Genomic DNA, 144,179 nt, shown 5'->3' on the forward strand with positions numbered 1-144,179 from the left:
ATAAGAACACTAGACCCTAACTGTCATCCCAGGGACCTCAGGACAATGGAAAGTGAAATCCACAGAAAGATTTGAAGTCGAGGGTGCTATTTACCTCCTGAACCTACCACTCGTGGAAGATCTGGGACCTGCTAAGCCTCAGACAAGAACATTTACCACCGCAGCTGGCAATCCCCATGCTACTGCTGTTAATGGAGACGCAGTGAGGGTTATTTTAACAAGGTCGGTGGCATTTCAAAAGGTTACTCGGGCCCCTGGTATAAAGGCTGGAAAGAGAGGCAGGAATTGGAATTCTTGCATTGGTTCAGGCCAGAAGCTGTGAGTCCTGAACCAGGATACTTTTGCAGCGAAAAGGAAAGTAAGAGGAAGGATTGAATTTGTTCAGATGGGATTACCAGTCTCAAAGGACATGGACCATGAAGGGGTGGTGGGCGGGGCAGAGGATAATACCCAGCTTCCTAGCTCAGTTTTCACTTTGTAGACAGGTTGTGCTCCCTCCTTGAGAGTTTATGGGAATGGAGTAAAAGCATTTGGAAATAGCAAAATTTGACGCCATCATCATCTACATCATCGTCAAAGCCCTCTGAACACCCTGTAGGTGAATGTGGACAGATCATATAGTTACCCAGATATACAGGGTCTGGGGGGTTCCCAAGAAGTCCTGGATTTCCTACACCTGCCAGGAACGGAGGGGCAGGACGGATCGTACGTGGGTTCCGCCTAGAGGCGGGGCCTGGACCCAGCGGGAACCCAACCCATCTTCTGCCAGAGCCTCAACCCTCCGTAGCCGAGGTGGGAACCAGACCCGCCCCGCCTGCCTCTCGTCCACTACTGCCAGGTGCAACAGTCCGGCTGCAGTGTGCCGCGAGCCAGCTCTTATCCGAGGTAAGGGGCGCGGCCCCGACCCGGCTCCACACTGCCTGGGAGCAGGGGACCGAGTGCTAGGCAGCCTAGGGGACTCAGAGAGGGGCTGCAGGAGGCTGCCAGGGACCCGCATCGCAGCAGAGCAGGAGTGCTGGCTCGCACTCCGCACCCTGGGATTCCCAGGTCCGCTGGGAAGCAGGAACCATTGGGGCTGGGGGCAGATGAACAGCTACTGCAGGCAGTGAGGGGTGGCTGGGTACATCTTAGGGCAGCAGAGGGATGCTAAAAGGAAGGAGGGGAGGCAGGCGAAAGGGGGCGTGAAGGCGGAGAGCTGGGGTGGGCTCGAGGGTCTTTGAGACAAGCAGAAGAGCAAGGGCTGAAAGGAAGGGGCTCAGGGCAAGAACGGTGTCTGGTGGGGTTGAGGATCAGGACTTCCGGGATGAGTGTGGTTAGCTGGGAGTCAAAGGGTGCAGAGCCTAGCCCCCCGCTAGTACCAGTGAGAGGGTCTCGGTGGATAGAGACATAGGGGTGGGGCTTGAAGGGGATGGGCTTGGAAGAAGGGAAATGTGGGGAGCCAGCTGGGTCTACTCCGCCCGCAGAGGGAGGGGTGGGAACTAGGTAGGGGAGAGGGTCTTGACCGTCTTTATAGGCTAAGGACACCTAAGTTCTGGTCAGGAAGGAGGAGATGGCGCTGGAATGGAGCAGGGTCCTTGCAGCTGGAAGCAGAGAAACCTTGAGGGAACTTGGAGAGTGAGATTGCAGGGATGAGGGGTGTGAGGTGAGAAATGTTATAAGGGTTGAGTACAGCCTTGGCACTAGCCGCATCTTGGCTCCTCACAGCATGAGGACAGCAGACACTGGACCAGACTACAGTGCCAACTGGAGTTATGGGCAAGAAGAGAATAGCAAACAGAAAAAAAATCATCCACATGCAATTCTATCTTGGAGTCAAGCATGGAAAAGACTGAGAAGGCAGGATAACAGCCTCTAGAAGCCAAAAGAGGTGTGGAGTGGAAGTGGGGTTCTCCATCCCACCTTCCCAGAATCCACATGATAAACTGTAGGCTGTAAACGAAATGAGTGTGTGTGTGTGTGTGTGTGTGTGTACCCCCGTGCAAGCAGATGGAGCACACCCCTTCTACATCCCGAAACAGAAGAAGAGGAGTGCACTTGCTTCTCAGGTCTGAGAACCTAAATTCAAATCTTCAGCCTGTAAGAGCCTGGCATCATCTCTGTGCCTGTAACTCTAGTTGTAGGGACATAGTCAGGGTGAACCCCCGGAGCTTGAAATGTGACAGTCTCGAAAGGCAGGGCTGGAGAGATGGTTCCTCAGTCAGGAGCACTTGTTGCTCTTGTAGAAGACAGGGTTCAGTTCTTGGGAACAGCACGTGGCTCGTAACCATCCCAATGCAGTTCCAGGGGAATCTGACACCCTCTTCTGATCTTTACAGGCACCAGGCACTAGTGTGGTGTCTGTACATACAGAAATGTAGGTAAGACGTTCATACACATTAAAAATTAACTAAATCTAGGAGTAAAAAGTAAGATGGAGAGCAAAAGAGGATGATGCCCAGTGCCCTCCTTTAGCCTCTGCATGTGCAATGGCACACAAGCACACAAGGTAAGTGTGTCTCTGTGCATACACCACAGATTCATCACACACACCACACACCACACCACACACACACACACCATTCCACACACACCACACACACCACACACACCACACATGCACACACACCACACACACACACACACACCACACACACACACACACACGGGGTAAACATGCCTCTGTGCATACACAACAGACACATGCATACACACCACACACCACACACACACACACACACACACACACACACCACACACCACACACCACACACACACACACACACACACACGGGGTAAACATGCCTCTGTGCATACACAACAGACACATGCATACACACCACATACCACACACACTCACACATACACACACACACACACACACACACACACACACACACACACGGGGTAAACATGCCTCTGTGCATATACAACAGACACACAGACACATGCATACACATGCATACACACCACACAAACACACCACACACCGCACACATAACACCATATACTACACACATGCACACAGGGTAAACGTGCATCTGTGGGTACACCACAGACACAAGCATATACGTTACACACTACACCACACACACACACCATCCACACAAATACACACATACACATAAACACCACACACACATGCATGCAGGGTAACTCTGTGTGTACACAGACACATACATACACACCACACACACACCACACATGCCACACACACATATATACCACATACACACATATACACAAACACCACACACATATGCACACGGGGTAAAAGTGCCTCTGTGTGTACACCACAGACACGTGCACACACTATACCACACCACACACATGTATGCACATTTAACACCACACACATACAACACCACACACACACACACACACACACACACACACTACACCACATAGGCCACATACACCACACCAATACCACACACACATGTATACACAGCACACAAAATAAAAATTAAAAAAAAAAACAGAGGAAGACCATGGAAGTCAGTAAAGGCCACTTGTGGGAGTCAGAAGCCATAGTGTGTTGGGAGAAGAGTGATTTGAAGAAGGCAGATGGGTCAGCGAAGTCTCTTAAACATGAAAGATTTAGCTAGCAGTGGGGTAAAATATGCTCCTGTCAGAAGACATAGCACGGGAAAAGGCGAAGGAACACGATAGGAAAGGAAGCATCAGTGACTGAGAATGAGCTCCCGAGGTCCCTGAGGAGCTCACAGAGCATCTGGCGTGCTGTAGGTGCACGGTGACTGTGGATTGAGTGGGAAATTGCCCCATGGTTGTAAGAATCAAGGAGAATGACGTGGGTTGACAAGAGTTTTGTAAACAGTAGAGCACTGTTCCAGAGAAGCCAGAGTGGCTGTGCAGGTGTGCCTGGCGTGGCGTCCTTGACTACCTGCTTCCAATCAGAAGGAAGAAAACCAGCACGGATCGAGTCTTGATTGCGTGGAAGGTAGAATGTCTCCGAAGCAACTAGTAGAATGCTAGCCGACATTTAGCAAGTGCTCAATAAATGGTAGCCGTTGTGAGAGTGTTTGTGACTATGAGAGTCCTGGGAAGGCAGGGAGGCTGGGCGGGGTTGGTGGTGTTAGGTTGGCAACCAGGAATGGTCTAAAGGAGGAGTAAATTGTAAAAGTGTGATTTGGGGGAAGAATGCATACAACTGAACAAGCTCCACACATTTATCCAACTTCCTTTAAAAGTGTCTTAAATTGTAAAAATTGTGTGTGTGTGTGTGTGTGTGTGTGTGTGTGTGTGTGTACACATACAAGGTGTATTTTGGCAGTGAGTGTGCCTTGTGCAGGCATGGAGGTCAGAAGACCAGTTGGAGGAGTTAGTCCCCTCCTTCCCCTTTCACTTCCAGGGATTCCTTTCTGAGCGTCTTCATGGCCTCTGCCTCCCTTCTTGCTCCACTAATAAATGTTTCCCTGAGGAGGGCAGAGAGTTACATTCATTGACTGTCTTCTAAGTTCCATGTGTTATGTTAGGTACATTGTCCACATTGTCTACAATCTTCCCAACAAAGTTTACTTTATAAAGGAGGGAAACTGTGTTTCCTTATCTATGTAATAAACGTGTGGTAGAACAGGACACTAAATCTAATTGGTTTGATTTTAAACCCCAAACTACTTCCAGCATTTAAGATGCACGTGCATGTGTATATGTATATGTATATGTGTATGTGTATGTGTATGTGTATGTGTATGTATATGTATATGTATATGTATATGTATATGTATATGTATATGTATATGTATATGTATATGTATATCAAGATGGCTCAGAAGGTAAAGGTGACTGCTACTAAGCCTGATGACCAGGTCAATCCCTGGGACCTACATGGTGGAAGGAGAGAACCAACTCCATTAAGCTGTGTTCTGACCTCTTCCACACGAGAACATTAACCCATGTACACGCACGCGCACGCACACACACACACACACACACACACACACACAGAGCAAATGTTTTTTTAATTAAGAGGCTTTTAAAGCTATACTGGCAGGCCAGTAGGCCCTGCAGAATCTCCCAGTCTCTGCCTACCCTGTGCTGAGATTGTAGGCACATGTCACCACGTCCAGCATTTTTACCTGGATTCAGGTATTGAACTCAGGTCTGTGTGCTTACGAGGCAAATGTTTTACTGACTGAGTGCATCCCCAGACCCTATAAAGTGTCAGTACTTCCATACTGACTTTAATGCCATAACAGCTGTCCCAGGGACCCATTTGCCAATCATTTTATAGAGAGGAAACTGAGGCTGAGGGTATAATTTGCCTATAGTTCCATAATTAATTATTGAGATTGCCGGGCTCCACCCGAGCCTCTGAGACTTAAAGCCATGGTCAGTCTTCTGACTCCATCAAAAAAGCACATCCATTCCCTCTGCACTGTGTTCACCCAGTTGGTCTCTTCCTGCTGAACTCCAGGGCTCTTTCCACATTCACCCCTTTAACCGACATCAGCTTCTTCCTTAAGTGCTCTTTCTTGCTGCCTACGGGACTGAAAGGGTTACTTATTTTTCACAACAGCTTTTTGGGGAGGACCTTTACCCCCACCCCCACCCCCACCCCCACCCAGCTCAAGTCTGGGACCAAGAATGGCTTCCCAAGATGATTCCTGGGCCTTCATCTGTATTGCTTGTCACGGACACAGTGAGCTACCCAGCGTTATCATTTTATGTGCCTGTCACAAAAGAGAGGGATGGTTTGATCGATGCTTATCGCACAAACGCGGTTCTGTGAGCACTGCTGCGCAGTGACCTGTCTGCTCAGATCTGCCTCGGGCGGCTGCCTGCTGAGCCGCTTTCTGCTTCTCCACCAGATGTCTGTGTCACTCCTGCCCCCACCTGAGAAGATGCCCTCAGGGGGTTCCATCTGAACATTTCCACTCTGCTCTCTGTCTCTGTTCTCACACAACCCGCTGGGGTAGCTGTACTGTGTCCACATAAGCAGACTTGACAGCACAGTGTGGCAAACACTATGTGGCGGGCGTCCTGACACTCCACCCTGGGAACACTGGCTTACCTGAAACTTGTTACTGTTTTATTTTCCCTAGGCCCAGCCAAATCTGGGAGACATGAGGTAACAGACGTCCTGGCCACCGACTGGCTTGTCATGTGACTTTGGACAAATCGCTGTTCTTTGTGCAGCCTCCGTGTTTCTTACCTGGCAAGTGAGGGGGCAGGGAGATCAGATATTTAAATGAGGTCAGCATTTAAAATGTATGCTCTTTGCTGGTTAAGCACTTGCTGCTCTTGCAGGGGACCTGGGTATGGTGGCTCACAACCATCTGTAACTGCATTTCCAGAGGATCCAACACCCTCTTCTGGCCTCTCTGTGGACACTGTACACAGATAGTACACATGTACACATGCAAGCAAAACACCTACACACACAAAATACAAAACTAAATCTTTAAAAAATAAAATGAAACTTTCACTTTTCCCATTCCTCCCCACTCCCTAGCCTTAGCATAACCAAAGGCCGGCACACTTCCTGAGGGTTCTACGTGAACACACACACACACACACACACACACACACACACACACACACACACTACTTGTCAACATGGTGAATGAAGTGCATTTATATTCATCCTATTATATAAACTTGACAGCAGCTTCATGGGATGATATTATCCTCGGGTCAGCACGCTGAGGCTTAGAGCTTGAGTAACTCCCAGGTTCCTGCACTGAGATTCTGGGGAAACTGGGACCAGTATTCGGCTTCCTGTTAAGATAAAAAGAAGCCCCAAGCTCCACCTTTTGAAACTATCTATCTATTATCTATCTATCTATCTATCTATCTATCTATCTATCTATCCATCCATCCATCTGTTATCTATCCATCCATCCATCTGTTATCTATCTATCTATCCATCCATATATCCATTCATCCATCCATTCATCTATCGACAAGATCCTCTGTAACCTAGGTTGGCTTTAAACTTGAAATAAAGCTGAAGATGATGTTGAATTCCTGATCCTCCTGCCTCTACCTCCTAAATGCTAACATTACAGCCCTGTACCAACATACCCAGTTTCAAGAGCCCTTTAATCCTAGCAACTTGAGAATGTAAAATTGCTGGACATGTGGGACATATCTGTACTTTGAGTCTTTGGGAGGCCAAGGCAGAAGTGTCATGAGTTCAAGGTCAGCTGTTTAGTGAGTTCCAAAGCAATATTCTACCCCTTCCCCCACCAAAAAAAAGTGGCTCAGAGGTTAAAAGCACCTACTACCCTTGCAGATGACCTAGGTTTGGTTTGGTACCCACACTGGGTGGTGACTCATAACTACCTGTAATTTCAGTTCTAGGGAACCCAACACCTTCTTCCAGCCTTTGAGGGCTCCTGAACCCACTTAGTGCACTTACATTTAAGCAGATTCACACACCTACACAGAAGTAATAGTTTAAAAATATTTCGAAAGCATTACTCTGGCTATACAATGGAAAAAAAGTAATAGGAATTTACATTGTTAGTCTGATAAATGTTTATTGAAAGAAGTAACACTCCCTAAGGGATTGCTATAGAAGTTGCCAGGTGAGAGATGGCCAGAGCCACCCAGAATTCAGGGGCGGGGACAGTTCTTCATACAATAGGCAAAATACTAGAGCCCAAGGGACCAGGAAGACAGTTGAAAAAGTTGACTGCAGAAGTGAATTAAAAGCCAGGCATGATGGCACACACCTTTAATGTCAGCACTTGGGAGGCCAGAGGCAGGCAGATCTCTGTGAGTTTGAGGTCAGTCTACTCTACATAGTGAGTTCCAGGACAGCCAGGGCCACACAGAGAAGTGCTGTCTCGAAAAACTGAAAGAGAGTGAGAGAGACAGACAGAGAGACAGAGAGAGATAGAGACAGAGGAGAGGTGAAATAAAGGGGTCAATAAAATAATAAAGACTGTAACCACAAATCAGCACTATGTTGTTTAGATGTAGTTTGTTGACTGTGTTTATACCATGACTCTATGAAGTAGGTGATATTTCCTGATTTTAGGGCGAATACTCTGGCTTACAGAAGGTATGTGACTCGTTCAGGAATGCTGCGGATGGCTAGAGCAGCCAGTTTCAACCTCCCCTAATGCTGCAAGATACTACATCCTGTCTTTGCTGCTAGCTTTGAGGCCTTCCAAATCCCTTAATTCAAACGGGATAATGATTTGCATCCACCTAACTTTCTTTTCCAGATTTACCTAGAGCATAAAATATGGTAAAGGGCCTGAAATTGAGTTAAGAATCAAAGCTATGCTTTAGTAAAGTTGCTCTCTCATCAGAAAGTTTATTTCTCAGACTCCATCCCCAGGAACTAATTAGGAAAATGAATAAAACCAATAAGGACTTATGTGGAAAATGTCCACTGCACTGTTGTGTGATAGACAAGAGAGAAGACTCAGCAGGTGAGGGTGAAGCCTAACGCTCTGGAGTCCATGTTGCGGAAGGAGAGAACTGACACCTAAAAGTTACCCTCGGAGCGCCTCATAAGTAAATAAATGTAACTTAGTTTTTGAAAGACTAGAATAACAACCTTTAAGACAAAATTAGTCAATGTGGTAGCAATATGTCTGTCATCCCAACACTTGGATCTCTGGGCCAGCTGGAGTTGTGTCTTATAACACAAGGACAGGGATCCTGTCTCAAAAAAGAAAAAAAAAAGAAAAAAAAATGCACAAAACCATGACAACAGCAGCAGCAGCAACAACAATAAAAAACCAAACCAAACAACAAAACAAAAACACTTAAAATTCAAAACACCCATCTTTCAAGCAGGAAGACAACATTAAAGGATTGGTCAGACAACACATGTTGGGTATAGCTATAAATGTCACTGAAATATTATTTATGAAGAATTATAAAGTATCAGTACTTTTGAATGTACTTTAAAAGCTGAGGACTTTGAAAACAGCTTTTATTTGTGTGTGTGTGTGTGTGTGTGTGTGTGTGTGTGTATAAGGGGTGTGTGTGTGTGAATATAAGGTAGGGGTGTGTGTGTGTGTGTGTGTGATGAGCACAGGTAAGTGTGCACTAAGGCCAGAGAAGAGCATCAGGCGTCCTTCTCTACCACTGCCCACCTTATCCACCTTATCCACCTTATCCACCGAGCTTGGAACTTGCTTTCTTTTTTTTTTTTAATTTGTCTAGACTGGCAAGCAGCTAGGCCTAGTGATCCTCCCGTCTCCACTATTGTAGTGTCATTATAGGCATGCATGAGACCATGCCCAGCTTGTCGTGCGGGTGCTGGGATCCAAATCCATGTCTTCATGTTTACACAAGCACTCTTAACCCCTGAGTCATTTCTCCGGTTTGAATCACCAGTTCTTGAAGTAGGATGTGAAAACTAAAAGTGAAAGTTTACGAGACAATTTAGGTATCCAGTGGTGCCCATCTGTCTCTTCCAACCTCACTGACTCCTTCCTTGTAAATGCTATCCAGGGCATGGTCCATACTCACCTAGGGAGCCATTTCCTGGTGGCAGATTGATTCAAAGATCAATCTTGGATAAAGACTTGAGAGCTGGGAGCTAAGCACAGTGGGCACAGAGCCCACGGGAGGCCAGCAGTAATGTTGTGGAGGAAGTTTTATTAAAGGGTTGTTTCTAGCCTTACATATTTATCTGATCTTTTAAAATATTATATATTTAATGTATATGAGTACACTGTAGCTGTCCTCAGACACATCAGAAGAGGGCATCAGATCCCATTACAGATGGTTGTGAGCCACCATGTGGTTGCTGGGAATTAAACTCAGGAGCTCTGGAAGAGCAGACAGTGCTCTTAACTGTAGGGCTCTGGCTCTGGGGTAGGTGGGGTGGGGGCATGGGGACTCTTCACAGCGATCTCTGGCCCGGCTAGGTGTGTGGGAAAGAACTCAGGCAGGGAGGGGAAACTGCTTCTGGTGTCGTGTGTGTGTGTGTGTGTGTGTGTGTGTGTGTGTGTGTGTCCCGCCACTTGGGTTGTTGGGCTAGGCTGTGCCAGCAGGAGACTGACTAGCTATCGAGGGGTGCAGAGAGCTTCTAGCAGCGATTTCGGGAGAGCAGATCTCTTCCCCAAGTGACAGTGTTACAGCTCTTATGACAGAAGCTCTCAGATGATGGAATAATTCCTGCACACCTTTAATTCTGAACATGATTCTTAAATACAGTTTTGGACCGGTCAGCGTCTCACAGCAGGTACTTCCTATTGGTTTGACCTGAGAGCTTGGGAAGACCTCATCTACATATTCAGGGGCGTGGCCCTGTCTCTAAGACTGATCTGTCTTGAGCCTACATGACCTGTGGTCACGTCCTCACCTGTGGAGGAGGGGCTTGAGGCATTGCCCTACATAACTGGTCTGTCTCAAAACCTCTTTGGGGGGGGGTGTCTTTAGGGGGCACAGCTATTGAGGCCCTGATATTCTGGGAGACTGGGAATGCACCTGCCATCCCTTTTAGGGTCTCCCAGGGATTCAACCTACCTAGACCAGGATACTTTTCTTTTTCTTTTTTTTCTCCCCCCACCCCACTCGGGAGTTGAGGACCCAGAGCCTTGAGCTTGCTAGGCAAGCGCTCTACCACTGAGCTATTGCTTGCCGCCCCACACTTAACCACTGATCTCTCCAGTCCCACCCCCCCATTTTTAAAGATTTATTATATTTATATGAGCACACTTATCTGATTTTTAAGAGAGCTTTATCTTTTCACATTCACTGGCTTCTTGTCCTTATAGTTGATCCGGGAGGTTCATGGAGCCAAATCTACTAGGCTCCCCCTTCTTTCTTTTTCTTTCTTTCTTTTTTTTTTTTTTTTCTTTCTTTTTTTTTCGGAGCTGGGGACCGAACCCAGGGCCTTGCACTTGCTCGGCAAGCACTCTACCACTGAGCTAAATCCCCAACCCACCTTCTTTCTTTTAACATTCATTTATTTAAAATTTTGTGTGTGTTTGTGCTCTTAACATGTGTGGAGGTCAGAGGTCATCTTTCAGGGGAGTCAGTTCTCTCCTCCATCACGTAGGTTTCCAGGGATGAAACCCAAGTCATCAGGTGCAATCCAGTGCTGTTTCCCACTGAGCCACTGATCCTCCTTTTTTCACTGAGAAACAAAACAAAACCCTCAGGAATTCCCCAAAAAAGAATGAGAACCTGAACATTGGTTCACATAGAGTGACTCCATCCTCCTCTGACCACTTAACTCACCCGTGTCTTGTGTCCAGGAAGAAGAGAGGCTAAAGGATTCTAAGCAGGGTACTATGTGAGCCTCTAAGAGAGGCTTCCAAGATATAGAAGAAACAACTACAAAGATCTGGATTTCACTCACACTTTTAATCCCAGTGCTTGGAAAGCTTAGGCAAGTTCTGGGCTGCAGAGCCTATCTCAAAAGACAAAAAGACTAGAGCTGGTGAGATGGCTCAGAGGGTCAAGGAGCTCACCACAAATTCTGACATGAGTTCAATCCCTGTGAGGGTTTGAATAAGAATGGCCCTTATAGGCTCATATAATTGAATGCTTAGTCACTAGGGAATGGCACTATTTGAAAGGATTAGAAGGATTAGGAAGTATGGCCCTTTTGGAGGAAGTGTGTCACTGAAGGTAGACTTTGAGGTTTCAAAAGACTATGCTAGGTCCAGAATCTTTCTCTGGACCTGGTCTATAAGCCTCTGAAACTGTAAGCAAGCCCCCAGGTAAATGCTTTCTCTTATAATAGTTGTATTGGTCACGGTGTTTCTTTGTAGCAATAGAACAGTGACTAAAATAATCCCTGAAATCCACATGGTGGAAGGAGAGAACCAACTACTGCAAGCTGTCCTCAGACCTTCACATGTGTGCAGTGAAGCACACACACACACACACACACCACAGAGTAAACGTTAACTTTTTTTTTTTAAAAGAAGATGAGTGAAGTCATAAGACCAAGTGTTAAATTGTTGGGTTAGATCTGGATTATGGGGTTTAGATTCAGGCGTTCTATGGAAGGAGACGATGGTGTTAGACTTGATATGTAGTACATATTTTCTGAATAGATGAATGAGGGAACGAACAGATAAAGAATCAAGGTTCCAAAGGACAGAATTACCAGAAATGTTTACACCACTGTGATGTTTACCAGTTTTTAAGATGTCTTTCCTGGTTGGTTTTTGTCGCATTGACATATTTGGGGGAAGAGGAACTCTCAATTGAGGAGTTGCCTCCATTAGTACTTTTTAAATTAATGATTGATGTAGGACTGCCTAGCTCACTGTGGGCAGTGTTATTTCTGGACAGGAGATCTTGGGTGTGTAAGAAAACAGGCTGAGCAAGCCAGTAAGCAGTATTCCTCCATGGCTTCTGCTTCCTTCCTTGAGCTTCTGCCTCAGTTTCCCTCAATGAACTGTGGATTGGGATGTGTAAACCGAATAAACCATTTCCTCCTCAAGTTGTTTTTGGTCAGCATTGTATCACAGTATCAGAAAGCAGACAAATAGCACGCCAGTCTTTTGTTTGTTTGTTTTAATCTCTCTCAAGTCTTCTGAGAAAATACAAGAGACTGTTCTTCCCATTTCCCAGACAAAGAGATTGAGTGCCCAGAGGGACAAAATGACTTTTTAAGTCCTTCACGTATGTTCAGAGTTCTGTGATAGGCTGGGATTTCAGCTTAAAGCCAGGGTCAGGGACACAGGAACAGAATACACTAGGTTCCAGATGCTCACTCTGATGGAGGGGCAGTAGAGAAGTCTGCAATGATGCAGGGCAGCAGAGCACTGTGGGAGCAGAGAGCATGGCTCTGCCACATTCAGGGGCAGTGACACCATGGGTGTGAGTGGGCAATCAGAAGGAAAGAGGGCTCCAGGCAGAAGGAACCAAAGGAAAACATCCTGTGACAGAAGTCTTTGGATTACAGAGAAATCACCGGCATATTTGGATATAAAGATAGCACAGGTAGATGGGCAAATGACTGAGGAGAAAACCTTGAAGAGTTGAGCATTGGTGACTCCATCCCTTCACTGGAAGCCATGTCTATCTATTGGAGGTGGTATCCTCAGGTTCTATCTCTCCACTGTTGGGCATTGTGGCAAAGGTCATTCCCATTAAGTCCTGGAAACCTCTCACATCCCAGGTCTCTGGGACTTTCAAGAGGTTCCCCCCATCCCTTGCCCCCACCACCCTCAGCTGCATATTTCCATTCATTGTCCTGACCCTCTGGGCTTCTCTCCTGTATCCCCCCACCCATACATGATCTTGTTCCCCTTTTGCCCTCCCCCTCCCCTTTCCCACCTTGATTCCTCCCTCCCTCTGCCTCCCAAGATTATTTTGTTCCCTCTTCTAAGTGGGATTGAAACATCCTTACTTGAGCCTTCCTACTTGTTAAACTTCTTTCAGTCTGTGAGTTGTATCATGGGTATTCTGTACTTTTGGGCTAATACCCACTTATCAGTGAATACATACCATGTATGTCCTTTTGGGTCGGGATTATCTCACTCAGGATATTTTCTAGTTCCAACCATTTGCTGTAAATTCATAATGTCCTCATTTGTTTTTAGCTGAATAGTATTCCATTGTGTAAATGAATCACATTTTCTGTATCTATTCTTCAGTTGAAGGACATCTGGGTTGTTTCCAGCTTCTGGCAATCATGAATAAGGCTGCTATGAACATAGTGGAGCATGTGTCCTTGTAGTATGGTGGAGCACCTTTTGGGTATATACCCAGGAGCAGTTAGCTAGGTCTTCAGGTAGGACTATTTCAAATTTCTGAGGAACCACCAGACTGATTTCCAGAGTGGTTATACCAATTAGCAATCACTCCAGCAATGGAGGAGTGTTCCTCTTTCTCCACATCCTCGCCAGCATGTGCTGTCACTTGAGTTTTTGATCTTAGCCATTCTGATTGATGTAAGGTGGAATCTCAGGGTCGTTTTGACTTGCAGTTCTGTTGAACATTTCTTTAAATGCTTCTTGGCCATTCAAGATTCCTCTGTTGAGAATTCTGTTTAGCTCTGTACCCCATTTTTTAAATTGGGTTATTTGATTTTTTGGAGGTTAACTTCTTGAGTTCTTTAAATATTTTGGATATTAACCCTCTATCAGATGTAAGGTTAGTGAAGATTTTTCTCCCCAATCTGTAGGTTGCTCTTTTGTCCTAATGACAGTGTCTTTTGCCTTACAGGAGCTTTTCAGTTTCATGAAGCACAGTGAGATGGGAGTAGGTCGGCAGGGTATGGGGTGGGGATCACCCTCTCAGAGGCCAAGGGAAGGGAATATGGGGTGAAGAACTCTTGGAGGAGGATTGGGAAGGGGGCAATATTTGGAATGTAAATTAATAAAACAATTCTTTTAAAAAAGAGTGGTGTGTTTAGTCAGTTGGTTCTTTGTGAAATTGGAACTGTTAAAAACTGTTCAGATTTTAGCTGTAGAGCTGTGAGTCACATAAAATGGTTTACGAACAGAGAACAATAGTTCAATCTAGAGCCTGACCTCCAATAGAAGACTCTGTGATCACCAGGTCTCCAGAGTACACTAGGGCTTACCCGACTTGTTATCTGTCTGCTGTTCTGCTAGTCATGTTTTCCATTCTTCCGTTGTTTTCTGTGGCAACCTTGAGATCAGTCACCATGTGTGATTCATATTTGAACACCCCCCACCCGGTGCTCAGCACAGGGCTCACCCCAGAGCAAAGGGCTCAGTAAATATTTGTTGAAAGAATGAATGGGAAGAGTTGGGTTCCACCCCAATCCTGAGACAACATCTGAGGCAGGAACAGTGGTGGGGAAGCTCTGTGTAGTATTTCTTCTGCAATGACCGGTGACCATTAGAAGGTCACTAAGTCACAGCAGAGTGACCACAGGTCTCTCTTACAGATGGCCTCAGTAACTGATGGTAACACTGGAATCAGAGATGCCTCTGACCAGAACTTTGACTACATGTTCAAACTGCTCATCATTGGCAACAGCAGCGTCGGGAAGACCTCCTTCCTTTTCCGCTATGCTGATGACACCTTCACCCCTGCCTTTGTCAGCACTGTGGGTATCGACTTCAAAGTGAAGACAGTTTACCGTCATGAGAAGCGTGTGAAGCTGCAGATATGGGTGAGTGCTGGGCACCGTGGGCAGAATGAGGTAGAACTCACTATCAATAAAAGGTCTAGGAGGTGGGGCTGGTTTGTGACCTCTGGGTCTTACAGCATCAGAGATCAACGCCATTTCAGTTCTGGGCCTCCACTGTCCCACGTTTATGTTACATGTTTATTCTCCTCAGGGGCTGGGGTTCACTTGCTACTGCTTAGCTGTCCAAAAAACTTTATTGTGGCTTTTATAGAAGAGTGACCAAGAAACCAGACATGAGGGTGACAGACCCTAATTCTACTTCTCCCACTTAAAAGCCATGGAAACATGCCTAAGTTACTTAACCCTCTGGACCACCCTTTCCTTCAGAGGGGATTTTGATCTCATCAAATTACTTAGTGTTGTTTCTGGGACATAGTACACGTGCCATAGATATTAGTTATGGATTAATTATCTATTGTTGCATAACAAATTACTCCATGGTATAAACCAAGAGCAATAATTGATCAGCTCACAGTTGCAGTGGGTCCAACAGTAGGGGTTGCTTGGGCTTTTCATGAAGTGTAGCCAAATATTGGCTTGAATTGCGGGCAGCTGAAGGGTCTGGTGCTGGAGGACCCACTTCCAAGGTGTCTTACTCACATGTCTGGTGCTGGCTGTTGGCCTGTCGGGCTCTCTTAGCGTCTTCATGGAGCTGCTTCAGCATCTTCATTGTATGGTCGCTGGTTTTCCCCTAGGGGGAGGTCCAAGAAACCAAAGGAGAAATGGCAACGTCTGTCATATGGCCTGAGAGTGTTCTCTTGGTCACTGAGTGTAGAAAGAGGCTATCCAGAGGTCCAAACCCTGGGAGGACAGGAACATGGAGGACTGGCAGTCTTGGAAGTGGGAGACTCTGCTATTGCTATCTACCAATGGCACTAAGAAAATACCTACTTATTTCAGAAGCTGGCCAGAGTACTTAGCAGTATTTAGCGCTGCACTTAGGAATCTTGAAAATTTGTGAAAGTATTCAAAACGTAATGTGCCGTTGCATATTATATGTGCTAAGTGTATAATAATATATTGGAAGAATCTACATCTATTTTTAAAAATTATTTCTCATATATTAGTATACATAAATGTTATGAGGGACATAGCATTTTTTTTTGAAACAGTGTCTCATTTTGTAGCCTTGGCTGGCCTTGAACTCCCTGTGGAAATCCACCTCTTTCTGCTTCTTGATTGCTGGGATTAAAGGGTTATGCCACCTATAGTATTTTAACATAGCAGCTCTGTTTTACAAAGAAATAAAAAAACACTCAGAAATTAACTTGTCTTAGGTCAACCACACAGCTACAAAGTGACATTTGAACTCGGATCTTCACATTCTGAATTATGCATTTTTTCTACACTGTGTACCTGAAATCTTAGGCATTTCAATTTAGAGTGTTAAATGTTAATTCCTAGAGAGATGAGTGTCCTTTGACTCTCCATTAAAGACACAGAAACATCATAAATGATTAGAAACAGGAGAAGCTATGAAGGTCCTCTAATTTATTGGTCCTCCAGTTGTGGTGCAACCACACCAACAACACTTGGGGATTTGTTAGAAATCCACTCTTTGGCCTCACCACAAGCATAAGGGTCCCAAAATGTTGGAGGCAAGACCCAAAAGCCTGTGGTAGCTGGTGGTTTTAAGGCAGGCTAGAATTGAAGAATGGCTGGGGTAGTCTAACACCTTGGGGTGAGAGTTGGGATATATGAGAACACCTACTGTGTGCTTTCACCTATATTATTTGATGTCAACTCCAGCTCAGGAATGCATGAGAGCACATGTAAGTAGGGTGTGATGATCCACCCTTTGAAACTAGATGAAGACTGTGGGAGAAACACAGACAGCTCTTGCCATTGGCCACATGGCATGCGTCTGATGACTCCTCGGGGAACTGAAGAAAATACTAGAGCTTGTTTTTAAAATCTATTAATATAAAATAAATTTGTTTTACTATGTAGATTGGCATGGGTTGATCTCCTTCTGTGATTTCTATACAGATTATCATGCAGCTTCCAGCTGAAAAGTCTTGTGCCCTTCTAAGGACTTGGCAAGAGTGGCTCCCTCACACATTCCTGGATTGAGAGCTTTTGCAGTATTGCTGTCCCTGGCTTAAGTAGATTTACCAATTATGCTATGTAGATTTAACTGAACGAACCCCCCACAGTGGTGTGTGCCTTTTAAAGAGCCCTGTAGAGAAACCTCCTCTTGGTCTTTGCTAAGTATAGTGACCCCCAATTGACTTTAAGAAAGTGGCTGACTGATTTGTCTTCAACTTCCTGGCACAAGTTGTCAGTCATGTTTCCGGGTAAAATCAGTGAGGACAGAGAAGATCCAACTTAGTCAATCTCATTGCTTTGCTTAATTTTTTTAAAACTTTTGTACTGTTTATATTAAACTTTAAATGTTCCATTCTTACTGTGTCTATATATGTGTGGATGGGGTGAGTGCCTACCAATGTGTGTGTGTGTGTTTGTGTGTGTGTGTGTGTGTGTGTGTGTGTGTTCATGTAGAGAACAGATCAATTTTAGAAAAAAAGTATCTATCTATCTATCTATCTATCTATCTATCTATCTATCTATCTATCTATCTATCTGTGTGGGTTTGTTCCTGTGAATGCAGTTTCTAAGGAGGCCAAAAGAGGGAGTCAGATCCCCTGGAACTGGGGTTAGAGACAGTTTCAGAGATCCTAGATGGGTGCTGGGAACCAAACTGGGGTCTTATTGAAAGGGTGGTATCTGAGCCCCCTCTCCAGCCCTAAGTTTCTCCATCTGCATGTGGGGATCACACTGAGGTCATCAGGCTTGAAACATTAGGGGGTAAGCAGCTTTACCCACTGATCTGTAACCCCAGCCTGGGCTTCTTCCTCCATTACGCCCCCCCACCTCAATGTTTGGAACAGGATCTCACATTAAACCCGGAGCTCACCAAGTCGACAAGGTTAGCTGTCCGGGTAGCACCAGGGATGCTGTGTCTGCTTTCACAAAGCTAAGATCGTGGGGTGTATAATCACACACGGCTTGTACTCAGTGCTGGGAATCTGACCAGGTCCTCAGGCTTGCATAGCACTTTACGGACTGAGTCACCTCCCTAGCTCCGATTTCATTTTTATGTCTCTTAACATTTTGTGCATGGGAGTATGTATATATAATCTATGTGTATGCAGTGCCTAATCTTTTCTTCCTTAGATGGATATGTTTGGAGAGCAGGGTGATAAGCATGAGGGAGGGGCACAGAAGAGTTTTCACAAAGATGGATTTGCATCTTAGAGAAACTTCTGGCTTCAGATAAAGGATGGATGAAAGTGAGATAAAGAAACTGGTTTAGATACAAACTGTATCATCAAACCATGTGCATTAAATGCACTTTAATGCATTGGTTATACATTGTGAAACCATTTTAAAAATAATAGATATTGACCAAGCTATAAAAGAAAGGGAAAGTTAAAGTCAACCAGTAGATTGGATATTTCTTAAGGATCCAAACCTAAAGAATATAGGAGTCAGGAAAATAGACATAAAACTGTTTTTCTAGTTTTCACTCTGTCTTGGATTTTTCAGGGTGTGTGTGTATGTGTGGGGGGTATTTGATAGGGGTATAAAAATATAAATGATAGTAAAAATATAACATCCAACAGCTTTAGAACTGCTATCCTAATTGTATCAAAGTCATTGGGGTGTGTAGATTTTGGGTCTGGACAATCTTACTGTGGGTGGTGGTTTTGCAAGTTATTTACAATAAAGCTTTAATGCTGGTGACAATAATAAGACTTCAAGGCAAGTCGTGGTGGTTTGAATGGGACTGTGCCCCATAGGCTCATCTGTTTCAATACTTGGTCCGCAGTTGGTAGAGCTGATTGTGAAGGCTTAGGAAGTGTGGCCTTGTTGGAGAAGCTGTGCCAACGAGGGTGGGCTTTGAGGTTTCAGAAGCGTCACATTTCCCATTATCTTTCTCTACCTTGTGCTTGTGGACGAAGATGCAAACCTGAGGCTACTGTTCCACACCACGTCTGCCTGCCTGTTGCCATGTCCCCCACTATGATGGCAAAGGACTCTACCTCTCTGGAACTGCAATCCCCAAGTTGAACACTTTTTAAATAAGTTGTGGCCATCATGGTGTTTTGTCACAGCAACTAAAAAGTCACTAGACCAGCAAGTGTGGTGGTCTGTTTGGGCAGCAGTAACAAGTACCACAGACTAGGTGGCTTTAGCAGCAGAAATTGTTTTCTCTGGGTTCTACAGGAAGTCCAAGATCAGGAACAGGCAGACCTTTTCCCTACATTCCCATAAGCCCTTCCATCTGCACGACTGCAGGAGAAACAGCGTTAAAGGTTCTTTTTTTTCTTCTTTTTTTTAGTTGGATATTTTTATTTATTTACATTTTGAATGTTCTCTCCTTTCCTGTTTTCCCCTCTGCAAACCCCCAATCCCTTGCCCCCCCTTACCCTGCTTCTATGAGGGTGCTCCTCCACCCATCCACCCACTCCTGCCTCACCACCCTAGCATCCCTCTACACTGGGGCATCAAGCTTTCACAGGACCAAGGGCCTCCCCTCCCATCGATACCAGATAAAGCCCCTTCAGCTCCTTCAGTCCTTCCCCCAAGTCCTCCATTGGGGTCCCTGTGATCAGTCCAATGGTTGGCTTCGAGCATCCCCATCTATATTAGTCAGGATCTGGCAGAGCCTCTCAGGAGACAGCTGTATCAGGTTCCTGTCAGTAAGCACTTCTTGGCATCAGCAATAGTGTCTGGGTTTGATGGCTGCATGTGGCATGGATCCCTAGGCAGGGCAGTCTCTGGATGGCCTTTCCTTTCCTTCAGTCTCTACTCTATTCTTTGTCCCTGTATTTCCTTTAGACAGGAGCAATTCTGGGTTAAAATTTTGGAGATGGGTGGGTGGCCCCATCCCTAAACTGGAGGGCCATGCCTAACCTCTGAATATGGTCCCAACAGGTTCTTTCGCCCCTTTGTAGGGTATTTCAGCTAATGTCATCCCTGTGGGGTCCTGGGAGGTTCTTGCTTTCCTGGCGTCTGGGACTTTCTGGTTGCTACCCCAGTTCCCCATCCCCCATTGTTGACATCTCTCGAGACACTAATTCTTAGAAGTCCCATTTCCAAATATAGCCATAGTGCAAGCTAATATTTCAACATATGCATTTCAGGACACGTACATTTGGTCTATAGCACTTTGATCAAAGCGACATAGAAGCTAGAAATGAGAGAGACTCAGAAATTCACTAGATTCGATGACCAATTTACTGTAAAGATAGAAGGAGGAACACACACACACACACACACACACACACACACACACACAGAGTCTAAACTTTTTACACAAACATTTTTGATTTTCTTTTTAAAGCTGTGTGGCCTTCAGGAGGTCACTTTGTGTCTATGAACACCTAGTATTTCCTATTACACTACTTCACAGGTTTTTTTGAGGTGTGTTAATACAACTGCAGAACACAGTGTTTGGCACCTATAAAAGATGTTAGGTTCTGGTTTCTGGTCCATATATAAGTGGTTCTTGGGTCCCCTTGCAAGTTTGTCCATCTTCGGTTGCAGAAATGCTCAAGTGGCAGCCAGTGACTCACCAGTGTGGTATGCGGCATTTATTTGGTTTCTCCAGCCCCAGAAGTTGTTCTCTATGGAACATGGAGAGAGTAGAGAGGAAAGGGTAGGGTAGGAGTGTCACTCAGCAGGATCTGTTATCTCTGGGGATAAAGGATGAGGATGGCATTGGGCGCCTTGTTCTTTTGGATTTCTTGTCACGTAGGTCTTTGCATGTCTCCTCTGTTTCTTGAGAGGCCAGTAACAAGATCAGAGGAGAAAATCTTACTGAGGAGGTATGCTTAAGGGTAAAGCCTCATTAACAGGGAGCAAAGTGTACACAGATGTGACTGGTACCTTCATGGCAACAGACCCAAGTGGAGAGAGCCCATTTAGTGCTGGTTCTGGTTGCCAAGCAACCCCAGGAGACCTGTGGGAAGAGGAGAGCAGAAAGGACTCCCACCACTTCTCTGCATGGCCTGTTTGTTTGGTCTGCGGCTGGTCAGGGAAAGAACCCACAGGTCTGGGAGAACAAAATCAATCTAGGACACTAGAGGCCTGTGTTCTAGTCCCATCTCATCCCCTGCTTGTTGTGTGATGTGAGTGGCCTGTCCCCTCCCTTCACCTGCTTCCCCAATTCTGGAGAAACAATTCTTGCTGTCCTTGATTCATGGGTTGTTGTGAAAAGCAAGTGGGGAAAAAGGAAGGGAAGAGCCTTCAGGAAGAACTGTGGACATTGTCAGCCAGGAAAGGTCATTTTATATGTGCTTAAAGTTTTTAAAATTTGTCACTATTTGTGGATGTGTCTGTATGATACAGATGTGAACACCTGTGTTATAGTGTGTGTGTGTGTGTGTGTGTGTGTGTGTGTTGTGTGTACGTCAGAGGACAACTTTATGGAGTCTCCTCCCACCTTTATGTGGGTTCCAGGGGTGGAACTCAGGTCCTCAGGCTTGCATGGCAAGTGCCCTTACCTGCTCAGCCATCTCTCTGCTTGTTATGTTTGCTTTAAAGCATTCTTTGTGTCTTTCACACCTTCCCTCCAACCCATGTAATCATTCCTAAGAGGAGGCTTGTTGGAGCTGGCAAGTTGGCTCAGTGGGTAAAAGTACTTGCCATCAATTTTGATGATGTGAGTGTCACCTCTGGAACCCATGTAAAGGTGGAGGAGAGAGGGGTTGGGGATTTAGCTCAGTGGTAGAGCGCTTGCTTAGCAAGCGCAAGGCCCTGGGTTCAGTCCCCAGCTCCGAAAAAAAGAAAGAAAGAAAAAAAAAGGTGGAGGAGAGAAAGAATTCCACAGAATTATCCTCTGACTTCCATGTGCATTCAGCGGTGCATGTAAACCCGCCCCTTCTAGAATACAAGTAACAATAATAAATAATTTATAAAAAAAAAAAAGAGGGCTGGATGTGGTGGCGCATGCCTTTAATCCCAGCACTGGGGGAGCAGAGGCGGGCAAGTTTGAGGCCAGCTTGGTCTACAAAGCGAGTTCCAGGACAGCCAGGGCTACCGAGAAACCCTGTCTCCAAAACCTCCAAACAGAGATGGCAGGTTCCCTGTGCGGAGCTCAGTGGCAAGCTTGCTTGTTTAATTCATTTAATGGACTCTATGCAGGACTTTGTGCTAGTCTGAGGAGGTGTCCTTCCTGCTCACTAGAATTCTTACGGTAGTGGGGGAGATAGAACCAAACCGCAGGACAGGCGTCTCATCTGTCCGATGGGTCCTGAAGAGTAGAATGAGCCTGCTTCAACCTCAGGCCTGGGACTGACTCTCGGAGCTGAGAAATGTCAAGCAGTGCTGTAAGTCTCATCCCCAGGCTTGGAACTAGGAGTGAGCCTCCGCTCTACCCACCGTTTTCAAAGCTAGCTCGCCCAGTGATCTTCCTCACACCCTGTCCATCATTCCAGGCTTGGTCCATGCCTTATGATGCAGCAAGAGGAGCTACCATTGTGGAAAGAGAGAGATGGCTCCCCTGCTGTCCCTACCAGTAAAGCTCTCATGCCAAGACTTAATAAACAGAATTGTCTCATCTGTCTGGGGTTACTCATATCACAGCCCTTCCAGCATGCCTGAAGGATACACAAACACTTGCTGTCCCTGCTCCCAGGCCTGCTGTTCTCCTGTCTTTCTTTTCAGCCCATTCCTCAGTGCTCAGTGACCGTGGCATGTGTGTGTCCCCATTACTTCTCTGTTGATGACGTTTTAAAGGAGGTAATACTGGGCTCAGAGTAAACACACAGCAAATAGTTCTTACTAAGGTCCAAAAGAGATCAATAAATGGTACTCCCTTTCTTCTTCATCTAAATTTGGAAACAATTTAGAGATAGATGTAGGAGTCAGAGGGATGGGGAGTCATGTGAAATTTTTATTATTATAAAAGCTAAGATGAAGCATGTGATTAGAGGCTTTAGCAAAGTCAAGCTTGCTAAAACCTGTCAATCAGACAGACAGGCGACAGACAGACACACACACACACAGGCACACACACACACACACACACACATACACACACACACACACACACACACATACACACAATATGCCACATGATGACATGGCTCTGTCTGCCACCCCCAGGAGACTTCTGATCCTACTCTGGAGACCTCTAGGAAGACCCGTGGGCGCAAAGAAGGAAGAGTCAGGAAGCTGAGGGGAGGCTTGGCTCTCACAAGCCCCGTGGCTCTAGGAAATGTGAGGCAGTTGCTGGGTGCACCGTCCTGTACTCAGTTCTGTGATAATCAAAATGGATTTTTCTAGGCAGCAAGCTTCTCTGTGTGTCTACAGAGACATGCTGACACTTTCATCTCCCCCAAGCCTGTAGGAGCCAGCTGCTGGAGAAGGTTTAATCTGATCTCGCAATCACAACAAAGGCTGTGGGAAGTCAGGGCAGAACTGCAGGCATAGTTTACCTTCGGAATCTGTAAACAGATTAACCAGCAATCCCACCTGGCTGTTTGAGACGTCCCCAAGACAGGCTCTGGAGGGTATGCGGCTTTGAGCCTTTCATCCACCCCGACCAGTGTGGGGAAAGTGATCTAAACTTCCTTTGAACATTTATTCATTCAATAAATATGTGTTGTATGCATGTCTATGTACTAAGCATGGGCACAGAGGCAAACAAGCACTACAAATAATACACATAGAAATAAAAAAGGGACGAGGGCATGATGAAGGCTGGCACCAGGGAGACAGCCCCATGGGTAAAATGGCTGCTGAGCAATCGTGAGAACCTGAGTTTATGTAAAGGCTGGGCCTAGCAACTTGTCTCCCAGGGCCCCCCAGAGAAATTGAGATCTGTAGCTGGCTGGCCAGTTAGCCTAGCCAAACTCATGAGCTCAAGGTTCAGTGGGGGACTCAATCTTAAAGAAAAATGGTGAAAAGGGACAGAGGAAGTCACAACATTGACATTGACTTCAACATACAAGTCCACATGTGTGCACACACAAGAAAAGGTACACACACACACACACACACACACACACACACAAAGACCTATTTCTTCCAGGGAAAGTCACTGAAAGCCACACAGTTGGGGTTCATTTGTACCACATTTTGACAAATGAATACAAGAATCTCAGGACTGTGCCAGGAAAAGGATTTACAGGCAGAAAAACATTTGTGAAAGCTTTTTATTTTTTTAAAAAAAACTTTTTATTTTTAGATTTATTTATTTTATTTTTATTTACAAGTGCCTTGGCTTTATATATATGTGTGTACCATGTGCATGCCTGGTGCCCATGGAGGTCAGAAGAGGGCCTCGGAGCCTCTGGGTCTGAAATTAGGGCAGTTGTGAGCCACCATGTGGGTGCTGAGAATTGAAAACCAGGTTGTCTGCAAGAAAAATAAGTGTTCTTAACCATCTCTCCAACCTTGCAAAAGCTTTTGAGGTTCCATTGAGTGATTTTTGACATAGTCATAAAGCTACGTGATTATCATCACTAACTCCAGCACACTTCCCTGATTTATATCTTCATATTTATCGGATTCCTCTGAGAGAGTATTATGTATGTTTTAAGAGTGAGTTGGGATGAGCTAACAACAGAAGCCAGGAGTACTGGGTAGGATTTTCAGTAATAGAAACCAATGTAATGGTGGCTTGAGCTAGGTCGTCTCAGAAAGCTCTAACTGAGCTGGGAAGGCTATAGGAAGACCAGGGAGAGACAAGATGGGGCTGAGCCTGACCATAATAAGTTGGAGGGCAGTGGTGGTCCACACCTTTAATCTCAGTGCTCAGGAGGCAGAGGCAGGTGAGGATCTGATTTCAAGGCCAGCCTGGTCTATAGCTCCAGTTGTAGGATAGCCAGGGCTACACAGAAAAACCGTGTCTCCAAAACATAGAAATGAACATTCATATTAAGTCAGGTTCAGCTGTTGATAACCAAGTAGTTATACAAAATGAGCTCCTGAATTAATCAGTCAGTGGTTTAAGACAGAGGTCCTGGCTGCAGATACAAAGTAACAAGTCATTTGTACATAGATAGTATTTGAAACTATGAAACTCAAGGGGCCCTGGATCCTGTCCCAGGAAGGAAGAAAGAAAGAAAGAAAGAAAAGAAAGAAAGAAGGCAAAACCCCCACACAGATAGATAGATGATAGATAGGTAGATAGATAGATAGATAGATGATAGATAGATGATAGATAGATAGATGATAGATAGATTATAGATAGATAGATGATAGATAGATTAGATGATAGATAGATGATAGATAGATAGATAGATAGATAGATAGATAGATAGACAGATAGACAGACAGATAGAGATACATGTTTAAAACTGTGAGACTGATGAAGATCAACAGAGGAGTGACGTAGAAGATCAGAAGTTGGACATGATGATGCTCACCTGTAATCCCAGCACTCAAGTGAAGGCAGGAAGATCCATTCAAGGTTGTCCTCAGCTACACGGTATATTTTGTGACAGCCTGAGCTACATGAGATTGTGTCACAAAAACCCATAATAATAACAATAATGCTGGGAAGATGAAAAATTCAAAAAAAAGTAGTGCCCTGGCAGCCAAGTAAAGATAGTTTTACAGGGGGAAGGAAATACAAACTGTGTAGAATATGGGTGAAGGGTTAGACATATGAGGGCAGAGGACTGGATTTAGGAACATGGAGGATATTGGTACCCTCCGTACAACCAGTTTTGGTAGTTGGGATTAAAACCTGGTAAGACTGGGAGAAGAAAAATGGAAAGAGAAGAAACAAAACCTAGATGGAAAGAAAATGTCTGTAACAGTATCCCTGAACTGCTGAGAAGGGATGGATTTAGGAGCAGAGGACACATTCTTGCTGGGATACACCGTGTCCATGACAACCAGGGAGACAGCAAAGGGCTTGGGCACAGGTGCAGTTAAGGGTTACATGTGCCGGTAAAGGTTCTTCTGATTAAAGAGGAAGCAGGTCATCAGATCTGAGAGTCGGGGTAGGAGAGAGAGATCAGAGATTTGAAGAGAGAGAACACTGTCTAAGAAAGCGGGAGAGTGAATGGGCTGGACGAGCAAGGGAAGTGTAATTGGATTGCCATTAGCATTAAGGCTTCACTTGAAATTAATGATAGCATTGTCATTCACGTATTCACAGATCTGAAGCACACTTATGTTTTTCCCCAGACGTGCCTTGTTCCATGGATACAGGCACAGAATAGGCAATGAGTTGGTTTTGAGGGAAAAAAATGTGGTTTTGTTGAATATGGCAAGCCATTAAAAGGCCCATGGGGCTGGGGGCAGGGATATGGGCAGAGAAGTCACTGTCAAAACTGACCTCAGGTTCAAGCCCAACAGAGAGGGAGAAAAGACAGAGGGGTGAGAGACTGTGAAGAGAGATGGTAGGGGATAAAGATGGTTGAAATGGAATTGAGGAGTGGACAGGAAAGGTCCTAGTGGTTTTAGGGTAGGAGGCTTAAAATGCCTGCTATTAATGAGACCAAGAGTGGCTAAGGTAGGCTTAGAGAGCAGCAGCACTGAAGTTCTAGATAATGAGAGTTCAAGATGTTGGATCGCACATCCTGTTGTATTCCAACCACTGAGAATTATGTGAACCTGTTCCTGTTTGTTGACCGGCAGAGGGATCTGTGGGTGGTATAACTCATGCATAGTACGAGATTCAAAGCTGGGTGTCTTAGTTAGGGCTTTCCTGCTGTGAACAGACGCCATGACCAAGGCAATTCTTATAAGGATAACATTTAATTAAGGCTGGTTTACAGGTTCAGAGCTCATTATCATCAAGGTGGGAGCAGGGCAGCATCCAGGCAGGCATGACGCAGGAGGAGCTGAGAGTTCAATATCTTGTTCTGAAGGCTGCTAGCAGAATACTGCTTCCAGGCAGCTAGGATGGGGGTCTTAAAGCCCACACCCACAATGGCACACCTACTCCAACAAGGCCATACCTCCAAATAGTGCCACTCCCTGGGCCAAACATATTTAAACCAGCACACTGGCAGGCATGTTGTTTGCGAAGGAGGGAAGCAGAATAATCTACAAGCAGGAGAGAGAAGCAACATCTTATTCTACCTCCCGACTTATTGAGGAAAGAGGGCATAAGAAAGGAAGCAATCAGCAATATGGAGGCTTTGAGGGAAGGCCTTAGAGAGCCTGGTTTCAATGGCAGCAAGGAAGAGAAGGGAACATTTAGATGACGTTGTTGACAAAAAGAGACAGGGAGATGTGTCTAGAATAGAGGATTTTAAGAGAATATTATGAGCTCTGTGGGAGAGTCAGGGATAAGGGGTGGCCTGGGACACTAGGGCTTTTTGCCATGGCTGACATGGACAGACAGATAAAAGGCCAAGCAAAACCAATTATAATGCAGACAGACACCCCAGGACTGGTTGTGTATGAGCTCTGGGAGGGTTTATTCTCTCGAGCTCTGGGCTCTAGAAGCAGTAAAAGTGCTCTTCTTGTTCTAAAGGCCTGCCAGTCCCTCTCCATGTAACGCATCCATAATTGTTGTGGCCATACACAGCAGATGCTGTTTATGTAAAATACCCTCACCTGACGATGGGGTCAGTAAAGCTTCCCACAAGACTGCTGTGGGCTGACTATTGGCGCTCTGCCAGCCCTGTGCTTGGGCTTCCAGCAGCTCATTTCATCCTCAGTCTCTGGAGGCAGGTGCTGTGATTGCCTGAGTAAATGGAGGTCTACAGGAGTTAGGCTGCTTACTTGAGTTCACAAAAGTAATAGCAAGTTTCAGAGTCCAAATTTGAACCAATGTATGTCTGACTTCAAAAGCTGGGCAGCGATGGCAGAGGTGGCACATGCGCCTTTAATCCCAACAGTCAGGAGTTCAAGGCCAGCCTGGTCTACAGAGTGAGTTCCTGGACAGTCAGGGATACACAGAGAAACCCTGTCATGAAAAACACCACCACCACTACCACCACCACCACCACCAACAACAACAACAAAGATTGTACACCATGTTAAATTCTGTCTTTTGTTTTATAGCTTTACATATTATAGGGAAGGGGTTTGGGAGCTGAAGGGGCAGCTCAGGGAGTTAAATGCCTGCCGTACAAGCATGAGGACCTGAAATGGAATCCAGAGAATGCCCAAAAGCCAGCTGCAGTACTGTGTGTCTGTAACCAGCATTCCTGCCGAGAGATGGGAGTGGGAAACAGGAGAATCCATAGATGCTCATGGCCAGCTAGCTGGGAGTGCAGAACAGAAATCAGGCAAAAAACAAGACCAACACCAAAGCTGTCTTTGTCCCTGTTCTATTGCTGACCAAAGCATGCTCTTATAAAAGAAAACATTTAATTGGGGCTTGTTTATAGTTTTAGAGTTACTCCATTATCATCACAGCGGGAAGCAGACAGGCATGCACTGGAGCAAGAGAGCAGCTCACATCTGATCCACAATGCAAGCTGCAGGCAGAGAAAGAGAAAGAGATGCACACAGAGATAGAAACAGACAGAGACGCACACTCTGGGCCTGGCTTGGGCTTTTGAAACCTCAGAGCCCATTCCCAGTGACACCCCTTCTCCAACAAGGCTACAGATGTCAATCATTCCCAAACAGTTTAATCAGCTGATGACCAAGCATCCAAACAAGCAAGCCCGTGGAGTCCATTCTTATTCAAATCACCACAGAAGCTGTTCTCCGATTCCACACACATGCTTGCATTCACACACACATGCACATGTACATATTTATGTATACATTTATGCACATGTACACAGGCGCCCAGTCACATGTACACACACACACTCTCTCTCTCTCACTCGTGCACGCTGCATGCGCGCGCGCGCGCACGCACACACACACACACACACACACACACACACACACACACTTCTTTTTTAGAGCTAAGGGCTTTAGTAAAGCACTCCATGAGTGATGAAAAATATTAAGAATTGTATTTATTGAGGGCGGAGAGCTTACTCAGCATCTAGTAGTGTTTCCTGTTCCTGAAGAGGACCTGAGTTCAGTTCCCAGCACCCACATCAGGCAGTTCACACTAGCATTTAACTCTAGCTGTTAGGGGATCCCTGGATCTGTGGACACCTGCACTCACGTGTGTACACAGATAAAAATAAAATCAATTTTTTAAAAAAATTATATTTATTGTGTAGCCACGATTTCTCAGGTGCTTTTCCCGACTTTATTGCCTATGCAATCTTCTCATGCATGATGCTCAGGAAAGATAAAGAAACAGAGAAGGGGGTTCACCGAACTATACAGAAATTAATAGATGACACAGTTGGGGTTCAAAGTTAGAGCTGTCTATTGCCAAAGCCTGTGTTCTTTTCACACCCAACTCTTTTCAGTGTGTGGTGATACCTCAGGGACCTCACAGGCGACTGAGAGACACTGCCATGGCTAAAATATGGGACCTCTAAGAAAATGCTCCCAGGAAAGGGCACATTGCCCATCTCACCTTACCATCTGTTGGCTTTTCGGCTCCCCTGTCTGTTGGCCTCCCATGCTCCTACAACGTCACAGGCGATTCTAGTGAGCACCACAGCCTGAGCAACCCTGGTGTGTAAGTGTATAGTTTATCAAGTTAGCACTTGATGCAGTAGCCTTTAAGACAGCAGTTCTCAACCTTCCTAATGCTGCGACCCTTTAATACAGTTCCTCATGTTGTGGTGATTCCCCAACCATAAAATTATTTTCATTGCTACTTCCTAGCTGTAGTTTTGCTACTGCTATGAATTGCAATGTACATATCTGATATGTAGGATCCATGGTATGATACACCTGTGAAAGGGTTATTCAACCCCCAAAGGGTTTGAGATCCACTTGTTGAGAAGTTGCTCAATGTTTAGCACAAGACCAGCAAGAGATGGGGCTCCTTAGTTGAGCTGTCCAATATAAGACAGCTGTCCAATGATAAGAGCCATCTAAACAGAATGGACAGCTAGCACCTGCAGTGTCTGAATTTTAGTTACTTCAGCCATAAGGCAGGGCAAATACTAATGGAAACTTCTTAGCTTTAGTAAAGGCCAAATGAGATGCTTCAGGGTAAGGACATCTGTAACAGGTGCTTAGTAATCTATACAAAGGCAAGAAGCATAGTTAGGGTTGACCGCTCTATCGTGCTGTGTTGTGTGGCTGGTCTTAGGTGGCCACAGTCACTTTTAGGATCTCAAGCCCTGGGTTTGACTAGGCAGAGTCATCAGCAGAGAAATTAGAAATTAGACAGGGTTCCAACTGCTTTTCCCCCATGCTGATGGAAAACGGAGACCGAAGTGGGGCTCTGTCCAGTTGCTATGGGAGGCTGTCAAGCTCTCCCAGATCGTGCCTGATGTGTTGCTAAGGCAGGGGTAGGAGTATTGGAGGCAGTTTGGCTGAGGAGTTGAAGTGCCTTCCTTCTGCAGCTGCCTCTTCCCCCACACCATTGCCCCGCATCTGGGTTGCCAGGTGACCACTGGAAATGGCTGGAAACACTCAGCTGTACTCCTGCGCTTCTTGCCTTCCTCCGTGAATGATGCAGAGGCTCTGAGCTCAGGCCCGGCTGGGTAGGAGGCCCAGGGAATGCCTCTCCTTCCCCTAAGGCATGTATTCTCCTCATTCACTTGTCAATTTTGTCATTCAACCACACCCTCCTTCAGTTTCATTCCAGAATCCTTCCTTTCCTCTTTGAGGTAGGGTTTTGTACATCCTGGGCTGGCCTTGAACTCTCCATATTACTGAGGATGGTTTTGATTTCTGACCTTCCTGCCTCAGCCTCCCAAGTGTTGGAAATGACCGTCGTGTGCTACTCCACCCCCATCCATAGCTCTCTTCTGAGGGCCAACTCTAAGCCTGTCTGTCCTGCCTTTCCTTTTCCTTGCCAGCTTCTGAGTATTTCGCCCTTAGACCAGCAGCAGCCTTTGGGGAGCTTCTTGCTCTGAATCTTGTTCTTTCCAAATGACCTCTGATCATTATCATGCCAGTGCTTAAAAATAAAAAAAAAAAAACCAAAACAGCAAAAAACATGGCTTCTCGTCAATATACTGGGCCCAGTCGTCTTCACTTACTTATCCTTCTGGCAGCCTACCAGCCACACCTCCAGTCCCAGCACATGAAATACTTACAAGTATATAAATAAAACAGTCTTAAACTGGTCAGTCTTAAAACCTGTAATCCAGCACTTGGGAGGAAAAAGGATCAAGAGTTCAAGATCATCCTGAGCTACACAAAGAGGCTACCCTAGGATACACGAGAGTTCCAGGACAGCTAGGGCTACACAGAGAAGCCCTGTCTTGAACACCCCCTGCCACACACACACACACACACACACACACACACACACACACAGCAAAGCTAATGCGGCCGTCCCAGTCGCTTCCCTATGAGTGCTGTCTTACATTGGCGTGGCGTATTGCTATAATGTCAATACATTTGACTAGGTTCACGATTCGTATCATTTTCTTCTATCCTCTCTGAATCTCTCCTTCTCCCTCCCTCCTTCCGTCCCTCCCTTCTTCGTGTCCGTGGATGGGTGCACACGTGACCAGAGACAGTTTTCAGGAGTCACTTCTCTCCTCCCACTGTGCTGAGGCAGTTGACATTAATTCTGGCCCTGGGCTGATTGCCGTGTAACTCTCCTTTCTCTGCCCCCAGTTTCACCACGGGAGTCTCAGGTCTACAGACTCAGCCTCCGCACCTGTTCTGGTGCCCCCTCCTCCACTGTTGAGGATTCTGGGAACCAAACTCAGGTCATCAGTGTTGCACAGCTAGCAATTTTGCCCACTGAGTCATCTCACTGACCCTGTAGACGTTTCTTAACATTTTTACTCAGTGGTTTGTTTTTTTTTTCTTTTTTCTTCTCCAGGATCTCCTCCAGAACTCCACTTAAATTTAATTTAATTGTTCCATCCCCTTTGGCTCGTCTTGGCTGTGACAATGTACTTTTTACCTTCATGTTCTGCCCACGCTGTTCTCTCCTCTCCCATGATCACCCCTCTTCTCTCATTCTCTATCCAAAAACCCTCATTTGACTTTAAAATCTCAGTCCAAGTATCATCTCTTCTGGGTCCTTTGGTGGCCCTGTCCCCAAACCTGGGTTAAAGCCCTCTTAACTTCCACATCTTCAGTCTGCTCTGCACGAGTCTAGAGCAAACCTGTCTTCTCCCCAGGCTGAAGTTCCCCAGGGCGAAGGGTGGGTCCAACTCACATCTGCACCTCTGGCAGGGAGCACCCAGCCTTGTGAAGAGTAAGGGATCTGGGAACTGGGGAGATGGCTCAGCGGGTGAAGCACTTGCTGTGTAAACACGAGAATCTAAGTTCAGATCCCTACATCTGTGTGAAAAGCTAGGCCCAACAGCATGCTGAAAGTGGAAATTTCTGGTTTCTTTAACAACCCGGTTGTGTCACATGATGTTTCTCTGGAAGCAGTCTTGTGAGAGGACACGTGATGTTTTGTTGAAAACAGACCCGAGAGTGTGAGTGATGGTTAGAAAGAATATAAATAGAACCCCACAAGCAGTGAGAGGACGCTCTTGCATTATTATGCCTTGTAAAACCTCACTTCTTCGCTGGTCTCTGATAGTCTTCTCTGGTCTGCATTGGGTTTCACTTCATAGAGAGAAATGTGCCAAAGAACTTCTCATGGTATTCTGGCTGATTCTGGTCAGTTCAGCAAAGTCTTGCTGTTTCTGCTGGATCTTTCTGCCGCTACTGATTCATGTTTGGTGTCTGCTATTGAACTGGACTGCTGCTATCCTGATATGGAGATTGTAATCATCCCAAGGAACTACTTCTAAACAGGCCCACAAAACCCTTTTGCTATTAAACTTCTTTTTCCCCTGCCTCTGGTTGGTAGATTAGAAGGGAGGTTAAAGTGTTTATAAACCCGAATAAAGTAGGTTGTGAAAAATCTAAGCGTACAAGTCCCTGAGCTGGCCGGCCAGTCCGTCTGGATCAGTTGAGACAGGCTAGGCTGACTCCATGACAGGCTTCAAATTGGCAGGTCAGGAGACTAGGCCTAAATCTCTGTTTCCAAGAACTGGACAAGTCCAGGCCTCAGAAGCTGCCCTGCCACCTGGCCTGAGGCAAGGACAATGGGTCAGCAGTCGTTTCCAGACGTCCCCAGCAATGGTTCTGGAACGTCCCTAGAGATAGAGCCAACGATAAGGGGAGGAGTAGAGGTCACCTACCCCTCCTGGGAATTCCCCTAAGTCGGACCTGCAAGCTCACTTGGCTTGGGAGCCTCCATCTTGGAATGGGAGACCACAGCATGCTGGACTTCTGCAGAAAAAAACACTCTTTGCTTTTACATGCTATTTGAGTCTTCAGTGAATCATGAATCTTTATACGACGAGGGCAAATTCAGTGAGAACTCTGTCTCAACGGAAAATCCAGGAGGAGGACATCCGACACCCACCTCTGTCTTCTACCTCCTCTATTCCATCTTCCCCTGCAGAAATTGCTGGTTTATTTATTTTTAAGATGAAGTCTTGTTATATTGACCAGGTTGGCCTTAAACCTGGGTTCAAGTAATCTTGTCACCTTAACCTCCAAACCATGTAAATAACTGGTGCTCACAGAGGCCAGAAGAGGGCATCAGGTCCCCTGAAACTGTAGTTTCATGGGGGGGGCTTGGAATCGAACCCAGATCCCCTGGAAAAGCAGCAGGTGCTCTTAACCGCTGATCCATCTCCCCAGCCCCCAAAGTGACAGTTCTTAATAGGGTTCTAAGCTTCCAGTTTCTTTTGCTGGCCTTGGGAAGGAAGAGGTAAAAATGAAAGGGAGAACTCATGAACAGAGAAAGAAAACCTGAGATGATTCTGAAGATGCCTTCTGCTCAGGCCACCCTGGGGTGCCATTTTTTTTTTTTTTCATAAGAAGAGAAAGGAGACTAGTTAGAAATCTGGATAGATTTCTCCCTCACTGGATAGAAATCTCCCTCACCAATGTGTTTGTTGCTGTGTCAAGTGATTAAGCCCAAAGCCTGGCCTGGAAATTAACCACCAGCAGAGGTGTAATCAGCGTTTGAATTTTCTTCTGGCTGAAGTTTGTTCTGCAGTTTCTAGCCTGGTGCTTCCCCGCTCATTCTGCACACTTCCCAGCACTTCCCGATCCTGAGGAATCTGAAACTTGCTGGCTCCAAAGGAAAGAGCAGCAGATTGAGGGCAAACTGTAAGTTGAATGAACATGACTCATGTTTATACAGAGCTCTCCAGCTGCCAAAGCACTGTCACAACACCCATTTTATCCTCCCAGCAGTGCCCAGAAAAGAATATTATTGACAGCACTATTTTGCAGTTAAGTCTAGCTCTCAGGGAGCCAAATAACTGGTCCAAGGTCACATGCTAGGAAGTGACAGAGACGGGGTTTGAACTTAAATGCACTCGGTCCTCAAACCCCTAGCCTTTCTGCTGCCCTTCATGGCACCTTCATGGTGCTTACAGTGTTGAGTTAAAATAGGGACTGGGGAGATGGCCCAGTGTGTGAACTACTTGCTGTGCACCTTAGTAATTCACAGAGCAGAGAGTTAGGAAGGCTGTCGGGTCAGACCCTCTGGGTAGGGGCTTTATCTGCTGTGTGACCTTAGGCAAGGTATTTAACCTCAGCGTCATCTGTACAAAGAGTGTGAAAAAAAAAAAAACAACTCCAGGAAATTATAGGAGTTAGTACCTGCCTGCCCCACCCTATTGTAACCCGTTGCACTCAGCCATCACCTCTGCCTGTGGGTATTGGGGAGAAATGGAATCCTAGAGCAGGAAGTGGGTAGACTGAATTCTGAATGACAAGCAGGGATTGGTTTAGGAAGGCTGGGACTACAGCTGCTCCAGGCAAAGGAAACAGACACTTTTCAGAATAGGCTGCTGAGGGTGGGCGAGGTTGCCCATGCCTTTAATGCCAGTACTCAGAAGACAGAGGCAGGCAGATCTGTGAGTTTGAGGACAGCCTGGTCTACCAAGTGAGTTCCAGTTCAGCCAGGGCTGTTACACAGAGAAATTGTCTCAAAAAAACAGTAGCAATGACAACAAAACAGACTGTTGGGAACTTAGGGTGACAAAAAACTAGGAAGAAGAGATGGGAGAGGGGTCCCATCATCCTTGGGCCCTGAAGTTAGAAAAGCCAGGCATAAGTTAGGTAGCTTAAGATCTGGAAGATAGGGTTAACACAGGTCAAACCCTGAGACCCCACCTTTGTCAACTTGGAACATTGGCAAGTACTCTTGGACCCACCCCCGTCCCCCCTTTTTAACTGCTCAACTCAAAGTCTCTTTGTGAGGATTGTGGCAGCAATAATTCGTGGAAATTACCTGTCATAGTTTCTGACAGTATGGGCTCAGTACATGTTGGCAATGTCTATTTGATTGTAATTATCACTGTGATAGGGATACATTATAATACCATGTAATTCCAGGGAGCCAGGAGCAGCTCTAACATTTACCATTCAGTCTAATACCCCTATTTTGAAGATAGAGACTCCAAAGTCCAGGGAAGAGGGTGTTGATCTTAAGTGCACCAAGCAGATGAACAATGGGATTAAGTCATACCCAGTCTCCTGGATCCCGCCTGCACTGCGATTCCCAGCCCTTCTCAGGCTGCCTCCGACAGGTTGGTTGCTCCCACCCTCCTTAGATGGTTGTCTCCCTTCCCCTGTAAATACATTTCAAGGCTTGTGCTTCCTGGAGCTGAATGCTGGTCCTATTTTTAGACTTCTCTGGCACCTGTATGCAAATGACCCACAGGGGATTTGTCTACTATGGTGACTCTGGCCAACTCCCCAAAGAAAGCAACGATGAGACCGGAGGGAAGGCACAGCTCAGAGTAGGCTAGAGATTTTGGACCCTGGAGTTTTCTTTCTAGTTAAGTCCCAAAGGTCCTGGGGAGCTCAATTGAGTCTCTCCTCTGCTGTGTATACATAACTCCTTATATCTTTCTCTGGAAATGAGTTCTGTAGGGTTCCTGGGCCAGACCTCAAGCTGTGGGGTTGGCTTTGGAAATCATAGCAGAGGCTGTCAGTCATGGCAATGGCTCTGGCTTAGGTTCCAGGGTGCAGGGAATCATTGTTTTTAGGAAGATGACAAGGGATGGGGGAAGGACTCAAATGCTTCCCCGACAAAATGGTGCCCCCTGGTCCTTGATCTAAGCAGCAGCATTCTAGTTATAACCTTATGAGCTAGCTCACAGTTACCAAAATGTCCTCTGGCGACGGCCCTGTGTTGGGTGTCACCAAACTCCTCATGTGTCCTGATCTTTTCAGGACAGTGTCCTAGTGCCTTGGCCTGGTGTTCAAGAGCCCAGAGCCCTGGCTTCAGCATTGCCTGCCACTTCTTCCCCACCTTTAAGTCGTTTGCTTCAGAGAACATGAGATGCTAGCAATTGTAAGACACGCCCCTCTTTCACAGAGCGTAAACGTGGGGAAGTGAGCATCCAAAATCCATGAAATTGTGTCCTATAACCCCATAAACATAAACTAACCACCTGCACTCCCCCAGATGTGCTATTTCAGGGCTACCTCTTCTTGTTGTTTCTTTTTTTAGATGTTTATTGTGGAAAAACTCGAACATAATACTCAGATAGAGAGAATTAATAGTACGCGACCATGATAATAAGAGTTCAGTATGTACCCAACATGCAGCCATAACATGGCTGTCCCTCTATGTTTTTCTCCATGTTCTTCCTCTCTGGATGCCTACTAATAACAGTAGCAACTGCTAGTTCTTGTTAGGGAATTTTTTTCTTACTTGTGAAAAAGTAATATATGCTCATTAAAAATATTTTGAGGGCTGGAGAGAGGGGTGAAGGCACTTGTCACGCAAATGTGAAGACCCAAGTTCAAATCCTCAGAGCTCACGTGGAAAACAGATGTATAGTATGACTGTAATTCCCATGCTCTTCCTGGAAGACAGGAGCTAGAGACAGAAGAATCCCTGGAAACTCAAGGGCCAGCTAGCCTGGAGTATACTGTGGAAAAACAACAAAGGAACCCTCTGCCAAACAAGGTGGAAGCTGAGGACTCACTTGCAAGATTGTCTCCTGACCTCCATGTACATGCTGTGGCCCACACACACACACATGCATGTACACATTACATACATACAAAATATTTTAAAATTATGGCTAACCATAAAAAGTTATTGATACTTTGTTGCATCTCTTAAATTTATTTTATGAGGAAGAGACGCATGCCGTGGCACGCCCATGGAGGCCAGAAGACAACCTGTCGATTCGCTCTCCCTCCCACGTGTGTCCCTGAGGTCGAAACCAGGTTGTTAGGCTTGGTGGCTTCCTGCTAAGCCATCTCACTGGCCTGCTACTAGTATTTTGATTGGCTTCTGTATCCTTCCTATGAATTTTGAGCATAGTTGAGGTCACATGGATGTTCAATCTTATACCCTGCCTTTTCTTTGATTTGGTATGACGTAAGCATAGCTAATATATTCATGTAATCATCTCATTGTTTTATGGGAAGGACGTAACTTCATTAGCTCATCATTCCCTCATGCCCACCACTCTGAACAAGTCAAGGAGTGGAGCTCACCCTCTGGCCCTGCAATCTTAGTGTTTGCTCATCTTTGACCATTTTAACCGCTTTCCAACTAGGAGCTGTTGTGAATCCTGTTCCACCCGGTTCCATCCTGATCGTGCGTGTTGCATGATCATCTCTGTCATGTTTACTTTTGTATGTTTACTTCCTCAAGTCAGATTCTCAGTAAGGAAATTCCTACTTTACTTTACCTTGTGGACAGCTAATATTCTCTTATTTTTAGTTTGGTGTGTTCGATAGAGGAAAGCAACCAAGCGTCCTCGTTTCTAAGTGCATTTGCCCGATGATTGCTTATTGAACACTTGCCATCTCTTGATTAACCGTTTCCTTTCTGTAATCGTCTGTGTGACGGGGACTGCTATTTTTATCACCTGCAATTTCTCAGCACCAGACCCGACTTTCCTCATTTCCTTGTACTTGCTATGACCTCAGGAGATATTAAGTATAATCTTGTTCCAAGTTTAACTTTTCCCTCCTGGGCCCCCTTTCCTCCCTGTGTCTTCCTGCCTTGAAAGGGAGTTGGGTGAGTCATGTAGAGGATGCAGCAGGTGGCAAATCAAGTGGATTCCTCAGAGAGACTGCTCAGAATGCTTCGAGTGATGCTGGTGTCAATTTGGAGGCAAAGGAGCTGAGAGGCAATGCAGGCCTTGAAGTTAAATTTGTCCATGCGAAACGCTGGGAGTTACATGTGGGTGATGGTTTATTCAACGCACATCTCTGGCAGCCGTGCTTTGTGCCCAGATATATGTGAGTGCTCATCAGGACTTCTTTGATGAAGAAGCTACAGATGAAGCGGATGATTATGAGTAGCCAATTAACCATGTACCTGTCAGAAGGGTTCAGACCCAGTGGAGATACGCAGCTGACAGTTGGAAATTTCCATCTGTAACTGGAAAGTGAGGAACTGGGAAAGGACAAGGGGTCAGTCTAGGACACAGAGCCAGCACAGGGGAGATAGAAGGGAAGGACCAGAAACTTATCTATCTATCATGGAAACGAAGCAGAGGGGTTTTGATAAAGGGTTTAGGGTTTTGGGATGCCACTCAGGGTAACTGAGGCATTGTACTGCCTTCCCTTCCCTTGTTCATTCCTTTGTAGATTCATCTTTTGCTGCCAGGTGCCAAGCTTTGCTCCTGACGTTGGTGGTACAGAGATGCCAAGGCACAGCTCCACTCCTAGGCTATGCGAGGTGGGAGTGGAGGCAAATCCCCGACCTGGGCACCCTGACTGGTTCACTCCACATGTATTTACTGAACATCTCAGACATACCAGATGCCTTGATACATGAAAGGGAGCCTGTGGCATTTGGTTCAGTTCACCTGCTTCAGGTGAAAATTGGTGCCTACATCTTAATAGAAATCAGCAGTCACATCTGTCAGTGTTTTCGAGTTGTAAGGACTTTTATCAGAGACTAAGGCTAAAATGAACTTTCATTTTTTTAATCAAAAAATGATGGAGTTGGCCACAGGCATACCTATGACAGGATTTCCATGTTCACGGCAAGTTCCCCTCTCTCCTGTGAGGGTTCTGAGAGTAGGGACACACAGGTTTTCTCCACTAGTGTGAACTCAGTAAATGTATGGGAAGTTGATGTTCTCAACAGGGATCGTATATCTCTGAAAGTCTGCTGTGCTGTTGCTAAAATAAAGACCCACATGCATTCTCTGAACAGGGATGATGAGATCTGGTGGGATGGGTCAGTGGGTAATGGCATTTTGCTGCCAAGCCTGAAGACCTAAGTTTGGTTCTTGGACCCTATGTAGAAGAAGGAAAAACTGATTTCTACAGCTTGTTCTCTGACTTCCACCTAGACCAATGAATGTACACACACACACACACACACACACACACACACACACACACACACACACACACGTGCGCGCTCATGTAAATTAGAAAAAGACTGAGGATGGATTTTGAAACCAGATCCTGAAGGGATAGATTCCCTCTAACCTGAACTTTAAAGCCTAGATAGGATTTTACTTGTTCACAGAGACCAGGGAACTTTTTACTGCTCAGTCCTGGATTCCAGTGATGCTTTTCCTTCCCTCTGCCCTCAAGGACGTAACCATTGCTCCTTAGAATCCAACATCCTTGTCTGTAATCAGTAGTGACAAGGGGATGTGGTGCTAGAAAGAACACCGGCAATGGTAAGATTCTGTGATAAACACCATGACCAAATGCAACATGACCAGAAAAGACTTATTGGTCTACAGGTTCAATCAATCATTGAGGGAAGCCAAAGTAGGACCTGAAGCAGGGCAGGAACCTGGAGGCAGGACCTGAGGTAGACATCCTGGAAGAGTGCTGCTTACTGGCTTGTTCCCCATGGCCTGCTTAGCTTGCTTTCCTCTACAACCCAGAACCACCTGTGCAGGGGTGGAGCTGACCACAATGGGCTGGATGCTCACACATCAATCATCAGTTAAGAAAAGTCCCCCATAGGCTTGCCCACAGGCCATTCTGATGGAGGCAGTTCTTCAACTGGGCTTTCCTCTTCCAGGGTAACTCCAGTTTGTGTCACATCAGCAGAGAACAACAAGCACAGAGTCAGAACCTTTGAATATGAGGACGTACTTCCCTGGGGCTGAAGCGCCGGGTCAATGAATAAGAACACAGGCTGCTCTCCCAGAGGACCTGGCTTCAATTTCCTACCCACATGGTAGCTAACAACCATCTGTAACTTCAAACCCCAAGGAATCTGATGCCATCTTCTGTCCTCTAAGGGCATAGAAGGCACATGGTGTACAGGTAGACATTCAGGCAAACACTCATACACATAAAAGAAAAATGAAGTCTCAAAAAACAATTTAGTAGCTATGGGGTCCTGAGAAGGTTGCCAAATGTCTGGGTCTCAGTTCATCTGTATAATAAAGAACCCCTGTGTGCTTGAGATGGTTGGATAGGTGTGGCCTCCTTAGCCTCCTGTGTGTGAATGCTTGGCCCATAGGGAGTGGCACTATTAGGATGTGTGGCCTTGTCGGAGGAAGTGTGTCACTATGGAGGTGGCCTTTGAGGTCTTATATATATGCTCAAACTATGCCCAGTGTGGAAGATAGCTTCCCCCTGGCTGTCATTGGATCAAGATGTAGTCAGATCAAGATGTAGAATTGAGAGAGAGAAGCAGAAGGAGGGACACAGGGAGGGAGCGAGGGAGGGAGGGAAAGAGGGAGGGAGGGAAGGGGGAAAGAGACAGAGAGAGAGAGAGAGAGAGAGAGAGAGAGAGAGAGAGAGAGAAGAAACGGAGAGGGAGAGAGGGAGAGAGAAGAGAGAGGGGGAAGGAGAGAGGGACAGAGAGGGAGAGAGAAGCTTCTGGTAGGGGACACAGGTACACAGCAGGGCAGGATTCAGGGGTGGGAGCCTCAGAGGTATGCTCTCACTAGCTCTGTAAGGACACAGTTCTTTCACTGCTTGGCCTGCCTCTTTCCTGCCTTTGTGTCAGCAACACTAAAGAGACCAGAAGGAGGAGGTAGCATGTATGATGTCATACACTCTTTCACATGAGTTTCTACATTAGTTTCTTAATTCAGTACCTAGCCAGCCCCTGAGGTTCGCTCACTAGCATTCTTATTAATTGCCCACTGTATGCCACATGCTATAGTTCAGGGCCTAGGGTTTAGCTATGTTTGATTTGACCTCAAGGTACCTATAGCCTGAAACAGATGAACAAATCAGCAGCTCCAGTAAATATAATGTATGCATGATATTGTACCAAACTATAGGTGGGCAGGGAACAAAGTCTCTGTCTCTGACTCTCTCTCTGTCTCTCTCTCTCTCTGTCTCTCTCTCTGTCTCTCTCTCTCTCTGTCTCTCTCTGTGTTTGTGTGTGTGTGTGTGTGTGTGTGTGTGTGTGTGTGTGTGTGTGTGTAAAACTTTTAAAACTTGGTGAAAGATTCAGAGAAAACTCTTTTTTTTTTCCAAAACAGTTTCCTTAAGTAGCCCTGGCTGTCCCAAAACTTGCTTTGTAAACCAGGCTGGCCTCAAACTCACAGAGATCCACCTGCCTCTGCCTCCTGAGTGCTGGGGTTAAAGGTGTATGCCACCAGCACCTGGCATCAGAGAAAACTTTTACAGAAGGAAAGAAGCTTAGAGATGGAGATATAGTTCAGTAGAGAGAGAGCACTTGGTTAGTATACATGAGGCCTTGGGTTCAAACCTCAGTACCCCATCACAAAAAAAAAAAAAAAAAAAAAAAAAAGAAAGAAAGAAAGAAAAAGAAAAGAGCGAAAGGGGAAAGGAATGGGTTAAGCAAAGATCAGCAAAGTCCAGGGGTACGAAGTGTACACAATAATCATGCAAAACTGGAGCTCACTGTTCTGTCAAGGAAAGGGATGGGGGAACTAGAAGGAGAAGTCTGAGCTGGACTGTAAAGGATCTGTATCCTCTGAGAAGCTGTGGGCTTTCAGAATCCAGGGAAGGTCTTAGACACAGGGAAAGGCGATGAGAATTGAATTTTAGAATTCCATCTGGTGCTCATGAGTTCTATTCGGAATGTTGAGGGCATCTAATAAACCCCTCCCTCCAACAGCATTTGTCAGGACACTCCAGCCCCTAGTGCAGGGGCTGGGCCAGACACTGGAGATACAACAGTAACCAAAACCAGACATCCTGTTCTTATGGCACTCGCAGCTTGGCAGGGGAGACAGACACTAATCACATAATTATACAAATAAATATGAAATTACAGCAGGGATGAGTGCTACAAATGGGATACACATGGTCCCAAGAAAGCGTGTTTCTGGAGCATTTTATTGGCCAGGATGGTCAGGACAGCTCCTCTACTGAGCTGAGCAAGCTCTGAAGGAAAGGTGTGAACCTCACGGTACTGGGAGGGCTCCGATTGCATGGCCTTCCCTGGCCTCACTTGCTTCAGAGCCCAAGTCCAATTGTGGCAAAACAATACCGTAGACTTAGTAAGCACCGCTTAGCAGTCTTGTCACCAAATAACCTCCAGCAAAGATTTGAAAAGAGAACGGAAGCTCCCTTGACACTTTAGATACTTAAAAATAGATGTACTATTCCTTGAGGGTCAAACTGCACATCTTTCTCAGTGGGTTTCAAGTTCCCATCAGGGTTCTGGTCAGTCTGTTCACTGTCAAGGTCCTACTTCAGGTGATTGGAAGGTCATTGATGTTGCCTTGTGAAGAGAGCACTGTTGTCTTAGAGGCACAAGACCTGTTTTTACTTAAACCCCTGTGATACTGTCAATTGTCAACAGGACAGAATCTAAAAATCACCTAGAAGGCCGACCCCTGGCTGTGCCAGTAGGGCTTAGCTTGGCTGTGACGTTGAAAGGGAAGGCCTGCTCACTCCGGGCGGTAGTTTTCCCTGGCGGTGATCCTGGACTGTATGCATGGAGTAAGGGAGCTGAACAGAGTGTGACGTGACCAGCTACTTCAACCTCTGTTACCTTGACTGCTTTGCCACAGTGGAGCATCCCTTGAGCTGTGCTCTAGAATGGCAGCCTGAACCCCCGAGCAACGATCTAGAATGGGAGCCTGAACCTCTGAGCAGTGATCTAGAATAAACTCTTTCACAAAATTGCTTTTGTAACAACAACAACAAGAAAATTACCTGAAGCAATCTGTTTTCACAATTGCCCGTCTTCTGCTGCTTTAGGTTTCAGCTGTCCTGGTAGAGCAGTGGTTCTCATCCTAAGGGTCGAACAAACCTTCCACAGGGCTTGCCCAAGACCATCAGAAAACACCAGTACCTACATTACAGTTCATAAAAGTACCAACATTGCAGTTATGAAGTAGCAATGAAGTTGATTTTATGGCTGGGGGTCACAGTGACACGAGGAACTAGGTCACTGGGTCGCAGCATTAGGCAGTTGAGAACCACTGCTCCAGAGGATGGAGATATTGATCATTTTCTCACAGGTATTTAGCTGAGGTCATAGAGGACACCCTATTAACATATACCAGGATCTAGACATTTGGAGAAATGCCACATTTCTCTTTACTCGCTGTCTCCAGAGAACAGTTACACACTCTGTTTCAGCTCAGCAAACGGAGGAGGTGATGCAAATGATCAGAAATGTCTGTCAGTGTGATGTCCTGAGAGGTGTACTCAATGTAAGCATGCCAGTACAGTTGATATTTTTGAGTGACGGTGTAGATTAAATAACTTTGGAGTTTCCTTTCAAACTTGAGAATCTAACAAACTGAGCGTCGCACTGAGTGGAAACGCTGAGAGGGCACATGTGGCACAAGGAGGCATGAACAGAAACATGGAGCACTGATGAGGGTGGCTTGTGATGGTGACGTAAGCAATCAGCAGGATATGAAGACCGTGTGGGAGCAAATATTAGTCGAGGGCCTGGGTGCTGGGCACCTGAGTTCACTTAAGCTCTGAGGGTGATTTCTAACCTTGAGCCCAGGAAGACAGATGTGTTGGCCACTGGAAAGCCTCAATACCTAGAATGGGGCTTCATGAAATCACCTGACACGTGTAGGTGTTCCCTTGACAGACAGTGTATCTGTCTTCCACACTGACGGGGTGCTGGAGGCCAGAGCAGCAGCTTGCCTGGTTTCTGCTCTTAGGCATAACATTTTGCTCACAGAATGCTCTCTCACGGAAAGCTCACGGAATGTCGGTTGCCTGAAAGTGGCTTGATTGTTCTTGATGTCACAGTTGCCTTCTTCGAGTAGCCAGTGAGTCATTCGTCTTTCTTTCTGCTCCTTCCTGTCTCATTTTTGGTTCTATTTCTGACTCTCATCACTGAAAATGAAATCAGTGTTTGTCAGTGTGATTTTTAAAAATAAAAAACAGGAGGATTGGAGAGTGTTTCTCTGGGCGACTTTCCGTTTAGCATGGAGCGCTGAGAGCTGGCTGCAGGCCACTTGTTTCTAACTTTGTGTCTTTACATGGAGTCACAACGACACAGCCAGTATGAGTAGCGGTTGCCATGAGCTTTTCTGAGCACCCTGCATATGTTCTGTGTCCTGCCAGGCTCTGTGTACATCATCTCTAATCCTCCCCAGTCACCTTAAGTTTGTCCTGTTACCATCACTTTCCAGATGAGGAAACTGACTTTTAGATTTATTCATTATTTATTGTTTTATTTTGAATGTATGAATGTACCACCCATGTATTTATGCACCGTGTGTGTGTGTGTGTGTGTGTGTGTGTGTGTGTGTCTGGTGCCTGAGGAGATCAGAGGAAGGTGCTGGACTTCCTAGAATTGGAGTTATAGAAGGCTGCACCACCCTGTGGGTGCTGGGAATTGAACCTGGGTCCTCTGGAAGAGAGGCAAGTGTTCTTAAACAGCTCCATTTCTCTCTCCAGGTTAAACAGATGAAGAATTAAATTAGTTATTTATAGAAATGATTTAAAAGTTAAATAATAATGACAGATACTCATCTACTCAGTTGCCTATTATGGGCCAGACATTTTATTTAATTACCAAAGCCCTACTAAGTCTCCAAGAAATGAAATAATCAATCTATCCACAATCACGTGGCTGATGGATGGCAGAGCTGGGAGTCAGACCAAGGTCTGTCATCTACTCTTTCACATTGAGACTCTGGCTGGAGTCAGCCTTGATAATTTGGAATAGAGAGGGAAGTGACATGGGCCACAAGACATGTCCACGGGGGCTGGACGTATCTGGGGAACTGGGTTGGGGAAGTGATAAATGAATGAACGAACAAACAAACAAGCAAACAGTACTTAGTATGTTATGGGTTATGTAGGAACTGCACAAAACAGAGCATAGGGGCTCATGTCTGAACCCCAGATCTCAGACGGTAGAGGCAGCAGGATCAAAAGTTCAAAGTCACCTTCAGGCACACTGCAAATTTGAAATCATTTTGGGCTACATGAGACACCACTGTCCCAAAAGAAACAAACACCAGAACGCCATGCTTTTTAAAAAAATTATTTATTTTTATTTTATGTATATGAGTGTTTGCTTGTATGTAGGTGAACCACCTGTGTGCCTCAGAGGCAGGGGTGGGGGCAGGGGTTGGATGCCCTGGGACTAGAGTTATGGACAACCTTACACTGGGAACTGAACTCTGCAATAGCAGCAAGTACTCCTCACTGCTGAGCCAGGTCTCCAGCCCGGCCCCACGCTTTTTGTTTAAACAGCAGAAGTTGGGAACTCTGCTGTCTGTAGCCCCATGTTAGGCTGGGAAAACAGAGATGGGGCTGACTCCACGTCCAAGCTCCTCTGAGACTGCGTAATAGGTTTTCCAATTAGTCGGACATCAACTGGATCATAAGAGTTAGGACATCGGGCTTGGCAAAGACATGAAACTAAACACTTTTACAGACATAATTTAGGGGTGGTGCAGGAGCCCAGAGCTTGTGGGATCCCTGGATCAGGAAGAATGGCTTTATTCTAGTCCTGTAACACTGAACTCAGGGGCTGAACTTGAGATCAGTGGTAGCCTGCAGCACTGACTTGAAACAGGAAGCAGAGGCAAAAGCATGGGAGAAGCTGATTAAATATTGAAAGAGTGTTTATTAGGTGTGCACACACAGAGGTGGGTAGGGAAGGAGGGAAGGAGGGAGGGAAGGGGAGGAGAAGGGAGACAGGGAGAGACAGACAGACAGACAGACAGACAGACAGACAGACAGAGACACACAGAGAGAAACAGGCTTTATGTAGACGTGGCACATAGCAATTTCCCCTCACTAGTGCCTAGGTTTCCAGGGTTAGGAGCATACACACTCATTCATCGTCCGTGCCTCCTCTCAGGCATCCATGAGCTTGAGGGGTGTGTGCTTGCAGACTGGGAGGAGGAGGAAGACGCTCAAAGACATCAGCGAACAGGAAGGTGACGCCTTGATCTAGAAGATGCTCGTGCTAACTTCAGGCTTCCTTTTATTAACCCAGGCTGGACAGGTGTGGGCCAGAGAGATGAGTGGTTAAGAGCATGGAGAAACAGTCCTGGTGGGATAGCTGTTGTCCTTCCTCTTCCTCTTCCTCTTCCTCCTCCTCTTCCTCCTCCCCCCTCCCCTTCTCCCCCTTTCTCCTCTTCCTCTTTGTCCTTCTCCTCTTCTTTTTCCTCTTCCTCCTCCTCTTCTTTTCCTTCTTTCTGTTCCACTCCCCCCTTCCTTTAAGACAGAATCTTGTCATCAAGACTGGTCTTGAACTCACTATGTGTGTAGTTCAGGCTGGAGTTGAACTCCAAATCCTCCTGCGTCAGCCTCCTCGTGTTGAGACTACAGGCACTCGTTTTTCATATCTTTTCATCTGACTTGTCACTGTACCTTGTAATTTCATTTTTAATTTTGTTTTAGATTTTTAAAAAATAAATTCTATATCTTTATATGTGGGGGCATTTTTGCCTGCATGTATGTCTGTGCACCAAGTGTGTGTTGAGGTCAGAAGAGGACATCCACTTCCCTGGAACTGGAATTATAGACGATTGGGAGCTGCCATGTGGGTGCTGGGAATTGAACTTGGGTCTTTTAAACGAGTAGTCAGTGCTCTTAACTGCTGACCCAACTCTCTAGCCCCTCATCATTTCATTTTAAAATAGCTTTATCAGATCTTACCTGGATCAGAACAAAAATCCTCTAGCCAATCCAAGTGGCACACCATTGATCTAATTATGTCTCCTGTCCCAAAACATTGATCCACAAGATAAAGCCCTGCCCCCATAATACAACATACAGAGTCCTTTCTAGCTTTATTACCTACTCATTTCCCATTTCCCACCATTCTTTAAATCTCTGAGAATTCATGGGCTAAAATTCTTCCACCGCCCCCGAGATGACTCTGGGCAAAAGCTCTTGTTATGCAGGCCTGACCGCCCCAGTTCCAGCTCTAGAACCTGCAGCTGGAAGGGGACAACCGACCCAAACAAAGATGTCCTCCGAACTCCACACATAGGCTGTGCCATGCAAATGTGCCTCCCCATCACATACAGTAGGTAAGTAGGTAGGTAGGTAGGTAGGTAGGTAGATAGATAGATAGATAGATAGATAGATAGATAGATGATAGATAGATAGATAGATAGATAGATAGATAGATAGATAAAAATAAAGAGAGGTTGGGGATTTAGCTCAGTGGTAGAGCGCTTGCCTAGCAAGCACAAGGCCCTGGGTTTGGTCCCCAGCTCCGAAAAAAAGAAAAGAAAAATAAATAAATAAAGATTAAAAACCCTCTTTCTATTTCTCAGGATTCATTCACTTGTCAACTGGGAAAACATCCTTAGGAAAGGCCCCAGTACCTTCCCCACACACATCTTTAGGTGCGGCTCCTGGCTTGCTGCAGATTCCTCCTGTGGGAACTTCATGCTGTTTACCATACATTTCTTGTTCCTCTCCTGAGTGTCTGGTAGGATTGTCTCTCTTTCCCCTATTGAGAGCTGTGTCTGGATCGACGATATGCTTCACCTAGTGAAACAGGGAAAATAGAAGCTCAAAGAACCCATGCTATGGGCTATGATTCTGTGCTATCTTCCTATCTTCTCTGTCAGTCTTTATCCTGGACAAAGGAAGCCACAAAGGAGAGCACCAGCCATGGCAGGTACAAGCTGATGGTGGGAAAAACTGACAACACTGTGTTCAAGCTGCTAAGATTTAGGGATCCCTTGATATGGAGGAGCCCAGCCTACCCAGATAAAACGACCTCTGCTTTCTGACAGGTCCTGTAACTTCCCCAACATTGTTTCTCCCTCAGCTGAACTCAGGTCACCTTTTCTCTGTGCCACTTCTGTAGACATGGTGACATTTTATCTCCTATTGCTAATTACTAGTTCAGTGATAAGTCTTAGCCTCGCTAGGAAGCTCTACTGTGGCTTCCTGGGAGCAGGGATGGTGTTTACTCCATCTTTTCTTTACATCACACAAAGTATGGTTCGTGACTATGGGAATATATTATATAGGTATAAAGTCACATAGACCTGACTTGGTCTAAGTTCTAACCCTTATTAGACAGTGTCTCCAAACCATGGATTCTTACCTGACAAACTGGAGTACCAACGTGTATTCTGCAAGGCCTTGAGTGTCGAGTTATTTGGTGCAGTGCGACACTTTAGAACGCATACTGCCCTCACTGTTCATGTTCATGGACATTCTCAGTAAATGCTTGTAGATAAAGCAGTCTTTCGTTGATGAAGGTGTTGGGTTGGGGATTTAGCTCAGTGGTAGAGCGCTTGCCTAGGAAGCGCAAGGCCCTGGGTTTGGTCCCCAGCTCCGAAAAAAAGAACCAAAAAAAAAAAAAGAAGGTGTTGTGGCATGTGCCCTGGACTCAAGGCTATTCTTTGTCACCACTGTTATGACTTTGGGGAAGTCACTTACCCTCGCTGTAGGTTTTTGAAGTCTAAATTTTGTAACTACACAGGCTTTTCCTTCTGACCACTTTGTTCCCAATAATAATAATAATAATAATAATAATAATAATAATAATAAGTATATATACATATATATGCTGTCTTTACACACACCAGAAGAGGAAGTCATACCCCATTACAGGTGGTTGTGAGCCACCATGTGATTGCTGGGATTTGAACTCAGGGCCTCTGGAAGAGCAATAAGTGCTCTTAACCACTGAGCCATCTCTCCAGCCCCTCTGAGACTTCTTGTATATGAATGAATGCCTAAGCCAAAAGCTAGGGCTCTGTTCCCCGACTAGCTCATATCTCACTAATCCCATTACCTGACTCTAAGTTCTGCCATGTGGCTTGTACCTGGTCTTCAGTTTCATGTGATCACCTTCCTCAAACAGGTGTCCACCTTCTATTTCCTGCTTAAGCTAATAGGGTGCAGTATTTTATTGACAGGTGATATTTTCATACATTGCTCAAGAGATTCTCCCAACAAAATTGTATTGTTATTTGTTGTTATTTTGCATTATTATATTATATTCGTCATGTGCTGTTAACACATATGCATACCACAGTGTATAGGCCAGAGGACAATGTCTTGATTCTTTTCTAACATATGGGTTCTTGGGATCTAAGTCTGGTTGACAGGCTTGGCAGTAGGCACCGTTACCTGCTAAGTCATCTCACCTGACCTGGAAATTATTATTGAAAAAAAAGAAAGAAATTTTGTTTGGTTATAAAGAAAAGTGAAACTATGAAATTTGTAGTAAATGAATAAAACTGGAGAATACTATATTAAGAGTGATAACTCAAGGCCTGAAAGAAAAATAATGCATGTATTCTCTTATATGTATATGTATTATCTTATTAGCAGGATTCTACCTGCTAAATTGTTATGTGTGTGAATTTATGTGGGGATGTATAATAAGGCCTAGAAAGTACACAGAGGCTCTGAGAAGGGGAAAAGAGGTTGCTGAGGTGGGGGTAGAAGTGGGGAGCTCTGGGCAGAGCACGGTGGTAAGTGCCAGGGGGTGGGGCAGGGAGACGCAGAAGAGGAGAGGCTCAACGTAAACTAAGGGTGGGTGAGAATGCCAGAAGGAAAACCGATAATGGATAAGCTAATAAATGATTAACTCAAGGGGCTGGAGAGATGGCATAGTAATCAAGAGCACTGGATGCTCTTCCAGAGGCCCTGGGTCTGATTCTCAGCACCCACATGGCAACTCACAACCGTCTGTAACTCCAGTCCCAGAGGATCCAGCACTTTCTTCTGGCCTCCACAGGCACCAGGCATGCACAGGGTGCACAGATACACATGCAGGCAAAACACCCAAACACATAAAATAAACCAAAATATAAAGTTAAATAAGTCTATAAAAATTAAATAAAAAAATTTAAAGAGTTTGAACATAAGTATGCTACATAATGAATAAAGCAGTCCCCAGGAACTACAAGTTTATTAAATGAAAACCCTGTAGCAGGGCCAGAGGATCCCTTCCCTATGAGTAGTTGATCAGGAAGACCTTTAAGTTCCCCAAAACAATACGGGCATTTGCCACAGTCATTGGTCACTCATCAGAACTAGATCCTGTTGCTCAATTCATGCTTTGCTCACAAGACTTAAAAACCAAGCTGGAACCAGGAGGGAAGTTCCTTTTCCGACAGCTAGTCATGACATTAGACAGCTAGTCTAATGTCATAGCACCAGGCTTCTGGGTGACAATTACCATCAAGTGTGGATCTGTGCACTGCTCTATTCACCCGCTAGAAAAGAAGTTCTCCCTGGTGCAATGGAGGCAAGTCAGTCACAGGGGTAACCTCTTTGGTCAGATTTGAGTCTCACTTCACAGGAGGGAGTCCATATTTGGTACTGCAAGCCTAACTAAAAACTTGCAGCCAGTGATGCCCTAGGTCATTTTGCTAAATGGACAAGATGTGTCTACCATATTGCTGCCCAAGTATTTATGTTCATACCCACGGATTAGTGTTACCACCGGCTTTGGTCAGAGACGCTTCCTTTGCAGTGAGTAGTGGTAACTGCAGAGACAACTGGCAAAGGAGCTGAGAACAGGAAACTGTTGAACGGGACCTCTGTGTTGAGGAAGGAGCCGACTGAGGCAGAATGCTGTCTCTGGAATGTGACATTGCTGTTGCACTTATGGTTTTAATTAATTAACTAACTTTAATTTCGTAACTAATTAGTTAATGTGTAAGCACGCATATGCTCTCTTCTTTCTCACTCATGCATGGCACATGTGTGGAGGTCAGGGATCAACTTGCATGCATCAGTTCTTTCTTTCTATCATGTGGGTCCAGATAACCGAGCTCGGGTCATCAGCCCTGCTGCAGCACCTCTGATCTCACACAAACTGAGATTAACTGTGGAAGACTTGTCAAGATCATCTCAAAAGAGGAAGAAGAGCCCTTGACCTTTCCCTGACCAGGATGTATGGACTGATAATGCTCCCCCCCCCACACACACACACAGAAGAGGGGGGGAGAGGGAGCAGGAGAGGGAACATTCTCTCTCTCTCTCTCTCTCTCTCTCTCTCTCTCTCTCTCTCTCTCTCTCTCTCTCTCTCTGTGGTATATGTGTAGGGGGAAAGATCATGAGGCCCTACCCCTCCTCCCTGAGCATCTCTAAGGACTTGATGGGTCCTGAGGATGGGAGAGACATTTGCTTTAGTGGCATAGCCACTGATATAAAGAGCCCATACTTCTATAAACAATTACTCTTCCGGACTCTATAAGCAACCCTGATGGAACCCATTGCTCATCATAAACAAACAGACAAACAAATAAATGAGGAAGAGGAACTGGGTGGGAGGAGAAAGGGAAGCAAGAAGAGCAGGAGAAGAGGACAGGAAAGGGTAATGGGGATGCATATAATAAAAATACGTGTATCTTTGGAAACGCATGGTGCATCTGATTATTATATGCAGTCACCACATGTTAGTTAACATGACAGTATAGGGTTTTTAAGTATAATGGTCACCCACGTACATTTCTTCTGTAAGTTATTCTTGCCTCTTGCCCTTTCTCCATTGGGATAATTGTTTTCTTAGTAATTTCTGGGAGGTAATATCATGCTCTACTTAGACTCCACAATGCAATAAACATTACGAGTGCGCCTTAAATATCCAGTTAATTGCCTTGGGGACTTTTGAGGACGCAACAGACTTACTAGGATTCTGATTCTTCCCTTTCCTCACCCAGGACACGGCAGGGCAAGAGCGGTACCGGACCATCACCACAGCCTACTACCGCGGGGCCATGGGCTTCATTCTCATGTATGACATCACCAACGAGGAGTCCTTCAACGCTGTCCAGGACTGGTACATATCAAACTCATTCCTTTGCCAAACTGGTCATGAAAACCTAGCATGTGCTAAGCCTGTGCTATGTGTTAAGGAAACCTAGGTAAATCAGCCGTGGCTCCTGGTTTCAAGATGCTCTTGCATGAGAGGAGAAATCAAACCAGGAGGCAGGCCACGAAAATGCTAGGTGATGGGGGTTTGTCCTGCTTTGCTCTTTGTTGTTTCCATGAAACACTGACCAGAGGTCAGTGGGGGAGGGGAGGGTTTATTTCCTCTTACAACTCCCAGATCTCAATATATCACTGAGGAAAGCCAGGGCAGAAACCTGAGGCAGGCACCTGGAGGTAGGAACTGAAGCAGAGATTATAGAGGAATTCTGCTTCCTGGTTTGTCCCCTATGGCTGAGCAAGCTGGCTTCCTTAGCCAACCCAGGACCACTTGCTATGGGTAGCACCGCCCACAGTGGGCTGGGCCCTCCCACATCAACCATTAATCAAGAAAATCTCCCCAACAGACTTGCTTACAAGCCAATCTGATGGAGGCAATTCCTCGACTGAAGCTCTCTCTTCCCAGATGGCTCTAGTTTGTGTTAAGTTGATGAAAACTAGCCAGCCAGTAGTACGGTATTGATGAAGAGAGGCACGCGGGCCATGGGAACCCAGAGGGGGCTCTCTTTGGCTGCTGGAGTCAGGGAAGGCATCTTGGTGTTGAGGACATGTATGGTAAGTTCTGAGAAATAAACAGGAGTCAGCCTGAGGGGCAATGGGTAAGAATTTCCAGAAAAAAAAAAAAAAAGAAAGAAAAGAAAAGATGTGCAAGGGGAAGAAGGCAGGTGAGAGGAGAAGAGAATGTAGGTCATGGGAAGTTTTTGTGGGTGATATATAGGTGATGATATTTGAGTTGGAAATGAGCTAGTTGCCGAGTTTTTTTGTTTTTTGTTTTGTTTGTTTGTTTGTTTTGTTTTTCGGAGCTGGGGACCAAACCCAGGGCCTTGCGCTTGCTAGGCAAGCGCTCTACCACTGAGCTAAATCCCCAACCCCAGTTGCCAAGTTTTGTTTCAGGAGGATTCTTCTGGCTACAGTGGAGAATGGAGCTACATAGTATCTATCACTGAGCTGGGCTTGGAGTATATCTGTCCATGTTCAAAAGGGTTCTGTTTGCAAAGGAAATCATCACAGTGGTCCAGAGATACAACCTCAGAGCCACTGCGCCTTTCTTCTTGGGGTATCAAGCACAGGGAAAAGCAAGACATGAGAAGGAGGCCCCGATGCCCAGTATCCCTAGTCCGCAGAGGACAGGAGGAGGTGGGGTGTCTGTGCCATTACTGTGCTTTGACATCAGAGGAGCTGAGTGAGCCAGGTAGCCAGCAACAGTGCTGACCAGCACCAACCTTGCCTTCCTTTTGCCCACAACAACTCTATTAGTCCGTTTCCTATTACTAAAACAAAATTCGAGGTGGAGAGAGGCTTTATAATGTAAAGATATTTGCTTAGCTCACAGGTTTGCAGGCAGAAAGTCGAAACAACATGGCACTGAGTCTGGCAAGGGCCTCCTGGCTGTGTCGTTATCATGGTGGACGGCATCATCCTGAAAGAACAAGCAAGAAGGAAGATCACAGGGGAATACAGGAAGCTACCACAGGGAGCAGGGAGGGGGGCAGGGTCATTCTTTTATAACTCTCATAAGTACTAATTAGGGCTGCTCAAGAATCACACCCATTCCTTCAAAGTGTGGCCCCTTTGGGACCTGATTGCTTCCCACTGGGTCCTACCTCGTTTGATAGTTTTGTCTGGTTTTGAGACAGGCTATCACTGTGCATCACTGCATTGACATCTTCCTTCTCCATCTCTCCCTGTCCCTTCCTCCCACTGTGTCCTCTCTCTCTTTAGTCTTTCCAGTTATGATTTCTCTTCTGCCCATCTTCGTCCACCTTCTCTGTGTCACCACGCCTCCCGTGGAGTGACCACTCTGTCACCACACTGCTCCTTCCCTGTGGGCCATGACCCTTGTCCTTCTCCCTCGTTCGTCTCTGCTCATTCTGCCTTGGGAACACAGTGATTTTAACACCTGGTGATGGGTTTCTAAGAATAACCTGAGCTCGTTGCTAATCTGGGAGGTGAGAGAGGCTGGGGTGAGAGGAGTGGGGGAAGGAGAAAGGGAGAGCAAAAGACAGAGCCGGGGCTGGTTTCGGGTACTGCCTTTAGTCTGAAGACTGAGTGTCCATCTCTCCCAGGTACCTTTGAGTTTGCCTTCCAAGCAACTTGGTCTCAACCACCCAAGCCCCAGCACCGAGAGTGGCTCTTTGTGGCCTGCAGCACCTGCTGGCTAAGTGATTCTGTCTCTGAAGGGAACAATGAATTTTTCAACCAGTGAAGTCAGTGGTGGGGTTGGTTTGAGGAACAGAATCAGAACTAGGTCCATGCTGGCGGGAGGATCCGGCTGGACTAAGTATCAGTGTCAGGTAGCGACAGAGTCAGTCTATGCCTCAGGATTAGCCATTCATAGAGCAGTTATTCACCTGACATCCACTGCCACGCTCTCTGCTCTGTTTCCCACTGGAGGCTGGCATCCCAAAGATGAAGAGGCCTGTCCTTGCCCTCAGGGAAAGAATTTAGCCCAGTAGAAGAGATACCATGGTGGAGGTGCAGGGGACCAAAAGGGCTTGCCTAATGGGAGAGTTAGAGCATTAGGCCCATTCCCCACTCCCCTCCCCCCCAAATGTCTACTGTGCAGGATCCTATTTTATTCTTCTAAAAATTTTCTAATTATAGAAATTAGGCCTGTCCACTTTTTTAAAATGCCAAGAAAAACATTTGAAAAGTATTTTTTAAGGTCTTAGGATAGAACCAGACAGTGGTAGCTCACACCTCGAATCATAGCATTTGAGAGATTAAGGCAGCAGAATCTTCAAGAGTTGGGAGCCAGACTGGTCTACACGGTGAGATCCTGTCTCAACCAACAAACATCTCATTGGATGAAGAGCCCATATCTGAAGTCCTAGCACTGGGAAACCTGAAACAGGAAGATCACTGAATCTGAGGCCAATTTGTGCTGCATACTGAGGTCCAATCTAGCCTGCGCCACAGTGAGACTCTATCTCAAAGCCAAAAGTCTCAAAGACCATCTTTTAGCCATCCTATATGAATGGAACTACTTAGCACCTCCGACAGACAGACAGACAGACAGACAGACAGGGTGCTGAGGAGCAGAGGGAGGGAGCTGCTACAAGCTCAGGTCACAGTCTGATGACCCTCCTTCCACTCCTCCAAGGGCAAAGCTTCTTAGTGAGTTGCAATTCTATATGGGCTCACATGACTGAACACAGGGATCTTGAAAAAAAAAACAACCCTGCAAATAGCAAAAGACATCTGAACACACAATACCCAAAACTTAGTTCAAAGACGAACATATCATGAATCCAAGATGATTCTGACAGTGCATCACTCTGTTTCATTCAGTATGGCCTTGATCTGATCATACAGCACACAGGCTGTGCTCTGACACAGCAAAATCCTTCAGTACTTGAAAGTCAGAGACAGGGGGATCTCTGCAAGTTGAGGCTAGTCTGGTCTACTTAGTAAGTTCCAGGACAGCGAGGTCCTGGATGTAAAACACTACCACATCTTTTTTTATTGCTGTTTTTCAAAATTATATATTTGTAATTGGTGTGTTTGAATGTTTTAGCATTGCATGCAATGCCTGTGGAGGCCAGAAGAGGGTGTCAGATCCCGGGGAACTGGAGTTATGAACACTCTGTAGGCCCTGAGAACCAAACCTGGGTCTTCTCTAAGAGCAACCAGTGCTTGTAACTGCTGAGTTCTCTCTCTAGCCCCTGACTCAATTTTTTATTTTGTTTTGATTTATTTTTGAGTTTTTGAATTTTTGAGACAAGGTCTCTCATTGTAGCCCTGGGTGTCCTGGAACTCACACTGCAGAGCAGCCTGGACCCAAACTCAGAGAGATCTGCCTGCCGTTGCGTCCTGGGTGTTGGACTTAAAGTCATGAGCCACCACACACTGCTCAACTTTTTTTTTTTTTTTGTAATGTTAAAAACACTGTCTTGGGGGCTGGAGCGATGGCTCAGTGGTTAAGAACACTTGACTGCTCTTCCAGAGGTCCTGAGTTCAAATCCCAGCAACCCCATGGTGGCTCACAACCATCTGTAATAAGATCTGATGCCCTCTTCTGGTGTGTCTGAAGACAGCGACAGTGTACTTATATATAATAAATAAATACAATCTTTTAAAAACCAATCATCTTTCAGTACCAAATATTCAGTCAAGATTTGTTTGTGTAAAACTTTTAAAATGCAGACTAATCTATCCCGATATGCAATTTACTACATTCTCTAATAAATGGTAAAAGTATACATCTATACATGCCAAAGAACTGTTTTACAATAGATTTCCTTGTGATTTATTACCAGTAAACGTCTGATTTGTCTATCTATTTTAAATACCTACATATCTGAGATCACTTAAAATTCTCTCGGGTGAAAGGAGTCTTTTTTTTTTTTTTTTTTGGTTCTCTTTTTTTGGAGCTGGGGACCAAACCCAGGGCCTTGCGCTTCCTAGGTAAGCGCTCTACCACTGAGCTAAATCCCCAGCCCCGGGTGAAAGGAGTCTTAAACAGATACGTTTAGGTCCTGTCCAAGGGAATGTTAACAGGTCCAGTCTTCTGTGAGTGATGTGTAGATAATCAGAGGGGCTCTGATTCTAGGATGGTTGCAGCCATACCATGCCTGCTGGCTAGTGTCCCAGAACATCCTTCACCACGTGGTCACTCTATTTCTGTCTCTTCCTAGGGCTACTCAGATCAAGACCTACTCCTGGGACAACGCACAGGTCATTCTCGTGGGGAATAAATGTGATATGGAAGAGGAAAGGGTTATCCCGACTGAGAAGGGCCGGCTCCTAGCAGAGCAACTTGGTATGCACACGGCACATACGTACACATGTATGTATGTGCATGTACTTGTGTTTATGTGTGTCCGTGTCTGTGCATGTATCTGTGCGTGTACGAGTCCATGCACGAAGTGAACCACATAGGGACCGAGAGCGAGCTTTTATTTGTGACATTAAGGTAGATGGTGATTATAAATACTGTTGCCGTCTGGCTATGTTTATCGATTTTATTTAAGTCATATGCATATGGGCTTCGTGCTCATGAGTCTAGGGAATTCATCATTTATATTTTTCCTTATGGTGAATATATCACTAAAATTTAAATATGTGAGTGCCGTTTTTAAACCAGGTCTATCCACAAAGGAGTTGAGATGAGATAGCTCATTAAAAATAACCATAGTGTGGGAATAAAAAAAAATAAGTGAGAAAGTTTTAGTAAGGGTAGGAGGACAACAAGAGAAAACCAGAGTCAGATAGATATGTATATCACGAGTTCTTGGGCACCGGAATCAGCAAGAGGTAGGCCAAATATTGTCTTTGGGCTTCCTAGCAACCACTACAAAGAGCAAAGCGCAATCTGTAGTGTGGTTCAGCGTGTCCTTACTGTAAAAACAGGCCTATTATTCCAGGAAGCTCTGCTCTTCGTTGGCAGCTGTAGAACAGGCTCTGTGCAGAACATGGCCAGAAAATAGCATGCATTCTCTCAGAGACTGCCGAACACAATAGGCCTCTCCGTGCCATTTTTCCCATGTAAATGGATGCCTCTCACAAAAAACACAATTCACAACAAAAGTCAGCATATGAAAAGGCAAAACCATGCAGCTGGTTTGCAGCTCAGTGCTGCTAGGACTCTTCCCAAGGGGCAGGCATTTTGACCCCTGTGTTCCCTTGAGGCCCAGATGACCAGGCATGTCTCGGTACAGAAAGTTTACAGTCTTCTCTAGAGACTAGATGGGCCTTTGGGTGGTTTTCCTATAAATTTCTCACTCTAAGTGTTGTTGTTGTTGTTGTTGAGGAATAGAGTTTAAAGTTAGGCTCTGACAGTTTTAGAGCATAGATGTTGGGGTTTGTAGCTGGGTAAACTCTGTGATACGCAAGTGGGACTTGTGTGTTGTATTTGTATTGTGCATGCGTGTGTGCTATGTGTGCTTCTGTGTGTGCTTGTGCATATATGTGCATTCATGTGTGCGGGTGTAAAATAGTCTGAACCAGAGAAGAGTAAACCCTAAGTGCTCAGTAGGAGCATTGGCTCATCTGGGGTCTTGTTGTCCCTCTAGCAAAGAAGATCTCCTGTGCAGAAAGTTTAACTTTGTTCACAGAACAATTAGGTGTTGAAGCCCACGCTTGGGCGCCTTCTGGTCATCCCTTTGTGCTTCTGAACTACAGCCCCTTACGAGCTGATAAGAGTGAGAATAAGGAGGCATGAAGATAGCCTTGGTGAATTACACAGAGCAAGGTAACCCTTCTCTATGCTACACAAGCCCAAGTCTGCCCCACTGTTTACCTGAGGATGTCTGTTTACCTATTCGTCTCTTTTCCTGGTCCTTGAGGACAGGAAATGGGTATGGTTTGTTTCTTACTGAGGATCTAGCTTAGGGTAAATATTCCTATAATCCATTTATTCATCAAAAAGTATGTATTGAGAGTCAGTGAGATGCACAGCAGGTAAAGGCTCTGCCATCAACCCTGACGACTGGAGTGGAGGCCTCCAGCAAACACATACCACACACACACACACATACACACACACTCACACACATACATACATACACACACATACACACACACTCACACACACACACCACACACCATACCACACATACACCATACCACACACACACACACACACACACACACCACACCACACACACATACCACACACACACACACCACACACCACACCACACACACACATACCACACACACACACACCACACACCACACCACACACACATACCACACACACACATACCACACACACACTCAAACCCTCCACACACACACCACACACACACCATATACACACATACCACACATACACCACACACACACACACCACACATACACCACACACACATACACACACAACACACAACACACATACACACACACCATACACACACACACAACACACATCATACACACACACAACACACACATCACACATACACAATACTACACACACATCACACATACACACATACTACACACACATCACACATACACACACCACACACACATATACCACACATACACACCACACACACACACCACACACATCACACATACACACACACCACACACATCACACACACACACCACACACACATATACCACACACACACACCACACACACACCACACACACACACCACACACACCACACACACACATACCACACCACACACACACACACACACACACATACCACACCACACACACACACACACACACACACACACACACCACAAATATTTTTAAAAGAATAATATATGTTGAGCATGTACTCTGAGCCATGTTCTGCCCTGGCACTGAGGCTATAATTCATGGGAGCACATGTGATTTCTACTGTCAGAGAACTAACAAGGACAGAAGTAGTAAGCAAATAATTATACAGATAAATAAAAATTTCATGTGTGCATGAATTGGACAATATATGAATTGTGCCCCAATGGAGCTATTATATATGATTAATTTTGATTAATAATCTGATTGTAACAACAAATAAAATTAATTTTATTTTAAAAATAGAACTTTTAGAATAGCTTTTGAAATTAATTTTTTTACTATAATTACATCTTCCCTTTTCCTTACCTTCTCCTAGCTCTTCTCATGTACCCTCCTGCTCTCTCTGAAATGCATATATATGTAAATATATCCTCAAACATATAAATACGAGCTGCTGTCCATATACTGTGACTTGTAGGTGTGTCTTTAGGGGTGGTCACTTGATATTAAATAACTGATTGCTGTGCTCGTCTCTGGCGAAGACTATTTCCCCTTCCCTTAGTTGCCTGTAGATCTTGGTCTAGAGTTGAGGCCCTTTGAACTTATTAAATCAAAGGAAAGTTTTCTAAGACACTCGAAACAAAGCCTGGCGAATTCCCTGGGATCTTAAACCCAGTCTCTCTATAGCTATCCCCAAAGAGAAATGTCAGAATGGCTCAGGATGGGGCAGGCATCGTTTGTTAGTTGTCTAAATAGTCTACTTTGGAAGAGGACACTTAAGTAGAGAGGTCTGGATCCTTATCAAGCAGGTCGCTGCTTTCCTGACCCTGAGGCATGGACCATCCTTGGGGCTCATTGTAGAGCAGTTGACTGACATCCTTTGCCCAGCTATATTCTCTCTCTCTCTCTCTCTCTCTCTCTCTCTCTCTCTCTCTCTCTCTCTCTCTCGGGAGCTCACCTAGTTTAAGGATTAAATGCTAAGCTTTGGTATACACCCAAGGGGAGAAGTGTCTTTTGTAGGAGTTGAGGGTCTATGAATCTGGGGCTTCTCTGGTCTGAGTCTCCACATGGCATCTGGCTGTAAGAGGATGCTTGGGAGGATGCCTGAGGGTGTGTGGCATCCTGAGTCTGGTCCAGAGCTGGACTTCCCAGATTGTAATTCAGTGGTCTGCTGGCCAGTAGTAGCACTGCCCTCTGTCCTGTGGGGCTTCTTTTCTCCTATCTCAGCCCACTCAGCCAAGACTAAGGTCAGCAACCAAGGTGTTTGTGGCCTCTGTACTCTCCAAGCTCCTAGGACTTGGATGAGGTTTCAGAAACACCAAAGAAAGCAGATCTTTAGGAGTACAGAGAATTCTTCCCCTACCCAGGAAGTATAACATCATAGGGTGTTTGACTCCGTGTGCCCCTCAGAAGAGGGCTTCTCGGTTCCTTTCTTGTTCCTGGTTTAGGATGATGTTTGACAGAACTAAGGGAGGTAGATATGCCTACAGAGGAGTGAGAGTTTTGTGTCGGGCTGTGCTTGCTTGCTTGTTTTTGTTTTAAGACAGGGTCTCCTAAGTCCCAAGGTCTTGAACTTGCTAAAGAGCCAGGGATCCTACCTCTACTCTCCAAGTGCTAGGACTACAGGCATGCGCCACGCTTCCCGGTTTTATTCAGTGCTGGGACTGATCCAGGAGCTCAAGCATGCTAGACATGCACATTACCAACCTAGGCTCCATCTCCAGCCCCAGGACAATAAAACCTTCCTAAGCCACATCGGCAATGGTGACAGGTGCGGTATTCAAATTTAGCCTTTGGCTCAAACTCTCATTTAACTTTTCCAGTGACTTTTAATAAGTGGTTACATCATGATTAAAGACCCTATCATATACCCCTTTACTATCTGGGGAGAAGGACAGAGGAGAAATGGGCAGAGCCAGGTCAGATCTTCCCAGGGAATGTATCTTCTGCTCTATAGGCATCCCCGGCTGAGACCTATGACACAAAGGTACCACTCACACACAGAGACATCACCCTCTTGCGGTCATTGCCTTCTCCCAGAGGTGAAAGTTCAGATCGTTCTGCCTGGTTCTAGTTTGGGAAGCAGTGGTCAAAGCAGGGAAATTTTGTAGTTCTTGATTTTAGTCTTGATGTTTTCAACCATGGTGCTGACTCTTAAAGACTGCCCTGGAGCAGCGCTCATTTAGTGTGACCCTTAGCAAAGACTGGGACCCAAACTCATAATGCTCTTATCACACTCTACCACAGTGTCTCCCCAAAGCCTGCCATAATGTCTCTTCATGTTTGCACCATTGGTTGGAGCACTCATGAGATTTCTTTAGTTCGTGGTTATGCACAACTTGAGTCAGCTTTCGGGAGAAAGGTCCATTTCTCAATGACTTTTCAAGTCAGCTGTTGGTTGTTACTGTGTTCCTCCTGGAATCTTCTGGGACCCAGTCCAAGATGGGTAAAAAAGCTTCTTAAAGTGTCCGTCAGGGGGTTGGGGATTTAGCTCAGTGGTAGAGCGCTTGCCTAGGAAGCGCAAGGCCCTGGGTTCGGTCCCCAGCTCTGAAAAAAAAGAACCAAAAAAAAAAAAAAAGTGTCCGTCAGGACTTGGATCATGTGACTTCTACCCATTTCCATCTGATGAAGCAAGTCACATGATCAAGCCCAGTGTTGGAGAAACTGGAGGTATACTCCTCCCACAACGAGACACTGCAAGCCAGTTGGCAATGGACAGAGATGGAAAATTGCTTGTAGAAATGGCTGTAGAATTCTCTCCTACAACTTCTGATGCTCTTGCCCATAAGTGCTTGATGGGTCCTGAGCACAGAATCAAATGGGCTTCCTGCTCTAAGATGACCCAAGAAACAAAACCATAGAAAGGAAATGTCAGCATCTTTGACAAGTTTAACTTCCCTGCGTCCCCCTCTGGGGAGGGAGGACTAATGTGTTTCCTCTGAATGTGGTGTCTGGTTGAGCCCAGCTACAGGGCAGAAGTTTGGGCATCTCACCCTTTCTTTTAGCAGGCTACATCAGCAGGGTCTGCGCCTCCTGATTTTTGCTCCTACGGCCTCAATTCATTTGCTTCTAGTAATTTTATAACTATTCTCAACTATTGATGTGTGCTCTATGTTACCTCCCTTCTGCTATTCTCAATTCCGTCACCATCCTCACAGCCAACAGCTTCCTATTTGACTGTGAAGAACCATTCCCATGTTCTTGGTTGGAAATTTAACTGAAAGAATTCTGCCGAGTGTCATGGGATTGCAGGGGAGAGGAACGTTGTATGTTCTGAGCAGTGAAATAGGATAGGGAAGAGAGAGAGAAGACTGTGTGGGTTCAGAAATTCTTCAGAATAATGAAGATGATCAGGAGTGGGAGCGAGAGATGCATCGGGAGCAGAGGCCCGGATGGGAGAGCATTGATGTCTCAGCGGCATGGTAAGAGGAAGAAGAGGAAGCTAAAGCAGCAAAAGGATCCATGCCGTTCCGGGTTGCTGTGGTTGCTTGGATGTTCACCTTGGCTGAAAGACTTGTCCTCTGGTGGTAGTGTTGGGAAATGGCAGAACTGTTATGAAGTACACATGTGGGAAGAATTGGGCCATTGGGTTAGGGTTGTGCTCTAAAACAGTGGTAACTTTTTATTTTAGATAGCCAGTCTGGCCACAAATTTGCTCTTTGCTATGTAGCCAAGGCTGGCCCTGAACTCCTGGTCTTCCTCCCTCCATCTCTTAAGTGCTGGGAATTACAGGTGTTGACCACTATGCTTGTATTGAAAAGGTTGATATAAAAGTAGTAAACCTGTTCCTTCCCAGTTCTCTACTTCCTGATCTGCAGAGGCTATGAAATAATGCAGTTAAAGCTAAAGGGCGGCCATTACCACAGAGCCTAGAGTGTGCTCTTCAAACTTCAAATCTTTTGAATCAGGAACCCACACAAATCGTTTTCTTCACAAGTAGTTTGAATCAGGTGTTAACACAGTGATAAAAAGTAAAAAAAAAAAAAAAATACAGCCTTGGGTGTTAAGCCTGTGAGGCTGATATGAAATTGCTTAGACCTCTTTTAGTTCCAGTGACACAAATCCAAGACAAAACAGTTCAAGTTTCATGTAAGAGTGTAGCTGAAATAAAAGAAGAGAAGATTAACAGACCAGGGGATACAGCTCAGTGATACAGTGCCTGTCTAGCGTGAGGCCTCAAGTTCAGTTTTCAATACCACGAAATCAAAACAAAACAGGCAAATATGCGTCTAACTTTAGTGTCTAGTGCTTGCTATCCCAGAGCTTGGGAGACTGCACCAAGAGGATTGCAAGTTGGGGGCTAGCCTGAGCTACGTTAATAAGCCATGGTGTTGGGTAATTGTTCCTATGACAAGTCAAAATACCTGAGAAAGAGAATGAGCCTAGGATAGGAAGGAAATCAGGAAGTCTCTCAGCAAACTGAAGAAGCAAGAGTATATGAGATGAAGGTTGTAAATGATGGGGATGCAGAGGGACAGCTGGGGTGGAGAAGAGAGTTGAACATAATGGTTGTGAAGAAACATTCAGGAGCAGGGTTGTGATATGATGTGAGTTTAGCTGGTTGCGAATTTCCAAATAGAATCTGAGGTCAAGATTAGAAGCAGGTGTGGGTTCGGTCTGTGGATCTCTGATGCTGGCTTTGGCAATCTGGATAAACCTATCATTTTGGAAATGGGGAACATTTCAGACTAAGTTGAGAACTGGACTTCATTTAAGACAGCAGAAATTCCATTGTTCTGAAGCCAATTAGAGGGAGGAAAGGACCAGGGTTGACCAGTCTGCTTAATTGGTTGTCACCTTTGCCACACTAGACTCTCAGCTCCTGAAACACTTTATTAATGAACCGGAGGAAAAGGTTACTACCTGGACTTACTGATCAAGAGCCTTCCAGGATTCTGACAGTAATTGAGAGTGCACTGGGAGTTGTTCTGAGCTGACTAGGCACATGAGGTGGTAACTTGAAGTAGAATTCACAGACTTTGGGTACTTTTGAGATAACAGTAAAGACACTGTTAGGCATGACATACCAGGTCTGGTCTCTTGTTCACCATGTTCTACCATGATGGATAAAAAGCTGTCAAGCACCTTTTCGAATACAGAAAGGGTTCTCAGCTCCCTTTCCTGTGTTCCCATGGATTTGTCCTGTCTGCTGTTTCAGACATGCATGTGTACACTCACGGTCCTATGTCTTTGTCGAGCTGACAGCAGCATTGACATCACTGTCTCCAAGGAGTCTAGCTTGGGCCTCAGCCTTGGGTAGGTTCTTCCCTTGTGGCCTCGGCATGCTTTGGCTTCCCACTCTTCCAACACCTACCACCACGAGATCACTATATCCATCTTCTACACAGGATGGGAGCTTGTCAAGTGTAGGACTGTATGTGCCTCACTGCAGTGCTCCTGGGGGACAGCACAGGTCTGTCTGCCTGTGCCATTGCACGCTTGCTGGGCAGAAGTATCATGAGCCCTGCTGGGTGCATCTCACCCTTCACACCTCCAAGGATCCATCCTACCTCTTTCATTCAGCCATCATTCAGGCTGGAGCTCCAACAAATGGCCCAGCCCCTTCTCCATCTCTTCCAGTTAGATGGATTTCCAGCACATATGGTAGCAGGCATTATGGTGGAGGGAAATGGGAGGCCTTTGTCAAAGTCCTGCAGAACGAAAAGTTGGATATATTTTGTTCAGTTCCAACATTAATAGCTTGCTTTACCACTATTTCCCTTACTATGTCTTCCCTCTCCTGCATCCCCCTTTGACCTCTGGTTTCAGAGGTCAAAATTTTGACTAGGAATGTTAATAGCGTGTTTTTCACTGTTCCAAGCGAGGGTAAATCCAGGAGGCATGAGATAGATCCCTGGCTTCTCTCCCACTTCTGAGTCTTGGTTTCCCTTCCCTTAAAGCAGAAGTGATAACCTACTTCCCTCAGAGGGTTGTTTTAGGACTCTGTTTACGAACTGTTAAGAACTGTGCAGATATGCAATGATTGAAACTCTTACTGGTGAGCTCTAAAACTAGGTGTGCTCTCCCCAAGTCCCCAGTACTTAGCAAAAGACTTGGCAAGATGTCAGTGGTCAATAAAAATTTGCTGTGTTGGTTGACCCCAGAGGCTGAAGAGGAAGAGGGGTTCCCCAACAGTTGGGAGACAGTGGAAGGGCTGAAAGTGTGTGGGGACATAGGGGAAGGTGAGTTACGATGCCATTCATCCACGTTGCAGTCACTTCACATGCCTTGAGCACGTCCATACTGCCATGTGAGGCAGAAGACAGAAGCAATTAGGCTACTTGCCCGCGCTGATAGAAATACACTGAAATGTAGGCTGGCTTCCAGGCCTCTTCCCACTGCCCACCTGCAGAATGTGGCACATCCCCAGTCAGCGTTAATTCCTCAGAACGGATTTGTGTGGCCTAGCTTTGACCATGTCTTCTTCATCCACCCTGATGGTGAAAACTCATTTCCTCCTTTACCTGTTAGCCCCTTTCCTAGGCAAGCCAGTCAAAGGACCAAGGAATCTATTCGTGTGATATTCATTAAGGAAGAACGGTATGCTGAAGGGTCTCTGAAGCGGCTGGGTTCCTGAGGCCAGGGGGATAATGAGCCAGCAGCTGTGTCTTTCTTCATCACATGTCTGCAATTAGCAAGAGCTTCTTTGGCTTGCCTTTCTCGGGTCAGGAAATAGGCCACAGGAGAGGCTTTCAGCTGCAGGGGGTTGGCAGAAGGAGTTGGAGCCTTCAAGCTGTGAGGCCAGGGGAAAGGAGCCTCGTTTGTGCCTGGGGTTCACGCTTTGCTGTAGCTGGCAGAGTAGGAAGGAGGAGCTTTGTACAACAATTTACCTATTGTCTCACTTCATCCTCAAACTGTTCTCTGTGGGAGACTGTTGCTATCCCCCCATCCCCGCCCCCGCCGACAAACAAGAAGTCTGAGAATCAGAGAGGCTAAGTGATTCAGACAAGTATGGTGGCTTGCCCAGATTCAGACTCCACGGCCAGCAGATAGAAAAGCAAGCAGATTTGTAAAGAAAGAAAATGAAAGCTCTGTATAGTGAGTGACACAGGCCTGTGATCACCGCGTACTTGGAAGACGGGGGAAGAGGATCATGAGTTCCAGGCTAGCCTGAGCTATACTGAGACCCTGTCTTAAAAACAAAACAAAACCAAGAAGAGGGGAAAAAAAACCTTCAAGCACAATGGCACACCAGCTTACTCCCCGAGCCACAATGCCAGCACTGGAGATTTGAAGAGTATGTGACTGACTGCCACTCCTTCCCTACCTTCTGTCCCCCGGCCGCCACCTGAACAGAAAGTGAGGTAATGGATTAGCTAAGCGTTTTGGAACATGTGAAGTTCTCTGATTCCATCCACATGTCACTCAGGCAGCACCTGAGGTCCCCCATGTTCCTCCTCAGACACCGGGCTGTGTCCCTCACAGGTCACACTGAAGTAATTCTATAAGGCAGAGAGAAGAGCATTCCCACTTATAAACTAGCAAGTTAATTTGTAAGCAGAACAAAACGATTTGCCCAGAATTGAATAATCACTGGCAGAGTTGAAATCTACCTGGTTTTAAAACGTGTGTGGGCAACCCTTGACCTGTCCTCTGTGTCTCTGTGAGGCACAGCCCTCTGTGCATGGAATTAGACCTCCCTGCTTCATGTCTGAGCTCTGGCTTTATTGATCGCAAGGACTCGGCTGGGGACACAAAACGGTTCCAGCAGAAGAGATGGGGAAGTCTGTATTTATCATCATCTTTTCTCCCTAGGGTTTGACTTCTTTGAAGCCAGTGCCAAGGAGAACATCAGTGTGAGGCAGGCCTTCGAGCGTCTGGTGGACGCCATCTGCGATAAGATGTCTGACTCAATGGACACAGACCCCTCCGTGCTGGGCGCCTCCAAGACCACACGGCTCTCGGACACCCCGCCGCTGCTCCAGCAGAACTGCTCTTGCTAGGCAAGGCCCGCCCTGCTGTTCCCCCCATGTCATGCCCACTTCTCCTCTGCTTCTCTCTGTTACTGTCCGCTCCCCGAACCCCAAGCCAGCTGAGTTCTTTGCCAGCCCCTGTGGTTCTCTGCAGACGGCCCCAGCTACAGATACTAACTGCAGGTTACTGTGTGGGTGAAGACTCCTCTTACAACAGAAAACTCCCTCTTAGGAAGGAGGTTCAACATAGAGACTTGGAAAGAACCTTTTCTGCCCTTAAAATAAAATTCCCTTCATTTACCAAGATACAACTCCCACACGCACTCCTTAGGGGTTGACCAGTGTGTAAAGTGAGGCCCACCTGCACAGCTGATACTATTAAAGAAAATGTCTCAAAGCATAACCTGCTTGTTTCCTCTCAGGCTCCCTGTGGGGTTTCTCTCAACCCAAGCGCAGCTTTGGTTTGCAAAGCCCGGAGCCTGTTACCACGGATGCCCACAGGGCCTGGGTAGTTGCTGTGGTGACAGGACAGTGCTAATCTCTGGAGAGCTCAGATTCTAGTGATGCAGAAGGAGCAGAGGCTGAGTCAGAAACACACTTAAAAGAAAAGGATTATCTTCTGCAAAATGTCAAAGGCTCCTGCCATTTAAAAGACCAGGACCAGAAGGGGGAAAGGCAACACAGACAGGCCCAGGTCTCACCTTTCTAGTCTGTTCTTTGTCTCACAGTGTAGCCTTAGGCCAGCCTCAAATGTGCTATTTAATTTAGGCTGAATTTGAAGCTAATCTCCTGCCTCAGTTTCCCCAGTGCTGGGAATACAGGTGTGTACCATCACACCCGGGTTCTCCAGCTGGTTCTTGACTGTCATAAAATTTGACACTGATTCTTGGGCTCCTGGAATCTGCAGTTTGAAGCTGATGAGTTCATTCCCCAATCTATCTAGTCTAACCCTACCCAGACTTTCCAGTTCTGACAGGTGGCTGTCAGTCCTCTCCACCAAATTTCTGCTGTGACCTGCGTGACTTGCCTACAGTGACTGGCAATGAAGAACCCACAGACACAAGTACAAAAAAGTTGGAGTACGGTAGGCGTGGGCTCTGATGGAGACTATCACCAGCAACCTGAAAATGCAGTTCTGAACAAGGAGGTGGGTTTATTGTACTCAGCCAAATGAGGAGAGAGGTTAGCTGATCTCATTAGAAGGGTCTCTGTAGGGAAGCAGGCTTAGCAGCTATGAGCACACTCTTGTCAACTTCCTTAGTGGACCAGGGAAAGGCTTTGTTATTCCATGGGCCCCAAAGCATTGTGGTCTTTGAGATGGTTGGGTTAGTTCAACAGTTTACATTCACTCTGGACTTCATTAGCTCCCCACAAACTCTTTTAAAGCACACCTTCCATCAGATGGGAGTGGCGGCTCGGGCCTGTAACCCCAGCATATTGAAGGTTGAAGCAGAGGATTGACTGTTCCAGAGCAGCCTGGGCTGCAGATCCCTGTCCAATTTTTATTTAAAAAGCAACCATGTCTCCAGGGCGGGTGCCAGAGCTGTTCATAGCCAAGACCTCTCTTTGCTTCAAACTGAAAATGGACGTGTGGAAATCCCCCATCTTCCCACCCCATTTGAACTAGATCTGCTGCCAGCAGTCTTTCCATCCCTACTCAGGGTCTCCTTGATTTAAGAACAAGAACCATGGCCTACTCTTTCCCAGGGTCAGACCTCCCGGTGAATCCATTTGCCACTCTGCAGAGTGTCTTCCCCCAACTTGCTCATTTCTTCTAACCTGCCAGGTACTCCTCAGCAGCCCAACTGGAAGAGGGGGATCAGGAAGAACTAATCTAAGGGGACATAGTCCTGGGGAGGCGGGGAACGAGGAAAATTGTATTCCCAGGTGTGACACCTCTCTCCTCTTATCCTGGAACTAGCATCTATCAGAGAGATAGATAACTTCTAGTAAATGCCCCTTCATCAAAAAACCTGAGTGGGGAGAGAAAAATTAATCTGAGGCCAGCGTTGGTTAGCTTTTGGTTCTAGCTGCTATGGACACTGGAACATATCTGTATTTTAGTGGGAATACTGACATGGAACCATCTCTGAAGGTCTCTGTTCCTGACCATAGCTTGAGTCCACAGCCTCCTGTGCTAATGTGTTACCTCAGTAGTCAGTGTGTGTTTGAAGGGGGGTGTCCCTCAGCTTTCTTTGATTCAAATGCAGCTCTTTGTACTGGAAAGGCACACCAGCTGACAGCAGGTCCAGTGACCCAATGAAAGGGCCAAATAGAATGAGTTCCATGGACGTGTTGCATTCTTTGATAAACTGTAGAAGAGAGAGTTTAGGTTTGAGATTTAGGACGTCTGCCATTTAACCAGGGTTTTTGTTAGACATTACACTTAGACATTGTTCCCAGCAATTTCCACGTATTAACTCATTTATCTCCCTAACATTTTTTGTGAGGGAGACACTTTAGTCAACCTCACTTGAAGATGTGGAAACAAGGCTCTCTGGTTTGCATAAGGTCACATAATGAGCAAACGGTGGCTTGGGGGCTCAAACGTGGGGAGTGCATCCCTACGTCTGTGCTTTGACCAACATTCTGCACAGCAGTTCTTTTCGATGAACGTGATCCCGACGCTTGGAATCCTGCCAAGGTTGTCAGGACCAAGTCCACCTGAGAAAAGATGTGTGTCTGTATTGTGTTTACAAATTGCTCAGCTACTCGGACTAATCTGAGGTGATGGATATCCAGTGTACAGCAGAGTTAGTTTCTGAGGCAACCAGATCCCATGGGCTTAAGCAAGAAATGCCCATCATCCTTACAGCCATGCGCTGACTTTCAATCAGTGCCTGAACACGTGTCTGGCTCCTAGGCAGTGATCTGAACAGTCTCCATGTTCCAACATGTAACTTGATTGGCATCTTTGACTAAGGGAAAAAACAATCAAATAAATAAATAAACAACAACAACAAAAACAAAACCACTACGGTCCCTTCTCAAGGCTCCCCATATGCCTTATACATTATAAGGCTGCAGAGGGTGTCATGGAAGCTGTTTTCTCTGTGTAATATTCATACCAGAGTCTTCATAATGCCTGAGCGTTTTTAGCGCCTTCAACGGTATTATGTACCCATGAAAAGGCTGAATCTTCTGCTTCAGAAATTACTCAGGAGCCAGTTCAAGGGAGCGGCCAGTTCAAGGGAGCGAGCACCTTTTCACACCCAACAGAGAGTCAAGCGTTTTTTTGCACAAGCTCTTCTACAGGCGACAGACAAACAGGCCTGCTTTCGAGATGCTAATTCCCTAGCCCTGCTCCATGACCTCATTTCTGTTTCATGGAAGGCAGCCACTTCCTGCTGATTGTAGCACAGCGTTCATCAATCACGGTAATAGCACAATTAGCCACCGAGGTAGGAGCTGCATAAAATGTGTTAGTGGTAACTTGTCCCAGATTTTATCTTCCTAAACAAACTAAAGGAAAGAAGGGTTTTGTTTTTTTTTAAGACATCATTGTCCTTTAAGGAGGTGAAAATGGGCCAGAAGTACATAGAATGTCTTTTAAATGCATATGTGTCTGCAAACACAAAGGGATTCATGACTTCTAATTGTTTCATTAGAGTGTAGCATTGTTCATTTGTCCTAGCAGCAGTGAGATACGGTGCACCTTGTAGAGTCAGATCCACCAAATATTAGATACGGAAAGTAGCTCAGAGGGGATCTTGTCCAGTCTCCTATTTCACAGACGAGAAGATTAAGTTTCCTCTAAACACCCCGAGTAATGGAGCCACAGCCAGGTCTTGGATCAGCTTAAAGAAGAAATTCACCTCTTTCAAGTACCTACTAAGGGCCTTGTAATGTTAAACACTGGACAGCTGTCACAGATAAAAACCAGTGGCATCTGCTCATCCGGTAGTTATATGGTGACACTTGGAAGATCTTATCTTGGGACATCATTGTGTCCATTTGTCAGGAAAGGAAATGGACGACGTACCCAAGGCAGCCCCTGGAACCATTTGAATCTGACTACCTCTGTCTGAGTCATACCCTTCACAATTGTCTTCCTCACACTACCCCACATGAAGAACAGAAGGGGCAGGGGTACCAACTAGCTCCCAAGGTCTTTTGGTTGAACCCTTGTGCCCCAATTCCATTGTGAATTTAGCTTTAAAGCATGGGAAAAAATAAGCATCCCGCAGGCCTGACTCTCCCACCACTCCTATTGCCTGCCCCTGTTCTTCCTGGGTACTAGGCTTCTTCCCTGGGTACTAGGCTTCTTCCCTGGGTACTAGGCTTCCCGGGTACCTAAGAAATGCTTGTTTGACTTTGCCAAAGGTTTGGAAGAGAGACAAGGAAGTACAGCAAGTTAATGTCCTGGTTGGTACCTATCAATTCCAGATGCCTCATCCCAAGCCTAAACCCGACTTCCTGCCACAGCTGAAGGGTCAAGGAACATCCTGTGGTTTGTTAGTGTAGACAAAAGACTGGGCCATGACAGAGATGCTGCTAAGTTGGTTTTTTTTTTTTTAAAGACTTAAATCTATTACATGAAGTACTCATTAAGCAACTCAATGTTTAATATGTCCCTGGCAAATTAGATACAGTCCTTGCCTTCGTAAAGTATGTAGCTCCCTGGTTAGTCTAGCTACTGTCAAACTCAAATATAATTATAGGGCTGTAGATCGGTGGGTAGAGTGCTTGCCTCGCATGCATGGAACATGTGATCCCTAGCACGGTATAAACTGAGCATGATGGCACATGACTATAATCTTAGCACTAGGAGGAGAAAGCAGGAGGATTAGAAGGTCAAGCTCATTCTTGGCTACAAAGGCAATGGAAGACCATTCTAAGCTATATTAGATCTTGTCTCAGTGAAAAACCATGTATGTATGTATGCATGTGTGTGAGTGTGTATGTATGTATAGAGGGAGGGAAGGAGGTGTTCAAAATTATTAAGTACTGTGAAGGAAAGGCACGTGATGCTATGGGAACAGGCGATGAGGAAACCTGAATCACCTTTGCAAAGCTGTTTCAGGAAAGATTCTCCAAATTTCTCCACTACCCATGGAGGGCTGCTTTTACACTCCTCAATTCAGTTTTAATCTTTTAGTTATAGCTTTGGTAGATGATCGAATACAAACCTTTTAAACATTGAGAGGGATGAGTACCCAACATGACTGAGAGTTCATTGTTCAGTTGTTGTTTGTTCATTTTTGAGAAACATAACCAATCACTTCAAAACTGACTGACATCTAGGAATAGTGGCTTACACCTATAATCTCAGCAAGTGCGAGGCTGAGGCAGGAGGATTGCTACGTAGTGAGTTCTAGGCCAGTTTGAGTTATAGAATGAGACTCTGTCTCAAACAGAAACAACAAAACAAAATCTTAATGGCTTTGGCTGATGCAAGCTCAGTGAAATAGTTAATAGAGTGATATCAAGGTCCTGTGTTTGATCCGCCCGCCAACACACACACACCACACACCCACACCCACACACACTCACATACACACATATACACACACATATACACACACACACACTCACACACATATATACACACACATACACACACATATACACACACACACACTTCATGGCTTAAGAGAACAAACATTTTAATGTCTGTGACAAACTGTGTTAGCTAAAGCTGGGTGTTTTATGATTTATTTTGGGTTGGGGGTCTAGGGTCCCAGTTTAAATGATTATGGCAGTCAGGTAAGGTCTCTCTCCAGGTAGTCTCATCTTCTACAAATCAATCCAGACTTGCCCATCGGTGGGCAGACGCTTTCTGGGTAGCAAGAGATTATATTCTAATGCAGAAATGCCTCTCAAGCCTCTGTCTGCATGCACTGGCTGGTTAATGCCACCACACGGCTAAGCTCTGTCTTAAGAGGTAGAGACAGAGATGTCATCTCCCAATGCAGCCTGCGGGTCATGACCCCTTTGGGGGGAGGGTCAAACCACTCTTTCCTGGAGGTCACATAGAAAATATTTACATTATAACTCTTAAGAGTAGCAAAATTACAGTTATGAAGTAGCAACAAAAATAATTTGATAGTTGGGGGTCAGCACAACATGAGGGACTGTATTAAAGGGTCAAAGCATGAGGAAGGCTGAGAACCCCCTTTGGGAGAAGCTATAAAATAATGCCAGAAAATTTTCAATGTAATACATGGACTTTTTCTAAGTTATCCAGGACTAAGCCTGGAGAATACCCTGGGATCTTAAATTCAGTCTCTCTATAGCTATCCCCAAAGAGAAATGTCAGAATGGCTCAGGATGGGGCAGGCATCGTTTGTTAGTTGTCCAAATAGTCTACTTTGGAAGAGGACACTTAAGTAGAGGGGTCTTGATCCTTATCAAGCAGGTCGCTGCTTTCCTGTCCCTGAGGCATGGACCATCTGTAGGGCTCACTATAGCAGAGTTGGCATTCCTAATGAGAAACCTGGACAACATTTAATGGGGCTGGCTTGCAGCTCCAGAGGTCCAGTCCATTATCAAGGCAAAACGCATGGCAGTGTCCAGGCAGGCATGGCGCTGGAGAAGGAGCTGAGACTTGTACTTCTTGCTCCGAAGGGAACCAGGAGAAGACTGTCTTCCAGGTAGCTAGGAGGAAGGTCTAAAGGCCCACCCCCACACTTCCTCCAACAAGGCCACACCTATTCCAACAAGGCCTCCTAATAGTGCCACTCCCTGGGCCAAGCATATTCATAGTACCACACTGCTCCTCCAGAGGACCCAAGATCAGTTTCCAACACATGTTGTGCAGCTCAGTATCCTGTAACTTCATTCTCAGGGGATCTGATATCTTCTGGCCTCTGTGAGCAATCACATTTACGTGTGCACACCCCACCTCCCTGACGCATACATATGCATAATTTTAAAAATTAAATAAATCTTTAAAAAAAAACCCAAATGAGTGCAACTAAGGTTTCTATATTACACAAAAAAGCAATCCAGAGACTTCCATTATTAAAGATAGTATATTTTTTAATTGACTCTGTTGCTAGTCTTGAATCTATATGATACAGGACCTCTAATAAATAACTTTCTATAATAGTCAACTTTGGTGTCTCTCAGTTGTTCTGGAAAAATCAGTCTGGCCTTAGGAAGTACAACTGTTCCCTCACCCAAACTACGTGATTCTAGCAAAACCTGTCAGTGGATCATGTGATTAAAGCAAAGCCAATCAGAATGCTTCCCTAAAGTTGTTTTTAAGTTGGTGCTGTTAGCTTTTCTTCCAAGTGGCAAATATGTGAGGATGTACAGTCTAAGACCGTGGTATCCTGCCCTCGACATGCGTAAACTCTGGTCTGTATGAAGAAGGAACAAGCCATGAGAGAGAGCGAGAATGAGAGCGAGAGGGAGAGGGAGAGGGAGAGCGAGAGCGAGAGCGAGAGCGAGAGCGAGAGTGAGAGGGAGAGGGAGAGGGAGAGCGAGAATGAGAGGGAGAGGGAGAGGGAGAGCGAGAATGAGAGCGAGAGCGAGAGGGAGAGGGAGAGGGAGAGCGAGAATGAGAGCGAGAGCGAGAGGGAGAGGGAGAGGGAGAGGGGAAGGGAGAGGGAGAGGGGAAGGGAGAGCGAGAGGGAGAGGGAGAGGGAGAGGGAGAGCGAGAGCGAGAATGAGAGCGAGAGCGAGAGCGAGAGGGAGAAGAGGCAGCAAGAAAGAGAAAGAGGCCTCTTGTCTAGGCTTCTAGATTTGGTCATTATATCATCCTTTGATTGTATCAGACAGCTTCAGAGACCTTCTCTCACCCCCACCCCTACCCCCACCTCAGTATATATATGGGGGTGTGCCTCTATGTCCACACACAGGGAGGCCAGAGATCGATGCCAGGTGTCTTCCTCAATCGCTCTTCTTCTTCTTCTTCTTCTTCTTCTTCTTCTTCTTCTTCTTCTTCTTCTTCTTCTTCTTCTTCTTCTTCTTCTTCTTCTTCTTCTTTCTTCTTTCTTCTTTCTTCTTTCTTTTCTTCTTTCTTCTTTCTTTCTTCCTTCTTTCTCCTCCTCCTCCTTCTCCCTCCTCCTCCTCCTCCCCCCCTTCTTTCTTTTGAATCTCTCACTGAGCCTAGCTCACCTTTGGTTAGATTAGCTGACCAATGAGCCCCTGCAAGCCCCCATCCTCCAAGGCTCTGGGCTTACAGGTATGCACCACTGTGTCCAGCTTTTACACGCATGCTAAAGATTAAACTCAGGTTTTCATACTTATGGATCAAACACTTTGCCAACTGAGTAATCTCCCCAGCCCTCAGTAATATGCCTTGCCTTAGGCTCTTACTAACTTATGACTAAAAGTATATTGTTTCTTCTCTGGTTCTCAACCCCCTTCCCCATACATCCTCCCAACTTGAAAGTACAAATTTCTAATTTTTCAAACTAGGTTTGGGGGATGGGGGTGGCATTATAGTTTAGTTGGTAGCGTGCTTACCTAGCAGGCACAGAGCCTCTATCCGCAGTACTGCAGGAATTGGTAGTAGTGGCAGAACACCAGCTCTAGGGAGGTGGAGGCAGGAGGATCAAGGTCATCCCCCATTATATGTTGAATCACAAACCAACCTTTGATACATGAGACCCTGTGTCTCAAAAACAAACAAGGAACAAAACAAACCTAGGTCTTTCAAGAAATCTAACAGGTGAGATTCTGATCAAGACTATAATCTGAATAAGAAATATGGCTGCCATCTCTACCACCTGTTCTCTATACCACCACCACTCCTCCGTACCTGTTTCATTCCATCTCACAGACGTCCACCATTGTGAGACTCCACCACTGACCAGAATGGGTATGTAGAGTCTGTCTTGTAGCCTACCTACATTTACCATTTTGAAGTGGCCAAATAGCAAATCCCTAAATAGGAAATCTCAGAGAGGAGACCTGGATAGAAGTGGTAAAAGAGAGCAGAGCAGCCAGTAGGTCCCTGAGGAGTAGGACTGGACTCTAGCAGGTCCCTGAGGAGTAGGACTGGACTCCTGGCACCCTTTGGTTCCTGATGTGTCTTTCCCTAGGTCCAACAATGGATTTGGATAATGATGATAACAGTCTGGGGTACCTTGATTAAGTCACTCCGTATCTCTGGGCTTCAGGAATTTGGACCAGATGGTGTTTGTGGGCCCTCTTGGCACCAATGCACTTTGATTCCATGCCCATTTTTTTTGTAAGAGCTGCAAGTAGAAAAGTGAATCTTGGCAGGATCCTTTCATTATGAAAGCCTTCCTGAGTCTATATTATGGTAAAAACATGTAAAGCTGTGCAGCCTTCTGTCACCCAGTCAGGCTAATGGGTCTGGTTCCTGGGGCTGAGGGACTCAGGCCTGACTGACCTAGGATAGAGGTGCCTCAAGGGCAGCAAAGAAAGAGAAAAGAAATCTTTGTGGCATTGAAATTGGAATACAGACTCCCATGCTTGAGAAGATGCAGCAGGCAGCTGTGTTTAAGAACCAGAAATACATTCCAATTCAAGGAAGACTTAATATATTGAGCAATACGTGTGTGGCACGCAAAGTCTGGAACAATCTTTCTGAGGACAACTAGAAGCCTGAAAACCAAAGAAGTAGATAGTTGCACGTGGCAAATTACCTTTCAATTTCTCTAAACATCAGACCACAGGAATGGGTCCAAGGAGGTGCTATGGAAGAACAGTTAAGTAGAGAGGGCTAGCAGCTTCACAGATTCAATTCTTGATTTTTTAATCACTAATTTTGTGAGTTTTGGTTACTTCATATGTAAGATGAAAATAATATCCACCTCGCAGGGCTGGCAGAATGATGTCATAGGGTTTCAATGCTATGTAGAGATACCGTGACTGAGGCAACTCTTATAAAGAAAAATATTTAATTTTCCTTACATCTCAAATAGCAAATCTAAATTTAATATCAGAGAGGAGACCCGGCTAGACAATTGAGAGCTAGCTTATAGTTCAAAGATCTAGTCATGTGTCATGGTGGGAAACAATGAGGCACTCGGATAGACACAGTGCTAGAGAGGAGCCGAGGGTTCTACATCCTGATCCAGCAGAAGGAGACTGTTCTACACTGGGTGGAGCCTGAGCCTAGAAGACCACAGTGACACATTTCCTCCTACAAAACCACACAGTCCGATACTGCCACTCCTCAAAAATCACTTAGTGCAGAATGTGGTACACAGGTGCCAGGCGTGTGATGCTGACTACACCATGCTATCCCAGTTAGACAGTGTGGGGAGATGAATCCAATTTCAAATCGAATGTGGTATCTCCCCAAGGGCACTAAGGACCATAGTCTAGAGAGGGCTGATGAGAGTCCCACATGTGAAGGGAAAATACAGGAAGTAGAGCCTGGAGTAGGAAGTAGAGGCGGGAATTAGATCAGGGTCATGGGAGAAGAATCAATCAGGAAAAGGAAGAGTCAAGGAACATGGCAATAAACAGCTGTTTTGTTTGACATTGTTGGACTCCCTGAAGGGCCGGACTACCACCAGGCACCTGACTGAATGGTACAACAAACATATCCTCTTTCAGGTGGCTGAGATAGCCCAGCAGGTAAAAGCACTTAGCAATGAAAGCCTAATTATCTGAGTTCAATCCCAGGAACCCATGTTTAAAAAAATAAAATTGCATGAGATCCAGTCTTGACAGAACAAAATAAACAGCAATGGCTTACATGGTCTGTAAGGTTGAGGAGGGAGTATTCGCTGTAGAACAAAAACTGAGCAAATTCCTCATAGAACCCATTTCCAATGAGTCCTTCCACCCTCTTCAAGCCACCCTGCAAACTCCCAATACATAGTTTGGCCATAGAAACCAAATTAGAACTGTCAGGGTCAGTACATCTTGGCATTGATTGGCTTCAGAGAAGTATCTTGAAGCTAAAAGTGGAGAGGAGGAGGAGGAGGGAGAGGAGGGGGGAGAGGAAGAAGAGGGAGGGAAGGAAGAAGAGAATGAGGAAGAGGAAGAAGAAAAGGAGGAAGAATAAAAGTCAGCAGAAGCAGCTGAAGGACCCTCTTCCTCCTAGTGAGTTGCCTCATGGGAACTTGATACATGTTCTAGAGGTGAGCAGTGCCGTGAACTGTTGTGAAGGAGCAGACAGGAGACTCCATAGTGGCTACAGTTAGACTAAATCTCTCTCTCTCTCTCTCTCTCTCTCTCTCTCTCTCTCTCTCTCTCACACACACACACACACACACACACACACACACAAGTGCCTGGAACACTTTGTTACCCTGATGGTCTTTGACACCACCTTGTGGAGGCTTTTTGAGCCCAGTACTCAGATGAGGAAAACCGAGGTCTGTATCCATGAAACAACCTACTCAAGACTGATGGGCTTCCTGGTTGCTGCCGCTGCAGAGAGCCCCTGGGCAGCACCCCACGAGCGAACCTGAGCCTCGGGACCACAGGTAAGACCAAATTTTCTGCTGCAAGAAAGCTGCCTGGTGAGCTTGGGACACACGGAAGCAGAATTTCTCTAGGACCGGGCACGTTCTGTGTTTACCGGAAGTCCCACACCCGCGGATCCCGGCCCGCAGCAGCTCTCTGCTCCCAGACCCGGTGAGAGAGAGACCCAACCGCCTGGTCAGGTGGGCACTCCTGAGGCTGCAGAGCGGAAGAGACCACCAACACTGCTCACCCCTGCCCACATCCCTGGCCCAAGAGGAAACTATATAAGGCCTCTGGGCTCCCGTGGGGGAGGGCCCAGGAGCGGCAGGACCCCTGCCAGAGACACCGCCGGACCCTGAAGGAAACAGACCGGATAAACAGTTCTCTGCACCCAAATCCCGTGGGAGGGAGAGCTAAACCTTCAGAGAGGCAGACAAGCCTGGGAAACCAGAAGAGACTGCTCCCTGCACACACATCTCGGACGCCAGAGGAAAAAGCCAAAGACCATCTGGAACCCTGGTGCACTGAAGCTCCCGGAAGGGGCGGCACAGGTCTTCCTGGTTGCTGCCGCTGCAGAGAGCCCCTGGGCAGCACCCCACGAGCGAACCTGAGCCTCGGGACCACAGGTAAGACCAAATTTTCTGCTGCAAGAAAGCTGCCTGGTGAACTCAAGACACAGGCCCACAGGAACAGCTGAAGACCTGTAGAGAGGAAAAACTACACGCCCGAAAGCAGAACACTCTGTCCCCAGAACTGACTGAAAGAGAGGAAAACAGGTCTACAGCACTCCTGACACACAGGCTTATAGGAGAGTCTAGCCACTGTCAGAAATAGCAGAACAAAGTAACACTAGAGATAATCTGATGGCGAGAGGCAAGCGCAGGAACCCAAGCAACAGAAACCAAGACTACATGCCATCATCGGAGCCCAATTCTCCCACCAAAACAAACATGGAATATCCAAACACACCAGAAAAGCAAGATCTAGTTTCACAACCATATTTGATCATGATGCTGGAGGACTTCAAGAAAGACATGAACACACTTAGGGAAACACAGGAAAACATTAATAAACAAGTAGAAGCCTACAGAGAGGAATCGCAAAAATCCCTGAAAGAATTCCAGGAAAACACAATCAAACAGTTGAAGGAATTAAAAATGGAAATAGAAGCAATGAAGAAAGAACACATGGAAACAACCCTGGATATAGAAAACCAAAAGAAGAGACAAGGAGCTGTAGATACAAGCTTCACCAACAGAATACAAGAGATGGAAGAGAGAATCTCAGGAGCAGAAGATTCCATAGAAATCATTGACTCAACTGTCAAAGATAATGTAAAGCGGAAAAAGCTACTGGTCCAAAACATACAGGAAATCCAGGACTCAATGAGAAGATCAAACCTAAGGATAATAGGTATAGAAGAGAGTGAAGACTCCCAGCTCAAAGGACCAGTAAATATCTTCAACAAAATCATAGAAGAAAACTTCCCTAACCTAAAAAAAGAGATACCCATAGACATACAAGAAGCCTACAGAACTCCAAATAGATTGGACCAGAAAAGAAACACCTCCCGTCACATAATTGTCAAAACACCAAACGCACAAAATAAAGAAAGAATATTAAAAGCAGTAAGGGAAAAAGGTCAAGTAACATATAAAGGGAGACCTATCAGAATCACACCAGACTTCTCGCCAGAAACTATGAAGGCCAGAAGATCCTGGACTGATGTTATACAGACCCTAAGAGAACACAAATGCCAGCCCAGGTTACTGTATCCAGCAAAACTCTCAATTAACATTGATGGAGAAACCAAGATTTTCCATGACAAAACCAAATTTACACAATATCTTTCTACAAATCCAGCACTACAAAGGATAATAAATGGTAAAGCCCAACATAAGGAGGCAAGCTATACCCTAGAAGAAGCAAGAAACTAATCGTCTTGGCAACAAAACAAAGAGAATGAAAGCACACAAACATAACCTCACATCCAAATATGAATATAACGGGAAGCAATAATCACTATTCCTTAATATCTCTCAATATCAATGGCCTCAACTCCCCAATAAAAAGACATAGATTAACAAACTGGATACGCAACGAGGACCCTGCATTCTGCTGCCTACAGGAAACACACCTCAGAGACAAAGACAGACACTACCTCAGAGTGAAAGGCTGGAAAACAACTTTCCAAGCAAATGGTCAGAAGAAGCAAGCTGGAGTAGCCATTCTAATATCAAATAAAATCAATTTTCAATTAAAAGTCATTAAAAAAGATAAGGAAGGACACTTCATATTCATCAAAGGAAAAATCAACCAAGATGAACTCTCAATCCTAAATATCTATGCCCCAAATACATGGGCACCTACATACGTAAAAGAAACCTTACTAAAGCTCAAAACACACATTGCACCTCACACAATAATAGTGGGAGATTTCAACACCCCACTCTCATGAATGGACAGATCATGGAAACAGAAATTAAACAGTGATGTCGACAGACTAAGAGAAGTCATGAGCCAAATGGACTTAACGGATATTTATAGAACATTCTATCCTAAAGCAAAAGGATATACCTTCTTCTCAGCTCCTCATGGTACTTTCTCCAAAATTGACCATATAATTGGTCAAAAAACGGGCCTCAACAGGTACAGAAAGATAGAAATAATCCCATGTGTGCTATCGGACCACCACGGCCTAAAACTGGTCTTCAATAACAATAAGGGAAGAATGCCCACATATACGTGGAAATTGAACAATGCTCTACTCAATGATAACCTGGTCAAGGAAGAAATAAAGAAAGAAATTAAAAAACTTTTTAGAATTTAATGAAAATGAAGATACAACATACTCAAACTTATGGGACACAATGAAAGCTGTGCTAAGAGGAAAACTCATAGCGCTGAGTGCCTGCAGAAAGAAACAGGAAAGAGCATATGTCAGCAGCTTGACAGGACACCTAAAAGCTCTAGAACAAAAAGAAGCAAATACACCCAGGAGGAGTAGAAGGCAGGAAATAATCAAACTCAGAGCTGAAATCAACCAAGTAGAAACAAAAAGGACCATAGAAAGAATCAACAGAACCAAAAGTTGGTTCTTTGAGAAAATCAACAAGATAGATAAACCCTTAGCCAGACTAACGAGAGGACACAGAGAGTGCGTCCAAATTAACAAAATCAGAAATGAAAAGGGAGACATAACTACAGATTCGGAGGAAATTCAAAAAATCATCAGATCTTACTATAAAAACCTATATTCAACAAAATTTGAAAATCTTCATGAAATGGACAACTTCCTAGACAGATACCAGGTATCGAAGTTAAATCAGGAACAGATAAACCAGTTAAACAACCCCATAACTCCTAAGGAAATAGAAGCAGTCATTAAAGGTCTCCCAACCAAAAAGAGCCCAGGTCCAGACGGGTTTAGTGCAGAATTCTATCAAACCTTCATAGAAGACCTCATACCAATATTATCCAAACTATTCCACAAAATTGAAACAGATGGAGCCCTACCGAATTCCTTCTATGAAGCCACAATTACTCTTATACCTAAACCACACAAAGACACAACAAAGAAAGAGAACTTCAGACCAATTTCCCTTATGAATATCGACGCAAAAATATTCAATAAAATTCTGGCAAACCGAATTCAAGAGCACATCAAAACAATCATCCACCATGATCAAGTAGGCTTCATCCCAGGCATGCAGGGATGGTTTAATATACGGAAAACCATCAACGTGATCCATTATATAAACAAACTGAAAGAACAGAACCACATGATCATTTCATTAGATGCTGAGAAAGCATTTGACAAAATTCAACACCCCTTCATGATAAAAGTCCTGGAAAGAATAGGAATTCAAGGCCCATACCTAAACATAGTAAAAGCCATATACAGCAAACCAGTTGCTAACATTAAACTAAATGGAGAGAAACTTGAAGCAATCCCACTAAAATCAGGGACTAGACAAGGCTGCCCACTCTCTCCCTACTTATTCAATATAGTTCTTGAAGTTCTAGCCAGAGCAATCAGACCACAAAAGGAGATCAAAGGGATACAGATCGGAAAAGAAGAGGTCAAAATATCACTATTTGCAGATGACATGATAGTATATTTAAGTGATCCCAAAAGTTCCACCAGAGAACTACTAAAGCTGATAAACAACTTCAGCAAAGTGGCTGGGTATAAAATTAACTCAAATAAATCAGTTGCCTTCCTCTATACAAAAGAGAAACAAGCCGAGAAAGAAATTAGGGAAACGACACCCTTCATAATAGACCCAAATAATATAAAGTACCTCGGTGTGACTTTAACAAAGCAAGTAAAAGATCTGTACAATAAGAACTTCAAGACACTGAAGAAAGAAATTGAAGAAGACCTCAGAAGATGGAAAGATCTCCCATGCTCATGGATTGGCAGGATTAATATAGTAAAAATGGCCATTTTACCAAAAGCAATCTACAGATTCAATGCAATCCCCATCAAAATACCAATCCAATTCTTCAAAGAGTTAGACAGAACAATTTGCAAATTCATCTGGAATAACAAAAAACCCAGGATAGCTAAAGCTATCCTCAACAATAAAAGGACTTCAGGGGGAATCACTATCCCTGAACTCAAGCAGTATTACAGAGCAATAGTGATAAAAACTGCGTGGTATTGGTACAGAGACAGACAGATAGACCAATGGAATAGAATTGAAGACCCAGAAATGAACCCACACACCTATGGTCACTTGATTTTTGACAAAGGAGCCAAAACCATCCAATGGAAAAAAGATAGCATTTTCAGCAAATGGTGCTGGTTCAACTGGAGGGCAACATGTAGAAGAATGCAGATCGATCCATGCTTATCACCCTGTACAAAGCTTAAGTCCAAGTGGATCAAGGACCTCCACATCAAACCAGACACACTCAAACTAATAGAAGAAAAACTAGGGAAGCATCTGGAACACATGGGCACTGGAAAAAATTTCCTGAACAAAACACCAATGGCTTATGCTCTAAGATCAAGAATCGACAAATGGGATCTCATAAAACTGCAAAGCTTCTGTAAGGCAAAGGACACTGTGGTTAGGACAAAACGGCAACCAACAGATTGGGAAAAGATCTTTACCAATCCTACAACAGATAGAGGCCTTATATCCAAAATATACAAAGAACTCAAGAAGTTAGACCACAGGGAAACAAATAACCCTATTAAAAAATGGGGTTCAGAGCTAAACAAAGAATTCACAGCTGAGGAATGCCGAATGGCTGAGAAACACCTAAAGAAATGTTCAACATCTTTAGTCATAAGGGAAATGCAAATCAAAACAACCCTGAGATTTCACCTCACACCAGTGTGATTGGCTAAGATCAAAAACTCAGGTGACAGCAGATGCTGGCGAGGATGTGGAGAAAGAGGAACACTCCTCCATTGTTGGTGGGGTTGCAGACTGGTAAAACCATTCTGGAAATCAGTCTGGAGGTTCCTCAGAAAATTGGACATTGAACTACCTGAGGATCCAGCTATACCTCTCTTGGGCATATACCCAAAAGATGCCTCAACATATAAAAGAGACACGTGCTCCACTATGTTCATCGCAGCCTTATTTATAATAGCCAGAAACTGGAAAGAACCCAGATGCCCTTCAACAGAGGAATGGATACAGAAAATGTGGTACATCTACACAATGGAATATTACTCAGCTATCAAAAACAACGAGTTTATGAAATTCGTAGGCAAATGGTTGGAACTGGAAAATATCATCCTGAGTGGGCTAACCCAATCACAGAAAGACATACATGGTATGCACTCATTGATAAGTGGCTATTAGCCCAAATGCTTGAATTACCCTAGATCCCTAGAACAAACGAAACTCAAGACGGATGATCAAAATGTGAATGCTTCACTCCTTCTTTAAATGAGGAAAAAGAATACCCTTGGCAGGGAAGGGAGAGGCAAAGATTAAAACAGAGACTGAAGGAACACCCATTCAGAGCCTGCCCCACATGTGGCCCATACATATACAGCCACCCAATTAGACAAGATGGATGAAGCAAAGAAGTGCAGACCGACAGGAGCCGGATGTAGATCGCTCCTGAGAGACACAGCCAGAATACAGCAAATACAGAGGCGAATGCCAGCAGCAAACCACTGAACTGAGAATAGGTCCCCTATTGAAGGAATCAGAGAAAGAACTGGAAGAGCTTGAAGGGGCTCGAGACCCCATATGTACAACAATGCCAAGCAACCAGAGCTTCCAGAGACTAAGCCACTACCTAAAGACTATACATGGACTGACCCTGGACTCTGACCCCATAGGTAGCAATGAATATCCTAGTAAGAGCACCAGTGGAAGGGGAAGCCCTGGGTCCTGCTAAGACTGAACCCCCAGTGAACTAGTCTATGGGGGGAGGGCGGCAATGGGGGGAGGGTTGGGAGGGGAACACCCATAAGGAAGGGGAGGGGGGAGGGGAATGTTTGCCCGGAAACCGGGAAAGGGAATAACACTCGAAATGTATATAAGAAATACTCAAGTTAATAAAAAAAAAAAAAAGACTGATGGAAGGCAGTAAATTGCTTGAGTGGTTTCAGAACAAGCTGGAGTCTCCCCCATACAAGTAGGTAGCCCTGCCCTAAACTCTGCCTATTGGATGAGCCGGAGATGACAGGCATCATATCATATCATGTATGTTTTACATCTTGCTTCCTCTGTGCTCATGGGAAAAATTCCACCATCCTAGAAATTTAATCCCCAGGCAGAAGTGAGCCACAGAGGTTTCCTCATTATCACAGAACTGGGGGCCACACTGGTCACAGAGAGATGTCTCCTCACCTAGAACATGTCATCTTCAATTCCCCTGATTTTCACTGTTAATTTATTCAGCTAGGGACCAGGCTGGTCTGGTGCTGGCTTAGAAGATGCACCACAACAGGCTGAGCAGAATTCCTCAGGAGGAGCAATTAGCAAAAACTGGAGTCGTTCCTGTATAGAAACAAGCAGAGAAAGGAATATTAGCCCTCACGTCTCTCTCTGCCTCAGACGCTAGCTAAGCAGATGTTTGCTGCTTTTCAAATTCTGCGCTCTGTGCCGGCCTTGCCCCTTTCCTTGGTGACACAGTAGAGCTGGCCCTGGATGTGGGGGCTGAAGGTGAGCTGTGCCCAGGACGTGTGCATAGGAGAGCTGGCCCTGCCTCTTGCCTGCTGGGTGGTAGTGCAGACAAGGGAGAGATACCCTGCTCCTTTCCCTCTTTCCTCACCTGCTCTAAGGCAGATGAGAGAGCTAGGCTCAGAACTAAAAGAGTGGGGGAACTGGCCATGTCCCTCATTGACTGTAGCACTTGGGAGAGCAGACCATGCACCTCATCCGGGCAGCAGGGAAGAGCTGTGGGGGTTGTGGGTGAGCCAGCCCCAAGGGCATGGTGGACTGACCATCTCTGTTATCTCTCAGACCCAAATCCAGGGCTCCATTGGCCCACCTCAACATCTACTCCATTGATGAACTCCTAGAGTGCATAAATGAGCAGGTTCTACAGGATCTCTATGACACAGGGCAACAGGATATCTGAGAGGGATCCCTATGAGGTTCCAGTATTGATAGAGTAGCAGAAACCAGAGGCCTTAAGCCAGACCAACAAGTCATTGCCACGGACATTTACAAGCAAAGAAGCATGGACAAAAGAGAATACTGTAGCTTCCACAATGAGACTTTTTTTCTCTTTTAGGGGAGGTTCAAGGGGGTATTGATGAGTTAAGTGGGATCAGGGTGCATGATGTGAAATTCACAAAGAACCAATTAAAAGTTTTTAAAAATCTTTTTAAAAAGTTCTGTGTTCGGGGTTGGGGATTTAGCTCAGTGGTAGCGCGCTTGCCTAGCAAGCACAAGGCCCTGGGTTTGGTCCCCAGCTCCAGGAAAAAAAAAAAATTCTGTGTTCTACGTACTGTTACCTCTCTTCAGTGACTGTGAAATGTGTAATCTCACACTGTATTCTCAGTACAAATATAAACAGGTGATAGATATACAGGTGCCACACACAGTATGAAAGCAGAGGCTTCCATTTCTAAATGTCTGTGGATGGTACCTCTGTCTGTTTTTCCGGCAGACGATGGATCAGCAGTTAAGAGTCACTCACTTGCTCCTCTGGCAGAGCATCCCAGTTTGGTTCCCAGCACCCTAGTTGGACAGCTCACAACCACATGAAACTCTAGCTCTAGGAGATGTGATGCCCACTGCTGGCTTCAGAGAGTACCCACATACAAGTGCACATACATTCTAGAAGACAGACAGACAGACAGACAGACAGACACACACACACACACACACAAATAAATAAATCTCTAAAAGAAGTTTGGAAGGAGACTCTTGCCTTTTTCAGATACCTTAAAGGGGATTATAGATACAGGCTCAGTACAGTGCAACACAAGAAGATCTTGATGGACCCAGAAAGGGGCAATGGTGGTCAGGATACAATACTAGGAAAGGTTTCATGCTGCAAGTGCACTTGGAGAGCCGGCCAGGATGCTGCTCACAGCCAGTGCTGAGGAGAGCAGAGGAGGTAGAGAGTAAGGATCCATATCTGCCTCCAGCATCCTAGATCAGTATTAACTCCCACAGAGGGGACCCTGAGCAGGAAAAGTGGTGAAGCTCACAGGAAAGTGAAGCAAAACCACAGAACTGGTCACTTCAGAAAAATGTGGAAGGTGCTTTCTCCTTACCCATTAGCCACCTGCTTCTCATTCCGGTCTCCAATGGTGTGATGGGGAGTTTCCTTAGCCTAATTAATGCTTCCTCACTAAGTAGACCTCGGTCGCCCAGATGGACATGGGGGCTCTAGAAGGATTGAGTACAGGCAATGGACGCACTGGATATTGTAGTCAGTAGCAATTCTTTCAATTAGGGCCCGGAGAGATGCCTCAGTGATAAACTACATGCCCCAAACTGGATGACCTCAGCTCAATCCTTGGAACCCACAAGGTAGAAGAGACCTGACTCCCAAAAGTTGCCCTTTGACCTCTATATGTGCTCTGTGGCATGTGTGCCCACAAACATATGTATACTTTTTTATTTTAAAAAGATAACTTAAAAAGCTGGGTGGTGGTGGTGCACACTTTTAATCCCAGCACTTGGGAGGCAAATTCTGTGAGTTAGAGGCCAGCCTTGTATACAGAACAAGTTCCAGGACAGCCAAGGGTACACAAAGTAACCCTGTCTCAAAAGGCCAAAAATAAAATAAAAATAAAAAGACAATTTTTAATTACAAGAGATGTAAACCCATGCTTACCAATCACAACAGACGGAGAATCAGTCAGTTCATGGACAGTTTAGCAGGCATATTTATCTGGCATTGCGCATAGCTGGAACCAAGTGATTAAGTTGTAACAATTATCTGTGTCTCGGCTCCGCTCTCGTCTGGCATAGCTTTCTTGTCTATTGCTCCAGACGCACCCCACCAATATAGCCATCTGCACAGAGACAAAGGGCCTCTGCTTCACAGTTCGAGCGAAAGTTATAGATCATGGGGTAGGATAGAATCAATAGACTAGGATGACTAGTCTAGGATCGATCACCATGCTGAAGGATGAGCTGTTCTGACTGGAATAGGGTTTAGTTGCATCCAAACAGGATGAACTTCAAACACGAGAGGAGTGGCTGGCACAGAGGAACCAGGGCGTGGGTTCCAGAAGAGAAGGGAACAGGTGTTAGACAGGAAAAAAAAATCAGTTGGTTCTAGGAGTTACAGAATCAGATCATTCCACAAACTACAGCCAAAAACTAGACGGAGAACAGGAATGGGTTTTGATTCTCCCACACTGCATGTAAGACTGGAAGGAGATATGGAGGGAAGGTTGACTAAAGCAGCCACCTGAGTGCAGAGCAGGCAGAGCAGGCAGAGCAGGCAGAGCAGGCAGAGCAGGCAAGGGTAGGTACATATGGCTGAATAGATGAGATCCTGTCAAGAAGGTGGGAGAGGGCTGGACGGAAATCTAGCCTCGGCTGTAAGCACAAACCTTATGTTCTGGTGGGTGACTGCTGCTCTAGGACAATGGATATTTGTATAATTCACACATAGGTGTTCTCAGGTCAGTAAGCCATGAGCAGAGGGGCAGTATCCATCCAGAGGGGATGTCCCCAGTTTGCAGAAAGGTGCTCTCATGCAAAAGTATATCCCTCACTGTGCAGAAAAATAAAGTGTGTTATTTTAGAAATTAGTAAGTCCTAATTCCTGGGACTGGAGAGTGCGGCCTTATTTGGAAAGAAGTTATTTGTGGATATATAATCACCAAGTTAGGTGACTTAGGTGTTTATCAGAGTAAGTAAAAAGATTCTTCATGTACAAGGACACAGAACAAGGGAGATGGCGTATGATGATGGAGGCAGAGACTGGAGTGATGGAAAAGCAAACTAAGGAATGCAAAGCAGGGCTGCCAATGCCAGAAGCTTGGAGATGTGCATGAGAGAAAACACTCCCCAGCCCCACCCCACCACAAGCCTTCGGTGGAGACAACCTTGTGGATATCTTGATCCTAGCCTCAGTCTACAGAACAGAAAAGGCCCTTTGTGTGCAGAAGACGAAGAGTGTTGGGCTTGGAGAGAATGTAGCCTAGTTGGTAGAGTGCTTGCCTAGCATGTGAAGAGCCCTGGGTTCAATCCCCAGCACCTCATAGGATGGGTATGGTGATGCATACGTTTAATCCTAACACTTGTGAGGGAGGGAAAGGGGATCAGAAATTCAAGAGCATCCTTGGCTGTGTAGCCAGGTTATTCCACAGAATATACTTAAAGCCTGGACAGAGACGCACAGGAATGGGTCATTCCCCAGGGACCAGTTTGAGAAACAGGGGAGGAAGGAAGGAAGGGAGGAAGGGAGGAAGGGAGGGAGGGAGGAAGGGAGGAAGGGAGGGAGGGAGGAAGGGAGGAAGGGAGGAAGGGAGGGAGGGAGGAAGGGAAGAAGGGAGGGAGGGAGGAAGGGAGGGAGGGAGGGAGGAAGGGAGGAAGGAAGGGAGGGAGGAAGGGAGGGAGGGAGGGAGGGAGGAAGGGAGGGAGGGAGGGAGAATATTATTTAAATAATAGTAGTAGAAAGACTGAGGACTGCCGGTGAACAGGGGAGGGACAATCTCTTGTTGATCAGGATAAACAGGATAAACTGAAGGTCCGAACGTCAGCATATGTTGTCCTTTGTACCCCTTTGTCCCTCTAGCTCACAGCCAAAGAACTTGCTGTTCTAGATTGCAATTGCCGGGTTACTGTGGATTTTCTAATGATGCAGAACACATTTCCTGCAAGGTACACTCTTTTCCTCCTGTGATAAACCAAACAAGCAGTAGACAAATGTGCCTAAGGGTCTGGGGGCCCCATGAACAAAGGAAATGAGGATCTGATAGCTCTACTAAAATATTGAGTGACATTAAAATGTGTCAAGGTAAACCAAGATAGCTCTGAGCACAGGGCACTGACCGGGAAGTGCTCCCTCAGAGAATCCTTTGTCTCTGCTGCATCCCCCCCATCTTACTCTGGCTGCTGCACTGCATTTACCACCAGGAAAAAAATTATTTGCTTCATAAAGGTTTCATGGTAGCAGTGACCTTGCCTTGTGTGTTCATGCTGTTTATGCTGAGCCTTGAGCAAGCCACTTACCTTTCAGATGATACCTCTGCTAGGATAAAATAAGGTTATGTCAGTTCTCAGATGAGTGACTGGCACAGACTCCACAGTCAGCTTTAGTTAGCACGAATGTGCTCACTAGGTTCCAGGCTACTCTAAGTCTCTCACTTATACATCACTTTAAGATCACAGTAACCCGATGAGATCAATTCTATTATTATCCTTAGGAGATAGGCACTATTATTACTCTCATTTAGGAGGAATAACAGAGAAGATCCCTATGTAGGGCCATCCTCCTGCTCCATTTTCCAAGTGCAGGAATTGCAGGCAGGTGTCCCCAGGCCTGGCTTATGCAGTGCTAGAGGAGACTGAGCCCAGGACTTTGTGTGTGCTCTGTAAACTCCCTATCAACTCAGCCATACCCTCAGATCCAGAGAGGATTTTTAATTTGCCCTGTCACATAGAAAATACAGAACTTGAAACCCACGAATCTCTTCCCTTAATCTGTACAGTTAGTGTACTAGTTGATATGAATCCTCCCTGAATTAATTTAATTCCAATGGATTGGGTCAGGAATTGAGGCACTTATTGAAGAGCTATCCTGGTTTGGGGTCAGTGAGGCATGGTAGTGAAATCTGCAGCTATTCAGCAGGGTAACACTCGGGGAAGTGTTTGTGGAGAGCAATTACAAAGCAGCAAGGAAAGAGGTACTTCTTGGCGCTGGGGTTGGGCTTTATCTTTCCTCCCTATGCTGAGGAGCCTAGGAGCATACACTGCCATTAGAGACCCAGCTCTCTTTGCAATAACCAGGACACACACACGCCCAGGGCCAAGCACTGCCATCCCGGCAGTAAGAAAAACAACAGAATACTCCCCTCCTCTCAGTTGTCCAGGTTCCAGCTCCTTTTGACTTGGCAACCACACTATTTTGTTTGATATTGTTGGAACATCTTTCAAGAAACAAGCTGCTAGATAGCTCAGTGTGGTGATTTGAATGATAAATGCCCCCCAATTCCAGGACCTTTTTGAGGAGACCGTGGAACCTTTAGGATGCAGAAGCTTCCAGAAGGAAGCACCACACTGGAGGCGGGCTTTGGGAGTTCACGGCCTCACTCTACTTCTGGTTTGCTCTCTGCTTTTTGTTTACGTTGAAGATAGGATCTTTCAGCTTCCGGCTCCTACAACCAGGCCCATCTCTTACTGCCAGCTTTTGGTTCCTCAGTGGACTCACAGATCCCTATGGAACTGTAAGCCCAAATAAACCCATTCTTCTCAAGTTGCTTTGGGTCATGGTGCACATGATGGATCACAGAAACAGAAAAGTGACAGATGCACTGATTAGCCGTGCTTGTCACTGACACTCACAGAAGCAAGGTCAGAGGAGAGTGTATTAGTTGTTGGTCAGCCCCAGACTGTATAGGTCCTGACTCCAACTGACCCAACCTGACCCAGATATCAAACGGTATTAAAAATATCATTGTTGATCAACTAACATCCAAGAGTTGTATTTAACATGTATGGTAGTTATTCGGTTTAGAAGACTGCTCTCGATCTCTGAACTTGCTGCTTTTCAGCAAATGATTCACATGTATTATCTAGAAGAGCACGTGACTTAGATTACAATTATACATTGACTTAGGTCGTGAAAGTTGATTGCATTGGAAATCCACTGCAAGTAAGGTTGATTGTTATACTGTTACACTACTCTCTCTCTCTCTCTCTCTCTCTGTCTCTCTGTCTCTCACTGTCTCTCTCTCTGTCTCTGTTTCTGTCTCTCTGTCTCTGTCTCTCTGTCTCTCTCTCTCTCCTTCCCTTCTTTCCCCTCCCTGCCCCTTTCACTATGTAGCTCTGGTTGTCTTGGGACTCACTATGTAGACCAAGCTGGTTTCAAACTCAGAGGTCTACCTGCTTCCATTTCCCAAGTGTGGAGATGAAAGTGTGTTCTCTTAAAAGTAGGTTAGTCACAGTTTGAATATACAATAAGGTGCTAGTCTTAAGAGACCTGAGGGTATTTTTTAACTCTGACTGTGAGATCCAGCAAAAGTTCCAGAGTCTTAGAATATAAGAGATATTTCCATGATATTGCATTGCCATATATATTTTGTTTCATGGAGTCAGGCATGATGGCATATGTCTGTAATTTCAGCACCAAGGAGGCCGAGGCAGGAATATCAGTCAGTTTAAGGCCAGCATGAGCTACATGAAACCTTGAAGAAAGAAAGAGAGGTGAGGGGAGGAAGGAAGAAATGTTGATAAAGGTGAAAGAAAGCAAGTAAATACTTGGTTGTCTTTGCATGACTTAATGACAAGGCCTTCATCTCAAATAAGTGGAAGGTGAGGACCAACAACTCCACATTCATACAAAGGCACACGCACACACACACACACACACACACACACACACACACACATATACACATGCATACATACCACACACGCATACACCACACACACATACATACACACATATACACCACACACACATACATAAACCACACATATACCACACACATACATACATACACACATATACCACATACATACATACACACACATACACACCACACACACATACACCACACACATACATACATACATACACACATATGCACCACTTACACGCATATACACACACATACACACATACATACCACACACACACAAATACACACACACATACACACCACACACACGTGCACACATCATCACTTTTCAGATAACTGGTGTTTATGCAATCTTACAGAGTGTTATTCATTCCCCAGCATTAAAATTTGCACACTCTGGAACGGAAGAGATGCTTCTGCCAACCCAACGCAGTTACTTTATAACTATCAGTAACTCCAATTACAGGGACTTCAGTGCCCTCTTCTGGCCTCTTTAGGCACTGCGAGCATACAGTACACAAACATTCGTGCAGGTAATACTCATGTACAAATAAAGGGAAAAATTGCCACATGCTCACATCGATCCTACAACATAATAGATACTAATAAGCTAATCTTGCTACTGAGATACTTGAAATATAACTATAGTCTAATTTGCCACTCCTCTAGGGGATATGTTTCAAAAAGAAGACTTTGAGAGCCAAAGACTGTGGTAAGATAGAACAAAATAGCAAGAATGTCTCCTGTGCGTAGTTCATTAATTCCCTCTGCAGTGACACATGCGTTTACTCCCCCGTTTAGTTAGTTCTCCCTGAGCACACACTGCATGCTCGGCCTTGGGTTAGAGACTAAGGATGTAATAAGGAAACAAATTTCCTTTCCTCCTTTATTTTCTGTATTGTTGGGGATCATGTGAAACTCAAGGTCTCATATGTCCTAAGTAGTGGCTTACTTCTGAGTTGTTCCATGTCTTAGTTAGGGTTTTACTGCTGTAAACAGACACCATGACCAAGACAAGTCCTACAAAGGACAACATTTAATTGGGGCTGGCTTACAGGTTCAGAGGTTCAAACCATTATCATCAAGGTGGGAGCATGCTAGCACCCAGGCAGGCATGGTGCAGGAGAAGCTGAGAGTTCTACATCTGAAGGCTACTAGCAGAATAGTGGCTTCCAGGCAGCTAGGATGAGGGTCTTAAAGTGACACACCTACTCAACAAGGCCACACTTACTTCAACAGTGCCACACCTACTCAACAAGGCCATACCTACTTCAACAGGGCCACACCTACTCAACAAGGCCACACCTACTTCAACAGGGCCACACCTACTTCAACAGGGCCACACCTACTCAACAAGGCCACACCTACTTCAACAGGGCCACACCTACTCAACAAGGCCACACCTACTTCAACAGGGCCACAACTTCTAATAGCGCCACTCCCTGGGCAGAGCATATACAAGCCATCACACACTGCTAGGTCAAAAGCAATTTTTAAAAAGATATAATTCAGCCAGGCATGGTGGTACAGGCCTTTAATCCCAGGAGGTAGAAGCAGGTAGATCTCTACGAGTTTGAAGCCAGCCTGGTCTACAAATCTAGGCCTGTCAGAGTTGTCCCACAGGAAAAGCCCTGTCTTCAAAAACCAATAGATAACTCAACGAAGCAACAAAAGATACAGAGTCCCTTGGATTAGATCTAACAAGGACGTACATTCCATTAGGGAGAACATGATATAAATTTACAGAAAGAGATTCAGAGCTTAGACAGGCGAAATCTGGGCCATCATTTAAGATGAGGACTTGGTGTTATAAATTGTCAATTATTATAAGATCAGAAGAAAGATCTAGGGGTGTGGGATGTGGCTCAATAGTATAGCACCTGTTCAGCACACACAAGATCCTACGTTCAATCCCCAGAACCCACCAGAAGAAGAGGGAAAAAGTCTAAAAGGCCATATTCTGCTATGGCGGTGGTAATAGTGACATATATTCTCACAATATTTTTTTTACCTTCACTTTTTTGTGTCCTCTTACTTTTAAATAATGTGCCTTCATACTTTAAAATAAAAACACTTATAAATATCAAATAGCCTCGAATGTATGCCTAGATCCAGTTTGATTGTCATTAAATTCAAATAGGCTCTTTCATGGAGCTTAGCTTGTTCCTAAGAAGTAGGAAGGGAGATATCAAAGTGTGTTATAAATAATTCCGACCTCCCACTTTTTGTCAAAAGTATAGAAAAATATACAAAGAATCTATTTTTAAAAAGCCTGCTGGGGTTGGGGATTTAGCTCAGTGGTAGAGTGCTTGCCTAGCAAGCGCAAGGCCCTGGGTTCAGTCCCCAGCTCCGAAAAAAAAAAAAAAAAAAAGAAAAAAAATCCTGCTGTAAGATAAGATCAAAATTTGCATTGTAGAAGGTATTCGTAGGTAATTGTGAAAAGATAATGCTATATAATAATTGATTACCAGTATGGGAAAAAATTAGCTTTCATTCCAACGTTAGAGTATATTGAGATATCAATTGTGGTTGTATTAGAAATTTATCTCAGTATGTTTTCGCAGTCATAACAATTGTATACATAACATATACTCTTGTACCAAAGGATCTACATTAGGAAGCCCACAGCAATATTAGTTCTAAATATTAAAAAGCTAGGGCTGGAGAGATGGCTCAGTGGTTAAGAGCACCAACTGCTCTTCCAGAGGTCCTGAGTTCAAATCCCAGCAACCACATGGTGGCTCACAACCATCTGTGATGGGATCCAATGCCCTTTTCTGGTGTGTCTGAAGACAGCTGCAGTGTGCTTATATAAATAAAATAAATAAATCTTTTTAAAAAATCTAGAAGGGGCTCAAAAGTCCTTCAGCTATAGAATGGCTCAGCAGTTCATATAGGGGACTATTTATTATTCTGAACTGAGAGTGGACTATATAGCTGTATGTCTGAACTCCTACTGTGAACGAGCCCAAGAGGCAGGTCACAGAAGCATATATTATATAATTCCATTTATATAAACATCAACTGGCCTGAGAAATCAATGTATTTGCTAGTTGTCCTGCACTTGTCTCTGGATTCACTCTCCATATTTCTTTGGGCCCAGGGAGGCAGAGATTTCGCCAATCGCCTCCTTTGATTTCTGACTCTGGTGAGGCTTGTTTCCTGGGAGGGACCCAGGAAGGCTGAAGTACTAGAGGATGGCAGGTGGCTGTCACTCTCCGGTGCTTTATTGTGCCCTGTGTAGTGTGGTTCGTTCCCTTCCTCCTCCTACCACAAATGTCTCTGATTTCCAGTAACTACTTCCTCCCCTCCCCCTGCCTCCCAGTCTCCTATTCTCTCCCCTTGAAATAAGAGATAAGAACACTGTTGTCAGCTCAGAAAAACAATTTATTCTTATGATCTTATCACATCCTGCTGGCAGGCTTGTAAGTAGTTTCTTTAACATTACCCTAATGTGAGTGTATCATCTATCTCTGGCCAGGATCCTGACTAATACAATATTGTTTTGGGGTACACAGATCATATAAAGAAAAGCAGGAAAATTATTACTATAAAATCAGGGCACGAATTGACTCTGTGGGAAGGGAAATATAATACGGAAAAATGAGTCCCATGGGAGACTCCATTAGTATGATAATATCCTATTTTTCACCAACACTTTATAGACACATATTTGTCTTATGATCACTCCTTATGAGCTTTTCCCCTGCGTCAGAGTCTTACGTAGCTTAGGCTAGCCTAGAACTCCCTATGTGGCTGAGGCTTGCCTTGAACTCCTTATTTTCTGTCTTTTATCCCTAGTGATGGGTTTACAAGTGTGTGATACTTTTATACACACACACACATATATATATATATATATGTATATATATATATATATATATATATATATATATACTTTCCAAATTTCAGAATGTTTAATTTCTAGATTTATCCCTTTTTTGTTGTTTTGTTTTTGAGACAGGATCTTAATATGTAGCCCAGGCTGGCCTCCAACTATCAGAGCAATCCTCCTGACTCAGTCTTTTCTTTCTTTTTTGTTTAAAGATTTATTTATTTATTATATATAAGTACACTGTAGCTGTCAGACACACCAGAAGAGGGCATCAGATCCCATTACAGATGGTTGTGAGCCACCATGTGGTTGCTGGGCTTTGAACTCAGGGCCTCTGGAAGAGCAGTCAGTGCTCTTAACCACTGAGCCATTCTCCAGACCTTTTAAAAAAATATTTTACAATAAACATTTTAAATAAGAGGCTGGGAGTGTAGCTCAGTTGGTAAAGTGTGTACCCAGTGATAAGTTATTTATTCGCTGCTGGTGAATTGAGCCAATTCAGATTATATTAAAGGCAGGTTTATTGGGAAGCTGCACTTCCTGAAGCAAGTTCACCGCCCCCAAGGACCAAGGCCAGGGAAGTTGCCATGGGGAAAGGGGCAGGGTGTAGTGAAGGGAGAAAGAGAAATATGTGCAGAGAGAAGAGAGGAAAAAGAAGAGAAGTAGGAGGAAGGAATGGGGGAAAAGAGAAGGAAAGGGAAGAGGGGGAGAGAGGGAGAGGGGGAGGGGGAGGGGAGAGAGAGAACACCAAAATGTCCGGATTATATAGGGAAGAGCCTCTGGGGGAAGGGTAGCCCAGCCTCTGGGCAGGAAAGTTCAGGGTTGGGGGTATACCAAGTAGGGACTGAGAGATGCTGGGAGAGAACCTGGATGCTCGGGCTGCTTTGATAGGTAAAATATGCACCTCATTTCCTTCTCCCAGGATATAAAACCAAACACCTAGAATTAGGAAATCCTGGGTTTGGACCTCAGCACTCTATAAACTAGGAGATGGAGCCTGAAAAATCAAGGCCAGCCTCAGCTATAGGGAGTTTGAGGCAAGCCTGGGACACACAGGACCCTGTTTCAAAAAAAAAAAAAAGGCACGTAGGGGCTAGGGGTGGAGTGTCTACTAGCAATTTTCCATAAAAGCTTAACCTCTTACCAGAATGGGTGGCTGGAGATTTAATTCAGTAATCTATTGACTATGTGGATATGCTGGGTTCAGTTTCTAGTGTCAGAATCGTTTCTGTCTGTTCTTGCAAGGGCACTGGAGCCTCATTCTTATGACCTCGTTTACCTTGATTGTGCCCTCAAAGGTCCCACCGCCCACTCCAGTCATTTGGGGGCTTGGGATAATATGTACCTGAAAGACCCCCGGAGAGGACCTTTCCCTCAGGAGGAGTCCCAAGCGCCCAATGACCGAGCCGAGTCCACTCGGATGCAATCAGCAAGAGGGTTTATTGGAAAACACAGGTACCTGCGGGCACACAGTCTCTTCGGAGGACTTGCGCGCCCAGCAGCTCCCAGCATGGGGCTTTTATAGGGATTGGGGAAGCAGAAGCGGGCATACAGAAGCAGATGCATAGTTACGGGGATTGGTGGATTCAAACGAGGCACATAGACATGTTCACATATGATTGGCTATTTCACATGATGAGGTAATAAGGTATAGCTACACACATTGGCAGGTTTGGGGCGTCCTGGATGTCGGGGGCTGGGGCTTATCTCTTCCTGCCAGGTGGCCTGTGAGTCAGATCCGGTACTCCTGGTCTGTTCTGCATTCCTTTCCTTATCTTTATGGCTTGCCAGTCCTGCCTAGACAGTGTTTCCTGTGCTCCCTTATCTTTATGGCCTGCTAGTCCTGGCTGTAGGGCTTAGCCCTCGGTCTGTGGCCTTTTGGGGTTTATTCTTTTAATTTTGTATCTCCAAACCTAGAATTCGTATAATTCTCCTTTCATTCCCTTCTCCTTCTACTAAATAATTCTAATCTTAGAATTTTGATATCTAGTCTCGTATTTGGTCTCACCAGTTGTCCTAACTGACTGGTACTGTTGTCTCAGAACCATCAACCACACAGCACCCACTCGATTTTTAACAAAAGCAATTAACCTGTTTGTCACGTAGGGTCCAAAAACTAAAACCAAGAAAATTATTAGTAATGGCCCAGCCATATAGCAGAGAGTAGGGTAGTCATCCAGGGAGACCGAGTGAACCAAGACTCAAACTAACCTTGTTGAGCGTCTCTATCTTTTTGTAGGAGTCAAACCTATTAACTAGTTTCTCTAACACACATGGACCTATAATCAGAAGCAGAAGCAAAATTAAGAAGGATAAGGGAAGATGTCAGGGTAGTCATCCAAGGAGATCTACTAAACCAGCTCTCGAACCATCCCTGATACGCTTCTCTGTCTTTTGTCTAACCTTTCTCTAAGTTTATTCATGGAGTCTTTAATTACTCCTGAATGGTCTGCATAGAAGCAACATTCTTTCAGTGTAGCACACAGGTTCCTTCTTTAAGGAATATCAGGTCTAATCTTCTCCTATTCTGAAGGACTACCTCTGAGAGGGAGGTTAGGTATTCTTGGAGGTCAGCTAAAAAGTCTTTCACTCTTTTTATATCTGAGTCAATGGCAGTTCTGAATTCTCTATAAGCCTTGCATTGCAGGGCAATGGCAGATGTCCTTGTGCTGCCCTTGCAGCACCTAGATAGCCTTAAGTAATTCTCAACTCTTTTTTTTTTCTTACTAAGTCTTTAGCATCAGGATTCCAATCTGGACACTATCTAAACCTACACACCAAGGTCATGACTAGCTTTTAGAACTTCTAAACTTATACAGATTGTGATTCCTGAGGCACAGTCCCAAGAAGTGTTAGGAGTACTAACATATGCAATGTTACATCATTTGTAATAGAAATCAAGCCTATCCCACACCTATCTTGATAGAACCCAGGACAAACATGACTGAATTTCCCTCTAGGTCCCAGCTGTCAGCCCCAACAGCTAGTACACGGCTGGTGAGGGCTGAGAATTGACAGCTGTCAGGGTGGTCAGCAGCACCAGGTACAGTCCTTTCCAGTGAGGCTCGAATGTCTGGGCTCAGTGTAGCTGCAGTCTCCGACCTGGAACTCAGGGGTCTCCGGGGCATAGGCTGCTGTCAGCTGTGAGCAGATTTCTTTCTGTATCACCTGTAGGTCTTTTAGCCTGGCACACAAATCATTATTACTATGGCACTATGACATGTTGGTTCAGTAACATCATCTAATACAGTCAGGGGGGCTGAGGCCCCATATAAGATCTCAAAGTGGGTAAGGCTGAATCTGGAAGGGGTATTTCTTGCTCTGAAGAGAGCAAGAGGGAAGGAGTGCCACCCAGTCTGTGCCAGTCTCCATGGTCAATTTAGTCAGGGTCTCTTTTAGAGTTCTATTTATTTACTCTACCTGTCCTGAACTTTGAGGTCTGTAAATACAATGTAATTTCCAATCGACCTCTAAATACTTGGCCACACCCTGGCTTACCTTGGCAACGAAAGTAGGGCCGTTGTCTGACTAGATTACTTTGGGCATTCCAAATCGGGGGAAGATTTCTTCCAGTATCTTCTTGATGATTGCAGAGGCTGTCTCTCGTTTGGTGAGGAAAGCTTCTATCTATTCCTGAAAAAGTATCTACAAGCACTCGGAGATACTTGTGATTATATTTTTCTGGTTTTATCTCAGTGAAGTTCACTTCGACTTTTCACTAAACTCTCTAGGTCTCTTTGCCCTGTTTGCTTGCTAAGCATTCACTTATTGACATACCTTATACTTTCTACTGCCTCTCTGGCTAAAATCTTAAAGTCTATTACATACACTTAACTACTTGGACAAACTTTTTATCTCCTAAATGAGTCCATTTCTGTATTTGGCAAAGTGAGTCTTTTCTTTGTTCTCTGGGGAGTATAGCTTTCCCCTCAAGTGTGCCATTGTCCTTTATCTTTTAAGCAATTTGGGCCTTTTCTAAGTGAGGCCATCCCTTAGTCCAATCCCAGTTCCCAGTGGCTGTCTCTTGCAGGCCTGCAACCAGGATAGGCTCCTGCATAGCCATTTCCCGAGCCACTTTATCTGCTTTGTTACTGCCCCATGCCACTGAATCTCTTCCTTCCTGATGTCCTGGGCAATGAATAGTACTCACAGTTGTTGGCTTCACCAAGGCATCCAAGAGATGGCAAAGGCATCTGTGGCACTGATGTAAGGGGGAGGGGGGGTTGAGGTTCAGCCATCCCAGATGACATTGTGTTGTCCACCATGGCAGCACCCACTTGTCTCTGACCTTCATTCATGAAGAGAACTGTTCCCATCTGTAGACAAGGTAGCCTCGGCTTTCAGCAGGGGTCAATCAGCCAGTCGCAGAGGTCTTTCCTCCACCCATGGGCTTCTGCCAGTGCTTGACACTCATGTTGCAGTGGCTCCAGGTCAGGATTGGGCAGCAAGGTGACCAGATTGTCCCCAACCAGTGGAGAATCTAGTCCATCGCAGCTGACCAGTGGTCCCATCTTTTGGGATGTTCTATTCAAAGGCAAAACATCAGCCACTCTATCACAGTTTAAGTCCTGGATTGGGTGATAATTGTTAGTGCCCGGCTGGCAGGAGTGACGTGTTCCAGACAGAAAAGCACTGAGCCACACATCTCCCAGCATCACGTACTGGTGCACTGAGACAGGTCTTAAGCTCCACATTCACAGTCTGTAGATATGCATACACATGGCCTCACCCAGCCATTTTAGCCCATGCAAGCCATTTTGGAGAGCAATTTTCTCACGAGCAAGGGATAGGGGCAATCAGGGATGACCATGAGCTAGTGGGTTACCCGGCCCATGCCAAGGTCCACTGTTCTTCGGGCAGTCCATAAGTATTGTTTGTTGCCAGTAGCCCCCTGTACCCAAGGTCTTTGGATACTGGCTCACTGGAGCATAGGAGCACAGAGCATTGGGTCCCTGTATCCATAAAACAACTGGGCAAGCTTCCCTCCTATCTCTGCACACAGCCAGCACTCCAGGACCAAGAGGCTCTCCAGTGTCCCCTCTTGTTCTTTCTGGGGCAGTCCCTGACCCAGTGTCTTTTTTTTCTTTGCATTAGGCACACTGATCTTTAGCCAGGAATTCTCTTCTGTTGCCAGGTACTGTCTTCCTAGGTTCCCTAACTACTGTGGCCAGTATATGTTCCTCTCTTGTCTTTTATCTCTCTTTAGCTCTCTAGCTTCCTCTTCTTTTAGTCTCTTTTCTTCCCTAGCTTCCTGCTCTTTTTACCTTCTTTTCTCTTTCTCTTTGTTTAACCTTACTTTCTCTGTAACTTATACTAACTCTCAGCAACTTAGCTTAACCCTTCAAATTTCTGTAACTTTCTCTTCATACCCTTTCCTTATCTTAGCCAGATTGGTGGGGCATTTTCCAGGCCCTAGGAGACCCACCCTTGGAGCCTGGGGGCAGACCCGGAGCACTCCCTACCTTCAGGCGTATTGAAGTCAGTCGGGAGTGAGGGCCTTCCACCCATGTCTGGAACATTCTTTCTGGCCTCTAGCAGGATTCTGTCTTTCCTCAGTGGTAAAGAAGACCTGTAACAGTTACTAACAAGCATCTCAAATGGGATGGCGAGAAAACAAGAGAATCTTGAGAATAGAGGTCCACTGAAGAAGGCAAACAGCATTTAGTCACACAGCTAAACCAGGAGGCTTTCTTGGACAAAAAAGGCCAAAAAAGGCAGCCTATCTGTTACCGGCTGTCTCTCTGGACTTAGATTTTCCCTTAAGGAGTACCTCTCTTCAGTGTCAGCTTGGTGGCTTTGCCTCTCAAGAGAACCAGCCTCCAAATGACACTAGGCTTCCAGTAAGAACTAATAACAAAAGGATGGAGAGATGGTTAGAACCTGGGTGCTAGATACTAAGCAGCTGACAAAAGAATTGTAACCAGTTCACCTGGGGCTTTCAGGACTTTAGTAGCAGCCCTTTACCAAACTGTCTCAGTGGGCTATATAGGCCCATGGAAAAGAAAACATTAATCCTGACTGGCAAAACAAAGTTCTTCACAGTTGTAGATTCTTTTTGAAACTATTTTAGGGGCTTCTCTGCCCCCCAACCTGGGGCATCTCTCCTTGGGGAGGAGGCTCAAGAGAGAAAGATAAAACTCCTGGCAGAAAACAATTTCTCTCAAGCAAATTATTTTCAACTTTTAACTTAAGCACCAACAGGACCAAGTAAAACTCTTTGACGAACAAAGCAAACAGTTTCATGATTTCAAACACAGTCGTCAGTCCAAGATTTTAAACACAGTCGTCAGTCCAAATTCAAACACGAAACAAAAGTCAAAAAGACACTAACAGACACCAACACGTCCAGAAAACCACAGTCAGGTCACAAAGAAGACAAACAATTCCAACAGTCAAACAAGTAACAAACAGACGCGGCGCGCGGCTTCGGTACCAAACTGAAACCAAAAATTCAGACGGAGTCAGCGAGGGTCTTGGATCCTCTACTCCAATAAAATTCAGACGGAGTCATCAAGGGTGCGGATCCCTCCGAAAACGGACGGAGGTGCCACGGATCCGGATCTCCCTCTCCTCCAACCACCCTTGGAACGTCTTCCAGGGCTGCGGGGGAGAAGTCCGAGCTCGTCAGTTCCTTCTCTGGCCCGCCCAGATAGTCCCCAGATCTGAGCCTATTGATCGTTCACAGGACAAGACACAACAGACAAGACAAACACCGGCCGGCTTACCTCCCGGTGGGTGGTCGGTGATCTCTGGGCGGAGGGTCTCCAAATCCCAGGGCGAGCCCCCATAATGAAAGACCCCCGGAGAGGACCTTTCCCTCAGGAGGAGTCCCAAGCGCCCAATGACCGAGCCGAGTCCACTCGGATGCAATCAGCAAGAGGGTTTATTGGAAAACACAGGTACCTGCGGGCACACAGTCTCTTCGGAGGACTTGCGCGCCCAGCAGCTCCCAGCATGGGGCTTTTATAGGGATTGGGGAAGCAGAAGCGGGCATACAGAAGCAGATGCATAGTTACGGGGATTGGTGGATTCAAACGAGGCACATAGACATGTTCACATATGATTGGCTATTTCACATGATGAGGTAATAAGGTATAGCTACACACATTGGCAGGTTTGGGGCGTCCTGGATGTCGGGGGCTGGGGCTTATCTCTTCCTGCCAGGTGGCCTGTGAGTCAGATCCGGTACTCCTGGTCTGTTCTGCATTCCTTTCCTTATCTTTATGGCTTGCCAGTCCTGCCTAGACAGTGTTTCCTGTGCTCCCTTATCTTTATGGCCTGCTAGTCCTGGCTGTAGGGCTTAGCCCTCGGTCTGTGGCCTTTTGGGGTTTATTCTTTTAATTTTGTATCTCCAAACCTAGAATTCGTATAATTCTCCTTTCATACCCATGAATTTAGTGGGTGGCTCAGCTCAGTCCACAGCAGGGTCACAGGGTCCTTGATTCTTATTGCCTCAGACTTGGTGAGTGATCACAATGGAACGGGTAAACAAGCCCCAGGTCTCCCTCAGCAAGAAAATCAAGAGGCATCAGCTGGCCGAGATTCAATAAGACACAAACTGAGTATACTCTTAGTGAAAAACCCTTTGACGGGGTTTTTTGAGTACTCTCCGAGTACTCAAAAATGAGGTCCCTTTCCAGGAACCACATGAAACAATCAAAACTGTTCATAAACCATTGTTTTGACTGGTCCGTGTTTTTCCCCTTTGTGGATAGAAAATTCAGGGGCAACTGTCCCTATGTGTGTCCCTATTAGTTTAGTGTGTGTGGGTTAGCCTGTGTGTGGGTTAGCCTGTGTGTGGGTTAGTCTGTGTGTGCAGTTAGCCTGTGTGTGGGTTAGCCTGTGTGTGGGTTAGCCTGTGTGTGGATTAGCCTGTGTGTGGGTTAGCCTGTGTGTGCAGTTAGCCTGTGTGGGGGTTAACCTGTGTGCTCGGTTAGCCTGTGTGTGGGTTAGCCTGTGTGTGGGTTAGCCTGTGTGTGGGTTAGCCTGTGTGTGGGTTAGCCTGTGTGTGGGTTAGCCTGTGTGTGCAGTTAGCCTGTGTGTGGGTTAGCCTGTGTGTGGGTTAGCCTGTGTGTGCAGTTAGCCTGTGTGTGGGTTAGCCTGTGTGTGCGGTTAGCCTGTGTGTGGGTTAGCCTGTGTGTGGATTAGCCTGTGTGTGCGGTTAGCCTGTGTGTGGGTTAGCCTGTGTGTGCAGTTAGCCTGTGTGTATGGTTAGCCTGTGTGTGCAGGTTAGCTTGTGTGCTGCCAACTCCACACTAACTAGAGTCACCTGGGGAAATGGAACCCCGGTTGAAACATTACACCCATCGGATTGGCCTACAGACCAATCCATGGGTATTTTCTTGATTACTTATTAGTTTGGGAGTGGCTCTGTAAGTGGTGCTACCCCTGGGCAAGTGGTCCTTTGTTGTATAGAAATAGACTGCAAACTGAGCAGGGTAAGGGAAGCAAGCCAGAGCAGTGTTCCTCCATGGTCTCTGCCTCAGTTCACGTTTTTCAGGTTCCTGCCTTGGCTCTCCTTGACGACTTGCAAACATATATTTAGCTTAATGTATATGTTTCCTTGTAAGTCGTCAAGCTAAGCTACCCATCTCTCCCCTCTCAACAGAAACCAAAGGAGAACACAGGGAAAACAAAAGATTACGCTTCAAAGGAATGTTGAGGTTAATACAGGTGAGAGCAGGGGTGAGAAGTAAAGGGCTTGGGGCTAGGTGTGAGACAGCCAACTGGCCAGAGAAGAGGACTGTTCCACCTATCTTGGCAGGCTCTGACTGGCTCCCTGACAGCCCCCTCCTCCAAGCCCAGGCACATTTGCAAGACATGTGGTCCTTGAGTGTACGACTGTATCTATTACAGCTAATCACAGCTAAATTGCAAGGACAGCTTCCAAGAAGGCCTCCTCCCATTCCAGGAAGGAGACTGTCCCTGTCTGAATAGACAGGGAGTTGAGGAAGGTAGGAGGTAACCGAGGTAAACTGGTTGCATCTTGCTGACATGGCTGCTAAGAGGAGTGAGTGTCCCTTTGTTATGCATCCCTGAAGATAGTTGAGTTCTTCTCCCAGAAACTAAGACACCAGAGCTTTCACCCACATTACATATAATCCAGACATTTTGGTGTTCTCCCTCTTCCCTCCCCCTCCCCCTCCCCCTCCTCCTCTCTCCCCCTCTTCCCTTTCCTTCTCTTTTCCCCCATTCCTTCTTCCTACTTCTCTTCTTTTTCCTCTTTTCTCTCTGCACATATTTCTCTTTCTCCCTTCACTCTAAGGACGATGGGAATCCTCAGAAGACCTGAGGTCATTATTCTATCACTTTCGTTAGGGTTTCGACAGACACATCCCTTGGTAGGAATCATGGCGAAAAATATTTTAAAGAAAAAAAAAAAACTGGTCCATCACGATTTGGGACACGATTTGGTAAGCATCACCTTACCACATGAATATGCTACCCACCTCATAAATATTTATATAATCTCCTTAAAATCCACAACGCAGAAGCCACCCTGATGCTGCTCCCTGTGGGGCAGCCCACCTCGGTCCTCTTTGTAGCACCTGGTGTGCCTAGCGTTACAGGTTAACATCTGCTGCTGTGTTAAATAAATCTCTTCAAACTGTGTCTGTTCGCTGAATGAAGCTCTTCGAGAAGAGAAGAATCAGTCGCACACCCGCAGCCCTGAACAAACAAACAGAACTCCCAACACTGCTACACTGTACATTTAAGGTATCCAAACCACATAAGGTCCTCAGGGTCATAAACACCAGAAGCTCACAATACGCAGCATCAGGAATCAGAATCAGGACATTAGTGACCTCAGCCCTCCAGGTTACTAAGATGACATCTTTTGGGGATCTCAGCTTGTTAAAGACCCTGTTTTTCACGAACATCATTCCCTTTGGGAAGCAGTGCTGAGAAAGTTGCTTTCCTCAGAGCCAAAGAAGAGCTGTCACTTCAAAAGCTAAGATAGTTTCTAAGCAGGTGCTTGTGAGAGAACCAGGGACGCATAGACTTGAGCTAAGTGTTGATGGATGGGAAGGAGTGAGTAAGAAAAAGAAGAGGCATTTCAGGCTGAGAAGACAAGAAGGGTGAGAATGAGAATGGAGATGTTAATCTGGGGATTGATCCCAGAAGGAACTTGTGAATGGTTTAGACGTTGATGCAGATCAGATGACAAGCACTGGAAACTGTGCGACCAGTTCTAGGGAAAGAAAGCCCCTTCCCAAAGTCAAAGACGGGGTTGCAATGTCAAGTAATCATCAACACTCCTCAGAACATGGCTTCCAAAGCTACGTTTACTGTAAACCATCTTCCCAATAGCTTCTTATGCCTTCTAGAGCTGAAGACCTCATCGTCGGTTTGTGTTGGGTAAGTCTGAGCACTAGACAACCTCCCACACATTTAAAAACAAATGATATAACGAGTGTATGGTACCTTCCACACTCTCATCACTTCAGAGATAACACTTCCAAGCACTCACTGTGAGTCAGGCAGTGTTATCATATTTAGTTCTCACAATATGTTTATGAGAAAGATTGGGTTGCCCTTAATTTACACAAGAAGAAATTTAGACTCATGGAGAATGCTGTCCCAGGGCACTAAAGCCGGGATTTGAACTCAGCTTTTCTGACTCCGTAGCCTCCTGCACTGTGCAAGGTTGTCAGTGTACTGTGGATGTGTTCATCCATTGGTTCAGAGATATCTGCTAAGCGTGGGGCACACATTAGGTGTTGTGAATAAATAAGACACAGGTGATCAGTTAAATAGCAGAATACTTTGTTTGTTTCTCTGTGTAGCACTGGCTGTACTGGAACTTGTTCTGTAGACATCGCTGTCCTTGGACTCTGAGATTCAACTGCCTCTGACTCCTGAGTGCTGGGATTAAAGGTGTGCACTGACACCATTTACTCAGCAAAGTAATTTTCTAGTGTAAGTTTTATCAGGGTGGATTGACACAAAACTCAGGGCATAATTCCCTAGGAATATCTATCTATTCTATCCTATCTTATCCTATCCTATCCCATCCCATCCCATCCCATCCCATCCCATCCCATCCCATCCCATCCACCCACCCACCCACCCATCTATCTATCTATCTATCTATCTATCTATCTATCTATCTATCTACCTACCTACCTATCTACCTATGGAACAAGATTTCCTATAGTTGAGTTGGCCTTGAAGTTCTGATCCTCCTGTTTCCACCTCCCAGATTCTAGGATTGCAAATGCTTGCTACTACACCTAGTTTCACAGGAATCCTGAGTCACTTAGTCGCTTAGCTTAATATTCATTCAACAAATATTAAGCTTAGCGTGTGCTTTACCAGGTAGTAACAAGGATAGTGATTTTAAGGCAAGGGAAAGAGAAGAACCAATAAATCTAGTATCAGAGTTAAAGATATACCATAAAGACATCAGAAATAATGTGGACACCCAATGGGGAAAAGGTTGGTTTGCTTTCAGGGTAGATCAATACTCAACATTATACTGGAATTGCCGACAATTCCTTTAGACTCTACTTCCCCCTTTATATAGTTACAGTTTACAGCATCAACTCTAACTTCACAAGAAAGGTAAAACGGTTAAGAAACAGTGTCTGGAAGCCAGGTGTGGTGGTGTGAAATTGTAATTGCAACATCTGGGGAGCAGAGTGAGGAGGATGACTACAAGTAGCAGGCCAGCCTGGTCTACATAGTGAGTCCCAGGACAGCCTGTCCTACTGAACTAATCAGTTAGATTCCAGAAAGAGAGGGGCAGGGAGAAAGAAAGGAAGGGGAGTGGAGTGAGAGAGAGGGGAAGAAAGAGAGAGAACAGTCTTTGGGAACAGTGTGTCGATTTGAATTCCGGCTCAGGCTCTTACCAGAAGTGTGACTTTTGGAAAATCACCTGATCTCTCTCTATCTCAGATTCCATACACAGGGATACTGTAAGTGCTAAATGAGATAATATCTTTATACCCTTTAGTAAATTAGGCATTGTAAACACTAGGTATGATGGAGTTACTGCTTTCTTTCCCTCATCTCTCTCTGTTTCTTTGTACATTCCCAATGTAAGAATTCAAAACACACACACACACACACACACACACACACACACACACACACACACACACACACCTTTTTCCCCCCAGGGTTTTGTGAATAGCTCTAGCTTTCCTGCTGTTCTGGAACTCAATCTGTAAACTAGGCTGGTCTTGAATTAGCAGAGATGCCTCTGCCTCTCAAGCGTTGGGATTAAAGACATGCACCACCACCATCTAGCCTGAGAGTTCAGTTTTTAATGAGGTTACCAGATATACCTTCAGAGTGATCCTTTGAAGACTAGCAAAACTTATCTTTGTCCTTAGTATCCTAGGATGCCAAGTCAGACTTTTCGGAAACCTACTTGCATTGGGATCACATGAGCTTCTTTGGGGGCAACTCCAAGTATGCGTTTGAATAGGTAATTAGACTTTAAAAGACAAGAAATCAGTCCTATGAGCAGAGTGTAGACAAAAACTGCCACTGACTTTTGGAATGAGGAGTGGGGGAAAGCGAGTGGATTAATGGTATCTTTTGTAAATGTAGTCATATTCTATGTATCACATGATAGAGCGTCTCCAAGTGGAAGTGAAATTCACACCATTAAAGACTATCCACTGAATGCTCTTTGATCTAGCCTCCTATTGAAAATAACTGTTTCACATGATTATTCTCTGAGCCAAACAGCCGCCATCTTTGGAGGATTGGCTGTACCCACTTGCAGTGGATCATCCCAGCAGGGCTCATTGACCGATTACATCTCCTCTTGGAGGGGCAAGGAGGGTCACCTGAATTTCCAGACACTTCATACCATCTGTTGTATGCCTCGGTTTTTCCTAATTATTTGTCACCTCGGGGAGGGGCTAGAGTATATGCACCAAGGAAGACTGGCACCTTCCTCTATTGCTGTGGGAAAGTCACCATCCCTGCTAGGTAGAGACTTTCCAACATGGGCTTTTGGTGGAGGAGCACCCGACTCTGGTAAATACCCCTTACCTATGCTCTGTGAGCCTATTGATTCTCCAACAGAGAACCTTGAGTGTTAGGTGGAATCATTTTAAGTTGGGACCATGGGAAGAGTGGTACACATTGTTTACATCTCCCTCGAGAACGGGATTTTAGCAATAAAAACAACAATAACACCCGCCATGACCACCACCAACTAAAAGCTTCCATGGTGGAAGACCATGAATAGTGGTTAAAAAGACATTTGGGGCTGTTCTGATAAAATCCAGAGAGAAGGCTACGTTTTTTTAAAAAAAATCTCTTCTATTCAGAGTCCTGTTAAGGAAAGACATCCACTTTTGTTTGTCTACCTCCCCCTTGTGGTCCAATTAGGAAATCATAGCTGCCAACACCAACAGGCCCTATGAGGGCTTGACCTTAAACTTCAAGAACTGAGGTTATAGTTCTTGAATACACCATTACGGGCCACGCTCTGTAACAAATGCTCACTAGGTATAATGGCACCGAATCCTCATGACAGCCCTATGTAGATGTGTTTTGTAGACCAGAGAGCCAAGGTTAAGAGACTTGTCCAATGACGGGGCGTAGTGGCATACACTTTTACTACCAGCAGTCGCAAGGCCGAGGCAAGTGGATCTCTGGATTTGAGGCCAACTTGGTTGAAAAAAGGAGCCTCAGGACACCCAGGGCTACACCGAGAAACCCTGTGTCAAAAAACTCAAACAAAACAAAAGCCAAAGAGAGTCCAAGATCTTGTGATTTTAGCCAGGAAGATTTAGCCCAACCCCTTTTGCATTTTCCTTTCTTCTACAACCGATGCTCACATACTCACGTACACGTCTATCAGTGCCCCCAACAGTACACATCTGTATCTGTCATTTTGATTAATACTTACAACTTGATGGAGTCTTAATATCCCCTTTTAAGAAGCTATGACTTAGAAAAATAACACCTTCCTCTGGGTTGCATGGCTTTGAAGAACTGTGTTTTATCCAGGCTCCTTTCTTATATTTTTGGTTGTGAGCCTAGCCTTTAACAGCTGAGCCATCTCTCCAGCCCTCCAGGCTCCTTTCTTATTGAAGCCTTTCAGGCTGGTTTGAGAACAGCCTTAATTGCCTGTCACTGTGATAGATCTGTGATGTCACTAAAGAATTTACCTGAAGAGTCTTGCTAAAAGAATGTCACCAGGCCTCATGCCCAAGAATATTAGTCAACAAAAACTAAACTCTGGTTTTGCTTTTTTGTTTCATTTTGTTTTGCTTTGACATGTCTTTTTGTCTTATTGGTTTTTTGTCTGTTTGGGGGATTTTTTGAGGGGGGGGGAGAGAGAGAGAGAGAGAGAGAGAGAGAGAGAGAGAACACACTTGGATGGTAGGGAAGTGGGCAGCCACCTGGAAGGGACTGGAGGAGGAAACATGATAAAAACATATTGTATGAAAAATAAACAAATAAAATTCTAAATATAATTGAAAATCATAGAAATAATGTCATCACAGAATATAATTTCCAAATAAGGTATGTGTATGTATGTGTGTGCATGTATATACTGGAAGAGTCCAGTGTAACTTAAGACCGAGAGGCAAAGAGATTGATTAGCATGCTTTACCAAGGGGATTTTCCTCACATACTAGCATTAGTGTGTGTTGTTTTGGCAATTTAAACATTATTCCAGGTCATGGACTTTTGAAGTTCACGTCTGCTTAATGGACAGTACAACATTGGTCCCACTGCAAGCCAGATGTTTGCTGTAATAGTATTGCTTCTTCTATGTGGGCTTGCATTTAAAGTAGTCAGTAGTAAGTGGATAAAGGGACAAATTAAGGTTTAAATGACATGCATTAGATGTAAGCTTTGGTAGTTAATATCAGTGAGAATGGAAAATGAGCACAATATGAGCTCGAGCTCCTGCTCTCTTCTTCCTTCCTTCCTTCCTTCCTTCCTTCCTTCCTTCCTTCCTTCCTTCTTCCCTCCCTCCCTCCCTCCCTCCTTCCCTTCCTTCCCTTCCTTCCTTCCTTCCTTCCTTCCTTCCTTCCTTCCTTCCTTCCTTCCTTCCTTTCTTTCTAACTACTAGCTGGGTGTCCTTGGCAAATAAAGCCATTGATCCCAGTGATCTTATTTGTTAGACTGGGTTTGAATTGACTCAGAGGACACTAAGTTTTACTAACCAAGTGTTACAATTCCAGTAAACATTGTTTCGTTGGGATCTAATACTTTTCCAGTACATGGAAAGCTATTCTGGACTTGAGTTAAGACCTGAATGTCCTGAGTGCATCACTGGGACTTGAAGGAACACACACAATAGGGAAAAAAAGAAACTCTCAAGAATGTCCATATCCCACTCCCTGGAATCTTCGATATTTGTATAAATGATGTGTGTGAGTTAAGATTACTGAAGGAATTAAGGTTATTAGGTAGCTAATCCTGAAATAGGAAGACTATATTGGTTTATCTGGTTGGGTTCAGGACAGGGGTTCTTCAAAGTGGACAAGAGATGGGAAGATGGGGATTTAGTAGAGCGCTTGCCTAGCAAGCACAAGGCCTTGGGTTCAGTCCCCAGCTCCGAAAAAAAAGAAAAAAAAAGAGAGAGGGGAAGACATAACTAAAGAGAGATAGATGCCCCTTCTTGCTTTGAAGATGAGGAAGTAAGACACAAGCCAAAGAATGTGAGCTTACAGCCCTCCTAGAACATTGAGAAAGGAATGCAAACAGTTGAGGGATGCGGCTCAGTGGCAGAGCATTTACCTACCATGGCACCTAGCACCTGGAATAAGGACAAACACAAACAAGGGTGGAATACACTATGTCAACACTGCACCTCTTTTCTTTAGATTGTATTTTGAAATAGCATCTTACTCTGTAACCCAGGCTGGTCTGGCATTCACTCTGTAATCTAGGCTGGCTTCACACTTGTAGGAATTCTCCTGCCTCTGGCTCTTGATTGCTGCAATTACAGGCATGTGTCAGCCACTAAACCTGGCTCAACTTTTAATTTTAGCTTAGTGTGACTCGTGTCCAACTTCTGTTCTATAAAACTGGACAATAACCACTAAGTTTGTGTCAATTTGTTTCATATGCAAGAGAAAACTAATACAACATCTTCAACTGTCACTGTGTGCAGACTTATTAATTATCTGTTTCTTTTGGTGGAGCAGAAAAAGCACTGGGCTGGCAATTTCAAAAACTCTGTCCACATTCCAACTCTGCCATTCGATAGTTGCGTAACTGCAAGTAATTAGTTCTTCTCTGACTGAGTTCATCATGGGCAGCTCCTACCTGACAGAGTTGCTACCAAAACAAATGAGATCACAGGTGTGGAGGTGTTTTATAAAGCTGCAATGAAGCCAATGCTTATAATAAATTATTGTTTACAGTGCCTTATATGTGATTTGCAAGAAATACTTAGTAATTTATTCTTTGACAGTCCTTGGGATGTGGAAATGTGACTGCAAAATATATATTAGGTGCATTGAGGAGAGAAAGATATTATATATGCTATCTACTGCTAAACTGGTTACAATATAATTAGGAAGATAACATTGCTGAGAAGTGAACAGGAATTTAAAATGTATATAAAACGAGGACAGTACAGGAGAAGTCCCTAGGTTCTAAGTCACTACTCACCATGAAAGCAATGAAAACATGGATCCCCAGTCCAAGAATGGAGCAGGTGGGGAGGACGCTTCAGAATCCTCAACAGAGGCCCCTAGGAGGAAAGTCTCCAGGACGGTCTTGGAGGGTGTGGCTACATGGAGAGTCCCTGCTAATTGCCCAGGACAGTCTGTCTGTCCACAACTCGAAGGCTCACACTGTGCATTTATGACACCCTCAGCTAATTCTCTTTCAAGCGGTACACTCATCTTGTCACCAAGGTAACAGTTTTTCTTTATTTCTTTCTTCCTTTTTTTTTTTTTTTTTTTTGGTACAGTTTCAAACTTACAGGAGCGTTGCAAGAGTAGTACAAAGGCTCTCTTCCCTGGAGTCTTCTGAGAGTAAGTGCCCATCAGATCCCAAATCATCCACAAATGAGCAAAAGAGAGATTTATCCTCGTCTTTCCCATTTTCTTTCTTTTTTCTTTTTTCTGTTTTGATGAAAGAGATAAAACTTAGCCTTTTGTATATGCTAAACATACACTCTTCGGTGCTCAGACAGGCCCAACCCCGGATCAGGAAACTAACACCAGTGCATTACTGCTGTGTTATTTTTACTGGATATGGACAAACACCTGTTCACCCATCCCCAATAGGGTACCAATAGTAGGACAGTGAGGATTTCACCTAAGTCCAACTTGGCCAGCCAATCAGTTTATTGGACTTACTTAGAGCCGTGTGGGTGACCCTCAAGCAGGACATCCCTGCAAAGCCACCCTGCATCACAGCTAATGGCCTCAGGGAAGCTGCTCATAGAGTCCCACCTTAAATCAAATGCCCACTGTCTTATTTAATAGTCGTTGTGCATGGATATACTGCAAAGGACATCTCCACGTTAGTATGTACTGTGCATCGAGCACATCCCCCCGCACACCCCTTTAACCTCTGTCTTTCGCCCATCTTTCCCGTTAGTCCCCTCGTTTCCCCAGACAACGCCACATCTATTCTCACATCATATGGACATGTGTGGCATTATGTATCGCATAAAATCTAAGCACCACAAACGGTGGAAAGCATGATACCTGCCTTCCCAAGACTGGCTAAATTCACCCAATATGAATATCTCCTTTTGCATCTGTTCATCTACAGATGACATCACTTTTTTTTTTTTGCACCTTATCTTCTTGGAAAAAAAACAAAACAAAACACAGCACTATCAAAAAGTGCACAATTTGCTCTGTGAAGAATATCAATCCTTGGTCACAGCGTTAATCACCTCTTCTTTATAGCTGGAAAATTCTATTCTGTCATCAGCATATGTTTATCTCACAGTTTTTTTCCCATTCCCATGATGCCGCATGGCAAAGTTGGTTCCTCAACCTAGTTATTGTGCCTGGCGCTATAATAAACACTGATGGGCAAGCATCTCTGTGATATATTGACTTGGAATCTTTTGGTTAAATAGCTAGGAATGATACAGCTATGTCATATGGTGGATATGGCTTTAGTTTTGAAAAAACTCCTATACTGGTTTCCATAGTAATTCGATTACCTTGCATTACCATTAGCAGTATATGAGGGTTCCCTGTTGTCCATATAATCACCACTACTTGTTGTTGTTTATTTTCTTTGTTTCTCACAGGCTCTTGCAGCCCAGACTGTTTTCAAACTCATTATTAAGTCACTAAGGATGACCGTGAACTCTCTGAGCCTCCTGCATCTACATGCTGAGGGATCATATACCTACACCTAGGTTTAGGAGGTGCCGGAAACTGAACCAGGATTTCATGCATGCTAGCAAGCACTCTACCAACTGACCTACATTCCAAGCCCTGATTTGCTTTCTTAATGACAGCCCAGGGTGAACCGAATCTCACTGTAGTCTTAGTTTCTGTTTCTCCTGTGTCTGTGGCCATGTAGGTTTATATGAGTCTTCTATTCTAATCCACTGATCTATGTGTCTGTTCTGAGCTACTCTCATTGCATTTTATCACTATGGCTTTGTAGTATGTTTTAAAATATACTGGTAATGCTAGCATGATTCCTTTTGCTCAGGATTGCTTTGTTTGCCCGAGGGTTTTGTGCTTTCATAGAGTCTGAAGACTGTTTTTCAATTTCTATAAATAGACATCGGAATATTGATGGAGATTGCACTTGAATGTGTAGATGGCTTCTAGTAATACAACCATTTCCACAAAGTTCACGAAAGGTCTTCTCATCGCTCAGTGTTTTCTTCAATTTCATGTTTTGGTATTTTAAAGTTTTCATTATAGAGGTCTCGGACCTGGCTAGGTTTATCACAGGATATATATCCTCTGAAGGTAATTGTAGGTGCTTTTCTATTTCTCTACCTCAGAATGCTTGTTATTGGTAGGTAAGGTGCTTTGCCTGAATCTGTGTACCACTTGAGTGTCTGGTGACTGTGGAGGCCAGAAGAAGGTACTGGATCCCCTAGAACCAGAACAGACAGTTGTGAGTCACCGTGTGGGTGCTGAAAATCAAACTGGGGCCTCTGCAGGAGCAGCCAGTGCTCTTAACCAATGAGCCAGCTCCGTAGCCTCTCGGCTGTTCTTAATATTTGGGCAGCATCTTAGAGTCTGTATCTTTGTTCCCCTGCAGGCTCTGGCTCAGACCTTGCTGAATACTTACCTAGTTATGATTCAAAATTTTACCTCTGCAGCCTGGAGGTAATCTGTTGGCCAACTGTCAGCAGAACGTATTGTGTGAAACTTACTCTGAATCTCCCAAGGGTGTGGGTCACAGAAGTTGGGCAAGTCAGGACCTAGCAGCTGACTCAGGGGAGGATTCTTTTAACAATGGCTGCTCCTGTGATCGCATACCACTACTGTCTCCTTCCTCCTTTTTTTCCTTCTTCTTTCTTTACATCTCTTGAGAACAGAGTCTGGCAAGCCTGCTGTTCTGCTGTAAGGTTTTCCATTTTATCGTGTTGCTAAGTGTGTGTGCATGGGGTGTCAATAGGGAGGTTGTCTCTGTCACCTCTCCTGGTAGCTATACTCTAGCCTCCCCCAGTTTATTCTTCAGTGATTCAACCAGACTACGTCTGCACGTAGTCACCACCTTTTGCTCCAGCCTTCCACATTCTAAGTATTCTAGCATCTCCCAACATCACTTGAAACTGGGACAGGGTAAGAGCTGGAACCCCAGGCGAGGGTCCTGCGGCCCTTCCTCCTGATAACTCACTCCATCACTGTTACCACAGGCCTCGCCACATCATTGCCATCACTGTGTTCTTCTGTGTATGTCATCACCAGGACCAGAGTTGTCTCTAATCCAGATGGTGAAAGGATGGTCACGTGACACCCAAAGGAAAAGGCTATCTAACCTTAGAACTCTTCCAGGCTTTGTCAGTTCTTTCAGTTGTCCCACGAATCCTTGTCCATCAGATTGTCACGTCTCAGCAGGCCTTGATCATGACCACCACACCTCTCCAGATTATATAGAAGCATTTGATCAACTGTCCCCCGATTTGCATTTGTCTGATATTTTCTCTTATTCAAATTTAGGTTATGGGTTTTTGGCAGGAACAGCTCAGAAGTGATGATAGTTTTTCCTCATTGTGAACTGTTGGCTGTGGTGATAATTTCAATTTATCCCATTGCTGTGTTCTGGGGGGTGAGTTTGCCAGGTTTTTCCATTATAAAGTCATTCATTAACTCTTCTTAGTTAATAGCTATTTTAGAAGGGATGTTTTAAACGGCACAAATATCCTATCCTTTCAGTGTTTGGGGCAAAGGTGAAGGAGACGTATGACGCACTGGCATCTTCAGTAGTCTGAGGAGCTCCCTGAGAACTTTCAGGACTTGACTCAGACCATGCCAGATTCATGGCTGGACATAAAATATTACAGCCACTCGGGAAATGAAAACTATCAGCTGCGGTTAGCTTTGAGATGCGTGAAATTTAAACTATAAGCAAGGCAAATAGCCTTCTAAAAATTGTATGCACCTTGTTGTTCTGCCTGCTTGTATCTGTGTATGACGGTGTCAGATCCCCTGGAACAGGAGTTACAGACAGTTATGGGGTGGGTGCTGGGAATTGAACCTGGGTTTTTTGGAAGGACAGAAGTGCTCTCTCTTTACAGCTGAGCCATGTCTCCAGCCCCTGAGGCAAACATCTCATATGTATTAAGTCACGTAAAAGGAGGAGTCTTTATTCTACTTCTTGGTTCTAGCCTGACTGTATACAGCACATTTCAAAAAAGGAAAAGGAGTCTGAGGCAGTAAGATAAAAACCTTTCAAATTCACTCTGCTTCCTTCTTCCCAATGCTACTTCATTTTAAAGATACATTGGCAACGGTCTCTTTATCTTTTCTTCCAGGCCCAATGGTAGAAATCTTTTCCTCCAACTTAAAGCTAATTTCACTCTTCTACCTCCTCTGGGATTTTGAGATTCCAATAGTGCCTCTTTTTTTTTCTGTTTCAAAAACTCATCAACTCATAAGTTCCTTATAGACCAGCCAGTCATGTCCAGATAGACCACAGCCAGCCACAGAGGGATTTGTTTTTCTGTTTCAAAAAGAAATTACTTATAGACTACTCAATACATTCCAGGTGTGATTCTTTTTTTTTTTTTTTTTTTTTTTTTGGTTCTTTTTTTCGGAGCTGGGGACCGAACCCAGAGCCTTGCACTTCCTAGGTAAGCGCTCTACCACTGAGCTAAATCCCCAGCCCCCCAGGTGTGATTCTTGATTTTAGGATAAGACAAATGGTGTACCCACTCTCTAGTGGACTTCTTTTATAGAGATAAACTGATCTGTAAGTAGATAATGAGCACTCTTTAGAATGGTAAGAGAATGCCTCTCTAAAAAGTGGTATTTGAGGAGCCTGGAGAGATGGCTCATGTCAGTAAAGTGTTTGCAGTGCAGGCACAAGGACCTGAATTTGATCCTGAGAACCTAAAGATGAGCAGGATGGCACAAACTTGTGATTTCAGTACTGGAGAGGCATAGACAGACAGACAGATCCCTTAGGTTCAATGGCCAGTAGGCTTGATGGCCTGTTGATTCAGCCATATCAAAGCCCAGACCAGTGAGAGACTATAAGAAAGAAGGTGGATATCACCTAAGGAGTGACACTGAAGAATGTCATGTGCCCCCTCTCTGTCTCTGTCTCTGTCTGTCTCTGTCTCTCTGTCTCTCTGACTCTGTCTCTCTGTCTATGTCTCTCTCTCTCTCATACACCCAGACACACACATGCATGTATGCACAAGAATGGTATTTGAGATGCTATATGACGCTGAGGAACCAGTGGTATAAAATTTATAGGAAGAAAACTGCGGGCAGAGGACCACAAGTAATAGCCTTGATGGGAGAGATACATTTGCCTGTTGCTGGGCAACAAAAGAACGGGTGTACGGGCTAGTGATGTAGTTCAGTTGGTAGAGTGCTTGCCTGGCAAACGTGAAGCCCTGGGTTGGATCCTTAGCACCACATAAACTAGGTGTGGTGGTGGATGCTTGCAATCCCAGCAGCCAGGAGGTGGAGGCAAGAAGAGCAGAAGGTCAACGTCCTGATGCGCTGCACAGGGAGCTGGGGCCAGCCTGAGCTAAAGGCTCTCAAAAAAAATACTAGTGAAAACGAAGCAGAGAGTAGGCGTGACGAGCAAAGGCCTAAATGGTAGCTGAGATTATAGACCTAGAACAGAAGTCCAAGTGATGCCTGCAGGCTACAGCAGGTGATGTTTATTGAACATCTGGCCTTAAAGGGGGAGTTGCTTTAACTAATTCTTGTGTCTGTACAGTTTTCTTCTAGGGAGTTTTCGAACGAATGTCTCTAGAATAAAGAGGAGGGGCCGGTTAGTTGGATTTATTACGGCATAATTCTTCACGTGACATAATGTGTTCTTCAAGTCCTTCCTGATTTCTTTTAAGGTTGGAATGCTAAACTACGTTTATCGTCCGTCTAGCCTCATTTCTGTCGCTGTGACAAAATACCCTGACGACAAACGATTTCAAGGAGAAAGGACTTCATTTTCACTCACAATTCCAGGGCACAGGCCCTCATAGGGAAGCCAAGGCAGGAACATCTAATAACTAGTCGAAAGAAAAATATTAAATGTATTCATGCTTGCTTGTGCTTGGCTTCACTTCTCCCTTACACAGCTCAGGACACCCTGCCTCAGGGGTGGTGTGGTTCACAGTGGACTGGGTCTTTCCAGATCGATTAACCTCATCTCCCACCAAAGTGGACAATCTCTCCCGGAATCCCCCTTCCTATGTGATTCTAGTTCATCTGAAGTTGTCAGTTAAAGCTAACCACCACAGTAGTATACGGTACAACACTTTTTATGATCGCACAAACTCCCTGGTCTAGTGCCACATATAATTAGTCTCCTAAGACAGGTCTCCATAAGAATACTCCTACTCCTTAACCTAGATACAAGGTTGCTACATGTGAGTAGTGCTCAATGGTGACACACTTATTAATTAAAGCTCATTTATGACAGGGTGGGCCTTGGACAAGACTGAAGATAATAATTTCCTTAGTTCCTCCTTTTATCCTCTCTACATTTCTTTCCACATTTGGCCATCTCCTTGCCTACCTTAAGTTTATGATAGTCTTAGATTGTCCAAAACATGCTCAGAGAGGGTGAGACGAAGACAGGGAGACGAAATAACACAAACCCATTCACAAAATGGTGTCTTACACTCCTGAGAGTGTCACTGTCATGTAGGAGTTATGTTAAGGATAATGAATAACTAGTGAGGGAACTTGTACAGTAAAGGGGATAATTTGGGTCTTGAAACTTAAAATGGGCTCACACCCACCCCTCATTTACTCAGCGGAGAATTCACATGACACACTTCTGATAACCTGACTCTCACACCCTTTGAAATCTTGATCTAGGGGGTGGGGAAAGACAGGAAAGTGCACGGCCTGAAATTGATGTCAAACACTCATCTTTAACTCATTAAAGCAGTGACTCTCACTGAGTCCAGAGCTTGACAATTCTGGCCCTTCTAGCTGGTTAACTTATCCTGGGGAATCTGCTTCCAAGGGCTGGACTTTCAGGTGGCCACTACATCCACTTAACTTTTATATGGGTTCTGGGGAGTAGAACTCTGATTCTCAAGCTTGCTATCGCTTTCAGCCCTCAATTAAAAAAAATCATTTATTAATTTTATTGCTGTTGTTGATTTTTTAAAAAATATTTTTATTGGTTATTTTGTTTATTTACATTTCAAATGTTATTTCCCTTCCCAGATTCCCCTCTGAAAACTTCCTGTTCCCTGTCCCCTGCTTCTATGAGGGTGCTCATCCACCCACCCACCCACTCACTCTCACTTCACCACCCTAGCATTCCCCTATGTTGGGGCATCAAGCCTTCACAGGACCGAGGGTCTCCCCTCCCATTGATGCCAGATAAGGCCATCCTCTGCTACATATGCAGCCGGAGCTGTGGGTCCCTCCATGTGTATTCTTTGGTTGGTGTTTTAGTTCCTGAGAGCTTTGAGGGGTCTGGTTGGTTGATATTGTTGTTCTTCCTTCAGCTCCTTCAGTTCTTCCTTTAACTCCTCCATTGGGGTCCCCGTGCTCAGCCTGATGGTTGGCTGCAAGCATCCTCATCTGTATTGGTAAGGCTCTGGCCAAGCCTCTCAGGAGACATCTATATCAGGCTCCTGTCAGCAAGCACTTCTTGGCATCAACAATAGTGTCTGGGTTCGGTGGCTGCTTATGGGGTGGATCCCCAGGTGGGGCAGTCTCTGGATGGCCTTTCCTTCCCTCTCTGCTCCACTCTTTGTCCCTGTATTTCCTTTAGACAGGAGCAGTTCTGGGTTAAAATTTTGAGATGGGTGGGTGGCCCCATCCCTCAACCAGGGGCCGTTCCTAAGCTCTAGATATGGTCTCTACAGGTCTCTCTCCCCTTTGTTGGGTATTTTAGCTAATGTCTTGGGACCGTTGGGTCTTGGGAGCTCTTGCTTTCCTGGAATCCCTCCCACCTTCTATCTCCCGTGATTATTTTGTTCCCCTCTGGTCCAATCTATTTGGAGTTCTGTAGGCTTCCTGTGAGCATCTCTTTAGGTTAGGAAAGTTTTCTTCTATAATTTTGTTGAAGATATTAGCTGGTCCTTTAAGTTGGGAGTCTTCACTCTCTTCTATACCTATTAGCCTTAGGTTTGGTCTTCTCATTGTGTCCTGGATTTCCTGGATGTTTTGGGTTAGGACTTTTTTTTATGTTTTACATTATCTTTGACGCTTGTGTTGATGTTTTCTATAGTATCTTCTGCCTCTGAGATTCTCTCTTCTATCTCTTGTTTGTTCCTCCTTCTAAGAAGGACTCTTGGTCTTCCTTCTTTTTAAACTTCATGTGGTCTGTGTTGTATCATGGGTATTCCGAGCTTTTTTCCTTTTTCTTTTTCTTTCTTTCTTTCTTTTTTTTTTTTTTTCGGAGCTGGGGACCGAACCCAGGGCCTTGCGCTTGCTAGGCAAGCGCTCTACCACTGAGCTAAATCCCCAACCCCGAGCTTTTTTCCTAATACCCACATATCAGTGAGAACAAACCACGTGTGTTCTTTTGTGACTGTGTTTCCTCACTCAGGATGATAGCTCATCAGTCATAGTGATCTACTTAGAAAATGGTTGTGATAATTCCTTCTTTTCATTTGCTCACACATTACTTAGTGAGCACCTACCACTTGTTTGAAAACATTCTAAGATTTGGGAATCCAATGAGGCACTCAACAGGCAGGCCAATGTCTTAGTGTCCAGAGTGTTCTGTGTGATGTCTGCCACTGACCCCTTTCCCTTTAGTTTCCAGATCACCAGTCAAACCTCATTCAGATCTTTTCATTACATTCATGTGCACACTGATCCTTCTTTGGGAAAACTCTCTGAAAAGGGAATATCTGTGTATCTCCATCTAGAATTATTTGTAATTATAGAGTTAAAATTTGTACGCTTCGTTTTTGGAGCTTTTTACTTAAATTTCTACACTGAAAAAGAAAGGTAAAAGTGCTAAGTTATGGAGATACTATTTTTGCCCTTGTATTAGGGCTCTCTAGAGTCACAGAACTTATAGGTAGTCTTTATATAGTAAGGGGATTTGTTGATGACTTACGGTCTGTAGTCCAACTCCCCAACAATGGTCAGCAGCAGCTGTGAATGGAAGTCCAAGGATCTAGCGGTGGCTCAGTCCCACAAGGCAGGCAGGTGAAGAAGAGAGAGAATCTTCCTTCTTCCAATGTCCTTATGTAGGTGCCCAGCAGAAGATGTGTCCCAGATTAAAGGTGAGTACCACCATATCTGGATCTGGGACTTGCTTTGTCACAGATAACCTTGAACTTACAGACCTCTTTGCCTTAGTCTCCTGGGATTTATAGCACTATGCCTCAAGATCTCCATGCCAAGATCCAGGTCAGAAACTTGCATCTCCCAGCCTCAAGATCAGGATCACAGGTGAGCTTTCCAATTCTGGATTGTGGTTCATTCCAGATATAGTCAAGTTGACAACCAGGAATAGCCACTACAATCCACCCCCTGTCAACTTGACACAAATAATGTCTCATGTCCCCAAGAAACAATAACAAGGTCATGAATATGCTTACCATGATATAACTGTTCCTCGTACAATTGCAAATGCATTTGTAAACTTACAATGGGGCAATGTCCCTGGAGAACACTCTTTTAGCATTGAAACTTAAATATCAATTGATGTTAAAGAAACTGGAAGAAAGATAAATGTGTTCTTAACAAAATAAAACAGAGACATTCATGTCACTTCATAATCCTTGTTTCTGCAACTGATTACTTGGCCTAAGCTGGTATTTATAACTCCCTTCCTCTGCTACCCATTCTGTATTCCCTCCACCCTCTGCAGTCACCTCAGCAGGTCTTTGCGCTTTTCCTGGAGGAGTGGCCCATACCTCCATTCCTGATAGGTCTGTGCCCTGTGTCATCCTGCTTGGATTAGGCTGTTGTACTTTCCCATTGGCTTTAATCATAGGACATGGTAGTACTAAGAGATGCCCTAAGGGATCTCCTGCACTCCAGACATAATCCTTCTTACTATATAGAGACTGTCCATAAGTTCTGTGACACTAGAGAACCCTGACTAATACAGAAATTGGTACCAAGAGTGTCCTGTGACAACCTGACCATGTTTTGGGGAGGACGGTAGGACTTTGGAACTTTGGGCTAGAAGAGCCATTGAGTGTTAAGAGCTCTGTGGGAGGGCTGGAGAGATGGCTCAGTGGTTAAGAGCACTGACTGCTCTTCCAGAGGTCCTGAGTTCAATTCCCAACACCCACATGGTGGCTCACAACCATCTGTAATGGGATCTGATGCCCTCTTCTGGTGTATCTGAAGACAGCTGCAGTGTACTCAAAAATAAATAAATCTTAAAAAAAAAAAAAGAGCTCTGTGGGATGTTCTGTAATAGCTTAGAAGATAATGTTGAGGACAGTGCAGAAGATGGAGGCCTGCCTTCTGAAATTTCAGAGGTAAGATTAAAGACTCTATCAGGGCTGTTGTTATTTTGATTGTGATGGTTCTGTGGTTTAGTCTAGCCGGGGCTGAAGACTCAGCTGTGATTAACAAGATACCAGAACTATTGAAGCAAAACCTTTGCATTACTAGAACTATTGATGTTGGTCAGCTGGAGCTAAGAAATTAGTGGTGATTAAGAAGAGACCAGCATCACTGAAGTGAAATCTTCTGGGAAGTGTTTTCTGAGAGCCCAAAGAAGCTATGTTCCAGAGATAGCCAAGGTTGTACCTCATGCTTTGGCTGGACTTGGTAATGTGTAAGAGTCACCCAGGTGAAGGCATGAAGGGGTTAATTGTACTGGCTGGTTTTGTGTGTCAACTTGACACAAGCTGGAGTTATCACAGAGAAAGGAGCCTCGCTTGAGGAAATGCCCTCAGGAGATCCAACTGTAAGGCATTTTCTCAGTCATCAAGGGTGGGAGGGCCCATTGTGGGTGGTGCCATCCTGGGCTTGTAGTTTTGGGTTCTATAAGAAAGCAAGCTGAGCAAACCAGGGGAAGCAAGCCAGTAGCAACATCCCTCCATGGCCTCTGCATCAGCTCCTGCTTCCTGCCCTGCTTGAGTTTCAGTCCTGATTTCCTTTGGTGATGAGCAGCAATGTGGAAGTGTAAGCTGAATAAACCCTTTCCTCCCCAACTTGCCTCTTGGTTGTGATGTTTCGTGCAGGAATAGAAACCCTGACTAACACAGCCCTTAATGTCTGCTCTTGGGGACAGAGGGGGAAAGAGACAGGAAATGTCAAAGCGTGGCATCATGGTACCAGGATACTTCAGAAAAATATGGATGAATTTGCCTATCCTATCACTCATGAGCAGGGGCCATGCTGTTCTCTGTATCGGACCAACTTTAGTATATGTCCTGCTGAATCAAGCACTCTCACTTGGTAGCTCCCACTACCTCTCTTGTAAGCTCTAAAGGGAGGGGAAATCTTTGTTCACAACTCCCAATTTCTGGCACACAGCAGTACATCACTTGTTTAGTTAAATGAATAGTGGAAGTTTCACTCTATGGAAAACCCAATGAATTGCAGTTAAGGGTATAAATTATTTTTGTCCTTAGGAAAACAAAATATATAGTTGAAGCTGAAGGTTTCTTATCTCTGGTATTTTTGCGTTGGAGAGTCAAAAAAGCACACATACACCAATCCTGTACAAAGCATAGACTGACACTTCAGGTATCTATTCAACACTTACTATTGGTGGTTTTCTGTATTGGGCAGCCACTCAAGTACTAGAGTACAGAGGAAGCTACTTTGAATGAGGACTCCAGTAGAGTTGCTTAAAAACTGGTAAACCTTTAAAAGTGTACTGAAACTAGAATATGTTAATGCTTTCCAAATACTTCTGTCCCAATTCTATTATCCTCCTCAATACTTGGCTTTCCTATCCTGTTCTGTAGTCTTAGCATTTTTAAATTTTTCTTTGAATGTACCACTTATGGTCTGTTTCTTCCCATAAGAAAGGAAACTTCAAGAAGGCAAGGGTTTTTAAATTTTTAATTAATTAAAAATTTTTTTAATTTAATTTTTGAGACAGGGTCTTAGTAGGTAAACCAGGCTAGCCTTGAACTTCTGTCTCCCTGAGTGCTCAGACTCAAGACGTAGACTACCACACCGGCAAATATTTGTGTTTTGTTTATGGCATAACTGAGGTTCAGAGGCATAACTACTAATGTATCTACTGGTGTCGTCTTTTTTGTTGTTGTTTATTCATATTCATTTCGTTTATTTCTTCCACATGGTACGATCTCATCCAATGGTGTCTATCAGCTTTTTATTGTATCTGGTCAACCGCTTTTTATTTTATATTGTGTCTGTTCCAGTCGCAACAAAGGCACTGGCAAACAACAAAACCAAAAAGCTTGGGAAAGTATCTTGAGGGTAGTAGCCTAACATGTTTTTGCTTTTCAGTAAAAGTTGGCTAAACTTAAAAGGTAGGCTGAGGACAACTCCAGTCTGTGGGGAAGCTTAAAAAAAAATCGCATACAAGAGTGAGCATATTGAAACCGATATTTTAGGCACTCTTTTGGATTTGGAGCGTGAAAAGCACCAATGGTTTGGCAGCTTACAGGATGGAAAGGTGCAATTGTTATTTCCGGTGCTTAGTGACCCCAAAAGAACAGCATCCATCTCAGGATAGGGTAAGAGAAGACTTCCGGTGTTCTGCGTTTTTAAAAGAGACTCGCTGAGTCACTCTTAAGAACAGAATGCAAAAAATACACTGCAAGTGGGTGAAGAAGATCAGCATCCACTATTGCGACTCGCTTCTGCGTCGTCCCACTGGGGAATATTTTCTCAGACCCCGAGCACTACGCGGTTTTCCAGAAACAGCTACGGACTCACGTCACAATCGCGGCAAAACTTCTCCCGTCGTCCTCCGCCTCTTTTTCTTCGCCCCGCCCACGTCAGTTTTCGAAATGCTCTCTGGGTGCGCCAGGAATCCAGCCTATTCCTATTGGTCTCTAGCCTTCCCTGCTCCTATTGGTTGTTTCTGCAAACGTGACAGCTGTTGTGCGTTGTGATTGGCTAGGATCCATAGCGTCATCGGCTGTCAGGAGGGTGGGATGAAGAAAGTCGGTGTGAGCGAGGCCGGGTTGGAGGAGGGGTTCAGGCCTGTCCTCCCCAGCGGCTGGGGCAGCAACAACGCCGGCCGCCGCCGTCGCCCCTGGGACGCGGAGGAGGAGGAGTGGCTGGAGGAGTAGGAGGAGGAGGTGGGCCTGGGGAGCGGGATGTCCAGCGCTACGACTTGCTGGTGAATGCTGAGGAGAGTCGCGGTTGCTGCAGTCTTTGCCACCGGGAGGAAGTTGCGGTGTGAGGCCGGGCGGGAGCTCACGGCTGTGGGACGAATCGAAGCACGGGGTCTGTGCGAAGAATCAGCGAAACCGTTTCCTACGCTGACCATGCCTGGCAGAAACAAGGCGAAGTCCACCTGCAGTTGCCCGGACCTGCAGCCTAATGGACAGGACTTGGGCGAGAGCGGCCGGGTTGCTCGTCTAGGAGCGGATGAATCTGAGGAGGAGGGACGGTCTCTCAGTAATGTCGGGGACCCTGAGATCATCAAGTCTCCCAGCGATCCCAAGCAGTACCGGTGAGGGAGGAGGCTCGGACTGGGGAGAACAGGGTGCGGGCTTCGGTTGGTGCTGTAGTGACTTCTGGTCTCGGTGTCTCCCGGAGGAGCAACAGGGTGTTACTACTATTCATCCCAAATGTGTGTTTGGGTGAGGTGGCCAGGGCAATTTGGAGTATACCAGGCTAGCCTCTAACTCAGAGATCTGCTTGCCTCCTCTGCCCCTCAAATGCTGGGATTAAAGGTGTGCGCCACCACCCCCGGCTATTTTTTACTTTCATTAAAGCAAGTACCAAGGTTTTCATGAGAACAGGATGAATGGTAAAGGGGAGGAGGTTGGTTGTTACAAAAGCTTGACAGTTGGCGATCTGAATTTTGGTGGAGAGGATATTTGAGATGTGTGCGTGTTATTTTTGTTCAGTCTCAATCCATAAATGTATGAGTCCCTTAAGTAAATGAGAGGTAAAACGGAGTGAGGATTACGAAGAGGATGGTGTGGCTTTAATATTAGAACTTTACAGCATCCTCTTCATAATCTTTACTCCGTTTTACCTCTCAGCTAGCTAAGATGGAGTGGCTTGTAACCATGGGTGACTAGCCAGAACTAGAATGGCTAGATAACTGCTTCCAAAACGTCTTAGAGACATCTTGGGCCTCAGTTGTATGAATGGTAGGCTTGTAAAATCCCATCTTATACAATGTTTCAATCATCTGTAATGAATGGTAACTCAATCCCGACTGAATAAACTTAAGAGTTACTTCGTTTCATAAAATATCTTGTATTTGAAACAGTTTCTATTTTCTAACAGCTTTGTTTTCCTGCTTGAGGACATTGAAACCCAGTTTTTCTCACTCAGAATTAGACAGCTAGATAGTATTGGAGCTTGTATGAAACTAGCCATCTGACACAAAACCCAGTGCAGTATGTGCTGGTATTTTATGAGGTTCTTACTCATGCTGAGTTAGAAGCCTGAGTAGTCTTAAGCCCAAATTTATTATAAGCCTGCAGTGTGTTAAAAGTAGGAAAGAATTTTAGAGATCATCTTTTCCACTCTCCCCCACTTTTATTTTGCAATCAACTGACACTCCGGTCCAAAAATCAGTGACATAGCCCCAACTTCAAGATCAACTTAATTTTCATCAGATTGTCAGGGTCAAGGTATCTTTATAAACTAGGGATAACTTTTCTTGTCAAAGATGTAGTTGTAACCTGTAAGTGAACAAGTTGGAGGTAACAACATTGTTTGATTTTTGCCTCCCAGGTTAAATTTTCAGTACAGGAGTTAGTGGGGTTTTGTTGTTTGTTGTTTGTTGTTTGTTGTTTGTTTTTGTTTTCCTGTCCATACAAAGTTACCTAGTAACAGCTAAGTGTCAGATGCTGTTCTGATTGCTTTAGATATATATTCTTTGACCTTATTTTTTGCAAATACTAAACATACGCATCAGGTTCCAAACTAGCATTTCTGCACGTTGGTTAAATATACTGCAATAAATAACTATCCAGGGTGGTATATACAAAGGTGATTAAATTTACAGTGTAGGAGGATGCAGACATTTGAAAAACTTAAACCAGGGCTGGAGAGATGGCTCAGTGCTTAAGAGCACTGACTACTCTTCCGGAGGTCATGAGTTCAATCCCAGCAATCACATGGTGGCTCACAACCATCTGTAATGAGATCTGATGTCCTCTTCTGGGCTGTCTGAAGATAGCTACAGTGTACTTATATATAATAAATAAATAAATCTTTAAAATTGCACTAAAAAATTAAAATGAGAATAGAGTATGGTAATAAAGGTGCTGAAGAGGTGGGAGAAGGACAATCAGAAGTCAGGAGACATCCTTGATCATATAGCTTGGGCTACATAGGACCCTGGCTCAAAAAACAACCTGGGGAAGGGGAAGCAAATCTAATGGAAGTATGTATGTTAAAGTAGATTAAAGAATAAAGTAGGAAATGATAAATAGAATGTCTAGATAGCTTCTTCCAAAAATGTATGAGAGAGGACTTGGACCTGAGCTGGTTGAATGGGTACTTGTAAGATCCCTTCTAATCTTCCAGTGTCCCAATCATCTGTAATGAATGGTGACTCAATCCCCACCTGAATAAAGTTCTGGGCTAGCTTGTGGTACAAGGAAGACAAAAGATAATGCAACTGATGTATCGGTGACATACAGCTTTAATCCTAGTTCTTAGGAGGCAGAGGCAGGTGATCCCTGAGTATGAGGCCAGCCTGCTCTACAAAGGGAGTTCAGGAAAGCTAGGGCTATACAGAGAAACCCTGTCTCAAAAATAAGTAAGTAAATAAGTAAGTAAGTAAGTAAATAAATAAATAAAACCAAGCAGAAAACAGCCTCCCCCCTCCAAACACCCAGAAATACAACAACAAAGATGTTTAAAAGCTACTTTGAGTAAATTGTCACATTTGTGTGTTGGCCTTTGTTAAATCATGGGTCTTTTTGTCCACCTTTATCTTTTTTTTTATGTATTCAAGTTTCAAATTGACAACCTTCCCCCACTCCCACCCAGACTCTTGCTAGCTTTTGCTGGATTGGAACTCACTATGTAGACTAGGTTGAGTCAAACTTGGGAGAGCTCTACCTCTGCTTTCTGAGTGCTGTGGTTCTAGGCATGCACCACCACATCTTTTTCCAATTTGACTTTTGAAAACGTTTTTTGTTTTTGTTTTTAATTTCTGTTACTTTAAAATAAAGGTGAAGTTGGGCAGTAGTGGCCCATTCCTTTAATGCTAGCACTCGGAAGGCAGAGGCAGAGAGGTAGGCAGGATGGATCTGTGAGATCCAGGACAGCCTGGTCTACAAAGTGAGTTCCAGGACAGCCAGGACTGTTAAGCAGAGAAACCCTGTCTCAAATAAGTGGAAAACTTCAGAACTAGATCTTTAATTTCTGTGAATTTTTGTGTTCAGAAACAAACATATCAAGTGTCTGTAGCTTCTAGAACTAAATTACATTTCTAATACTTGCATATAGATGTTGACTTGTAGGACACCTTTCTAGCCAAATGGATTCTTTGCATTGTTTCTGTAGAGCTCTGTCCATGATCCGTTACAGGACATAGCCATCAGGTTAAGTGTTTGGAGTATGTGAATGAGCACCAGACCTGTTCAGAGGAATATTGTGGTGGAATAATGCTGTCAAAGACACATCAGCTTACATTTATTAAGAGTCTGGGGTTGGGGATTTAGCTCAGTGGTAGAGCGCTTGCCTAGGAAGCGCAAGGCCCTGGGTTCGGTCCCCAGCTCCGAAAAAAAGAACCAAAAAAAAAAAAAAAAAAGTCTGCAGAATTTTATTTCTCTCTGCATATAATTTGTATTTAGCCTTTTTGAAATGTTAGTAATACCTCCAGGACTCCTTCAGGATTACATTTACTTAGTATTTAGTGTGTATGTGTACACACACATATGTGAATTGCAAGAGAGGAGAGGTCAGGACAACTACAGTAGTCAGTTCTCTCCAGTCACTGTACAAGTGCTAGGGATTGAACTCAGATTGTTGTGCATGATGGCAAGTGGTTTTACCCACTGAGCAAATTTACCAGCCCTTATTAAGTTTTTAAGTGGTTGCTTAAATACCAGGAAAGTGTTAATCCCCCCTTTCTTTTTCTCTGTTCCTCTGAGCAGGTCTAGTGTTCATTCACATACTCCAAACACTTAACCTGATGGCTATGTCCTGTAACTGATCATGGACAGAGCTCTACAGAAACAATGCAAAGAATCCATTTTGGCTAGAAAGGTGTCACACAAGTCAACATCTTACTCAAATCGTTATTGGTTAGAATAGATGTTCTAGATGGATGATGATACTTCTCTAACAGTGCATAATGCTGGGGAGCTTAGGTTGACTCAAACAAGGATGAAAGACTTTGTTGTTTAATCTTTCTGTTTCTATGGGGGATGGAAAACAAACATGAAAAAGTAGTCCCTTCTAATCCAAATGTTGCTTACACTGTTAGAAGTAATATTCACATTTATTTTTGTGTATGTGATGGGGAAGGCAGTGCATGTGCCACAGTGTGTGTGTGTGTGTGTGTGTGTGTGTGTGTGTGTGTGTGTGTAGACCAGAGGACAACTTGCAGAGTTGGTTCTGTCCTTCCATCTTGTGGGTTCTGGGGGTTGATCTCAGCCCAGAAGGTTGGTCAGGCTGGTCATGTACCCTTCACCTTCTGAGACAGCCTACTGGCCTGGTTATTTTAGTAAGTTCTCAGTATACTTATTATAGGAAGTAAAGCACTGATTGTGTTTACTGTTACATGCTACTGAACAGAAAGGCACAATACAATAGTTGCATTGAGGACACTAACGTCTGCTAACTTGCTAGTTTAGAAGTGAGGTGGCTCACTCAGGAGCAGAAACTATAGATGAATCCAAGTCATCAGAAAGCAGAGATATCAAAAATTAAGAGAACATTTCCCTTTGTATTGAATGGTAAGAACATGGGCTTTTTTGCTGAGGTTGTGTGTGTGTGTGTGTGTGTGTGTGTGTATATATATATATATATATATATATATATATATATTTTACTAATACCCAATGCTTAATAAGTGCTTCATTGAATATGTAAGGGATTAATTTTCATTTTATATATGCATACAGATTAATGGTGCAATCATAGTTCCTTACAGTTATAAAACAAATCATTGTGTAGTTATTTATATTAAAGTTTAGGAACTTTGAAACATTCCATTTCTTGGTCTGATACCTGACTCTAATCCCCTTAAAATTTTTGTTTGTTTAGTTTGGGTTTTTAAATTTCATGTGTATGACTGTTTGCCTGAATGTATGTATGTGGACTATGTGCATATCTGGGGCCTTAGAGGTCAGAAGAGAGCATAATGTAGGGCGGTGTTGTCTGAAGTGGTAGTCAGGGAGCAGATTCTGAAATGGGATGCAATGGCTGTCACGTGTAAAGTATGGCCGCTTCAGTCTCTGTGTATTTAGTTTCTAAGCTATGTGACCTTGAGCAAGTTAATATTCCTAAGGCTCAGGACCTTGAGACATAGCAGAACAATCCTAAGCAATTGAAATAGAAACTGAACAGTCAGGAGGAACCAAAAGGAAGCCTTAATGAAGACCCACTGAGAGCACACGTTAGCAGGGAGCCATTGCCAGTGATCCTGATTTCTTGATACTGTAGTAACGGAAGATTGAAGTCTTTTAGAGACCTAAGAAATTGTTCTTGGTGAAAATAATTACAGAGGAATGATAAGGAGGCAGAGGCTGGCCATGCTGCACTGCTTTAATTATGAATGGGAAGCATGAAATTGAGGTTACCAGGGAGATGTTTTTCAAGATTTTAAAAAGCCTGCCTGCCTGTCTGCCTGCTTGTCCACCTACCTGTCTACCTAAGCTCAGTGTGTAACCCAAGATGGCTTTGAACTTCTGATTTTCCTAACCCTACCTCTCAAGTGCTAGGATTATAGGCGTATGCTCCAGCACCCAGTTTATGCAGTGCTGGGGCTCAAACCCATAGCCTTGTGTGTGCCAGACAAACACTACCAAATGAGCTATACTCCTAGCCTCCTAAGAAGATTAAACCAATCATTTTTCATGTGTATGGGTATTTTACCTGCATGCCTGCATGTGTATTTGTGTACCACATGTATTCCTGGTGCCCACAGAGGCCGCTTCAAATCTGGAACTGCAGTTACAGGCAGTTGTGAGCTACCACAAGGGTAATGGGAACTGAATTCAGATCTCTGGAATAAGCAGCCAGTGCTCTTAACTGCAGAACCATCTCTATCCCAAGAAGATAGTTTAAAGTGGAAGGGATGAGAACTTTTAGGATAAAGCATTGCCTAGAGTAGAGGGAGAACTGTTTCAGAGTGGAAGAGATGACATGTATGGTGCTTAAAGAGTTTGAAGGTGAAGATGGTCTTCAGATGGTTGGGAAATAACAAGATACATAGTATCTATGGACATATTGGTTTTGGAGGAAGGAGTGAGTAAGCTGGAGAAAGTATAAGAAAAGCTGCAGCCTGTACACAGGTGATGGAAGCCGATTCACTCCCCTATAGGCATGGCGATGTGTTTAAGTGGCTGACTACATAGGGGAAGCAGAGGCAGGTATGAAGAGAACTTAGGATTGGCTGTGCTGCTTAATCTTTTGTCAGCCTAACAGACTAGGGTCCTGTGAGAGGAGAAAACTGCTATTGAGAGAATGTTTGTAGGAAAGTCTGTGGGGCATTTCTTTAGGTTAATGATTGTTACAGGAGGATCCAGTTCACCGTGGGCAGGTAGCCCTGGGCTGTATGCATGAGCAGGCCTAGGGGGGGCAAACCAGTAAGCTGTGGTTCTCTATTGTCCCTGCTTTAGTTTCTTCTCTCAGGTTCCTGCTTAACCTTGGACAGTAAGCTGGACATGATGGACAGTAAGCTGTACCATGAAATAAACCCTTTCCACTTTTAAATTGTTTTTGGTTACGTTGTTTATTATTACAGCAATAGAAAGCAAACTAGAACAGAGTAGTCTACTAGAGTGGACTACTGCTGTGATAGACCTGATCATGTTTTGAAAGGGTCATGGCAGTGTTTGGAACTTGGGTTGGAAAAGCCTTTGTATGTCCAGAGATTAATGGGCTGTTCTGGGGGATCTTGGATGATAATGTCGAGAGAGGTGCAGATGATAGGGGTCTGGCTTGTGAAGTTTCAGAGGGAAGTTTGAGAGTCCCCCAGAGACTCTCTTGGGGCTATTTGTGTGATATTTTGAATTAAGAACCAGTGGTTTTGGTTAGCTGGGGCGTAAGAATCAGCTTTGATTAAAAACCAGTGAAGGAAAGTCATTGCTTTAGTGGGGCAGTTGATGCTAGTTAGCTGGTGCTGAAGTATCAGCTGTGATTAATCTGAGACCATCACTGAGGTGAGATCTTCTGGGAAGTGTTTCCTTAGGGTCAGTACCCAGAAACTGTAGTCCGATGGCTGAGATTGCTCATCATAAGCTTATAGTCAAACTGAGTAGTGTGTTACAGAATCCCACTTGATATTTTGAGGGCTTGAAGGGTTGTGGATTGGCGCCATGTGACAGGTCAAAGTCCCCGATGAGGTCCAGGAGGCCATTGGTCGAAGGTTCAGCCTCAGTTGCAGTGGAGACCCCAGGATATTGGAGATGGGTGAAACATGGGACTACTACCAAGAACTGTAGCAGCTGTGGAATGGAGCCAGCCTGAGCCTGTGAGATAACCTTTGTGTGCTGTGAATGACAGTCAGAAAAGTGGGCTGCCCAAACACACTACAGCCCAGGAAATCATGATTGAATACCATGCCTTCTGAGCTACAGGGTTTAATTTACAGTGCTGGATGTTGGTTTTGCTGTGATTTAATTGTAGCTGCCCTGGTTCCAAGAGGGAACTTTTGGAATAAGAAATATGTAACTTGACATTCGCCAACTGTCACCTGTCATCTTCTGTGTTCTCTGCATCAGCTAGCAAACTTCTTTTTTTTCTTTTTTCTTTTTTTTCGGAGCTGGGGACTGAACCCAGGGCCTTGCGCTTGCTAGGCAAGCGCTCTACCACTGAGCTAAATCCCCAACCCCAGCTAGCAAACTTCTATCAGTGTCCTGCTCCTCTTTCTATTGCTGTGATAAACGCCATGACTTACAATTGAGATTTTGGATTTTTAAAGAGAGGTTGGATATTTTAAAGAGAAAAATTTTAAAGCCTGTGGGACTTTGAAAGTTATACCATGTTTTGTATTGTTATATTAACATGAGATCTTACAGATAAACAAAGGAAAGGTTACATTTTATTGATGTATTTGTTTGTCAAGTTGATAAGGGGATCAGCTTTGCGGGTTAGGTGTTTTTTTCCCCCAACTTAGTGCAAGCTGGGGTCTTTGGGAAGAGGGAAGGAACTCCATTGAGAAAGTGCATCCATCAAATTGGCCTGTAGGAAAGTTTATGGGCCTTTTCTTGATTCATAATTGATGTGTGAGGATCCAGTCCACTGTGGGCAGTACCACCCTGGGCAGGTGGTCCTGGGTTGTATAAGAAAGCAGGCTGTTGAAGCCATGGGGGCAAGTCAGTAAGCAGAGTTCTTCCCTGGTCTGTGTTTTCTTCCTCCAGATTCCTGCCTGGACTTCCCTTCATGATAATAAGCTGCAAGATGAAATAAACCCTTTCCTTTTCAAGTTGTGTTTATCATAGCAATAGAAAGTAGAGGAGGACACTGATAGACATTTGCTAGCTGATGCAGAGAACGCCAAGTCAGAATTTCTGGATTCCTTGAGTGACAGTAGCATAAGGAGAATGATGTTTTAAGATGAATCTGAGGGCTACTGGTTAAGACTGGTTTAAGAGGTAGAGACACGTGTGTACTGACACAAATGACACCTGTCTTTCTCTAAGTACTGTGCTCCCCTCTTTTCTTTTTCAGACTTTTGTTCTCTCCCTCTTTTCCTCTCCTTTCTTCTCTCCTCTCCCCAACCTCCTCCTCCTCCTCCTCCTCTTCCTCCTCTTCCTCCTCCTCCTCCTCCTCCTCTTCCTCCTTCTCCTCTTCTTCCTCCTCTTTTTTTTAAGCCAGGGTTTCCCTATGTAGCTCTGGCTGCTAGAACTCACTCTGAAGACCAGGCTGGCCTCAAAGTCAAAGAGATCCTCCTGCCTCTGCCTCTTGAGTGCTGAGATTAAAGGCATATGCCATAACACCTGGATTTTTTTTAACTTTTAAATTAAAAAATATTTTGTGTGTTTGAGTGTTTTGTATGTACATATGTCTGTGCACTGTGTGCATGCCTGGTGCTCACATAGGCCAGAAGCATTTTGGATCTTCTGGAACAAAGTTCAAGGCAGTTGTGAGCTGCATGTGTGTGCTAGGAACCTAATTCATCCCCTCTGGAAGCAGCAAGTGCTCTTATCCACTGAGCCATCTTTCCAGCCCTTCGATTTTCTTTTAGCTGTTTCCCTACTAACTCAATTTAATAAATGACTGTAGGCTAAAATTTCATGAACACAGAGAACCTTTTTGCTTTAGTCACTCTGTGCCTAGCACATTATAGATTCTTTAATAACATTTATAGAGTATATGAATACATGACTACTAGGCATTTTTATAGAACTCTTAGTAATACTTTTTCCAGAAATTTCATAGATTAAATTTTTATCTGGCTAATTTAAAAAAAAACTACCTTTATTTCCTAGAAAACAAATATAAACAAGCAAGTTACACAATAAGAAGTACAGATTATAGGAAATAATAGCCCATGGCAATGTTGTATATGTAATTTATTGAAGCTTGTGTTTAGCTTATAACAAGTAGTTACATATTAACTATTTATGTTAAAGCTACTTAGTGATATTTGTATAAGGTTATTGTTTGGTTGCTTTTTTGAACTAGGGTATCATTATTTAGACTTTGCTGACCTGGAACTCACTGTGGAACCCAGGCTGGTCTCCCTTCACCTTGTGATTCTCCTTGCTGCTGGGCTCACCACTGTGTCAACCAGCTGCAGCATGGTTTGTGTAGTAGTGAGAAGTTGACAATAGTTCTCATCACTGAGTGTAAAGGATCATGCTATGATACAGTTGTGCAGTGGAGATAATTGAAGCCATAAAACGAAATACTTCTTTGTTCCTTCTTTCCTGCCTTCCTTTTTTCTTTTTATTAATTTTGAGACTGAGTCTGGAGTTGCTGTGTAAACCAGGCTGGCTTTGAAGTAATGGCAGTATGCCTGAGAGCTGGGGTTAGCAGTGTGAGTCACTATCCATGGAGGGTGTGCTTTATGTACTGACATAGAAAAATGTCTTATAACTTATTGTTGAGTTACAACTAGTAGTCAAGCAAAATATTACATAATTTTACTTTTAAAAGGAAAAACCTGGGCTGGAGAGATGGCTCAGCGGTTAAGAGCACCCGACTGCTCTTCCAGAGGTCCTGAGTTCAATTCCCAGCAACCACATGGTGGTTCATAACCATCTGTAATGGAATCCGATGCCCTCCTCTGGTGTTTCCGAAGACGGTGACTAATATAAATAAAATAAAATCTTAAAAAAAAAAAAAAGGAAAAACCTGCTAAAACAGCACCTTTATTCTTAACCTAAAATACATTTTTAGAGCTTCTGTATTCTTTGATTTTTAGTAGTTAAAAGATGTTAAATAACAATAAATAAATACAATTATGTGGTCATTGTAGGAAATTTGGATAACAAAGAAAAAAGTCTAAAGGGTTCCACAATCATATTTATTATTAACCATCGAGTAACTTTTGTGTGTTTTTTCTAAGCATTTGTAATTTGTCTATTGGGCTGGGGGATGTACTTAAGTCTAAGCATGCATGGGTTTTACGTTGACATAGTATCTCACCAAACCAAAAGCTGGACCATTTTGGTTAGGTTGGCCAGCAGTGAAGTTCCTGCTCTCTGTCCTTGTGAAGTTCTTGTCTCTGTCCTCCGTTGTTGGGGTCACAGGCATGTGTAAGCATGTCTGGCTTTTTATATGAGTACTGAGGATTTGAGTTCATAACCTCTTACCCACTGTTAATCTTTTCTGCTTGTATTCAGTATACTATTATATATATATTACTTATAATAATCTTAAAATTAATAGTCAATAATCCTTTCTATTTTTTTCTTTTCTCTTTTGCATTCTGAGGTTTCAGTTATATTTTGGCTAAACTTCAAAAACATTAAATAAAATTGTCATGTTGTATACCACTCAGAGTACAGTGATGAAATCCCATCCTTTTGTGTTGTATGCTGTGTAAGACATGGATCATCGTTTGTTCAGCACTGTTCTCCCCTTGGTAGCATAGTCTAGGGTATCAGATACATACAGTTGATATCAAGCCTTGGACAGGGCACCACTGTACAGCACAGTTTTTCCATTTTCTTTATTTGTGTGCAGGGTATGAGTGGGGCTCAGTATACTTTGGTGAGTGTGTGGGGCTTCGGGTCTTCCATTGTGTGGCTCCTGAGGATTGAGCTGAGGTCATCAGGCTTTGGCAGTAAATGCCTTTATTCTCTGAGCCATCTCACTGGCCCCTTGATTATTCTTTATAGCTTCTAGATTTAGTGTGTGGTTGTGTAAAATTTCTTCTCTCATAATCCTTTTTTTCTGAAACATTTTAAAAACATTCTACTTAGCTCTATAATACACATATATAGTATATATAAATAGACACTATCTTATCACAAAGTGCTGGAGTAAGATGCATGGACATCTGTATTTTTTCCCACTCTTATTGTTTAATCAGGTACAGATGACTGCTTCATTTGAGACTTTAAAGTTTTGGGTATACTTTTTAGATGCATTTGATATGTACATTTTGTATATACAAAATTTGCTGCTCATGACTTTTACAAAACCAGCTATTAGATTTTAAATAGCTTTTAAATTAGAAATGCATACAACATTCTGATCATGGTTTCCCTTCCCCCATCTCCCAGGTCCTCTTCCACCTCCTCGTCTATCAATGTTTCCTGTGTTTCTCTCTTTAGAAAACAGGCAACTACAAAACAAGCCAGAATTAACAACAACAACAAAACACACACACACACACACACACACACACACACACACACGCACACCATATAAAAACAGGAAATTGAAAACCAAGTAAAAGACTGGTGAGATAAAAAAAAAAGTCCAAATAAAACAATATGAGGCAAAAAAATCTGCAAGAGTATTGAGTTCATTTTGTATTGGCCATCTACCCTGGGACTAAGGCTTACCCTTAAGTGTGGTTTATATACCCTATGAGACTCGGTTGGAGAAAAGTGATTTTTTTCTCTGTAAGCAGTTGTCAGTTGGAGTTAGCTTCTTGGTTAGAGATGAGAAACTGTTCACTTCCCTCTCTCAGCACTGGGACCCCCGTCTGGCTTGAACCTGTGTCGGTCCTGCACTCACCACAGTCTCTTGTGAGTTCGTATGTGCTTTATTACTGCTGTGTCTGGGTGACCTGTTTCACTGGCTCTTACAATCTCTTTTCTTCCTCTTCCACCTTCCTCTTCCATGAAGCTCCCAGAGCCCCGAGGGGAGTGCTTTGATGAGATACTTCATTTAGAGCGCTATGAATACCAGTCAGTAGGTGTGAAGGCTCTAGTTAGGCACCAGCTAGACTTCTCTGAGTTGTTTAATTATCAGGCCCCCTTGGAAGTGACATTCACTTTTTTTTAAGTAAAAATTTTAAATTGTACTTGTTTGCACACATGTGTGTGTCCACGTGTGAATGAGCACACACTCTTGACAGGTTAGAGGACAACTTGTGGAAGTCAGTGCTCTCCTTTTGCCATATGGGTCCTGGAGATCAGTCTTCAGGTTGTCAGGCTTGATGGCGAGCATGTTTACCCACAGAGCCATTTCTGGCAGCCTCAACTTTTTTTTTTATTTGTCTTTGAAACATTGTTTCATTATGTATCCCAGACTAGCCTTGAGGTAGGCTCCTCCTGTTTTTCCCTCCTTTGGGATAGGGTTACCAGACATGAACCAATACACTTGTCTATTAACATTGTTTTGTGTATTCAAGCAACTAGTTTTTAAATATTTGGTATTTGCCAGATGATGGCATATATGGGAGGAAAAAATCCTCTGTAACATTCTAATGAGGCAGACATAAAAGAAAATGTAAAAAGTGGTGATCAGGGGTTGGGGATCTGGCTCAGTGGTAGAGCGCTTGCCTAGGAAGCGCAAGGTCCTGGGTTCGGTCCCCAGCCCCGGAAAAAAAAGAGAAAAAAAAAAGTGGTGATCAATGTTGCAAACACATTTAAACTAAGATTAAAAAGAATATAGTTTGAATGTTGTGCTATGGAGTGGTAAGGAGACACATTTCTTAAAGTGGTACATTTCAGCACAGACTGCCTTGCAGATGGCTGTCCTTGGCATGGAATCTTTTCTCATCTGTTTTTTTCCTTTGAGCTCAAGAACTAGGATTTGCTTCTATTTTCCTTGTGTGTTTCCTTTCCTTCCCAACACTATTTTAAAGAATTTGGTGCATTCTTCCATTGCTTTGCTTAGTAAACCTTCAACAAAGGTTTCATCACATAAAGTCTAACGGATGCTTATGTACTTGCTTGCCTTTTGGCTTTCTTGAATGGCATTCATGTGGTTGTCTTTTGTGACTTTCTTTTTCCCTTATTATGTTCTGGATTACCCAGTTTAGTAGCTTGTTGCTAAATATGTTTTCTTGCTCTATAATAAGCCACCCTAGGGAGGACAGCTACTGCGTGACTCAATCACGGTTTATCCTTCTGATGTCAGTAGATTTTTTAATTCTTTTCAGGTTGATTAATGTCTTCATCAGAGTTCTGTTGCTGAGACACCATGAGCACAGCAACTCTTTTTTTTTTTTTTCTTCAGAGCTGGGGACCGAACCCAGGACCTTGCACTTGCTGGGCAAGCGCTCTACCACTGAGCTAAATCCCCAACTCCTGAGCACAGCAACTCTTATTATAAAGAAAACACTTAATTGGAGCTTGCTTACAGTTTCAGAGGCATAGTCCATTCTAGTCATGCTGGGGAGCATGGCAGCAAGGGAGATGCGGTGCTAGAGAAGTCACTGAAAGTTCTGCATTCAGACCAACAGGCAGCAGCGAGAGAGAGCCACTGGGCCCACCCCTCGTGACACACTCGCTCCAACAAAGCCACACCTTCTAATCCTTTCCAGTAGTGCTACTCCCTACCTATTGACCAAGTATTCAAACCTATGAGCCTGTGGAGGCCATTCTCATTCAGTCACCTCAAGTAATAATTGAGCTTGTCCCAAGCCTTTCTGTACATTTTATGTATTGATCTGAAACTTAGACTTTTTTTTGGTGGTGAGGGAAATTCATACACTATCATATATTTACATCTGTGGTTTTTTGTAACTTAATTTGTGAAATCTATGGTGTTAATGGCCATTTCTGCTTCCCAAATTTTGTGATTTTATTCCCAAATACAAAATCTAACCACTAACTGTTCTTTATTGTTTAAAAATGATTTTGATACACATCTTTCTTCTTCTGTCTGTGTGGATGTGCATGCCGTGGGAGCAGAGGAAGACTTGGATGTCAGTCCTTGCTTCCGGCTGGTTTGATACAGAGCTTCTTGTTGCTCCTGAGTATGCCAGGCTGTCTCTTCCTCCCACCTCACCACAGAAGCACCAGGATTACCGACTCTGGAGATCTAAACTCCAGCCTCACACATGTGTATATCGTGTTTTACCCACGGAGCCATCTCCTTAATGTGCAGAACCTTTTGAACCTCAAGGATTGGTGAAAAGTATTTTGTTTCAGAGACTTTCTCTGATTATCTCCTAGGATCTTACAAGAATATTCTGTGTTTATCTATCATTCTTTTTTTTTTTTTTTCTTTTCTTTTTTTCAGAGCTGGGGACTGAACCCAGGGCCTTGCGCTTGCTAGGCAAGCGCTCTACTGCTGAGCTAAATCCCCAGCCCCTTATCTGTCATTCTTAATTTGATGCTTTTGTTACCATTACCAAACACTGGTCTTCCACTTTTTCTTTTGTTTTTTTTTTTTGTAATGTAGCATGACGTCTGACACACAGAGTTGTTAAACAGGTGTTTATTGAGTGAACACATAAAAGACTAAAGAGTAAAGGGAACAGGCTGTCACAGACATCAGGTCATCAAATGATAACATAGTTTTACTAAATAAGAGGAATTTTCCTACAGGGCTACAAGTCTGTGGGAGTTTTTTTTTTTTTTTTTTAAGAGATAAAGCTCAATTATTCTTTCATACTCTAAAAGCAGTTTTGGAGACCTGTACAATGTCGAATGTATTTTGTGGAAGCACAGTTAACACAGTTAGGTCTATATTTATATTTGTGTGGCTGTGCTATGCTGCTGACCTAGCATGGCTGCTTTGAATATGAAGAGCTGTTTTCCCAGGCTGTCTTCTATTTTGTTAGAATCTTTATTTCTAAACTAAAGGACTAGAAGAGGTGGTTGTGTCATGTGCTTCTAAATTTTTTAAAAATTAATTATTCATTGGTTGAGACAGGTGTTTTCTATGCTGTATGTTCTAGGCTGTATTGAATTCAAGAACTGATGATTCTCTGCCTCAGTCTTCCCAGTACCAGGATAGCAGGCATGAGCTGCTACACCTGGCTTTTATTTTGAGTGCTAGGGGTTAAACTAGCGCCTTACATATAACAAGCAAATGGTCTAGAATACTCTGCACACCATCTCCAACCCTATAAACCTGTACTTTGAATGTGTAAATGTATTTTATGATTAAAAACCTCAAAGAACATAAACAAGACAAAGTGTGTTTCTTAATTTCTTTCTAGATAAAGAGAGAAATTTTGCTTTCAAGTTTCCTTCCCCAGATCAACCAACTTGATTAATTACAATTGTGGTAGACTTTTCTGGTTTGTGGAACATTCAGCCTAAGACCCTCAGTGGATGCTTGAAACCATGAATAGTAACAAACCTATGTATATTAGACATATGTATAAAATGTAATGCCCTTTCTATGTTTACTCTTAGTAAAATGAGAGTAGCATTTGCAGTTTGAGGCCACAATTTCATGGCTACGAGATTTAGCCTTACTGTAGACCTCTTGGACTACTTCAGCATTTTTTTTCCCTTACAGGAGACACTTTATGGCTTTTCTTTGGTGTGTCCAGAACTAGCATTACCTGTCGAGCTTTGAAGGTCATTGTTAAGTAATTAAAGTTTACTTCTGAATTCAAGCACTGGGAGACCATTAATGTTCATCTGTTAAAATTGACAGCTATTGCTGGATATGGTGGTGCATACCTTTAATCTTAGCACTAGGGAGGCAGAGTCAGGCAGATCTCATATGTGAGTTCAAGGCCAGCCTGGCCTACATAATGAGTTCCAGGACGGTCAGGACAGGGCAGATAAACCCTGTCTCAAAAACCCAAGTCAAACCAAACTGAAGCCAAAAAAGAACAGAAACCTGACAACTATTAAGTGACTAAGATTGTGTGTATACCATATCCAAATGTATATTTATAACTTAGGATATATAATCATTATCTTGATGAAATCTTTACTCATGCCCTGACTGGAAGGAGTGGTGCACAATTTAAAATATATTAATTCGTATGTTTACACCATGGTTGAGTGTGAATAACTGAAACTTGGGGAAATGGGGGTACTTATGTAGTATCCAGTGTGTTTGTTACACATAGTGGGGGTTCTTCTTACTGAGTAGTTGAATCAAAATGCTTTGTTGTTTTTTTCTTTTACCCCAGATACATCAAATTACAGAATGGCTTGCAGGCTCTTTTGATTTCAGATCTAAGTAATGTGGAGGGTAAAACAGGAAATGCAACAGATGAAGAGGAAGAGGAAGAAGAGGAAGAGGAGGAGGGGGAAGAGGAAGAGGAAGAGGAAGAAGACGACGACGATGATGATGATGAAGACTCTGGAGCTGAGATACAGGATGATGATGAGGAAGGCTTTGACGATGAAGAGGAATTTGATGATGATGAACATGATGATGATGATCTTGATAATGAGGAAAATGAACTGGAAGAACTGGAAGAGCGGGTGGAAGCCAGAAAGAAAACCACTGAGAAACAGGTGTGAGTCATGTCTGTACTGTCTTTCTCATTTGAGGCCTCTTTGGGGTAACGATGGAACTTGTATTTTATCTCTTAGTAGTAAAAAGGAAGTATGTAGCTTCCTTTTGAAATCAAATCTTTTGATTTTTAAGTCAGTGATTATTCTATATAAAGATTCTATTTTGAAAAAATTTGCTCTAGTTATAAAAGTGACTTACTATAGAAACAAAAGAAAACAAAAATATGTAAAAATCACTCATTAGAGTTAAAAATGGCAATAATTGAATTCATACGTAGTATGTATGTTATATGTTTTTAAAAATGTCAGGAGGTGGGGTTGGGGATTTAGCTCAGTGGTAGAGCGCTTGCCTAGCAAGCGCAAGGCCCTGGGTTCGGTCCCCAGCTCCGAAAAAAAGAAAAAAGAAAAAAAAAAAGAGAGAAAAAAATGTCAGGAGGTGAGACTTCGTACAATTCTTAGCTGAGGCTAGAGGAATAAGAGGAGTACCCTGAGTGCTAAGTTAGCTCGTGGGTAGTTCCTGTGGGGAGAATTGAATTCGATCTCACCTGTGTGAAAGTAATCAGGGACGTTTAGGCGAGAGAGTTGAACTTAAGCATCAGTGAATTGGTATGTGAGTGTTGATAGGGAGATTGCCTCAATATATCTTTTGGAATGCTCCGTTTCACAGGAGGGAGCTCCTGTATCGGAGGGTAGGTAACGTTTGGAGATATTACAGTAGACTGACCAGAAGATATTTGATAAAGTTAGTTTCTTTCTTGACTTGTTTTACTTTTTTGAGATAGAGTGTGATGTAGCCTAGACTAGTCTTGAACTTTGTGTAGAGTGGATGACTTTGAACTCCTGATCCTCCAGACCAGTGGTTCTCCATCTTCCTAATGCAGTGACCCTTATGTTGTGGTGACCCCCAACTATAAATTATTCTTGTTGCTGCTACTTTACAACTGTCATTTTGGTAGTGTTGTGATTCATAACGTAAATATTTTTGGAGATAGAAGTTTGCCCAAGGGGTCATGACTCACAGGTTGA

General features: G+C 44.5%; 2 protein-coding genes, 1 long non-coding RNA gene and 1 pseudogene across 8 annotated transcripts in view; 2 read left to right on the forward strand and 2 right to left on the reverse strand.

The window, feature by feature from the left end:
• Positions 1-716: 716 nt before the first annotated feature.
• Rab3b (RAB3B, member RAS oncogene family) lies at positions 717-67,770 on the forward strand. 4 transcript variants are annotated; one of them, XM_063288471.1, is made up of 6 exons: positions 761-885; positions 6,042-6,154; positions 14,792-15,019; positions 52,006-52,124; positions 56,911-57,062; positions 67,213-67,770. In XM_063288471.1, exons 3-6 carry the CDS (start codon positions 14,792-14,794, stop codon positions 67,398-67,400), a joined length of 687 nt encoding a protein of 228 aa, XP_063144541.1. In that variant the 5' UTR covers positions 761-885; positions 6,042-6,154; the 3' UTR covers positions 67,401-67,770.
• On the reverse strand, positions 53,576-54,759 carry LOC134486965 (uncharacterized). Its single transcript, XR_010066577.1, has 2 exons — positions 53,878-54,759; positions 53,576-53,693 (listed from the first exon to the last, which is right to left on the reverse strand). It is a non-coding gene; the product is annotated as an uncharacterized LOC134486965 (long non-coding RNA).
• A 56,596-nt stretch (positions 67,771-124,366) lies between the features above and the next one.
• On the reverse strand, positions 124,367-124,467 carry Rnu6-304 (RNA, U6 small nuclear 304; annotated as a pseudogene).
• A 610-nt stretch (positions 124,468-125,077) lies between these two features.
• The window catches only part of Nrdc (nardilysin convertase), a 64,184-nt gene continuing 45,082 nt past the window's right edge, over positions 125,078-144,179 (forward strand). The window contains exons 1-2 of one of the 3 annotated variants that reach the window (XM_006238499.5): positions 125,078-126,679; positions 142,823-143,153. In XM_006238499.5, coding sequence (XP_006238561.1) covers positions 126,348-126,679; positions 142,823-143,153 — 663 coding nt within the window. In that variant the 5' untranslated portion in view covers positions 125,078-126,347. 3 annotated transcript variants of the gene reach the window in all.

Source organism: Rattus norvegicus, chromosome 5 (assembly GCF_036323735.1).
Source record: "Rattus norvegicus strain BN/NHsdMcwi chromosome 5, GRCr8, whole genome shotgun sequence".
Classification (NCBI taxonomy): Eukaryota; Metazoa; Chordata; class Mammalia; order Rodentia; family Muridae; genus Rattus; species Rattus norvegicus.

Excerpts from the sequence above, each read along its gene's own strand:
- Rab3b (XM_006238531.5), top strand. The coding sequence starts at position 14,792 with ATGGCCTCAGTAACTGATGGTAACACTGGAATCAGAGATGCCTCTGAC. Across the intron at positions 52,125-56,910 it reads TTCAACGCTGTCCAGGACTG|GGCTACTCAGATCAAGACCT; the intron begins GTACATATCAAA and ends GTCTCTTCCTAG. Across the intron at positions 57,063-67,212 it reads CACGGCACATACGTACACAT|GGTTTGACTTCTTTGAAGCC; the intron begins GTATGTATGTGC and ends TTTTCTCCCTAG.